The sequence below is a fragment of the Juglans regia genome, chromosome 8 (assembly GCF_001411555.2).
Source record: "Juglans regia cultivar Chandler chromosome 8, Walnut 2.0, whole genome shotgun sequence".
NCBI lineage: Eukaryota > Viridiplantae > Streptophyta > Magnoliopsida > Fagales > Juglandaceae > Juglans > Juglans regia.
The window spans coordinates 28,496,409-28,639,412 of NC_049908.1; the positions used below are offsets into that span (position 1 = coordinate 28,496,409).

Genomic DNA, 143,004 nt, shown 5'->3' on the forward strand with positions numbered 1-143,004 from the left:
CGAAGAGGATTGATTGGTGGCCTAGGTGTTTGATACTTTAATCTTGAAATAAAGACCCAAAACCCCAAAAAGGATTACTCCATGTCACCACTCATGTACTACCTATTTTGTTGACTGGTCTTTCATTAGCCTATGCTTCTATAAAATCAAGTGGCCCTGCTTCATTAGTTCATTGCGCATCGGCGTAGGTATTTTGCAAATGAAAGACTTTTCTAAATGAAACTTCAGCTTTAGAAAAAGTGATTGGTATTTGATGTTGTCAAAGAGCAATAGTTATGGTGTGTCTTTCAAATGAGAGCAGAGATGAAGACTAGGCAGGTTTCTATAGCAGTGAAGAAGAGCTCAAGGAGAAGGACAAGGACTGCCTCCTATTGTGACCTACAGTTTAAGAACAAGAGAAAACTACATCATGTTGTTTAAACCCATAGAACCAATAATGAATCTTAAGCAGATTGAGAAAAAATAGACAAAATATATTGCAAGTGACTTTAAAACCTCTGCATTTTTTGCAGCACTTGGACTGATATAGCATACCTAAACCCCCCCATGTTGATAATATGTATAATCTTGTAATTAAAAGTACATGAAAAGTGATGAGATATTCAGTTAACTGCCAACATGTAAAAGCAAAAAAGAGCAGTGGAATCAATACAAATTTGCAAAGAGCGAAACATAGATGCTTGGGTTTTTTATTCCAAGTTTCCAACACATGATGTTCCGGTTCGATGTGGTTGTAACCATTCATAATACACCAAAAACTGCCAATAGATAACTGGCCCACATCTACCATAAAAGCAACAAATTATGGAGTAACCAAAATGCTGTTAATTTTTCTGGCAAATGACAGCCATTTGCCACTCAATTCAACTCAGTTGGGGGGCACCCATTGCAGCTCAATTCCATAGTTCCAAGAATCAAAAGAAGCTCCAGGCTTCATATCCACCACAGAGGTGTAAGCAGAGCACCCTCCATCCCTGACCCGAATCATGTGTGAGGTCATGGAAAAATCTTTCAAGTAATGGCAGCAAAGGGTGTTTCTACACCCACTTCCCTCCTCCACCTTCTCCTCAAACTGCCTACAAAAGCTGTTTGTGGAACAATTCATTGGGGACCTAAGCAGGGCTTCAGTGCAATTCAGCAGCATGACAGTGTTGTGAGTAGAGATGTTGAAGGGCAAGTTCTCATCAAGTCTTAAGCCTTCTGAAGTGAAATCAGAAGAATAACATGTGTTTTTCTGTATTGAGGGTGGGCTTATGATGAGCTTATAAAAACTTGGATTAATGCTGAGGACCTTGTAGTAAAACCCTCCAGCTGACAAGAACTCGAGAACGCCATTGTTGCAGTAGACTTTATACCTTGAGTCTCCACAGCTTTCATCAGTGCTAAGTGGGTATGGAATTTCAATGCTTCCACATTTAGGGCAAGCATTGTATGCAGACACAAGGGTTACAAAAATGAGCACCAGAAACATCAGAACCATCCTCACTGACGTGCTCATTTTTTGAGGACTAGGGGGAAAGACCAGATGGATATTGCAAGAAATGCAGAGGCAAGGCGTCTGTATATAGCAACAGATCACAGAAGCTGGTTCTAATTATTAGTACAATCTTGGGACAATTGAAATATAATAATATCTGCAGAATGTGTGGAAACCCATAAATTTGGAAATCCCACCAAAGTGGAAGCTCTTCAGTGCATTATCATCGAATCAATGACAAGAAGCGTGCTTTGTTTCGGCATTATTAGAAAGATCAAGAGCCACCACTGTACTCCCCCCACTTGTAGAGATGATAAAATAATTACCATGTTTTATTTTTTGTGAAGCTATACAGTTTGTTTAAGCTGATCTACTCATCACCATACATACCAACCCATACAACCTTAAAGTGAGTGAGGATTAATGCTCCCTGTCATTTTACTATAGGGTTCAAGTAAAATCAATCCTCTGCGTGTCATAAAAATGCTTAAGATTATACTCAATACCCCTTAAAGTCACTGCAAAATGAACAATGCAGAAAAATGAGTAGGCCAGGATATCAAATGGAAGTTTGTTACAACTTTTTAATGTGAATAAGGGTGAATCTGTTCAAAAATGCACTGGCAGAAGGGGACTAAGCTGATCAATCAGTCTCCACCAAGGTCTTCAATAGTCTTCATTTTTCTGAAAAGCAGAAATTTTAGAAACTGTGTACTTGTACCATATCACACATATCTAGATAAATAGTCGATTTTTTTACCAACAGGATGTGACCCTAAAGATTATTTCCACCCCAAGTGTTCAAAGTTCAGATCTGGAGAGACTCTTCATCCTTTATTATGGGTCCTGCTTATGGTTCTCTAATGATAAATTGAAGCCAACAGTACTACTACGTACGTGTAGGGGATCATGGGAATTAAAATAAAATTAGCCACCAATCCCACTTTCCTTGGATAGAGTTTTTTCCTGCCACCTGCCCAATGGAGGGCTCCCCATTTCCTGAAGTGGTCTGTGTTATATATATATAATAGTTAATGCTGTGGCATCAGATCAATGTTATTTGGCCATTAAATAGAGTATAAGGGCTGCTTGGCCATTAACGTGTAGATATAGACATGTTTCTGGGTTAATTGCAATTTATCTATAGTGCATTTTGGCAATCAATATATATAATCAGAGAAAGACACCGCCTTTTACAACAAATCAATATGGATCGTTGACAGAAAAAGCTTCTGCAGTCTGAGGGGAATATAAAATGCGTTGCAAGAGCAAAGATGGTAGAGGAGAGCTATACTGCGCGCATTTCTTCTTTTCTGAGCTGGAGATAGCTAGAACACTACACGTTTGCAAATTGTATGTACTTTGAAGAGGAAGTTTGAAAAAACAGAGAGTAAGAACACCATACACCACCATGATAGTTTTGATAAAAATGGTAGAGTAGACCTGATGATGGGAGGGAGACTGTGTTATATAATAACCAGATATAGAAATGAGTAACCATTATAGGTTCTTTGAGGCTCAATCCAGCCATCATGTACATCACTATTGGAAGGTGTTGAAACTGTGAATCATGGAGCATATATTCTTTCAACATAGTTCTTTTTAGTGTGTGTGTGTAATATCAAACTATCGATTTGTGTATTCCCTACGATATAAGAAGCAAAACATCTGAGCATTAGTAGTGAAATAGCTTCTTTTTTTTTCTTTTTTCTTTTTTTTTCTTTTTTTTTATCTAAAATCTGTTTAAAAATTCATATATTTTTTGGTTTAGCTAACCACTGTTTAAAAGCACCCTATAATTAACAAACTTTCTAAATCTATCTCTATTCCAGTTAAATATTTATAGTCATTCTTCCTTTATAAAAATTGCCTACTTTCCATTCATCTTGCTAGAAAAAGTTGGGATACTGCACCACCGCCCGATCTGGTTTTCATTTTAATAAATATTTCCATTTTCCAATCAAGTATTACACACAAAAAAAAAAAAAAAACAGAGTATGATAATGTCCTTACGTAATACATGGTTTGTTGGCCATAAGAAGTTCTTGTTTTTCTTGAATAAGTTGTCGTTATGTTTGTTCCATATAGCAGATTGGAGCTTGTTAGGTGTACAATAAAGTAACAGAAACAGAAGAATGGCCAGCCAAGGGTAGTAAAGGAGTAGTAGTCGGTTGTAAGGGTATCATTACTCTTAGACAATTATTAGATAAAAAGTTGAAAACTTGAAATAGAAAAGTTTTTACATTTGAGTAATGTTTAAGAACGAAGTTATGAGAAAAGTTAAGAAATGTTAAAAGAATTTGAAAATACTTGTTGCCAAAGAAGGCCTAAAAATCCCTGAAACATTGGTTAGCTCACCATATGATATTTTGAATGACAACTAAGCTAAAATTTGTCTAAAAAAAATGAAAGATGGCTAGTTGACTACTATTGCTCTTATATATCCTAAACGATCCATCAGAATGTGTTTTGTTGATCTTCCTAGTTTTTCAGATAATTTAAAATTGCTCACCCTATCTCCCACCTTCTGTTGGTTCTTCCAATATAGGCGGGGAAGGTTAACAAGGAAAGAACAAAATCATTGTTCAAGAATAAATTACAAAATGGGCCATTTTACAAGTGTCTCCATTTCTTCTGGCTCTTGTGCAGTTGTACTTTCCAAGAACAACCATCAAGAATGTGGCTGATGAACTGGTAGAGCCTATGGAATACATCCAATATCGAACAAGCTGGCAAAAGAAGAAATGCCTAAGAATATCTGAGAATCCAAACGCGTACATGATATCTCAAGTAGAATTGACAAGTAAGATGAACTGACCAGAATGCACATGTATGTATATGTATGCATGTGTGTGTGTGAAGAACTGTGTTTCTTTCCAAGCCCACGAGGTTTCTATTAACTTTGAACAAGAATTTACACTCCCAACTTTGTTTACCTCATAGCAAACACATGCAATTATCACTAGTCACGACATCACTTAAATATACCAAATTGAAATTTTCAAAAAATGGAACGGCTATGTTACGTTTCAACAATGGTACCAAAAGAAGAGAAGAATATGTTTCAGAAGATATAGTGAACATACTTAAAAAAAAAAAGATATAGTGAACATCAATCTCATGAGTTCAAAGCAGATTCCATCAATTGTATTTTTCCATAAATCATACATTTACACCCCCAAACCCCCCCCCCCCCCCCCCCCCAAAAAAAAAAAAAAAACCTTTTATTTTCTCAAAGGGAAAGAAAGGCATAAAATGGTGGCATCTCTGAACAGAGTCTGGTTAGGGTCAGGCTAACTTAACAGGATATTACCAAGTTAGAGGCTTCAACTGCAAGCTTTTTTCAGAAGTGCCATTTGACGCTAGGCTAAAACAATCCTTCTCCTGCCAGAAACAAAGATGAAATGATTAATAGGATGTTTATTTCCCAGTGTTCTCATAATTGTGTAAGTTCAACAGTATATACTAGAGGACTATTTCAAGAATTGAATATTAAGACAAAAACAAGGAAGCTTACAAAGATCGTCAAAAGAAATACTGCTGAGACTTTCTCTGGTCTTTAGAAGCCGAATTTTCCCTGCAAGGTTAAAAGTGAACTTAAGGTTGTTTTTCACCATCTTAGTATGGCTGCCTCAACACTTCATACCCATATGAGACACTGAAACATCTCTGTGTCCTTTCTATATTATCTATCCAACATATTGACCAGTGATGCACTTCAAAGATTCTACAACATTTGAGGTAAATCAATTCTCTTTATACACCAGCTTCTTTGGAGAGAAGAAGATATGGATAAACCAAAGGATAATGGATGCATAAGTATATAAAGGGGCACAAGAGACATCAAATTGCACTGAAGAGAACTGAGAACAGTAACACCGTCTCTTCTAGAAGCCTACTGAGAGAGGGAAAAAATTACATAAAGTATAACATACCATTTTGACGAACACATATCTCTGGGATATTTTTAACTTCACCATTGATGCGGTCGTTGTAAACTCTCGTTTCAATGTCACCCTCAACATAAACAGAAGAGCTGCATTAAACCTTCCAGCATTAGATAGAGACATCAAATGCTAAACCCAGTTTTCTCAAAAGAATGATCCGTACTTTTTAACAAGTTGTTGTACTGCATAAGCTCCAAGGGCTTCATTATGCACAGCAATTCGATGCCACTGAGCAGGTTTTGGCAAGTCTTTTGCTCCTACAATTCTTTGGTCAAACATGCCCCCTGTCCCAACTGTGAAGATGGTTACCGATCGGCCCTTTCTTAGGATCTTCTGCACAGGGGCTTGCCCAACTTTTCCACATATAATTGCCTGTATAAAAGCACTACAAGATGGGTCAAATTATTCACTGGATAAAGCACTCACGAGCAGAAGCCGAATCCACTTTCAAGCAAGAGGATTTTTTTCTTGCGACAATTAAATCACAAGGAAAAGTAAAATAAATATTGAATCTAATGAGACATGTATTTTCGGTGTCCTAATAACTCAAATGTGTAAAATGACATTTTCTAGATAAATGAAGTTTCACAATATTCAATGTCTAGCCTTTCCCTAAATTTTCTTAGAAACCCAAAAAAGAAAATCATAAAGACATCTTTTCAATGACCCAGAAAAACAAAATCATTCTTCATGCCTTATGTATCACTACCAATCAAGTTTAAGAAGCCCAATATTCATCACAACATCCTTTGAGTCCACGAATAAAATTATTCAATTGTTTTTTTATAATTATTCAACAGTTTCCAATATGACATTATAAATTCACTGTTAAAACAGTAAGTAAAATGCCATAGAGTCAGTCAATTTCCAAAGAAGTACATTATATATATATTATTCAACTGAAAATTGAAATTAATTACCTTGTAGACACCACGAAAATCCGGACCCCTTCTTGGATCCACACCTTGGGGTTGTAGCTCCTCTGCCTTGCCACCAAGAAAGTTATCAAAATCCTCTTCCACATCATTTTTCTTTTGATCTTCATTGTCACTATCGAATGACGCAGTTGAGTAACACGACTTTGAGCTTCTTTGAACATTAACCACTAAAACCATAGAAAAAATCAGTATACAATGTCTACCTTTTTCGCTCATCGTTGTCACAATCAAATGACATAGTTGAGTAACCTGGATCTGAGCTTCATTGCACACCAACAGCTAAAACCATAGAAAAAACCAGTATACAAATATAATGTCCTCCCAACATGCCCATCTCCAATTATCACTTCATTACCCATTGATCTTAGTAAAATTACTAAATAAATAAGAAGTCCCCAAATACTATGAAGTACTTTATGCCTATTAAGTACTTGTGGAAAATCCTCTAAGATCAAACATGATGACCATGCCCAATACTATAAAAGAAGTAACCCAAAAAGAAAATTGAACTAACCCAGAAAGAAAACGTAGTTAAAATTACATCAATTCCAAATTTTAGTCGGCTAATTAACAAGAGAATCCATCCAAGTCCACATAGTCTTCAAAAACAAGTTCACATAACATTTTCGAAACACACGTTTTGAACATGTTATGTGAAATTTTTGGCATAGAAACAAAAATAAAAATACATAGTACTCAACAATATCTAAGCTTGGATAGCTGCTCATAACAGCTCCCAGTTCTCCAACCTATTAGAATTCAAGGATTATTCGCCTATTTCCTTTTAATCTAGTTTGGTGTATCTTTTACACAGTTCAGTGTAAATGGGTTGTACAGCCTCTATGCTTTTAATTAAATATGCATTTCAAAAATTAAAAAATGACTAAAACAAAAACCATATACAAGTTTTCATATCTACGATATACAAACAAACATCGATATACAAATGAGCTTTTAGAGAGAGAGAGAACCGAGAGAAGAAGCGGGTGTAGTAGAATTAGAGAGTCTCAGAAACTTCGCGAATCGCACGGCGAGTGAACTCATTTCGGCAACGAAGAGCTCAGTGAGAAGCATAAGGCTAGAGAGGAGAGAGTATAATGAGGGTGGGGGGGGGAGAGGAGGGTTTTAGAGGAGGCAGGGCGCGTGTCCGGGTCATGGATGGCCCGTTGTATTGCGCTTATGGTCCTGAGATCCAGAGGACCACTCATATGGATCTAGAAAGAGAATCGTGCAAGTACCGTCCACTTTTTTAGAAAATTTCTTTTAAAAAAAATAAAATTTATTATTAAAAATTTAATTTTTTTTTATGTGAATCTCATTTTTATTCTTTTTTTTTCAAAAAAGTACGCGATACTTGTACATTTCATGACTATAAATATCATTTATCTATTTATTTTATTTATAAAGATAAGCTATTCTTGAGCCTAATCAATGACTAACTTGTTTTTTTTTTTTAATTTTTTTTCTAATGGAAATCTATCTAGTCATTGATCATTCTAGTCCTAAAAATAACGAATAAGAAAAACGTAATATAGTATTTCAAATTTAGGTTTTATACTTTGCAAAAAAACCTCATTGGATTCCCAATCTTATCAATTTATTTCCTAGATTTGATCACTATTATCAATAATAATAATTTGGAAAGCATATTTATTAATACTCAGAATAGATGTACACAAATTAATTCATTTTCTCACCCCCCATTTTTTTTTTTTTTTTTTTTAACTTTTCCTAAATCAATCCAGAAGTGAATAAAATCACTAAATTCATTTATCAAATGATCAAAGAAGAATAAATACATTGGGCATTACAACTGTTTTAAGGAACATAGAGATTACAAAGAGCAATTCATTTTATGAGTTGACTACAACAAATTACGTATATCAGAAACATATATACATCTAACCATTAACACTTTTATGTCCAAAGCTTCCCATTGACAAGGAACAAATGGGAGAATAAAAACCTAAATACCTAGGCTGATAAGATACAGATGGGAGGAACTTAACTAGTAAAATACAAGGAATCTCATCTTTGTGCCTGATCAGGTGTGTGGTTGCTTGTTGTTGATGATGATCCTGTCCTACCATTGGGTACCCCATTGTCCATAGGTGGAGTTGTGCCCCACTTCCCCTCTGATTCAATTGGTTCTATCACCTTTACAGACCCATCACTCAATCCAATGGCAAATTGGTTGGAATCCAGAGGATGCGCAGCAACAACAAGGGGGTACGAAGATTGGCTACAAATTAGTGCAACAAACATTAAAAACACTGCATACAACAATATTAACTAGGAAAATAGTTAGACAACCCCTTTTCACCTCTAAAAGTATATGTACCAACCCATATATATATATATGCACCCCTAACTTACCCGTTTAAAGCTGCCTGGGATAAGTAGACTGTTGGGGCTATACGACATCTTAGTCTCAGGCTATCAGCGTCATAAACCCCAATGTTACCATCGCAAAAGGTGGCATAAACCAGTTGACTATTGTACGAGTATGCAGCAGAAGAAATGGGTGCAGGAAGTGCATCTTGTGGGACCCACTGCAATGGAACAACAAATAAGATTTTATACCAATTTTGCCATCAGATATCATTTACAAACATTTCAATAAACTTCCCACCTGCCGAGTGCGGTCCATCTTGGATACATCATATATAGCTAGCTGTGTCTCATGGACTACTAGCAAGCGGATTTGGTCAGAGTGGAACTGCACTCGGGTGTCGCCAGCAGGTGCCTTTCCAGAAGGTATTTGGATTGTAATGGACTTCATCCTTTCCCACGTGTCAATGCTCCACACACAAAGCTGCATAAAACAGTTACCACTCACTGCAATCAGCATCTTCAAATAAGTGACTGACAGCGTAAAATGTTTATGTTTTGGGGAGGATGCGAATCAAGCAGTATTGGGAATTGGAGTCATTTTCATCATCTTCAATCTATTGTACTCTACCGGAATGGGAGGTGTAGGCGAAGATAAGATAAGCTAGATTCCATCTAAAATGAGGTTCACGGCAGCACTTCTTATCATGAATTATGCCCTGCAAATGCTTTTTTTTTTCATGGTAAGGTGTTTGGAGGAACGAGCACAGTTTGCAAGTGGCATTCAGTATGGACAACTGCATTGGGAAGGATGTATATGATGGACAACTGCAGCGTGGAAAATTGGAAGCTTGTTCCTTTAGGTATGATGATACAGTGCGTATGGATGGAACAAAATGCATGAAACTTAGAAGATTCTGAGAAGACAGTGGAGGAGCTTAATTCCTTAGTGCAAAAAACACTTTTGTGTTAGGATGTCAACTCAAAGTAGCTATGGCTCCTCTAGTTTTTGTTTTCCTCCTTTCTAATCCGGTGTAATGGGTTGCACCCCTTGTGCTCTTAATGAAATTTTAAAAACTTCTTAAAAAAGAATCACAAAAGCAACTCACTTGAGCATCAGCACCTGAAGAAACCAGTATATTAAGATTTGTTGAAAAAGCTAAGCCAGTAATCCTCTTTTGGTGACCCTTCAATTTTGATTTGACCTAAAAACAACAAACAAATCATGTCATATTAAGAGAGCAATACAAACCACCCCAGGGGGTGGGGGGATGAGTAATTCCAGGAAAAATTACCTCATCCACTCTAACATTATATATATGGATAGTTGAATCCTCCATTCCAATAGCTATGATGTTATTATCCTGGGGGTGAAATGCTAGAAAGGTAGAAGCAGGGGGTGGTGGCATGAATGTGGTCATTACCTATAAACAAGAGCAAATCATCATCAACCATTTTTTTGGACAAACTTTGCAAGACATGTATAAATAGACATACCTTGAATGTCATCATGTTAAATAATGAAACCTTTCCACCACAGGCTGACATTACATATGAGTCATTCTTTGATAGGGCTATGCATGGAACTGCTTCATCAAGGTTGACACCTGAGACATCATTACTCATAAGAAGGCCACTGTTTGGTTGCCAATGCTGTGGAACGACACTGGCAGTGGCCTTTAAACACCCACAAACATCAGAAATCTCTTCCTCCAAGAAAACAAAATCTCATACAAATTTGCAAAATATTTTTATATATATAAGTAGAAGTGAACTTGCTCCAAACTAATATTACCTTTCCACTTGGATTTTGCTCGTTGCGTGTCCACTTCCACAGCTTCTGAACACCATTAGACCCAAGTGCCAAAACCCCAACACCAGAATTTGTATATAAAAGTCGAACAACCTAATTATAAATGAAACACTTGAGGCACCTTCATGTAGATACATTTTATAATGAAAAAATATTTAATTGAAAGATTTTTTTAACACACCTTGCTGGAAGAATCATTGCTGTCGGGCATGGTAACTAATCGGCACTGGACAGCATCACTAATTTCAGACAACTGCCAGGTTTTACTTCTATCGGTTACATCCTCCGCAACAATTCTTGGCTTCTCCATGCTTCTACTCATGGGATCAGCTCCATTCTTAACAGAAAAGGTCAAGCTAATCAACACTCCGACAGTGCCTCAATTACCAAGAAAGAATTAGTAGTAAAAAAAGCTTTTCCCAACAATCAAACGCAATATCATTATCATAAAGAAAATCTTAAACAGCTCAGCACCCCATTCTTAACCCTTTCACCAAGTATTATATTGCATGCTGAGGAGCATGTCCCCCTCACATGAAAGCAAGAGTTTAGAAAGGCAGACCCATTACATGCAACCCAAAACAAGTTTTAACATGTAATATGGAACCTACATACATAATAGTTCCTCTGCCTATTTATGATATTTTGAACGCAAGTGAACCTACATACATGATTGCAGCCGCAACTCTCGTGTATAATTCTAGTAAACTTATATTTCAAGTTATAGGGTTCAAGTAGCATACAAGAATTGGAGAAGGCCTGATAGGGGAGCTCATTTCTACTTTACAATTGACTGAATTTACATTTGTGACAACAGAAGAACCAGGTACCTAATGAATAGAAACAAAAATGAGATCCCAACAGATCTTATGAAGGAAATATTCTTTAAGAAACCATTAACTAAAATAAAAGATATGATCTCAACCTTAGCTGCAGCAGATTCAATGGGTGACCTCAATGCTTCAAACGACGGGGCCTCAATTGCTCTAAAATATCTGAGACCAACAGCATTTGCAAGTATCTTGAATCCATTGTCTGCTGTAGTAACTCCAAGGAGATTCCCTTCTTTATTGAACCTCAAGCGAGGAAGACTCTGAAACAATGGAAATAAAGATGTAAAGGCACCATTTATAAAGCAGAGAGGTCTGAGAGAGAAATTAACCATGTAACACTGACCGAAAGTCCACCCTCTGCATCCATGCTGGTGAGAACAGTGGTATCATCCATATCCCAAAACTTAATCTGGCTATCTTCACCAGCAGCCAAAAAGTGGTTCTGTGTTGTGTCAAACTGCACAACACCCACTGATTTCTTTTTAAACCCACTATAAGTTCGCTTTATTGCTCCTTCACTTTCATTCCATTCAACTAGATAAGAATCCCCATCTTTACTTGTGCCACAAGAGAACAGCCTGCCATGATTTTTGAGAAGACAAATTTAATGCAGAAATAAGAGATATACAATTACAATCTCCCATTTTTCACTCTGAATCATAAATTTGGTAAATCTTACCTGCTTCCATCAGCACTATAAAGCATTGTAGTACACCCGTGTCCAGGAGCATCATAGTCAACTCTAGAACCCACGTGATCATACAGCCAGGCCTTTATTTTTCCATCAACAGCAGTTGAAAATATAAACTGCATTCACGAGTGCAACCTTAATGACAAGAGCATTTTCTTCATAGAGAATTCTAACATATGATGCCACATATTTGATTTATGCATTGAAGGTATCATGATAAGCAAGGTGGTATTAGAGGTGGGATGGGGCACTAAAGAATGGGCATTGTCAGGGAAAGGTAAAGAAGCAGAATAATGGAGATGACAGGGTAATTGTAGTCTAATAAATGCTGTGGTAAAGCTTGAGACAGAAGGGTGGCAGCAGAGTGCTATCTGAAAAGGTTGGTTTGTCACCACAGTACAACTTTTAGTGCCTGTGTCACTGACGTAGAACAGCATAACAGAAAGTGTTAGGGTCGGGGGGAGGGGGTGTTATACCATAAAAATTAAATGCAAATCCTACCCCACCCTGACAGATGCATAAAAAATTATGCTTGGTGGGAGTCTGACATCCGAGTGAGAGGTCAAACCAATCCCATTCATCCTGGTCTGATCCGAACGGATCTTGTTGAATGAATTGATCCATTGTTGTGACTTCAGCAGAGGGTCAACTTGACTGTAGTTACAGGGTGGTAGAATTGCAGTGGTAAGGGGTTACATGTGATAGTGTGATTGAGGTGCATGGTAGCAGTGGAGGCAGTTGTGTCATGAAGGTGGTGGCTGCAAAGAGAGCCATCATTGTGGTGGTTTTCATTGAGATCCATTAAGAGTATCAAATAGATAAGGTACATATTAAATTTTGATAGTTGTGCTCAACGGATATGACCCTACTTGATACACCGATCAATTGATTTAGAAGCATCAACTATGGGCTAGAAGATACAATTATTGGGTGAAACCATAAAGGTAGTCATAATCAGATATTATCATGACTATTGTGGACTAATTAATAAAAAGATTCAATTTTTTAATCAAAACGTGCTCTTAATTTACCTCAAGAATGCTTCATCAGCCTCAGTCATCAGTTAAAAACAGGTTCTTGCAAAGTACAGGTATTTTGGTGGTAAGAAAGCACTGAATGGGATTGAAAGATTCCTCAGATTTTAATCAAATATTGATGATTATTAAATACGTAGGTTGGCAAACCATGAAGCTTTCTCCTTTTTCTAACATACCTGAATGTTCTCCTTGTGATGAGGACAGACAGAATATACTGGAGCCTCATGACCTTCAAAGTTGAATAGCTTTCTTCCTGTCAAATCCCACACCTGTTCCACTTCTTCCATTTAGAAAATGTGGAGATTTTTTTCACAAATCCCAACATATGATGAGAATAGTTCTCACCTTAATCAGCTTATCATCCCCACAGGACACAAGACATAGTTGTTTATTTGGAAGAGCAAAAGCCAAGTCATTCACACCTCCAGCATGGGCATCAATCTGAAATGAGGAGGAACATGAGTCAAGCTACGCTTACAAATTTTCCTTGATAATAAAGCAGAAACAACATCACCTGACCTCTATATTTTGGCAAAGATCTTTTGATGCGGGATAAGCATACAAGTGAATCAAATGCCTGGTAAATGCAACTCCTGCAGCAAGAATACTAATAAAATACACAGACTAGCAACTTAAAAATGTTTGGTCAACCATTTTTGCACATACCCACAAATTTCTCATCTGGACTCCATGTAACTCGGCTGACAGATATTGACGCATCTTTGGCAAAGGAAGCCTGTACAAATTCTAAAATGTAAGAATCCAACATGAATTCATATTCTCAAGCATCATATGACAAGAATTAGAACAAAACCAAATAAAGTTGCCAGAACACCAGCATAGTTTCGTATTACATTTTCTTGAATTTTAGATTATATTAACTTCTCAAAGGAGGAGAACAAGAAATAAATACTAAGACAATGTATAATACACAAGCTATCACAAAAGGATGAGGCTAGAAACCTGAAATGCCAATGAGCAGGTTGGCGGATCCCATATCTTGAATGGCTTTGAAACCAACCTCTCACGCAACATGAGTTCCCAGAGAGTAATTTCACCATTACTAGAACCAACTGTTCAACAGACACTACAAGTAAGAAAAAATAAAAAAAATTGGTATGAACACAGCTACCATTTAACTGCAATATTGGCTATAAAGATGAAGCTATACCAAGAAGTAATGTGTGACGAGAAGGATGAAAATCCATGCTTGTGACAGTGGATCCTTGGTGAATGGTCATGGCTACTGTTCTGGGCAGATCCTCCAGTGACCAATGAGCTTGCTGTCGCTGGGTTGGATATGTGACCTGAAATTGAAGCACAGGAAAGATATACCAAGATTAGCCAGTAAATACAGTTCAGTAGCAAAGATACAAGAGGCAAGATGAAATATTCCAACACAGACAGGAAAGAAAATACTTTCAATGGTACCTCTTCAACAGATTGAGCAGGAAGCAGTCGTTTCATTAATTGTTCATGATCATTACTCTGATAGTCCACCATTCCAGGTGTTCCTGGAGGTGTTCTAGGATGTTTCAAGATTGAAACTGTTTACATTAAAAATAAAAAAAGAAGAAGAAGAAGATTATGCCACGCATGCTCATCTAGTGATAGAATTAAATAAGCAAGAATCAATTTGAGAACTCATCATTCAACTCATATCAGGTTCAATCCTCTAGGTTGCATAAAGAATTAAATACCACTATCACCAGCTAAAGCAGAGTGAAACGTCACACCAAAATTTTCCAGGAGCCACCAAAATCACATAGTTTTGGGAGTAAAACTTAAAAGTGGTATAAAAAAACCACTTCCTCAATATAGTCAACATGTGACCAGAAATTACAAACTACTGTCTGTGATATCCAGCACCTCTTCATCCATACTCTTACACCCTTTCCTACTTTTTTATTTCCCCACAAAAGGGAAAAAAGGAAGAGATTTCTAAAAAAGAGATTTCGAAAGGGGGTCGGACTACTTTAATCAAAAGTACACTTTTCAACCTTCCCACCTACTTTTTATCCTTATTCCCTGTACCGGCAAGTGTGGCGGGTAGACTTGAGAAGTTACAGAGACTTTCTGTGGGGGGGCTTGGGAGATGAGTTTAAATTCCACTTAGTTAAATGGGAGATGGTATGTCGGCCTATCTCCAATGGCGGTTTGGGTGTCAGAAATTTGAGAGTTTTTAATCGGGCTTTACTAGGCAAATGGTTGTGGAGATATACCAAGGAACCAGAGGCCTTATGGAAGACTGTGATTGAAAGCAAATATGGTGATCTAGGGGAGGGGTGGTGTACCAGAGAAGTTAGAGGAACAGCGGGTAAGGGGTTATGGAAATACATTAGAAGAGGATGGGAGGTTTTCCAGCGATACACTAGATTGCATTTGGGGACAAGTGTCAAGATCAGATTTTGGAAGGATGCATGGTGTAGTACCAGTGTTCTACTAGATCTGTTTCCGTCTCTTTTCTTGATTGCAAGTAACAAAGATGCCACAGTGGCGGAGGTTATGGAAGTCTCAGTCTCATGTAGAAACATTCACTGGAACATCAATTTCAATCGGGCGGCACAGGATTGGGAGATGGAAAGTTTTGTAGAATTTTATAGCCTCTTATATTCTGTTCGACCGAACATTCAGCAGGAAGATGAGTTGTGGTGGCATCCTGCAGGGAAAGGGGTTTTCTCAGCTCGCTCTTTCTATAAGGTTCTCACACAAGAGCCAGAGATATAGTTTCCTTGGAGAAAGCGGAAAGGGGTTTTCTCAGCTCGCTCTTTCTATAAGGTTCTCACACAAGAGCCAGAGATACAGTTTCCTTGGAGAAAGCTTTGGCGTCATAAGGCTCCTCTCAAAGCCTCTTTCTTTGTGTGGACAGCGTCTTTGGGTAAGATCCTCACTACGGATAATCTAAGAAAGATAAGGATAATTATTGCAGATTGGTGTTGTATGTGTAAAAGCGGGGGTGAGTCGGTAAATCATTTACTTTTACACTGTGAGATAGCTAAGGCTATTTGGGACGAGGTGTTTAAAAGGATGGATATGGCGTGGGTGATGCCGGAAACAGTTTTGGATGTATTGGCTTGCTGGAATTCTATCCATGGGGTGAGACAGATTAAAGCAGTGTGGAAGATGATCCCTATTTGTATTATGTGGTGTCTATGGCAGAAACGAAATGAGAGGACTTTTGAAGACAAAGAGAGATCTGTGGAGGAGCTAAAATTGTTATTTTTTAGAACTCTTTGTACTTGGGCCATTGCTGTAGACTTAAATGGCATGGACCTTCATGAATTCCTAGTTTCCAACATGCCTACATAAACAGGGCATTTTCTTTGTATCATGTTACTTTGGTGATTTAATAAAGTCTTATTTTACTTATCAAAAAAAAAAATTTTTGACAATCATGAGGACAAATTTGAATCAGAAGATAAATGTTATCGGCACAACTTGGTAGAAGTTGCGTGTTCTTCAGATTCAAACTATGAAGCACTTAAATGCACATTTCAACTCAATGAAGTTATAACCTTGATTCTGTGGAACAGGTATGGATGATGCAGTAACAACAGCTGCTTGGACAGATGAAGAAGCGGAGGCATTGGCCATCCAACCTGCTAAAACATTAGCATTTGCAGCTGCGGCTGTCGGTGGAAAGGGCTGCACACATTAAAGGAAAAAAATCAACTAGTCAACAGAAGTAGTATTTTATCCTTAGTATGTGATATACAGAAAAGGGAAAAAAAACATATCAAATCTTCTGAGATGCTTAATATCATACACCATGAGCTCCAAGTGGGGTATAAGCAGCAGGCTTAGCAACTGCTGCAACTGGGAGATTGACAGGTGTTGGTGCAAGAGGACCATTTGGAGGTGTACAATTATGGTCTGTGAATAAGGTTTTAATATCCGGGTTTGGCCTTGGGTTCTTGCATAGCTGATGCTGCCAGTTCAAACTACACATAAAGCAGTCATCAGATATCAAGCAAACATTACTAAGCACAAAATCAGAATCAATAGGCCTACATATACGATAACTTAAAGCAAAAAGCAATTATCATCCTCCATATCCCCCCCCTCCAATTCCTATTTATTGCATGATATGAAATAGACAAAGAACGTGAATACAGATCTACTGGTTTTAAGAAGAGACTTTCATTGCAAAAACGTATGATTAGTACAAGTATTATGATAACAGCTACAGAAAATTCACCAATTCCTAATGAATAGGAACAAAAGCAAAATCAGGCTGAGCTTATGTTAAAAGATGACAGACTACTACAAGTTATCCCTACCAAGAAAAGTAAACTTAAATAAGAACAGGAAACAAGTAGGCAGCTTCTTGGGCATAAATGATTCACACAGAACACACAGAACACAAAAACATGGTATAACAGCAAACTAAAGAGAATTGTGAACCTCAACTTGCTTGTCTCCCCGTTCTAAACCAGCCATACCTTTGGTTAATAAGAGTCCGCAGTCTTGATGACTTCAGAGTGGGGAAAACAAGCTTATCACGAAAGAGGGGATTTGCTTCTATGAGTTTTTTGAGCTCAATCAACATTATGCTACGAGCTGTTTTGGTATCTCCATACTTGGACAGCTGCTCATTTTCCCTGGTAATTCAAACCCACAAAATTGGGGGGGGGAATCAAGTTTTAACAGATAATATAAAGTCTTTGAGTTTGTTTCATTAACTGAAAATAATGCAAGCAGCACAATCATCATGGTTTCTGAACTCCTCAGAACTCTAGTTCTTTGATTTTTCATTTTGCTTTCTTTTCTTTTCTTTTTTTTGGGGGGGGGGGGGGGGGGTATGCAGGGTAAGACATCTCTTGTGTTTGAGCATAAAGCCATGACCTGAAATTGGTGGGTAATCAGTAAATGTCCGTTTCTTTTCTCCAACCATCTGTTATTTTTAGTGATAACGTTATTATTCACCAACAAATTATTCAGTACAAAATATAGATTTAGGTCACCATAGAATCTTTTGCAGGCTTCTCAATCTGGTCCTACAACCTGGAAAATAGGAGTGTAGGTAAAACCGCGCTTAAGTGCAAAGCGCAAAGTGCCAAGGCCAAAGCACTTCACTTGCCAAAAGTAGCGCATTTACAAAAGTGCTTTCTGCTGCTTTAAGCTCACTAAAAAAACTATAGTCGAAATTGATACACACACGAGAATTGTATAACATACTATGATTATATTTTATTTTATTTTTTATTTTTTCGATAATTAATTATAATTACTTGATCACTTGATAGCCGTATTGCATAATACTTAACAAATTGAGTCCATAGATATTGCCATCTTTATTTTTGTATTCTAGAATATTTTGGAATTATGCATTAGTTAAAAAAAATTGGGTGCGCACTTGAAGTTTGCGCTTTGGGCCAAGCGCTTTCAACAACACTAAGCCCAACACCAACATGCACGCTTGTCATTTCTCAGGCACTCTGTATCATTATTAGTTATATCCGTTGTCCTAGATTGCAATTATAACCATGGCATCGATACACCAAGTGCTTCTTGCATTACATGAAACAAAGAGTTGATGCTTCATTAAGTTTATGAAAAAACGTGGGAAAAGTAAAACAATGAGGTTAGAATTTTGTCTCATATGTTGCCTTTGTTTTTACAAAACCAAATATTCACCTCCACTAGGCCAACTTGTTTAACACAGTTCAATTAACCAAATATTTCTTTATTTCAATTCTGAATATTAAAAAAATAACAACAAAGCTCAACATTGCTTTCTTTCCTATTTCTTTTCCATTAATAATACAGGTCATAAATGGAAGTAGTTGATCAATATTACAAAGACAAATAAATTTTTTTACCATAAAGGTGTGAGAAATTACCTGAAATTTCCAAGAATTAAAAGCTGAGTGATTTCTTTGTACAATTCTTCATTGAATGTTGAGAACACTTTCAAATCATTCACTAATATTTCAACAGCCTTTGCTTTGTCTTGCCTATAATATAATATAATGCACAAAGAGATGATAAAATAATACTTTCTGAGAAAAGACATCGAATTAGAAGATATCAACAAATATTGATCAAATATATACCGATCAAGTGCTTCAAGATACTTCTGCTTCCTGATTTCAAAGAATATCTTCATGGAGTATCTGTTATCATCAACTTTTGTAAATCCTGATAAGTACTTTTCTACTTCTTCCCACTCACCAGACTGAACTTTCTCCTCAAAGTACTTCATGTTGAAGAAAAACCCAGAATCTTTCTCAAGTCTACAAAAACCAACATTTTCTTATCAAGCAAAAGCAGCCCATCACATTATTACAAAGTCAAAAAGTTACTCTTTTTTTTAAAGGAAAGAATGTGAAAAGGAAAAAAAATGAAGTTTAAGATATCAGTATCTAAACCCAAATCAACAAATCCTTCACTCAGTCCATCTAACAAATTTAAATGGCATTGTTAAGCGGAGATTTTTCTTTCTATTTCTTCTTCATATACAAATTTACATGTTTTGCTTTCATTCCCAAAATTTGCATTGCCAAAAGCCAAGTAAAAAAGAGTTGGGGGACCTAGTCTTGCCGGACCCAGTATTAAAAATTTGCAATGTCAAAACCAAATAAGACAAAACGTGCAATACCTCAAACTAATCATAGGAGGTTGGTGGTAGGGCTGACCAGTTGAGCAAAAATCCAAAAATTTTAGTACGAATTTGTCTCCACTCCAACTCCAACAAAACGGAGTCAGAGTCGGAGTCGGAGTCGGAGTTGGAGTCGGATTCTTTTTTAATTTTCAGTCGGAGTTGGAGTCGGTGGTGTAGCTAGACCGACTCCGACTCCGACTCCGATATTGTTCATATATTATAAAAATATGTATTTATTTATATATTTATCATATACAGTAGTATAGTTATAGTTATATAATATTATAACTATGGCATATATAGTTAAATTCAATAATATACTAGTATGAGCTAATTATTATAAAATAATATATTTATACCATAAAGAAAATAGACTAATAATAGTTTAGTATATGTAAACACCATAATGTTACAACCATACATAATCAAGTATATAAATAAGTTAGATACTAGTATTAAAATAAGTCTAGTAAAATAAGTTAATATCGCATAATACTAATTTATTAAAGTATATAACATGCAATTAGATGCTAGAAATAATACGTAATACTATAGTATGATAACATGTAATTAGAACTATAGTGCTATAAGTCTAGTATAAAAATAAGTTAGATATTAGTATAGAAGTAAATCAGCAGTGAATGATTTAGTTTTAGTTTTTAATTCTTGGAAAAATTAAAATTTGAAAGTCCACGAAATGGGCTAAATATGAAGCTAAAAAAAATCCAAAAAAATCTCAAATCCGACTCCACTCCTAAAAGTCAGAGTTAGAGTTCGGATTTGAACTCCAACTAAGTCGGTGCTCACCCCTAGTGGGTGGATTGGATCCCACACTACCTGAAATGAAAAGGTTCTTAAGATTAATAAAAAGAGTTCTAATTGTGACATTGACTAGTCATTTTTTAGTTTAAGCATAGAGGCATATTCTATACTAGGGTCTTTATAAGTGGTATCAGAACTACTCCCGGTCATAATAGTGGGACTTGAGTTGTGTCAACTCTAACATAATGGCCAACAAAGATGTCAAGGATTTAAAAGAAGCAGATTGTAACATCCCAGAATAAGTATAAGAGGGTGGTGCATGAGAACCCACATTGCCTAAAAGGAAGAAGTTCTTATGATATATAAAAATTCCAAGGAGCTCCAACTTGAAACGTTGACTAGTCTTGTGAAGTATAAAGTCCAGATGTAGTTTGGGTATTCCTAAGGTTATTCCAAATTGTATCAAAGCTAATCCTTAACAATAGTGTGGGACTTGAATTGTGCCACTTACAATGAAATGGATTGACAACGACGTCAAGGATTTAGGGGGGAAGAGATTGTAATATCTCGAATTAAATATTAGGAGATGGTGAATAAAATCCCAAATTTCCTGGGAGGAAGAAATTCTTGAAATTTCTAATAATTCTTTTTTTTTTTTTTTTTTGTAAGTAAGAAATTTCTAATAATTCTAAGGGATCCTAATAGTAACATTGGCCGATCCTTTCCTTTTAAGAGTATAAACTCAAATGTAGTTTGAACTTCCATTGAACCATTACGAAACTTCCAATTATATCACTCAATTAAACTGAAATTATTGTTTTTAGTAAAACAAATCAACCTAACACAAAAGTGTCCCTCCTTTTCTTTGCTTCCCTTTTCCCTTCAAAAATCAAACCCAGCCTGATTTTGAACTTCGAAAAAGGTTAGTACAGCATCGAATTCCATTCTCTATAGCCAAGAACCAGATAGAAGCAAATACAAAAATACCCCTTAGGCGAAATCAATACAGAAATGCAGTTCACCTATAGTCACCAAGTACAGTACATAAAACTGTGAAGAGACATATATACAAGCTTCAAAATCACATTTTCCTTCACTTTTACAAAAGCCAATATAGATAACTAAATATACAAACAAAGCTCAGATTGGGAAACTTTCATTTCTCTTTCTTTCATCTCCCTCCATTTTGCTCCAAACCCAGACACGCACTAGCACATAAATACATAAAACAGTACGTACATAAACGCGTATTTGCATAAACAAACACCGAGAGAGAGAGAGAGAGAGAGAGAGAGAGAGAGAGAGAGAGAGAGAGACACCTGTGCACAGCCTCCTTGAACTTCTCCTCCTCAAGGAATTGGAGTATAAGAAACACCAACTCCCTGCTCAAAGAAGACATCCTACCCACTCAGAACCCCACGAAACAAAACCCAGAATCCCAGACCTCAAAAACCCAAACCACCACAAAAAGCTCCCCACGAGACAGGACTCCAAATTCCCACAGAAATGACACACGAAACCAAACCCAAATCACAACACTTCCAGTTCCAATCCAAAATCACAAATGCTCAAACAACCTCAGAGTCTTCGAAAATTATGCTCGTTCCAAGGTTTCCACAGCAGGAATTACGAGGGTACTAGGGTTTCAGAGGCTGCGGATAAGAGGAGCCAGACAGACGGAGAGAAAAAAGGAAAAGGAAGAAGAAGGGACTCGGTCACGCTATCTTCGATGCGTTTGTACAGGGGTCCTGACTCCTATCTCTGTCTACTGACCTATCAGCGATAAGTCACTGTCCATATCTGATAAGTTGAACTACTTATATTGCTTTAGTGATAAGGGAGCAAGAGACAGTGGCGGATTCGTAACCACGAATTCAAATCTAGTGAATATTCGCAACCCAAGTCCAGTCGTGTCGTAATTCGTACACTTTCTGGGCCCCACCCCGCACCACTTTCTTTTCCAACTGTCGCTTTCGCCTTTGTTTTCAGCTGGGTAACGATACCTTCCAACCGGTTTACTCCTCTTTACCCTCACGCTATATTTCAAATTTTTTATTATTTTATTATTTTTTTAATATTTTTAATCATTAAAATATATATAATTTTATTAATAATCACTTTTTTTAATCATTAAATAAATTTAAATTTAAAAAAAAAATTAATAATAAATGAGAATTAATCTTATCATTTTCTTTATTTTTCTCTTTTTCTAAAGAAAAATATTTATATACAATATTTTTTAGAATAATTTACATAATTATTTTTAAATGAGAGATATATCTTATAAAAATAATATTATTTTATAAAAATATTTTTATTTTATAATATTATTATGCAGTAAATATATTGTATATATATCTTTTTTAAATAGATATTGATAGCTTACACTTTTTATTATTCAGAATTTTTTTTCCATTTTGATGTTTGAATTTGAATTAAAAACTCCAGAACATATCTTCTTGCATAATATATAAAAAAATAAATTCCATCATATAATGTAATCATGTAATTTAATTAAAAATATATTTAATATACAATAAGGTTATGTTTTAAGATTTTTAGTCCAAATTTAAATAGTAAAATAAAAAAAAATTAATTAAATAATAAAATAATAATAAATGAAGTGTAAGAATATCATTACTTTTTTTAAAATTCTTCGCAATCTCATTCACACACTTGTGATTTTCTCGTAGAAAGATACTCAAAAAGAAAATAAATCGGATTATATTAGTAGGAAACGAAAAAGAAAAAAATAATATTATATACAATCATATGTTATATAATTATTGTATATTTTTAAGAAAAGTGCGATGATGATCTATTTTTGAAAAAGAAATTATCATATAAGTTTTATATTTATTTACTTTTTTAAAAAAATAATGAGTTTATGCAATTTATGCATTTTATAATTATAAATATAATTTTTCTTTACTTGTCTTATTTTTTCAAAAACAATGTGACCCAAGATTTATATATATTAAGATTATATTTAATATTATTTAAATATATATAATTGAAATGATGTAATTAAAAATGATAAAATTAAAATAATATTTATGATTCATCTTTGAGTTTTATCATCTCAATTAATATGACGATGGATTTAAATTAAGAAGAAAAAAAAAAAAAAACAACCTCACGAAGTTTGGTAGTAAGTTTAACACTCATGATGTTATTTATGACTTGCGAGCTGTTGAAGTTAGGTATATTTAGATATAGAAATGGTTTTATTTTATTTTATTTTATCTCATTTTATCGTTATAATTTTTTTAAATTTATACATAAAATATAATAAACAATTTAATTTTTTCAAATCTTAAAATAATAATAATATTAAAAAATAATATTTTAATAATATTTTATTCAACTTTTAATTTTAATCTAAAACCATCTCATTTCATCTCATTTCACTATCTAAACAGACCTATTAAACCTTAAGGTTACGTTTGGATGTTGAGTTTAGTTCAGCTGAGTTGAGTTATTTATAAATACTAGTGAGTTGAATAATGTAAGGAGTTGTGTGTGATTCATCTAAACTGAGTTTAAAATATATTTAGATATTAAGATGAGTTTAGTACTTTTTATGAAAAATTAAAAAAGATTATGGATCTCACGTATAAAGATATTTTAAGTTAAAAAAAAAGTTGTGGGTCTCATGTGTAATAAAGTTTTGAGTTAGGATGAATTTAATAATTTGAGAGTTGAGTGTTTAGATATTAGATTCAGTTTAAAGTTAAATTAAACTCAGCTGAGCTCAATTAAATTTGAGAATCAAACACAATCTAATTCTTTAAACTATCCATAAATTGTGAATTGTAGCTGAAGATATGTATAATGTGACCAAAAAAGGACTTGGAAAGTTGGAAGGCATAAGCTCTCAATGCTCCGATTGTGACAAAACGAAAACAACGTGCATGAAATATTTTGGCCTTTTTCTTTTCACAACTTCCAATATTGTAAGACATTTGACAGGTACTGTAATGCCAAAAATCCTCTAAATTTAAAAATTCCTTCCATGATAAACATGTCTATAAATTATTTTCATCTAAATATTATTTAATTTAAATCAGCCGTAAAAATAAAATTAAAAAAAAATCCCCTTATTATATCCAATATTTGACATTTGTCAAGGAGAAATTAAAATGATATAAGAACAATTATACTACAGTATGTATATAATTAATTATAAAAGAAATATTATTTTATTTACTTTGAAATGCTCTAAGTACGAAAATTTTAAATTAAAATAAAAAATATTAATATTTTAATATGTAATAATAGTTGAATTGTAATATAGTTGGTGGCGTATCATTGTCCAACACTGGGACGGAACAAGAGCCATCTTAGTTTTTTATATGTTGTTGTGGTTAAAACATTTGAAAAAATTTATTTATCATTTTCTTTACTTTCTAATTTTTGTTAATCATGGCTGTTTTATTATTGATATTAAATGATAAGCAAATAAATAAACAATAATAATACATATTTTTTTAATCATTTAATCGTTGATAAAATAAAGACGAATATCAATTTTTTTAAGATTATATCCGAAAATCATCGAAATCAAATTCAAACATGCACGTATAATCTTTTTTGTAACTCTATTTTAAATGGATGTAATTATATAAAACTGAAATAAAAATATTATTTTTAATTTATTATAAAATATGTTATAAAAAATAAACAATTATTATTATTCAAAATTAAAAAATGGAGCCTTGAAATATTCTCTATTTTACGAGCTATTTGAGCAGCTAATGTCCTAAAATACTTCGTTGGATCATTAATTTATCATTACAATTTTTTCAATGTCTAACATAAAATATAATAAATAATTTAACTTTTTCAAATTTCAACACAATGATAATATTAAAAAATAATATTATAATAATATTTTATTATCTCAACTCAACTCAACTCAATTCATTTTAACATCCAAACGTATCTACTAGGCCTCATTTGGATGTTAAGATGATCTCAACTCATTTCATTTCATCTTATCGTATCTCAACATCCAAACAATACTCATACAAATATTTTTCAGTTTCAAATTTGTAACTTTTCAATTACTTCATCTAATCATTATAATTTTCTTAAATTTCAAAAATAAACAAAAAAGCAGTTCAACTCTTTCAAATCTTAAAACAAAAATAATATTAAAAATTTACATTATAATAGTATTTTAATTTTATAAATTTTTTTATTTAATTTATTCTCTCTCATTTTTTAAAATCTTATAAAAATATCTTAACTAAAACTATTTCACATATTATTTTACTAATATTTATATGTTTATCATTTCAATATCTAAACGAGATCTTATAGTTGATTGTGACTTTCTTGATATATATTTAGGCTTCATTTGTTTTGAGAAAATATCTCATCTCATCTCATCTCATCTAATCATTACAACTTTCTCAACTTCCAATATAAAATAAAATAAACAATTCAATTTTTTTCAAATCTTAAAATAAAAATAATATTAAAAAATATACTCTAACAATATTTTATTCAATTTTTTAACTTTAATATTATTTCATCTCTGAAAACAAACGAGACCTTAGTTGTTCGTGTTTAAGTGATATTTAGAAATAAAGCTATAAATAATTTTAAAATTTTTGAAAATTGTTATGTTTGCCATACATCACCCTAGTTAAATACAAATATTGGGTGCAGAGGATGGTTCCATCCCTTTTCCTAGAAATTTCGCAAAGACGGACGCTTTTGGTTCCTGTTGGACCAAAACGCTGTAACGTGTTCTCGACATATGTCTTGCTCTTCCTCGTCGCTTTGTCAGAAAACCATTACGTCTCTGTCTTTTATTTGGCTTTTCAAATTAAACTAAAACAGAAAAAAAACAAAACAAAAATGAGAGATTTTGTGAATGAACCAGATTGATGCATCTCGTTTTAGAACATTTTTAGCATACACAATCTAATAATATGTAAAAATAATTAATGATATGTAAAAATAATTTATCTATTGAATCATTTTAAAAAAATCTAAATTATAAATAAGATATAACAACGATGACTATTTGATTATTTCGTATAAAGATATTATGTATATTACAAAAGTTATTAGTTTGGGGGTAAGATAAAACACAAAATTTTCATTTCATCTCATCTTATCTTATTATTACATCTTTTTCAAATCTCCATACAAAATATAATAAATAATTCAATTTTTTTAAATCTCAATTCAACTTTTTTAAATTCTAAAATAATAATAATATTAAAATATAATATTTTAAATTTTTAAACAAAATACAAAATTTTCATATTACCCCTCAAACCTGGTGTTTAGTTTAGCCAAAAGCTTGTGACCTGATTGATATAACTCACAACCTTCAAAATGGAGGTCTGGAGTTCGAAACCTCCTCCTAAATCGGAAAAAAAAAAATGTTTAGTTCAACCATTTTACAATGCGAATGCTCTTTCTTAATCAAGAAATTTAGGTTCAAATATACGAATTTTATTCACACTTTATCGTAATGGTTTTTTGTCTAATATGGAGTATATGACACCTTCTATACATGGTTTGATTTTAAAGAAAAATTTAAAATTTAGATTTTTTTTTTTTAGAAATTAAGTATTGGCATATCAATGATGTAAATTGTATGTTGTCTACACTTATTTATAGATTAAATATGATTTGATTTATAAGAAAATTTAAAACTTAATTTTTTTTGTTAGAAATTAAATATTAACATATAAATAATACGAATGATGTGTAATCCATACCGATTTATAAATAAAAGTTTTCTCGAAAAAATGAACGAATGTCTTTAGTTTGCCAATTCAAAACTAGTGACCGGACCTAGGCCCAGCCCATGTGGCCATGTTGCAGCCTCAGACCCGAGTACGTCAGAATCTTGTAAACTCGTGTGCATTACCAACCACTGTCGCAATATTTAACAAGAAACACGTTATAATAATTCTATATACAATCGTAAAATATGTAAATATCGCGTAATCATTTTAAAAAAAAATAAAATATATTATTAAAAAATTTATTTTTTTATGTGAATCTTATATTTTATTTATTTATTTTTAAATGATTACACAGCGATTATACAAGTCATGATTACATATAATAGTTGATGAGAAAAGAACGAGAAGAAAGAAAAAAATATGTATTTTAAAGGAAGAATTATGCTATGTGTTAAGACTCTCGTTCCATTATATTAAAATATGACATTGTCCATCATATTTGACTGGCTCTTTACAAAATGATAATGATATATGCAAGCTTCAAATATATAAGTTTCGTGTAGATTTTTTATAAAAAAATGAATTCTACTACTCATTTTTTCTCAATAGAATCTATTTTTTTATTTTGTATAAAAAGCTTGCGTAAGACTTGTACATTTAGAACTTATCGGAAGCATTACTTTATCAAGTTGCTCCAAAATTAAGGTTTGCTAAAAGCTACGGCAAGGTTGATTTGATTGGGCACGTACCCCACACGTTTAAGAATGCTTATAAAGTATTGCTTTCAAGTTGTCTTGCATGAACCCAATATTCCTATATGGTTCAACAAAATTGAAGGTCCTCCCTGTAACGCGATAAGGCCTTTTGCTTGAATGTATTGTTTGCATTGCCGTGCAGGCGTGAGTCTTGCTTATGTGTTAAAGAGTCAGTCGTTGGATTTGTTTGAGTCATTGAATTTGTCAATTGAGTCATGTTTGATAGTTTATTTCCTGGTATATTTTGGTCAGATGTCTATAGTTACATTTGGATGTTGAGCTGAGCTCAGTTCTTTATGAATAATAGTGAGTTGAGTAGTGGATGAATTTATGTGAGACCAATCTAAACTGAGTTTAAAGTATGTTTGAATGTTAAGATGAGTTTATTACTTTTTATGGAAAGTTGAAAAAAGTTTTGGATCTAACATATAAAGATATGTTAAGTTGAAAAAACTTGTAGATCTCACGTGTAAAGAAGTTTTGAGTTGAGATGATTTTAATAATTTGAGAGTTGAGTATTTGAATGTTAAACTCATTTTAGAAATTAGACTGAGTTCAACTGAGTCTTGCAACCAAACGCAGCCAATCATGTCATTGATTTATCTTGTAAGGAGGAGGCCAGGTTCCAAATAACAATTCCTATTTTTCTTTCATTAAACAGCATAGTCTAACTTATGTAAATGAGTAATACTATTATTCATCCTAAATTTTGTGATCTCCCTTCACATTTGATAATATGACATATTTTAAGTAGTAGTTCATTCACCGTAAAAAACGCACCACATCAGCAAGTGACTAAGAATGACACAAAGTAAGACAAACATAATCATTTCTCTATGATCAGTCCCTGCATCTTTCCCGGTCGATTGCCTCGTGATCAGATTTCTTACACGAGCTCAAACTTCCACTTAAACCCAAGTTGTCTTTTATAATGTTTCATGTTAGGCATCGTGATTCTTTGCACTATATAGTAAGTAGCGTCTAACCAGGCATAACAATGCATATTTTCTAATCTAGCCATTTTTCTTTGGTCATAGTGTGGAATTGCACCTTGGCATGCCATCACACCCATGGAGACAGCTAAATCCATTTAATATCATTCCACCTACAATGGAGCCATTCCCATATTCCATAATTTCCATACCTTAAATATAGATTACATTGAAGAACGCATGGCAACTTGACATTTACAACATCATTTCAGCGCAGTACAAGGATGCACTTGCAGAGCTGGAGAAAAAGGAGATGAGTGAAAAAAGAGACAAATAGCAGAAATGTCATCCATTGCAATGCCGCGCCTCTTGCTCTTCCATCCATGTACAGCAAACTCGACAAGACGTTTGGCTGACTTCACCCTGTCTGGTGTCGAAGATATAATTTCTACAGCTTCTTGATTGGAGACAACATCCCATACCTAATGGAGAAATGCAGTGAAAATGTCTTAGTGGATTTTATAGCACTATCATGCAAAAGAAGTCTTTCAGAAACTTCTATGAACACATTCAGCAATGGCAATATGTTTCCAGCATAAATCAAATAACCGAAACAAAAAAAATTTACAGTTTGGGAGCTCTTTCTTGGATTAGCGGAATAAGGATGCTCAAGTTGCAACTTCATTTGTGTAATAGGCATTATCTTGAGTTTTCATGACACAAACATTACAATGGCACATACTGACTGAACTTGTTTCATAAATCTTCTACTCAGAAATGGAGTAAAATATTAAAGGTGCACAGATATGTCAGAACAAAGAGCTGGAGCCAAACCAAGTATGAGAGCGATAGTAATTCCAATACTATTCTCTTTAAAACATCCTGTGATGGTCATCCATTAAGTTCATTTTTTGATTGCATAAAGCATAATCTACTTGAGGTATGATGCATACCCCATCAGTGGCCAGCACGACAAATTGGTCTCGGCTGGTTATATTCCTCTGTGTCACTTCCGGCACAGAAATTAGTCCAAAGCCCTTTACACAGTAATCCCCAAAGGCTCTAGACATTGCCAGTCCTGGTGATTCCTCATCTGGCAGCCAGACTCTATGCACCCCTGGCTCATCATGCAAACAGAAGACTCGCCCTTGACACTGATGTATCCTCTCAGCCTCGTCTGCAAACAAAATCAACACAGAAGTTAAGATTTTTTTCTCTGTTTCCCCAGAGAGACCGATATGGAAAGAGACTGACGAGGTAGATTGGGCTTCAAGTCGACGGTAAGCTGAACTGGTACCAAGCTTCCATCATCTGAAGTGGTAGCCAACACAGCTCGGGAGTCGCCAACGTTTGAAATAACAATGAGTTCACCCTGGAAAATAAAACTGTCAAGTTAATCCTGATCACCTCTTAAATCACAACATGTAATTCTTTGACAGTGCATTCAAATTTGCCATGCACTTGAGCTTCCCTAAGATAGTATTTCATGGTGATCAGAAATGCCCAATCTATCCCTACGAGCTTCGCCCTCTTGTTCAACTTAGGAGAACTAATAAATGATTACAAAAGAGGTCACCTAGTTTTCATCCCAAAATATTCGCTAGCAGATTTGCATAGAGTCAATTTGTCATAAGTGCAAAAGCAAATTACCTGTCGAACAATTGTGAGTGCAGTTGTTCCACTGTAGAATGAATCTATTTTTCGATGTTTCTCAAGTTCCTGATCAATGGCCGCACAAGTCTTTAGGTAGGAATGCTTCCATATATTGAACCAATTATGCTTTTTATCAGATTCCAAGTCACATTCTGGGTCAAGAGAAGTTTGAGCTAGTGTCTCCTGCCAATTGCATAGAAGAGATGGTGGCATCGATTCTCTGACCATTTTTGCCACAAAATGGCCCCAAGGGCCATGCCCATCAAAAATCCCACAAAAGACCATGTCCTCTTGGCATCCAAAGTCCTATCACCAAAATCAACATTGTCCACATCAGTTGATGATGTAAGTGAGAATGCTCTGATCGTCAACATTGGAAAATTTGTTAGACACTAGGCTGCTGTACAGTTTCCCTATTTAGATTGTTTCCTTACTTAGATTGTTACCTTATTTACATCTTATTTGTAGGCTGTATTTAAGGGAATTCTGGACTATTTAATAAGAAGGAAACTCTCCATTGAGAGTCATTCAAACCAATTTGACAAAATAAACGTGAATTGAACCTAGTATTGGTTATAGATTGTTGAACCTCGTACATGTCTAGGTATTAAATGATGGAAAATAAGAAATCTGCCAAGGGTCTAAGCATACCTCCCACACAATGCAGCAATCCTGGTTCACTCCCTTCTGGCCTCTTTTTGAGAAAACTGAGGCAAAGTTATTCGAACCATCAATATTCACGAAGCCAGAAGTGCGTAAAATCAAGTCATTCTTCTTTGCCTCCTTTGCCATCTCTTCTGCGGCTTCTCTTCCAGTGCGGTCTTCAGACTTCCTCCCCTTTCTGAATGAAAATGACCTCGTGAGCCCATTGAACATGTAGGATAAATGCCCCATCAACTCCAAATTGATTTCCACCACCCACCAATATGAGTTGTGGTGCTTCCTTTTTGTAGACTCAAATCTGGACATGGAGATTTTATAACAATCACATACAGGACATAGGGATCAAGAAAATAACGAGTTCAAAGAAAAGAAAATGCTTTAATATTCTTAAGGAAGGAAGCATTCTCTTTCTCAATATTTTTCTCCGAGATTCTTTCTCGAGAACCAAACAGAAGCATGTTGAATCAAGTGATAATGTAATAAAAGACATGATCCGACTCAGAAGCTAAGAGACTCAGAATTTGTTCACAAGAAACAAACCAAAAACTTGGATGTAGAAACATATTTTAATCATCAGTCTAGAATTCCTTTAAAATATGAGGAAAAAACCTGCCTTTAAATTCTCTTAGCTTTGCATGGTATGCTGTAAGTTCTTTATTTTTCAGCTGAGAAAGGTAAATAAAAGGAAAAGAAAAAAAAAACTGAAATTCTTATAATCTTTCCCTTCTTATTTTCTTCCATCCCTTGAAAAGTGAAATAAACGGAAACGGAGCGAATTTGGATCGTGTTCTTTTATTTTCATCATTTTGCTTTCCAGCATTTTCTCAGAGTCTAAACGAAAAGTAACAATATTTTTGGATGTTGAGACAATGTATGAAATCTAGAAACAAAAAAATCTTAAGGCCTGTGGTATTCTATATCATTAGGACCCAAAAACCATTAAACAGATATCCAGACAGCTTATTACCCGACTGAAAGAAATAATATTTAAGAACCAATATAAAAAGAAAAGGATAAAGAAGGCGATTCATAGTCCTCATTTTGTTTTCTCCCTCAACTTTCTCGAAGACCAAACAAAACCCGCAAAGAAACATCTGATAAAGGAAACCAAAACAAGCTAAGTTGATCTTCCCATCCATCACCGACTGGACAAAAACATAACGCACGGTTCTTCAAGACTTTCTTTTCCATCCCAATTTTCGCCCCAATTAAACAATATTCAGAAGAAGACTCATACAGAAAACACACACGGCTGAGCTGGGTTTCTCATCCCACAAAAGCCAAACCAAAACAAAAACAAAGCCCAGAACTTTCCTTTCTTTTTTCTTTCATCGAACAAAAAACAGAACCTAATCCAGAAACTTCATAGAAAACAAAACCAAACCAACTAAATAGGGAACATACCTTGAGTTTCCAGCGACTTCTTTACTTGATAATGAGGCACTAGAGCGACGGAATCTGACGCAGTCGGCGTAAAATGGACTTTCCCAGCCGAAATGAGACGCAACTCCGACCAGCCGAACTGAGAGTTCGAGAAAACGAAGCTAAAGTAGCATGGCAATCCATAATGGTAGGTTGTTATGTTTGTTTGGCTGTAAATCTATCCGAGGAGAAGAAAACAAAGGACAGGGCGATAGAACCTTTGCTGCATACAAACAACAATCACTATACGTAATCTACCTTTGGAGCTAAAAAAGGCTTGCTTTTTAGTTTAAAAGCTGGCTTTCTTTTCTACTCTCTCTATGAGTCACAAATATTCTGTCCTACTCTGGTTCAAGCATTTTATAATAAGAGAATTAAATAAAAAATAATGATAATTTTATAAATTAATATTATTTAATATGACATTTTAAATTATATTTGCTGTAAAAATAAATCTATTACAATAATTTATTAGACTTACCTTTTTGTAGTTTTCTTGGCAGAGAATGGATCTTACTGACAAATGAATACTATTTTTAATAATTTAATTAGAGTACAAGTTCATTATAAGTGGGTTATAATTAGGTTCGTTTAGATATAAAAATATTCTAAATCTATTTAATATCATCTCATAATTATAATTTTTTTAAATTTTTATATAAAATATAATAAATAATTTAATTTTTTCAAATCATAAAATAATAATAATATTAAAAAATAATATTCTAACAATATTTTATTCAACTCATTTAAAATCATTTCTTCTCATTTCACTGTTTAAACGAGCCCATATCTTACTTGAACAAGTCACCTATAGTAAAATGATTTGATGAGAATGTCTTGAAAGGAAAGATTATAATATCTAAAGTCAATTTGGGGGGAGAGATTAAAATTAGAAAATGATTATATATTTTTTATTTATTGATAGAAATTCTAACATGCCCATAAATTTCTCACATGAATTTTCACATTTCATATTGATAATTGAAGATCAATTTACATGGACTTTATGGAGTCTTTCAATCGAGTGGTAGTCACATTTCAATTCGTGTGTTTGTTTTTCTTATTTTTAAAATAAAATAATTTCATATTTCAAGGCAAAATGCTTCAATTTGCCTTGAAATATTTGAATGATAAGACACGTACACGCCTTTTTGTAGAAAAAATAAATATGAATTAGCTGTTTGAAAAGCAAAATATCTCACCCTCCAAGTATCTGCCTCTTTATGTTCCATGTGGTACTTGATTTCAGACAACTTGAACTGTCGATATCCAATTATTTTGGAACTAGATATTTTGGGAATTATGGAACCCAATTCCTACTTTTATCCTATCTAATAAAATATAACTGTTACAGATAAAAAAAAAATTATATAAAAAAATTTTATAAATTGATATGATTTTATAAAATTATTTAAATTTATTTTATAATAAAAGTAACTTTACAACCTGACGTACCACATCAAACTATATCAATTTGTGAGTTTATTTTTATATAATCTCTTTATAGTTAAAGAATTTTCCTTATAAAATAGACGAGTTTGGCTTATTTATTTTTTTTAAATATCCTTATGTGTATATTTATTTTTAAATAAAATACATCAATTATGGCCTAACAAGATAAATTTGATTAATAATTAGGTGGGGGAGATTACGATGCCATGTTGTATTTTTAATTTATAAACTCTAATAATATAATGTTTTACCCAAAATAAAATCTTCTGTTCAACGATCACAACCATTCGATTAATTTAATTCTTTTTTAGATTGATTGTATAGAATAATATAATATGAATGAATGAGTGGTTGGTGGAAAATAATTGTTTTAGCAAATGTGACGGCTATGAACTTTGCATCATATGATTAATGTGACGTAATTAATATTATTAAATATATAATATCTATTCTGGGAATAGTTTATTAAGATATTTTTCAATTTTCATTGAGATAAACAAAAAATAATGATAACATGCCACAATTCTAAAATGTGGTAAATGTGGTATATCATCTTTTCTCCTTTTTAACTTTTTTATAAACGTGAACAGTAATAAATAGTATACAGTATTAATAATAAATAGTGCTGAACAATACAAACAGTATAATCATGCTACAGTAATCAACGGTGCTCGTAAATAGTAATTAACAGTGCTCGTGAACAGTGATAAACAGTACTAAACAGTAATATAAATGATAGAATTTTGTTAAATATTTTTAAGAAAATAAAATCATATAAATAATTAGAATTTTTAATATAATTTAAATCTCATAATATTTTTAATTAACTAAAATTATTTAAATAAAATAATTTTCTACCATTATATTATTTTTAGAGTTTCCAAAATATAAAAGACTTATTTTAATGATGAAAAAATATGAGAACAATATAAAAATAAAAGATTCTGTATTTTTTCGGTGCTCCCTGAATCATTGAGTATTGTTGTTGAATTTTACACAATTTATATATTTTGCTAAGAAAACTATTGTTAAAATATCAAAAAAAAATTAATTTTCATATTACTCATAATACAGTAATGTTTTGTTATCATTATGATACTTGTTAAAATTTATTTTTCTACTCTTGTATGTTAAATTATTAATTAATTAATTTTTTTTTTTAAATATATTTTTTTTTTAGACATATCAATTTTTTAGACACATCATTTTTTATTAGACAAATAGGCAAACGTTCAAATTATATAACTGGTAATATATATATAAGTGTGAATGAGTGACTATCTAACTTTTGTTCATCCGTTTTTCTTCCGTTTTCTTTTTTTGTTTTACCCGTTTTGTCGCAACCCATGTGCACAACTATGCTTTTGTCCTCATTCGCATAATTACGTTATTGCTTGTCCTCTAATTCATGTTGAAAAATACAATTAGATTTTTTGTTCTTCTAATATTAATTAGAATATAATAATAATAATAATAAAATGTTAATATCTTACAAATAATCTCAATTGAAGATTTTTGTTTATTAAACTTTTGTGGAACAAATTAACAACTTAAGATTTTTCTTTTATATTTCTTATTAGAGTTTAAAATAATAGTATAAAAAATAGATCGTGTCATAAAAAATGTGAAAATTTGATTTTTCTTTTTAATAAAATCTACTTTTTTATAAAAAAAATTGAGCGAGATTTGAACATTTAGGTTGTGTTTGGATGTTGAAGTGAGTTGAGTTGAGATAATAAAATATTGTTAGAATATTATTTTTTAATATTATTATTATTTTAAAATTTAAAAAAATTGAATTATTTATTATATTTTGTATTGAGATTTGAAAAAGTTGTAATGATGAGTTGAGATGAATTTGAGATCCAAACTCACCCTAACTTGTCCACTAAAAAAGATGCGAGTGCACTTCTTGAGTAGGTGGCTGAATCCGGATCTCCGCAACAATGGTGGAAGAAATTTGAGTTAGCAATATGGAGGTGGAGCCGAGGGGAAAGGTGGTGATGAGGTGGTCCCACTCCCACCCATACCCATTAACATCATGGATGACCAGTGCTATGTCCTGGTCTGTGCCGGAGGATCCAACCCACCCTATAAAGCCATGAATTATATGGTCGGTAACATTTATCTCCAAGATGGTATGCAATTGCATGCAAAACACAATTAAGATCTTTAATTTTTTAGTGAAATTATATCGCTCTATGTTTAAACAGATAAATATAGTATTAATTTTTTTTTTTTTTTTTATAAATCAAGTCTTATCATATTAATAGCATGGATCGAGATCTGGAGTTCGAAACTCTCATGTCCAAATAATAATAAATAAAAAAAATAGCATGGATGATAATTTGAGCCTTTTGCTAATTGTTGCAATCCTATTATAGCCATATAGAATGAGTTTCCTAGTCCACATGCTGATACACCTCCTACGACACTTTGTATAGTGTCATCAATCTGCTCTCAAGTACTACACTCACCGGCCTAAAACTCTCTAATCTTCGTCTCAACTATTCCCACTAAAGAAAGCTTGTGCTCTAGGATATAAAATATAATAAACAATTCAACTTTTTCAAATCTCAATTCAACTTTTTCAAATTATAAAATAATAATAATATTAAAATATAATATTTTAAACTTTCAAACAAAACATAAAATTTTCATCTCACCTCTCGAACTTGGTGTTTAGTTTAGCCAAAGGCTTGTGACCTAATTGATATAACTCACAACCTTCAAAATGGAGATCTGGAGTTCGAAACTCCCTCCCAAATAGAAAAAAAAAAATGTTTAGTTCAACCATTTTACAATGTGAATGCTCTTTCTTAATCAAGAAATTTAGGTTCAAATATACGAATTTTATTCACACTTTATCGTAATGGTTTTTTGTCTAATATGGAGTATATGACACTTCTATACATGGTTTGATTTTAAAGAAAAATTTAAAATTTAGATTTTTTTTTTTAGAAATTAAGTATTGGCATATCAATGATGTAAATTGTATGTTGTCTACACTTATTTATAGATTAAATATGATTTGATTTATAAGAAAATTTTAAACTTAATTTTTTTTTAGAAATTAAATATTAACATATAAATAATACGAATGATGTGTAATCCATACCGATTTATAAATAAAAGTTTTCTCGAAAAAATGAACGAATGTCTTTAGTTTGCCAATTCAAAACTAGTGACCGGACCTAGGCCCAGCCCATGTGGCCATGTTGCAACCTCAGACCCGAGTACGTCAGAATCTTGTAAACTCGTGTGCATTACCAACCACTGTCGCAATATTTAACAAGAAACACGTTATAATAATTCTATATATGATCGTAAAATACGTAAATATCGCGTAATCGTTTTGAAAAAAAATAAAATATATTATTAAAAAATTTATTTTTTTATGTGAATCTTATATTTTATTTATTTATTTTTAAATGATTACAAAGCGATTATACAAATCATGATTACAGATAATAGTTGATGAGAAAAGAACGAGAAGAAGAAAAAAATATGTATTTTAAAGGAAGAATTATGCTATGTGTTAAGACTCTCGTTCCATTATATTAAAATATGACATTGTCCATCATATTTGACTGGCTCTTTACAAAATGATAATGATATATGCAAGCTTCAAATATATAAGTTTCGTGTAGATTTTTTATAAAAAAATGAATTCTACTACTCATTTTTTCTCAATAGAATCTATTTTTTTATTTTGTATAAAAAGCTTGCGTAAGACTTGTACATTTAGAACTTATCGGAAGCATTACTTTATCAAGTTGCTCCAAAATTAAGGTTTGCTAAAAGCTACGGCAAGGTTGATTTGATTGGGCACGTACCCCACACGTTTAAGAATGCTTATAAAGTATTGCTTTCAAGTTGTCTCGCATGAACCCAATATTCCATATGGTTCAACCAAATTGAAGGTCCTTCCTGTAACGGGATAAGGCCTTTTGCTTGAATGTATTGCTTGCATTGCCGTGCAGGTGTGAGTCTTGCTTATGTGTTAAAGAGTCAGTCGTTGGATTTGTTTGAGTCATTGAATTTGTCAATTGAGTCATGTTTGATAGTTTATTTCCTGGTATATTTTGGTCAGATGTTTATAGTTGCGTTTAGATGTTGAGCTGAGCTCAGTTCTTTATAAATAATAGTGAATTGAGTAGTAGAGAGATTTATGTAGAACCAATCTAAATTGAGTTTAAAATATATTTAAATATTAAGATGAGTTTAATATTTTTTATAGAAAGTTGAAAAATATTATGAATCTTACGTATAAAAATATGTTAAGTTGAAAAAAAATTGTAGATCTTACGTGTAAAGAGGTTTTGAGTTAAGATGATTTTAATAATTTAAGAGTTAGATATTTGAATGTTAGACTCAACTTAAAAATTAAACTGATCTCAACTGAATCTTGTAACCAAACGTAGCCAATCAATCTTGTAAGGAGGAGGCCAGGTTCCTGCTAAGAATTCCTATTTTTCTTTCATTAAACAGCATAATCTAACTTATGTAAATGAGTAATGCTATTATTCATCCTAAATTTTGTGATCTCCCTTCACATTTGATAATATGACATATTTTAAGTAGCAGTTCATTCAACTTCAAACACACCACATCAGCAAGTGACTAAGGGTGAGTTTGGATGTTGAAGTAAGTTGAGTTGAGATGATAAAATATTATTTTTTAATATTATTATTATTTTGAAATTTGAAAAAGTTAAATTATTTATTATATTTTATGTTGAAATTTAAAAAAATTGTATTAATGAGTTGAGATGAGTTGAGAGTAATTTATCTTCCAAACGCACCCTAAGAATGACACAAAGTAAGACAAACAGCATCATTTCTCTATGATCAGTCCCTGCATCTTTCCCGGTCGATTGCCTCATAATCAGATTTCTTACACGAGCTCAAACTTCCTCTTAAACCCAAGTTGTCTTTTATAATGTTTCATGTTAGGCATCGTGATTCGTTGCACTATATAGTAAGTAGCGTCTAACCAGGCATAACAATGCATATTTTCTAATCTAGCCATTTTTCTTTGGTCATAGTGTGGAATTGCACCTTGGCATGCCATCACACCCATGGAGACAGCTAAATCCATTTAATATCATTCCACCTACAATGGAGACATTCCCATATTCCATAATTTCCATACCTTAAATATAGATTACATTGAAGAACGCATGGCAACTTGACATTTACAACATCATTTCAGCGTAGTACAAGGATGCACTTGCAGAGCTGGAGAAAAAGGAGAAGAGTGAAAAAAGAGACAAATAGCAGAAATGTCATCCATTGCAATGCCGCGCCTCTTGCTCTTCCATCCATGTACAGCAAACTCGACAAGACGTTTGGCTGACTTCGCCCTGTCTGGTGTCGAAGATACAATTTCTACAGCTTCTTGATTGGAGACAACATCCCATACCTAATGGAGAAATGCAGTGAAAATGTCTTAGTGGATTTTATAGCACTATCATGCAAAAGAAGTCTTTCAGAAACTTCTATGAACACATTCAGCAATGGCAATATGTTTCCAGCATAAATCAAATAACTGAAACAAAAAAAATTAAAAAAATTTACAGTTTGGGAGCTCTTTCTTGGATTAGCGGAATAAGGATGCTCAAGTTGCAACTTCATTTGTGTAATAGGCATTATCTTGAGTTTTCATGACACAAACATTACAATGGCACATACTGACTGAAATTGTTTCATAAATCTTCTATTCAGAAATGGAGTAAAATATTAAAGGTGCACAGATATGTCAGAACAAAGAGCTGGAGCCAAACCACGTATGAGAGCGATAGTATTTCCAATACTATTCTCTTTAAAACATCCTGTGATGGTCATCCATTAAGTTCATTTTTTGATTGCATAAAGCATAATCTACTTGAGGTATGATGCATACCCCATCAGTGGCCAGCACGACAAATTGGTCTCTGCTGGTTATATTCCTCTGTGTCACTTCCGGCACAGAAATTAGTCCAAAGCCCTTTACACAGTAATCCCCAAAGGCTCTAGACATTGCCAGTCCTGGTGATTCCTCATCTGGCAGCCAGACTCTATGCACCCCTGGCTCATCATGCAAACAGAAGACTCGCCCTTGACACTGATGTATCCTCTCAGCCTCGTCTGCAAACAAAATCAACACAGAAGTTAAGATTTTTTTCTCTGTTTCCCCAGAGAGACCGATATGGAAAGAGACTGACGAGGTAGATTAGGCTTGAAGTCGACGGTAAGCTGAACTGGTACCAAGCTTCCATCACCTGAAGTGGTAGCCAACACAGCTCGGGAGTCGCCAACGTTTGAAATAACAATGAGTTCACCCTGGAAAATAAAACTGTCAAGTTAATCCTGATCACATCTTAAATCACAACATGTAATTCTTTGATGGTGCATTCAAATTTGTCATGCACTTGAGCTTCCCTAAGATAGTATTTCATGGTGATCAGCAATGCCCAATCTATCCCTACGAGCTTCACCCTCTTGTTCAACTTAGGAGAACTAATAAATGATTACAAAAGAGGTCACCTAGTTTTCATCCCAAAATACTTGCTAGCAGATTTGCATAGTCAATTCGTCAGAAGTGCAAAAGCAAATTACCTGTCGAACAATCGTGAGTGCAGTTGTTCCACTGTAGAATGAATCTATTTTTCGATGTTTCTCAAGTTCCTGATCAATGGCCGCACAAGTCTTAAGGTAGGAATGCTTCCATATATTGAACCGATTATGCTTTTTATCAGATTCCAAGTCACATTCTGGGTCAAGAGAAGTTTGAGCTAGTGTCTCCTGCCAATTGCATAGAAGAGATGGTGGCATCGATTCTCTGACCATTTTTGCCACAAAATGGCCCCAAGGGCCATGCCCATCAAAAATCCCACAAAAGACCATGTCCTCTTGGCATCCAAAGTCCTATCACCAAAATCAACATTGTCCACATCAGTTAATGATGTAAGTGAGAATGCTCTGATCGTCAACATCGGAAAATTTGTTAGACACTAGGCTGCTGTACAGTTTCCCTATTTAGATTGTTTCCTTACTTAGATTGTTACCTTATTTACATCTTATTTGTAGGCTGTATTTAAGGGAATTCTGGACTATTTAATAAGAAGGAAACTCTCAATTGAGAGTTATTCAAACCAATTTGACAAAATAAACGTGAATTGAACCTAGTATTGGTTATAGATTGTTGAACCTCGTATATGTCTAGGTATTAAATGATGGAAAATAAGAAATCTGCCCAAGGGTCTAAGCATACCTCCCACACAATGCAGCAATCCTGGTTCACTCCCTTCTGGCCTCTTTTTGAGAAAACTGAGGCAAAGTTATTCGAACCATCAATATTCACGAAGCCAGAAGTGCGTAAAATCAAGTCATTCTTCTTTGCCTCCTTTGCCATCTCTTCTGCGGCTTCTCTTCCAGTGCGGTCTTCTGACTTCCTCCCCTTTCTGAATGAAAATGACCTCGTGAGCCCATTGAACACGTAAGATAAATGCCCCATCAACTCCAAATTTTGATTTCCACCACCCAATAATATGAGTTGTGGTGCTTCCTTTTTGTAGACTCAAATCTGTACATGGAGATTTTATAACAATCACATACAGGACATAGGGATCAAGAAAATAACGAGTTCAAAGAAAAGAAAATGCTTTAATATTCTTAAGGAAGGAAGCATTCTCTTTCTCTATATTTTTCTCCAAGATTCTTTCTCGAGAACCAAACAGAAGCATGTTGAATCGAGTGATAATGTAATAAAATACATGATCCGACTCAGAAGCTAAGAGACTCAGAATTTGTTCACAAGAAACAAACCAAAAACCTGGATGTAGAAACATATTTTAATCATCAGTCTAGAATCCCTTTAAAATATGAGGAAAAAACCTGCCTTTAAATTCACTTAGCTTTGCATGGTATGCTGTAAGTTCTTTATTTTTCAGCTGAGAAAGGTAAATAAAAGGAAAAGAAAAAAAAAAAAAAAAACTATAATTCTTATAATCTTTCCCTTCTTATTTTCTTCCATCCCTTGAAAAGTGAAATAAACGGAAACGGAGCGAATTTGGATCGTGTTCTTTTATTTTCATCATTTGCTTTCCTGCATTTTCTCAGAGTCTAAACAAAAAGTAACAATATTTTTGGATGTTGAGACAATGTATGAAATCTAGAAACAAAAATATCTTAAGGCCTGTGGTATTCTACATCATTAGGACCCAAAAACCATTAAACAGATATCCAGACAGCTTATTACCCGACTGAAAGAAATAATTTTTAAGAACCAATATAAAAAGAAAAGGATAAAGAAGGCGATTCATTGTCCTCATTTTGTTTTCTCCCTCAACTTTCTCGAAGACCAAACAAAACCCGCCAAGAAACATCTGATAAAGGAAACCAAAACAAGCTAAGTTGATCTTCCCATCCATCACCGACTGGACAAAAACATAACGCACGGTTCTTCAAGACTTTCTTTTCCATCCCAATTTTCGCCCCAATTAAACAATATTCAGAAGAAGACTCATACAGAAAACACACACGGCTGAGCTGGGTTTCTCATCCCTCAAAAGCCAAACCAAAACAAAAACAAAGCCCAGAACTTTCCTTTCTTTTTTCTTTCATCGAACAAAAAACAGAACCTAATCCAGAAACTTCATAGAAAACAAAACCAAACCAACTAAATAGGGAACATACCTTGAGTTTCCAGCGACTTCTTTACTTGATAATGAGGCACTAGAGCGACGGAATCTGACGCAGTCGGCGTAAAATGGACTTTCCCAGCCGAAATGAGACGCAACTCCGACCAGCCGAACTGAGAGTTCGAGAAAACGAAGCTAAAGTAGCATGGCAATCCATAATGGTAGGTTGTTATGTTTGTTTGGCTGTAAATCTATCCGAGGAGAAGAAAACAAAGGACAGGGCGATAGAACCTTTGCTGCATACAAACAACAATCACTATACGTAATCTACCTTTAGAGCTAAAAACGGCTTGCTTTTTAGTTTAAAAGCTGGCTTTCTTTTCTACTCTTTCTATGAGTCACAAATACTCCGTGCTACTCTGGTTCAAGCATTTTATAATAAGAGAATTAAATAAAAAATAATGATAATTTTATAAATTAATATTATTTAATATGACATTTTAAATTATATTTTCTGTAAAAATAAATCTATTACAATAATTTATAGACATACCTTTTTGTAGTTTTATTGGCAGAGTAGGGATCTTAGTGACAAATGAATACTATTTTTAATAATTTAATTAGAGTATAAGTTCATTATAAGTGGGGTTACAATTAGGTTCGTTTGAATATAAAAACATTCTCAATCCATCTCATATCATCTTATCATTACAATTTTTTTAAATTTTCATACAAAATATAATAAATAATTTAATTTTTTTAAATTAAAAATAATAATAATATTAAAAAATAATATTCTAATAATATTTTATTCAACTCATTTAAAATCATCTTATCTCACCTCACTATCAAGACGAGCTCATATCTTATTTGAACAAGTCACCTATAGTAAAATGATTTGATGAGAATGTCTTGAAAGGAAAGATTATAATATCTAGAGTCAATTGGGGGGAGAGATTAAAATTAGAAAATGATTATATAATTTTTATTTATTGATAGAAATTCTAACATGCCCATAAATTTCTCACATGAATTTTCACATTTCATATTGATAATTGAAGATCAATTTACATGGACTTTATGGAGTCTTTCAATCGAGTGGTAGTCACATTTCAATTCGTGTGTTTGTTTTTCTTATTTTTAAAATAAAATAATTTCATATTTCAAGGCAAAATGCTTCAATTTGCCTTGAAATATTTGAATGATAAGACACGTACACGCCTTTTTGTAGAAAAAATAAATATGAATTAGCTGTTTGAAAAGCAAAATATCTCACCCTCCAAGTATCTGCCTCTTTATGTTCCATGTGGTACTTGATTTCAGACAACTTGAACTGTCGATATCCAATTATTTTGGAACTAGATATTTTGGGAATTATGGAACCCAATTCCTACTTTTATCCTATTTAATAAAATATAATTACTACATACGTAAAGAGATTATACAAAATAAATCTATAAATTAATATAATTTCATGAAATTATTTAGATTTATTTTATAATAAAAGTAACTTTATAATCTGACGTACCATATCAAATCACATCAGTTTATAAATTTATTTTTGTATAATCTCTTTGTGATTAAAAAATTTTCCTTATAAAATATACAAGTTTGGCTTATTTATTTTTTAAAATATAATACATCAATTATGGCCTAACAAGATAAATTTGATTAATAATTAGGTGGGGGAGATTACGATGCCATGTTGTATTTTTAATTTATAAACTCTAATAATATAATGTTTTACCCAAAATAAAATCTTCTGTTCAACAATCACAACCATTCGATTAATTTAATTCTTTTTTAGATTGATTGTATAGAATAATATAATATGAATGAATAAGTGGCTGGTGGAAAATAATTGTTTTAGCAAATGTGACGGCTATGAACTTTGCATCATATGATTAATGTGACGTAATTAATATTATTAAATATATAATATCTATTCTGGGAATAGTTTATTAAGATATTTTTCAATTTTCATTGAGATAAACAAAAAATAATGATAACATGCCACAATTCTAAAATGTGGTAAATGTGGTATATCATCTTTTCTCCTTTTTAACTTTTTTATAAACGTGAACAGTAATAAATAGTATACAGTATTAATAATAAATAGTGCTGAACAATACAAACAGTATAATCATGCTACTGTAATCAACGGTGCTCGTAAATAGTAATTAACAGTACTCGTGAACAGTAATATAAATGATAGAATTTTGTTAAATATTTTTAAGAAAATAAAATCATATAAATAATTAGAATTTTTAATATAATTTAAATCTCATAATATTTTTAATTAACTAAAATTATTTAAATAAAATAATTTTCTACCATTATATTATTTTTAGAGTTTCCAAAATATAAAAGACTTATTTTAATGATGAAAAAATATGAGAACAATATAAAAATAAAAGATTCTGTATTTTTTCGGTGCTCCCTGAATCATTGAGTATTGTTGTTGAATTTTACACAATTTATATATTTTGCTAAGAAAACTATTGTTAAAATATCAAAAAAAAATTAATTTTCATATTACTCATAATACAGTAATGTTTTGTTATCATTATGATACTTGTTAAAATTTATTTTTCTACTCTTGTATGTTAAATTATTAATTAATTAATTTTTTTTTTTAAATATATTTTTTTTTTAGACATATCAATTTTTTAGACACATCATTTTTTATTAGACAAATAGGCAAACGTTCAAATTATATAACTGGTAATATATATATAAGTGTGAATGAGTGACTATCTAACTTTTGTTCATCCGTTTTTCTTCCGTTTTCTTTTTTTGTTTTACCCGTTTTGTCGCAACCCATGTGCACAACTATGCTTTTGTCCTCATTCGCATAATTACGTTATTGCTTGTCCTCTAATTCATGTTGAAAAATACAATTAGATTTTTTGTTCTTCTAATATTAATTAGAATATAATAATAATAATAATAAAATGTTAATATCTTACAAATAATCTCAATTGGAGATTTTTGTTTATTAAAATTTTGTGGAATAAATTAACAACTTAAGATTTTTCTTTTATATTTCTTATTAGATTTTAAAATAATAGTATAAAAAGTAGATCGTGTCATAAAAAATGTGAAAATTTGATTTTTCTTTTTTAATAAAATCTACTTTTTTATAAAATATTCATTGGGAGTGCTCTTGTTCATGTATTTTATGAAAGAAAAAATATACGCAACTTCTTACTATTCACACAACCTTCACACATCATACTTTTTTTTAATTTTTATTATTTTTTTATTTTATCAAATATTTAATATATGAATAATAAATAGAAGAATTGAATTAATTTTAAAAAAATAAACTCAAAAAAAAAATAAAAAAATATTAAAAAATTCAAAATTTAAAAAAAATGTGGAGTGTAGAAGTTTGGAAGGTTGTGCAACATTACTCTTTATAAAAAAGTAATTTTTTCATAAAAATTGTGAAAATTTGATTTTTTTTTTTTTTTAATAGGGTATACTTTTTTATAAAAACTCAAGCGAGATTTGAACATTTAGAACTTGTCCACTGAAAGAGATGCGAGTGCACTTCTTGAGTAGTGATGAGGTGGATCTCCACAACAATGGTGGAAGAAATTTGAGTTAGCAGTATGGAGGTGGAGCCGAGGGGATAGGTGGTGATGAGGTGGTCCCACTCCCACCCATACCCATTAACATCATGGATGACCAGTGCTATGTCCTGGTCTGTGCCGGAGGATCCAACCCACCCTATAAAGTCATGAATTATATGGTCCGTAACATTTTATCTCCAAGATGGTATGCAATTGCATGCAAAACACAATTAAGATCTTTAATTTTTTTGTGAAATTATATAGCTCTATGTTTAAATAGATAAATATAGTATTAATTTTTTTTTTTAACAAATCAAGTCTTATCATGTTAATAGCATCGATCGAGGTCTGGAGTTCGAAACTCTCATATCCAAATAATAATAAATAAAAAAAATAGCATGGATGATAATTTGAGCCTTTTGCTAATGGAAAATGCTAGAGCTCCCGCTGGGAGCTCCCGCTGGAGCTCTAGTGTATTTTTTTATGTGTATTTTTTAATTCTTTTTTTTATGTAGATGTTTTTAATGATTTTAAATATTTTTAAAAAATAAAAAAATTTATAATATTATTAAATAATACTTGCTTAATCACGAAGTAAAATATAAAATATTTTTATTTTATATTTTACTTCGTGATTAAGGAAGTATTTTTTAATAATTTTTTTTTTACTTCTTGATTAAGAAAGTGTTTTTAATAATGTTCTAAATTTATTTTATTTTTTAAAAAATATTAAAAAATATTAAAAAAAATTATATAAAAAACAACTTAAAAAAAAACATATACAAAAATACACTACAGCCCCAGCGGGAGCCCCCAGCGGGGGCTGTAGCGCGATCCTTTGCTAATTGTTGCAATCCTATTATAGCCATATAGGATGAGTTTCCTAGTGCACATGCTGATACACCTCTTACGACACTTTGTATAGTGTCATCAATATGCTCTCAAGTACTACACTCACCGGCCTAAACTCTCTAATCTTCGTCTCAACCATTCCCACTAAAGAAAGCTTGTGCTCTACGATAAATTTCCTAACTTCTATGTGCTTCTTCTACAATTTCAAGTCAATGTTTTGAATATCGTATCGGATGTCGTATCGATCAAGACATTTGAACAAAATATTTCAATACCGGTACTGTTTCGTGTACCGTTTCAAAATAATTGATATATGAATAAATTATATATAAATACATATATATATATAAATTATAAATAACTTAATTTGAATTGGAAGTTAAAAAATGAACTTGTAATTTAAAAAAATAAAAATATATATATATAAACTAAAATATAGGTCAGTACGACCGGTATAAAATACATATAGTATCTGTACCGGTTCAGTAACCGGTACGGTATTAACAACACTGCTTCAAACTCCTTCCATTCCATGCTCCAAAAAATATAAGTAACAAAAGGTGGAATGAACCTCAAGCACGAACCTCTAAAAGGAAGTCACCCTTTTCCAACCTTACTAGAATGAGAGGATGTCCAAGCCTAAATTGAGTATCGAGTGACATTTACGGTCATTGATTATAAAAATATTATATATTTATTTTGAAAAAAAAAAATAAATATGAGATTTATATAAAAAAATTAATTTTTTAATAATTAAATTCATTCTTTTTAAAAAGAATGCGCGATACTTCTATAACTATATTATTCGCTAACATTCAGCTTGAATGGCGGAATTCTGATTATTAGACAACTTTGGGACTAAACAAATGAGATTTTTCAACATAAATCTTTAAGAATGCCGTGCATTCAAATTTTGGGGATGGGAGGATCTTCTCCACACACTTAAGTGCAAGTAAAACTTGTCAAACATTTCATGATATTGATGCTGAAAGGCATTAATATCACTAAACTAAAGTAGCGGATGCAGGAGATATTGGGACAGAAGGTCGGTGGTCGGTGCAAAGGTAGAGAGCGGATGCATGGGATAGAGGTAGGGTCCATTAACCTAACGTTCGTAATTTGGGCAAATCAAAGGCTGCCACGTAAACAAACAAAAAAAATAAAAAATCAAATTGGGGTGTGGTGCACTGGATATGGACGTCTCCGACAGAATGGGTGGACGATAATAATGATACCAATAATACCATATTACCATGAACTTGCAACAAAAATCAACTCCAAAGTCCAAAGTATCTAATTTTCGTATTTTTTTTTAATTTTATGATTTTATTCAATTACACCGTTTGGATGTAAAAATAATCTCAATTCATCTTATTATGATAATTTTTTCAAATCATAAAATAATAATAATATTATAATAATATTTTATTCAATTCATAAAAAATTATATCATCTTATTTTATCTCATATCGCTATCCAAATGAGCCATAATCTCTTTAGACTTTCCTTTAATTGACTTATTTTTTCTTTATATTTGTTCTAAATAATAGATTAAGATTCTTCAAATCCTTATTTAAATTTAAAGATTTTAAATAGAAGAAAGATAAATATATGGTATAAAATTTATTAAATATTTAATACTATCCGAATTTTTTTTACGAATAATAATAAGTGTACAATCTATTTTATATATTTATTTCTTTCTAATTTGAAATCTTTAAATTTAGATAAAAATTTGAAGAAAACTAGGGAGAAATAAACATTGAGCTAGTAGGCACTATGTTTTGTGAGATGAATAGTGGCCCAATTGGGGCCACCCTAAAGTGGCTTGGAGTTGGAAATGGAGGTTGCTCCCTACCATCTACCACCCTGATTTTCTTGTTATTTATTATCCAATCAAATTTTTTTTTATTCATATTTTATTCAATCATTTAAAAACATTTTTAAAAAATATAAAAAAATATCAATACACTAATAGGCACTTCCTAAAATATTAAGTAAAGAAAAAAATTAAAACATATAAAGTGTCAAAATAGCATTATTCGAGAGCAATTTGACTTTAAAACAAACCACATTGATTGATTTTGTATTTCACCCATATTTATCAAGACACTTAAAAATACTTCAACAGTCTTAAACCCGTGCACTCCCTTCAAAAAAGTGAACAAATCTGAGATCTATATGAAAAAATTTACTTTTTAACAGTGGACAACATTTTTTTTTAAAAGAAGTACGCGGGGGGACTTGCACAGCCTGACTGCATCTAGCATTACTCCTCTAGCACTAATTTTTATGAACATTGATAAAGATCTGCAGGGGAAATTAACATCCAGATACTCCTAAAATAACATAACATCCAAATCAAAGTATTTAAGCACCAAAAGACAATCCAATTTTTGATAAGAGTGCATGAGTTCTAGTAAGTTTACAGAGAGACTTTTCTTGGTGAAATCACGAGTTGTATCTTTTTAACACCAGAACCTGGATTAGGTCGTACTCAAGTGATCAGCTTGAAACTGTCTTAGCAGCTGTAGAGACTGATGATAGAGATTTAGATCAATGCCATCTACATTTCTACCCACACGTGCTTGCAATATAGCCTGAAATGAAACAGCCAGCTAGATTTTACAATCTTAATATCTGTATTCTCTGTGCGTGTGAGAGAGAAACAATAAACTTCAACTGATGTTGCCAGCATCCTACCTCATTATCAGGCTGGATAAGGAGTTCACCAATGAATTGGTAGAAGGAACCCACTCGAAAGCTCAGGTCCCTTAGGTGCTGAGTGTTGATCTTCAGGTTGGCATTTCCATCAATAACTATAGCAACAGCTGTCTCAACAGAATACTCTTGTAGCCTGTTGGGGAACAAAATATAAGCTCTCCAATGATATGGGATTATTTAAATAAGCAATTAACAATGAAGAAAATAAAATACGAAAACTACAATCATCCAGCCAAGCATACCAGCACAGATAATATAATGGCATAAAGCACATGGAAGAACCCTTATATGTAGGCACATGGAGATGGAAGAAACCCATAATTTGTCGGCACACTAAGATATTTCTCAGTCAAAAAGCAAACTGATTGGGTGGTAATGAGTTCATAACTGCTCATGCAACCATGCCGATAAATCTGTAATTGATCTTTTCATATTTAAATATTTAATGATCAGAGCTGCAAATAATATTAGTGACCAGGACATCCAATGTGAAAGGAAACTTTAGAACAAGATCTATCAAGGAATAAGATCTAAAGATGATGAGCAACCTGTACTAGGGTGTTTGCGATCTCATAATTAAAATAATCGGGTGGACATAACAGTATGGGCTTTCGGTTTATCCTAGTTAACTATATACACCACTGGATGGTTCTAAAAATACCAATGCGTAAGTTTAGAAAACCAAAATTAAATTAATAATGAATAATGACAAAGCCTTCCCTCCATGTAAAAATGTAATATAATATTACACATGAAAAATCAAAAAAGAAATGGAAAGAAACTGCAAATTACAGGAAGAAGGCCATCAGTCCCCAAGAGAACCAAATAACTACTATCAGGCTTTCAACTCTATTGCTCTGTTGCTGCCAAAAACTAGAACAACAAGTTGTAAGAAGATTGCAAATATTACCCACCCCTCTTCTTTCATACAAGTGATAAGGTATCAAGAAACATCAAAGAGGTTTCAAACCAATCAGATCTTGAATATTGCCCAAAGAAAGCCCATTTTGATCAAGATCCAAGCAAGAAATGCCTCGAGAGATCCTATTTTGAAATTCCCTAGGGGAATCAATTTGCCTTAAAAAAACCCTCTTGTTCCTCCAGCTAGATGCTGATTGGGATTTTTTTTTTTTTATGTCGGGGAACCTCTCCAAGATAGGGCCCTTCGGACCCATCCCTGCAGAGTAAGCCCCAGTCCCGTACACAGCACCCTCGGAAGTTTCTCTACACGGAACTGGTTAAATCGCTAGTTTTTCACCCGGGGGTGTGGCCCCAAAGGATTGTTTGCACCCATGAGGTGTTGAGCCTTGGACCTTGAAGGGAGTGATACCTCAAGACTAAGACCTTCACCACTTGGGCCAACCCCTTGGGAAGCAATTTTCCCCAAGATACTAAGCCCCTACAACAAAACTTTCCAGACCAGCAGTCTTTGGATATATATCCAACCTAATCCCTTGCCTGATTTACATATACTGTATAACTACTGGTGGCCAATACTTTTCACCACTCTATTGCCCCTATCAACATCCCTCCAAAATCTCTATCACCAGTCCAGTTTATCTCCCCTTTTCTACTATAATCACTCTGCCCAAACCCATAACCATTGTTAAAGACCTCCTATATCGATGCACAAGTTCCCTCAACAATTATTGTGAACATCCTTAAGCTGGCTACCATCATCTCTCAATTGCAGTAAACATTAAAATAGAAGAACACCATGTTTTAAAGTTTGTAAGCCTTAAATCCAGATAGTATTCAGGATTTGGAAGCTTGACAAAGTCTCAGAAGGATACGCTCAATAATGTTTATAAAACTTGGAAAAAAACATACAAGAAGAAGGTGGATATAAGAGTTCATGCGCACGACATATATAACCAGTAATTAGGCTGGAAGGGCAGAGGTCTTACTTTCCAGTAACTCTAAGTGATGCCCCTTGCTTGAAGAAGGGAGAAGACGGATAAATATCTTGTAGTGACACTAATGTGCCTGATTTTATTGCAGATGATGCCATCAAGCCAACCCTTCAGTTAAAAAAGCATTTTGGATCCTCCCTGCAAGTTGATAGATATATTATAACTGATCACCATTACACACACAAAAACTTACAGGAGAGTTATAAACATCATTGTCTGAAGGCTGATTTTGGGAAAGATACCCAATCGAGAAAAAGTTAGGTAGACATGGTAATTCCAATATCACATGTTAGAAGTTACATCACGGTTCATTCAAAATTCGGGGAGAAGCTCTATAAAATTAAATTATAGTTCATTAGCGGAAAAAATAGCTAATATGTTTGGGAAGAGGATGGAACTTTTAGAAGAATCAAGCGGTTGTAGATGTGAAAGATATCTATTTTCGCAACTCCAATAAATCTAGTGGATAATTACAGAATAGAATGGCCTGCCAGAAAGCTACCTAATTGGAGTTCTATTTTTTCTTTTCTTTCCATCTATATTTGTCGAAAACAAAAAAGTTTCAAAATGTCACTTTCATTCCGCCCCTCAATCTCTCAGCAATCAAAGGAAGCTTCAGACAAAACCAGATAATTTTTTTTTTTCTTTCAGTTAAAACCAAGCCAAAAAATAGTGCATCCCAAACCGCATGCAAACTGTACTCAAAACAAATCATCTCAAACGAAATGGTACATAAGAACTGTACATCCCAAACCGCATGCAAACTGTACTCAAAACAAATCATCTCAAACGAAATGGTACATAAGAACTGTACATCCCAAACCGCATGCAAACTGTACTCAAAACAAATCATCTCAAACGAAATGGCACAAATCTACCCCGATTTGTGCACTACGAAACAAGGTACCTAATTGGAGTTCAATTTTTTCTTTTCTTTCTATCTATATTTGTCGAAAACAAAAAAGTTTCAAAATGTCACTTTCATTCCGCCCTAAATCTCTCAGAGCAATCAAAGGGAGCTTCAGACAAAACCAGATAATTTTTTTTCTTTCAGTTAAAACCAAGCCAAACAATAGTAAATCCCAAACCGCATGCAAACTGTACTAAAAAAAAATCATCTCAAACGAAATGGTACATAAGAACAATAAAAAAAAAAAAAGTAGGAAACTCAGAAACAGCTGCACATAGAATTAGAAAAACCAAAGCATCATGTAGTTAGCGTGAAGTAAATACTATCTTCTGAACTTACACATCAGACAATGGCCTACTCATAAAGCGCCAATCTTTGTCTCAAGCCAACCACCCAACTCAAAATAATATGAAATGCTGTAAACAGACAAGGATGCCAAATTAACAGAACCCAAAACCCAGATACTAAAATCTTAAGTACACAAAAGGAAATTGCATGCCTATGCTTAGTACCTTGTCCCAGTATGATTCAAGGATGGAGGGTTTGCTTTGTTAGTGTCTTTCGGAAAAGCTCCGGTGACTCGGTGAGTGGCAGTCTGAGAGAAGGCGAGGAAACGAAATCGTATAATGGGAAAAACGGGGAAATTGCTGGATGAAGCACTGCTGTATAACGAAAGAAAAAAAAAAAAGGTAAAAAGGCCGCTACCGGGCTCGTCATTTTTAATCTTTGGAAATACTTTAGCAGAAACATAATTTATAAAATTATTTTTATTATAATATAAATATAAAAGATAAAGTTATATAATTTATTTTTATATTTATGTTTTTCTTTATTAATATAATACTACATTGTCCCCCAATTTTAAACTCTAAAAGGAACACATACACAAATTTATCAATGGTAAGTTTGGTAATTTTTTTAATATTTTAAAAAAATAATAATATTATATACCGTCGTAAAGTATACAAGTACTATACAATCGTTTTGAAAAAGAATAAAATTTATTTTAAAAAATTAATTTTATTTTCATATAAATTCTATATTTATTTATTATATAGTTATATCATTGTAAATATCATTTTTCTTTTTTCTTTTTAATCATGTATCCTGTCCCGAGTCCCCAGCCACTTTTACCATAAGGGAGATGATAGTATGACTATCCAACATGTTCCCTAAATGTGTCTATTTATATATTTTTCTTTATTTTATTTTTTTAATAGTTAATAAAGTGACTATTAGTGAATTTATATTTTTTTAATTTTTTTCTTAATGGTTAAGAATGTTTAAAAAATATTTAAAAGAAAAATAAGAAAAATAAAAAAATCTATTTGTCCTAACGTGCATATTTGGTGGACACATTTAATAGACACCCTAACATTGTCCTTTACAAGAAAGAAAAGAAAAAATGCACTTGAATCATACACCCCACATCTATAACTTTTTCAATATGTTTACCAATTGAGAGTAAGATGAATGCTATGCATTAGACACTATTTACTCATACACCCCACATCTATAACTTTTGCATAAAGTGTGGGGTGTTTTTTAGAGTGTGAGACAAAACAAAACAAATACATGTAGAGTGAGGTCTCCCCCATCTCTTGGATTCTATTACCAACAGATGCTTCTTGATATATATGAAACCAGACAACAAAAACATAAACTAATCGTGTTGCAATGATCGTGGACACTCTTGAATAAATGGAAAAATAATGTCTATACACTTCCTTTTTACAGCTACTAGTTGAAGCTGTGCAAAGAATGCATGAAGGCCATTGTGGCATCTGAGTAATTCTACCCAACACGTTTCTATGAATACTGTTAGTGCTGTCAACCCTTCTGTTAGCATTCCTGTTCTCTCTGTCACAAACGAGATTATCACCAATCCTAGGTAAAAACAATGGTCCTGTCATATAATATGTCCATCTGCCATCTTTCCCAACTCTTTATAGTTAGTGAAATACTCGAGGAGCTGCATAAAACTCGGTCTCGTTGAACACTGGTCTCATATTGTATTCTTCACACATGAACTCTAATGGGAAGGAAACAAGATGTCCCCTAATAGACTTCAATCTCTCCATTGGATCTATTACCTTGAGTTCTCCATTCTCATAGGATTCTAGCTTCTCAGGGGCTTTTCCTAAATCCATAGTGGTGTGGCCAAGTTTCTCCTTCCAATGGGCCATGGTTTGCCTGAGAGCAGCTCTGTATTTGATAGCAAAATTAAGCAAGCATGTGAGAGAGCCGAGAGTTAGCAAGTAGGAGATGGTCATGGTAGTATCGTACCGGGATTGTATCAGATCGTTAGGAATGCAAGCAAAAACATCTTGGTAAATAATAGAATTTTCCTGTTATATATAACTATCAGTAGAAAGTGAAAAAATGTAAAGCAATATAATGTAATGACTAAGACTGCCTAGTTTCCACATATTTCTTAAGATGCATATCACACTAAACCAACCTACATTAGCAACGGCACTGCAATAACAAGAAGTCCAATTCCGTCCAAGACTTGAAGGAAAATATGTATCATCAAATCCAGATATACTGAGAAAACTCTTTTTAGTCAATACCTAAATGAAACTTCCTAGAGAAATCATGCATCAAGGCCACATTCTACCAAAAAGTATAGCATACATACTATAAACGTTGTGATTGCCAGCATGTATATGACGGTTGTATATTAATATGATTGTGGATGAGGCAGAACAATATTAAAACACAAGTATAAAACACACGCCTCATTGAATTTACTGAATCTTTTCATAAAATCTGGCAAATTTACCTTTGCAGTTGCTAACCACAGATCTCTATATGTTGAATCTGCTATCAAAAGGACGTTTTAGAAACATTTCTGGGCAAATCCACCAGCCAGTAATGAATATCTGCATACAATCTTCAATCTTTCAATCAAAAGAAACAGATGCTGGCATGGATTTAATGCATTCAAGTTAGCACATAAATTTTTTATTTGGTAAAAAAAAACCTCTGATTTTGCGTTCTCTATGGAAGAAGCAATTGCTTCAAAGGCTGCTTGGCCATCTATAAACCATTGAGCTTGGTTTCCATCTTCCACCAAACCTCTTTGAGGAGCAAAGGAACCAAAACGGTGAGACTGACACCAACCTTCTTGAGGCCTCAGACCAGCTTTGTTGATTTCTGTAACCCAATCTCCAACTTTAGCACTACTTGTGGTTCTTAACTTTAGGCTTTGATTTCTACAGTTTACCTTTAAATGTTTTCAAATGTTTTCATTAGAACCGATCTTGACAAAAAGCAAAAATCATATATTTAGACAAATCAACCGGAGTAAGATTTCCATATCAATTGTAACATTTCTATAGAAGTAAAGCGAAAACAGTCGAGACGCAAAAAGTTATGTATCAACCCACACAATCTAGTAACTTTAAAATTGGCCTCAAGCAGGTCCAATATCTTATACCATCTGACTTTCTTTCATCAAAAACATCAGTTGCTTGGTTGCAGTTCACAATGACTCTCATAAGACAATTGAATTAGAATTATAACAACATTATAACGAAGGTCAATAAGAAACAAAAACTGTGTCAATGCACAAGTAACGTAATGATTAGAATCTTTAAGCTTTGGAGAAGTAAAGACAAAAACAGCTTACTCACCCTAAATGCATAACGTAGAGGATTATTTTCCTTTACATGACTTCCTAAATGTACTTGGGAGATCCCATTTCCTTTGGAGGCTGGTAGTACACCAAAAACAATTATATCTAAGAGTTTGGTGTCAAAAGGGTCATTCAGGAAGGCCAGGAACCCAGGTTTTAAAACAGCCCACACCTGCACAAGGATAAAATGTAGATAATGATAAAATTATAGTTTAAGAAGTAATCAGAGAAGACATTGTAGGAAAGGTGGCTTGACTTCCTATGTCAAGAGGAAGCCATTTTTCTTTGCATGCATTAAATGCATGCATGCTTTGCAACCCAAAAGAGAAACCTATGGCTTCTAGGTGCAAGACTTGATTTGTCTACCTAACTTAAAGTTTGTCATGCTTTGTCTATACTCACGTCCAAAAATGTGCAACTCTCGCCTATAAGAGTATGCATCTTGAAATTGAGAGTAGAGAGAAGTGAGAAGAAAGCTCAAGAGATATACAAACATAGGCTGCAGGCAACAAGATCTTCATAGTTATCTAGTGTGGACTTATTGTGAACAGACTGTAAAATTCTTTTCGTTTTAGCAGTATGATACTTTGATTATGTATGAAAGCAAAGACAACGACAACTTGATTTTCAATTTAAAATCCATTATCTATGACTTGATATGGTGGATCGTGCAATAACACTACTCAAGTGAGCTATAAACATCTATAACTCAACTCCTCCATACTTGGCATTAAAGAGTCATTCCATCAACTAAATGGCAGAGAGCAATGAACGGTTAGCTAGCATGGATAAATGTCCAATGAAGAGGAAGCTAGATACTCCTACTGCAGTTCCAGATCCCATTAGTCTTGAGCTAGATATTTTTTTCTTGTTCCCTATGCAGCCAGAATAAAAATGTATAGAATTTATTTAATGTAATCTTCAACAATTGGTGTGTACAAGTTAGATTTGTCGTAAAACCTTCTCAAATATGTAGACTGAAGAAGAATACTCAACTGCTGAATTAATTTAGAAACAGTAGCTGGAGAATGAATAAGGAGAAATATAAAAAAGCACTTTCAAATTGATGACTGAGCATCTACAGTCCTGAGCATTATTTTCCAGTTTTTAGATGCATAACAGGTGCCTCAAGATAGAATTTTGAGGCATGTAAATGGTTTTCCAGCCAAAGAACTTATTCCATGGCCCAGAAAGTCTGGATTTTTTCTATTATGTATGACTCTGTGCCTGGCTCGGCATTCTGAGGAAAATATGACATTAGTTTTCATCACAAGAGGTCCCCCCCTGCCGTGTCCACAAGGATAAAAGGCCAGCAACAAAACCTTTTTCCAGTTTCCTTGGCAACACCCACACCAATGTGACACGCAACAATTCAAATCAGAATCAGTCCCTGGTAGAGCTTCACCATTATGTAACCTTCTTTCAATTTTGAACCATACTCCAGTATAAAAGACAGCTTGGAGACCTCCAGAAATTTGCATACCTACAATCCAAAGGCAACCGTCAAGGTAAATTGTCTAAAGTCACCGGTAACGAATGATTAATGGTGAAGTAGAGAAATATTTCTGAATGTATCAAGAAATGTCAAACTGTTTGACCTTAATCGAGTTTAAAATGATTCCAGCCTAATCTAGACCCCCACCCCACACCCCAAAAAAAAAAGGACTTGCCATATTCACATTCCTATAATTTACTACGCATGTTGTTTTGGTTCTGTATAAGAAAGCATAGCTATCATATCACCGATAAAGAACCTGGAGAGGATGCACTGACATAGATATCACTCCCTCCCTGTCAAATTAGCTAAAGAGTAAGATTTTCGTTAAAGGGAATCAATTATCACAACCGTGGATAAAGATTTGATGATCAATGTTGGAAAGAGCCTGAATGTAAACTTCATATTCCAAACATATATGCAGCAGCTGTTTTCGATATGAAATCACCACTGACCCCATGTCAAAGGCTAAATGATGAGTATGACTCGTTATTTGACAACCAATTAAACCAAAAAAAGCATCAATATGAAAGAATTTGGCTCTGTAAATAGAAGCATCAAAGATGGCTGAATCCTGACCTCTCTGGAATTCACAATATCCATATTTCCCAGAAAGTGATTCAGAGAGCTCTGCATTGCCACCTTTCCTCTGTCTGAAATGGACTGCTGCCCTCCTAGTGCTGGCCTAATTATTGGCAGAGCAGCAATTGATGGAACATTTCTGCATAAAGACCATAAACCTCCTCTGTTAGGCCCCACAAGAGATGCAAGAAACAACTCGGGTAGAAAGGGCTCGATCAGTTTGACATGCTATACAGAATGGACAGCGTTAACCCTCACCTGTTTTTAACACTTACTTGATGATGCAAAGGAATAGCTCCATCATCAGGTTCATCATCATCTTGCACTACTGCTGTCTGATCTACTATTCCCATGCTTTGAAGCCATTCTTTGACCTTCCACAGAAAGTTGTAATCAGAAACTAAAAGGTACTTGTGACTATACTCAATAAAGGAACTCACAGTTATTAATGATACCATGAAGTTCGACTTCAGTTATAAAAAATGGAAAGGATACGTCATGCATAATAGGCCAAACTGCTCTTGTTTCTCGTATAATTCCTCAATAAATGCACGTTTCTTCAAAGCAAAATGTAAATAGAGGACTTGTGATGCTTTCTTCACTAAACGCCACTTGAACTGATCAATTAGTCATGAATTCAGTCATTAATTGCAAAATATGGAATGAGTCTTAATACTCAAAAGAACATAGAACTAAAGATGCTGTAAGAATTCCATTATTCCCCTCGAGAATACTTTGTTCCAAGGGGCAGGCTTGTTGAAGAGCAATGGAGCTGCTGAGTTGGAAAGGCAAGAACAGTGTCTCTCACCCACATCAGCACTGGATGGCAAGTCAGCAGAGAGGAGAAAAAAAAAAAAAAAAAAGGACGAACCAAGGGGAATGAGAGAAGAAAATCCTGAACCATGAAGTTTTGTTTTATATGCACAGCTCTGTCCTTTTTGTCTGTCATTTGCTCCTTTTTCATTTCTGTAAAAGCAAAGTTGGTTAGTAGTGCGCACAGCAGTGCCCTTTTTGTATGCTAGTGATATTCATGTAATGCTATAAATAGCCAGACTCTGTACAGACAGAAACACACAAGGAAAAATAGAAATTCAACCCTTTCCAATCCTCGTTCATTGTTTTGCTCTTGGTGTTTTACATACACTATTTTTACATTTCTAACATGGTATCAGAGCAAGGTTATGGAAGATAGCAACTCAGAAACCCAAAACCAAGATAGCAACTCAGATAGCAACTCAGAAACCCAAACCCAAAACCAAGATAGCAACTCAGAAACCCAAAACCAAGATAGCAACTCAGAAACCCAAAACCAGAGTAAGGTTATGGAAGATAGCAACTCAGAAACCCAAAACCAAAATCAAAACCCCAATCCCAACAAAGACCCTTCTCACCCAAGCAGTCCATACTACATTGGCACCAATGATGGTACTGGCTCCATGCTTGTCACTCATAGCTTGGATGCCAGTAACTATTACTCATGGGCTCGTTCAATGAAAAGAGCATTAAGAATAAAAAATAAGCTCAGCTTCATTGATGGAAGTCTATGTGAACCAACTGATCCAAATGACCCCCTCATGGAACATTGGCTGCGTTGTAATGACATTGTGATTACTTGGATGCAAAATACCATGGCTGTTGACATCAAGTGCAGCACAGTGTATGCAGAAACAGCACACCAACTTTGGCTTGAGTTAGAACAACGTTTTGCTCAACAAAATGCTCCTCGGATTTTTGAGATTAAGCATGCTATAACCATGCTAATGCAGAACCAAGATGCTGTAAGTGTTTACTTTTCCAAACTCAAAACTTTGCTGGATGAACTTTTGAACTATGAGGTCATTCCTAGTTGCAGTTGTGGGGGCCTAAAAATAGTTGTACAAAATCAACAAAGGGACTGGGTTATGAAATTTTTAATGGGCTTGAATGATTCTTATAAGGGAATCAAAGCTCAAATCCTCTTAATCAAACCTTTCCCTAGTCTTAATGAGGTTTACTCCATAATACAACAAGAAGAGAAAAGAAGGGAAATATCTACTGAGGGACCTGTGCATAACTCCATGGCAATGTTTACTCGAGGAAACTACAAGGAGGGTGGTAAACCAAACATTTCTACACAAAAGAGGGATCGATATTATTGTTCTTTTTGCAAAATATCAGGACACTCTCTAGAAAGATGCTTTAAGGCTAACCCAAGCAAACCAGTTTGTTCTCACTGTCAAATTCCAGGTCATACTGCAGACAAGTGTTTTAAGCTTCATGGATACCCATCAACTCACAAGTTTGATGGGAGGAACAGATCTTCAGCAAACCAAGCCACTGCATCTCCAACTTCTGCTCAGGATTTGGTAAATGACAAGTCTCAAGTGTCCTTAAGCCAAGAACAATACTCACAGCTCCTGGCTTTGCTCAAACCAGCCACAAGTCCTTTACACTCAAACCCCTCTGCCAACAATGTTCAAAGCATTTTTGCTTCCTCGTCTTCTGATGGAAATGTTCATCAAATTTCTGGTATGTCGTTATGTATGTCTGTTTTTAATTCTAAGCCTTCAAATAAATTGAATGTGCCTTGGATCATTGACACAGGAGCAACAGATCACATGATCTGTTCTCCCTTGCTGTTCTCTTCAATTCAATCACAAGCTTCTCATTCTGTTGCTCTACCTAATGGTAATATAGCTGCTGTTACTCACATAGGAACAGTAAGAATTACAAACTCTCTAACCCTTCAGGATGCTCTTTGTGTTCCTAGCTTCACTTTCAACTTGATTTCTGCTAGAAAACTAACTCAAACACTTCATTGTTGTTTGATTTTCTTTCCTCATTTCTGCTACATACAGGACCTTTCAGTTTGGAGGACGATTGGCATGGGTGAAGTGAGGCAAGGGCTATATCATATACTGCAAAGGGAAGTCTCTCCCTCAGCCTTGTCAGATGCCTTGGGCAAAATGAGTCCATTATCTTCACTCCGAATTTCTGCTTCAGTCACCAACAATGACCAAAATTTTGATGTTTGGCATTATAGACTAGGACATTCTTCTTACTCAGTTTCTAACATAGATGGTGATGTTCATTTTTCAAAAAATCCTAGTGAAAAACTTTGTTCCATATGTCCCTTAGCCAAGCTCCACAAACTACCATTTTCTATAAGCACACACAAAACAGAAAAGTGTTTTGAATTATTACATTGTGACATTTGGGGTCCTTGCAATGAAACTGGCAGTGATGGATCAAAATACTTCTTAACTATTGTGGATGATTTTAGTAGATGCACTTGGACTTATATGTTGAAACTAAAATCTGATGCCACCACTAGCCTTCAAAGCTTTTGTGCTATGATAGAGACTCAATTTGAGACTAAAATAAAAATCATTCGGAGTGATAATGGAGGGGAGTTTAACATGAAGGATTTTTATTTCAAAAAGGGCATCATACATCAAAGAAGTTGTGTTGAGACGCCACAACAAAATGCTGTGGTGGAAAGAAAACACCAACATATTTTAAATACAGCCAGGGCATTAAGATTCCAAAGTAGCATTCCGTTGAAGTATTGGAATCATTGTATTTTAACTGCTGTGCATATCATAAACAGGACACCTTCACCTATGTTGAGCAATAAAAGCCCTTATCAAATTCTATTCAAAAAGAAACCCAGTTACACACATCTTAAAGTTTTTGGCTGTCTAGCTTTTGCTACAACCATTGTTAATGGAAGGCATAAATTTGACCCTAGAGCAAAGAGGTGTGTGTTTTTGGGATACCCCTTTGGGATTAAAGGATATACTTTGCTAGACCTTGAAACCAAGAGAATATTTGTTTCTAGAAATGTGGTTTTCTATGAAAATGTTTTCCCTTACAAAAATAAAATCCTCACTGACACTCATGTGGAATCAAACCAAAACAATATCAGTTTTACTCAAATCCCTACCATTTTTACAGAATCTATCACCACTACCTCAAACATTCCTCAAGAAACTGAAGCAAACTCTCAAAATACCATCTCTGAACAGGAAGTTCTTGATACTTTCTCTCAAACTGAGTCAGAAACCAGCCCTCAATATTCTGCTACTCATGACTATGCATCAAATACCACACCTATCAGTCACTTGCCTAGGAGGTCAACAAGGGTTCGAAGAGCACCTTCCCACTTGCAGGATTTCATATGTCAGCAGGTGACCTCTCTTCACCCATCTCAAATGTTGGACAAACAGAAAGGCAAGAATCCCTCAGGTAATGCTTATCCTCTTAGTGATAGTGTTTCATATGAAAAGTTGTCCAATTTGCATAGAGCTTTTGTTGCCTCAATTACATCCCAACATGAACCTAGAACTTATCAAGAAGCCAAAAATTCACCTGAATGGTGCACAGCCATGAGAGCTGAAATAGAAGCTCTTGAACTTAATAACACTTGGGCCTTAGTTGATTTACCACCGAATAAGGAATCAATTGGGTGTAAATGGGTTTATAAGGTTAAGTTTAAAGCTGATGGGACTGTAGAGAGGCTTAAAGCAAGACTAGTAGCAAAGGGATACACCCAACAAGAAGGACTAGACTACCATGAGACTTTCTCACCTGTGGCTAAACTTGTCACTGTCAGAACCCTCTTGGCTGTAGCAGCAATAAAGGGATGGGGCATTTTCCAATTTGATGTAAATAATGCATTTTTGCATGGTGAGTTAGATGAGGAGGTGTATATGGAACTTCCTCCCGGTTATTCCAATGATGATAGTAAGAAAGTGTGCAAATTAAATAAGAGTTTATATGGATTGAAACAAGCATCACGGCAATGGTATTCTAAGCTTTCCAATTTTATTGTTGAACAAGGATTCACACAGTCTAAAGCTGATTACAGCTTGTTTACCAAGAGCACTAAAAGTTCATTCACAGCCATTTTGGTATATGTGGATGATATTATAGTGGCTGGTGATTGCATTGAAAGCATTAACTATCTCAAAACCACTCTTCATGAAAAATTCAGAATCAAAGACTTAGGCAAGCTGAAATTTTTCCTTGGAATTGAGGTGGCCAGGTCTGAAGATGGGATTCATATATGCCAGAGGAAGTATGCTCTAGACATTCTAAGTGACTCAGGGACCATTGGGTCTACACCAGCTAAAATCCCTATGGATCAAAACATGAAGTTGAGCAAGGAGGAGGGAGAGCTGCTCCCAGAACCAACAATTTACAGAAGGCTAGTTGGTCGATTGCTATATTTGACAATAACTAGGCCTGATATTTCATATGCAGTCCAGGTATTAAGTCAATTTATGGATAGCCCTCGGGTACCACATCTACATACAGCACACAAGATCCTAAGATACATCAAAAGAGCACCAGGCCAAGGGTTATTTTATCCAAGAAATTCAAAGCTACAGCTACATGGGTACAGTGATTCAGATTGGGGAGCTTGTCCCGATAGCAGGAGGTCTGTGACAGGGTATTGTGTATTAATTGGTGAATCATTAGTGTCTTGGAAGTCCAAGAAACAACATGTTGTTTCCAGATCATCCTCAGAGGCAGAGTATAGGGCTATGGCTAATCTATGTTGTGAATTGACATGGCTCAAATATTTGTTCGAGGACTTACAAGTTGAACATTTCCAAGCTGCTTTCCTTTACTGTGATAACAAGTCAGCTTTATACATAGCCACCAATCCTGTCTTCCATGAAAGAACCAAGCATATAGAGCTTGATTGCCACCTAATTCGAGACAAGATACAAGAAGGAAGCATTATTACAAAACATGTATCTAGTAAATCACAAATGGCAGACATACTAACCAAAGCTTTGGACTCCCAAAGTTTCTATTCTTGCATGCTCAAGATGGGAGTAGCAGATATCTACTCTCCATCTTGCGAGGGGCTGTTGAAGAGCAATGGAGCTGCTGAGTTGGAAAGGCAAGAACAGTGTCTCTCACCCACATCAGCACTGGATGGCAAGTCAGCAGAGAGGAGAAAAAAAAAAAAAAAAAAGGACGAACCAAGGGGAATGAGAGAAGAAAATCCTGAACCATGAAGTTTTGTTTTATATGCACAGCTCTGTCCTTTTTGTCTGTCATTTGCTCCTTTTTCATTTCTGTAAAAGCAAAGTTGGTTAGTAGTGCGCACAGCAGTGCCCTTTTTGTATGCTAGTGATATTCATGTAATGCTATAAATAGCCAGACTCTGTACAGACAGAAACACACAAGGAAAAATAGAAATTCAACCCTTTCCAATCCTCGTTCATTGTTTTGCTCTTGGTGTTTTACATACACTATTTTTACATTTCTAACAAGGTTTGAGGGGTGAGATGAGAATTTTTTATTTTGTTTGAGAGTTTAAAATATTGTGTTTTTGTATTATTATTATCTTGAGATTTGAAAAATGTGAATTGAGATTTGAAAAAGTTAAATTATTTATTATATTTTGTATGAGGATTTGAAAAATATGTAATGATGAGATGAGATGAGATGGGATGAGAATTTTGTGATTCGTCTCACCCCCAAACCTGCCCTCAAATTTGAGAACTGCGAAAATTTTCAAATCATAACCTTCTCTTACAACAAACGTAGCAGATTCAATGAAGGAAAAAACAAAGACTCAAGTTTTAAAATTAGTCAAAGAAGGTGCAAATATTAAAAACAGATTCCAATTCCTACTTCATCATCATACGACATCAGTTGTATTTAAATACAATCCATAATTCCAACTTCCATTGATCTCCAACGGTTTATATAAAATGCGGAAAGAAAATAAATAGAAACAAACTAAATCTTTTTCCTCATGTCAGAATCCCAAAACAGGAAACCAAGCAAACAAAAAAGCACCCAGAAACCGGTTTTCTCTCTTCTCCCACATTTTCTACACAAACAACACCGAAATTCACTAAAAAAAAAAACTAAGAGATTCAAAGAAGCGAACACAGAGAGAGAGAGAGAGAGAGTTGGTGCCTGCTTGTAATGCAAACCATTGTTGTAAGACAGAAGCATGGGGCTGATATCCCCGGTCTCGGGGCGCGACACCAACTCTATCTTAGCCTTGGGAACTCCTCGAAGATCAACGTCGTTTCTCCACATTGCCGGGATGACGAAGACCTTGACATCACGGCCACAGGCGTCTCTGACTGTAACGCGCCTTTGGCAATAAGCCTCTCCGACGACATCCCAAACCCCTAACGCAAAACCAATACAATAATTCACCTTTGGCATGTGCTTTGGAAGTCGAAACTCGAGAAAGAGATGGAGCGAAGGTATGGTTCGGTTTGCGAGGAAAAAGAAAGAAGAAAGCTTTGGAAGTGAACGTAGCGGTTTTTATAGTTTTTCGGAGCTACGGAAGCTTCTCAGTTCTCAGGTTAACCGGAATTCACACGGGATTTTCATGTTGCTTATTTCTGGTGGTGACAAGTGTCCTGGAATAAAACTCGTAGCTTATTTTCCCCAACTTCAAAAGAATCGCAAATAAATAAAGAATAATGTTACTATACTGTGTCACTTTATTCTCTCGTTTTCATCATTCGTATATTTAATTTTTTTTATTTATTAATTAAAAAAGTAATTATTAATATATTAATATTTTTTATATTTTTAAAAATGTATAAAAATATAAGTAAAAAAATTAAAAAAAATTAAAAAGAGGACTAACAGTTGAGCGACACCCTAGCAAATAAATTTATACATGACAGTTTACATAATGACTTGAGACTAGATTGTAATTTTTTTTAAAGTACATCCGATAGATCACATTAAACTCAAAAAATCTATATAACTTCTTACAATTTACACAACCTCCACACACTATATTTTTTTTAATTTTTATTATTTTTTCTTTTATCAAATATTTAATATATGAATAATGAATAAAAAAATTGAATTATTTTAAAAAGAATAAATTCAAAAAAAAATTAAAAAATTAAAAAATTTTAAAAAAATATAGTGTGTGGAGGATGAGAGGTTGTGTAGCATTTCTTTATCAAACTATACTAGTAAATTTCATTACGTAAGATTTTCGTGTAAACCAAATATTTCTCTAATCCTTTAGAATATTTAAAATCAAAAAATTTATTTAGAAGCCTCATTTTCTACATACATAACACACTGCTAGTGAAAACCTTCTACAAGACCACAAGTAGTGTATTAACATATTGACTTGTATATAACAAAACTCAAATGAATTTAAAGATATTCAAAAAATATCTTTGAAATCTATTGTTATTTGAAATCTATAAAGATATTGTCTATTTTATATAAAGAAATATTTTAATTATAAAAGGATTACATAAAAGTAAATTTATAAACTGATGTGACTTGATGTAATATATCAGACTGTAAAATTATTTTTGAGAAATATTTTAACTACAGAAGAACTATATAAAAATAAATTCATAAACTGATGTGACTTGATAAGTGCATCTCATTGTTGAAGTATTTCTATCCTATTTCTCTTACTAATCAATTTTTCTTTTAAAGTGGGTCGATTTTAGAGAGACGAGCTTTTATATGGTCCTAATGTATAATAAGTAGAAAGCCCGAACTACCCGTTCAATCTTTATGGTAATCACCAACAAAGACAGGCTTTCGTGTGGCTTGGATTCATGAAGAAAATATGTTTTGATTCTCATTTTTACTAATTTTTTTAGGGTAATCTGGTCAATAGATCAGTGGTGTCATGGAAATTCCATGAGACTCACAGTTGCCATTACCCACCCACGGTGTATGCCTTTGCAGTTTGCAGAGTAAGAGAATATCCAACATTTTTGTGCTTACTAATCATGAGAATATGCTCCAAAGGTTTATGATTGAGACATAGATGAGTTGAGTATTTGGAGAACAATGAGACAGACATCTTCAAAGATATTTTTGGTAAAGAGTGATCGTCTTCCCTTCTTTGGTAGATATAAGAGATATTTTTATTAAGCGTTTCAAGAAAGCTGGCGAATCCTTTCCTTCTTCACAAAGAGTTTTGAGCAGTATCTCTTATAATCCAAGCTACTTATGAATGCAACCATGATTAATATAAGTGAATCAATGCAGCAGCAACAAGAAAGCTGACCAGATGCCAAGAGCCTGATGGTTTGATGACATATGACTCGGTTCTCCAAATAGAAAACTTGAGTTCGAAACAGTTTGCTGCAATGTACATAAATCCCAAGATTCGAATCTAAGCTGCTGTCCATAATCATCATATTATTGCATAGTAAACGAAAGATGACATTCCCTTTCTAGCTGATACTGCATTTAGAAGTAAATTAACAACTTGGTAAAGAAGAGAGACGTTGGGGATTTGAACTTTGTGCTGCAAATTAATTGTTCATGTACTTGCTAAAAAGGAAAGAAAGAAAGGAACACAAGGATGGGATGAAAAAGCTAATAATAAACCATTGTTAAAAGAATCGCATTCTAAACCATCTTAACATGATTATAAAATGTAAATCTCCCAATGTTATGTAAAGTATCTGTAACCAACTGGGCATGGAAACCAGTGATTTTATCAATCATAAACTTGACTCTGACATTAAACAGAACAACAAAAAACAACAGATCTTGCTTGACGATTCACTTGAAAGGCTTCTAATGGCACGGCGTGATCAGTGCTGCATAGATCTCTCTCTTGTGGTACTCCGAATCTAAGTAGAGAAGGAACGCAAAAGAAATCATACTCTTGAAATAGATTCTTTGTAGTTATAACACCCAACTTGATTTCCCTCAACAAAGCCTTACTATTTATTATGAATATTATCTAAATATTTGTAAGGACTTGGGAGAGCAGCGAAAGTAGTGAAGAAAGAAACTTCAAGCATGAGCTTAAATAATTTAGTTCAAACTCCAATTTCGACAGATGCAGTGAACCTTCGCAAGTGAAGCCATATAATCATCAGACCTGATATGGGAAAACGGTATTAGATTAATCTCACTGTATATTAGTATTACTGGGAAATGTTGACATATTCTGGACTTCACACCTCTGTCCATAAGGAGTTTGGCATGAAGCGAGTACATGAAGCTTGGCTGCTTCAGCTTTTTTCTGCACAGACGTAAATTGCTGAACTCTGGTCAAATATCCAAAGATTTCAGCTACTTTGTACTTGTAAAACAACTGACAAAATGATGTCCATGATTTTACTCCAATGGGAAGAAGAGTAGAAATTACTTGGTCAATCTGGCTTTTTGTTTTGAAATCTCTTATAAACCAAAACAAAAAAACAAAAAAAACAAAAACTTGAATAACCAATCTTGTTGGCAAATAGAAAAGAATTAGGGCTTTGACGGTAACATCTTCCAGCTACTAACGATATCTCCAATTTATTTTTTTTAATAGTTATAAAGCAGATATCTCCAATTTCATCATTAGAAGTCTATCATAACTTCATACTTTCTCCTATAGAGCAAAGAGACGAGACAACACCCAACTAGTGGAACCATAACCTCAAATGCAATCATGAAAACTGGGAATACCCAGAAGCTGTATTGACAATCTATACAATTTCCCTACATATCCACTACAGCACATCAGTGCAAAGGTTGCGAGTACTGATTTTCCAAAAGAAGCTGCCAACTTTGTACTTGTAATGCTTCTGGTATACGAAGCATGGTTATGTCACCCTCTAGTGATTTTAATTCTTTGAAGGAGTTTGAAAGAACTCCATCTGATGTGTTTGGATATGTTAATAATTCATGATACAATTAAATACCAAAGCCCAAAATAATGAGGAAGGTTTAGAAGCCGAGAACAAACCTCAGATTCATAATAAAGCCCAGCATACAAAGAAGCATAAAATTTTTCATTCTCCTGGCCATTAGAAAATTCAGCAACAAGCTGTGAATTAAAAGTTATAGTTATCAGTAGATGAACTCCTTGGAATTGTATATAACCATACAGATCTTAATTGGATAGCCCAATAAATATTAAAAAAGGGTACTCAGATTTTTCAAGTTATAGGCATTAAATCACACCTTTCCAGGATCCCCACCATTTTTAAACATGTTATAAGCTTCCCGCATGACGGGACGTGGATCTTTGCCGACCTGCATTCAGTTATTACTTGATAAAATGAACTTTATTGATTTTTCCACAGTTCACACCATGAGATCTACAATAAACGAATATAATCATAAACTCCCCTACTTAGGATAGCAGGTCCTTTATCTATGGATACCAAGTTGTCAGAGTATAAATTAACTAATTAAATTCACTTCTTCCCATCAGCTTAAGCTTGAGTCACAGGTGGTGAATTAGCACAAGTAGGCATTGAAGTATATTCTTTAATCATAATATCACTACCACTTTACCCTGTTGCCTTGCAAACCACTTAATCAATTCTGCATAAATGCAAACACAAACATATAATGCATCTTGCAGGAATGAATCAACCCTCAAGTTTAGTTCTGACCAGGTCCCATACTGAGAGGCTCCATAGTGGAAAGCAGCCTCTTCCTTTCACCCAAGAGAACTTGTAGAGACAAAGAGAGGGAATGTACGAGACAACACAACCGAGTCAGATGGGTGAAAGCATCTGATGACAAGTGATATGACGCTGGGAGTTCATTTGGGATGATATAAAAGGATAAAAATCAATGGTGGTATCGCTCATAGTGAAAAATGAAAATAAGAGTTTGTAACAATATATAAATACGGCCTGTTCACCTCATTGATAAGATGCATGTCCTTGTAAAACACTAAAGAAAACTCTTTCCAACTGTGTACTGTGTTAAAATCTTGTATGACAGAGGTTATACTCTTAATTCATGCGTTAAATTTTCTGTAAACCACATATATTTTAATAGAAGATGGTAAGTCCAAAACAGCACAAACTCACACTGGAGTTAGCCATTTCTACTTACTGAGGTATCTCGTTCAATTCAGGTTAGCATTTTTCAAGTAAATCTTCAACCCCTCCAAGTTAGAGATCTGGGAGGTATTGCGAATTCTAGGCTCTAAGATGTGTGGCTACAGTTATAGACACAGAATTTGCTTTTATTGATAGTTTTCCATCACAGTTAAGAATTTTTATGGTTTGAAATTTTGCGGAACAAAATGTTATTGCGAGTTTATATTACTGTTGCTTGTATTATAGTAAATTATAACTGAAAATTGAGAATATGAAATCTATCATAGATTTGGGTCATTAGTTGGTTAGAGGGGACTGCCTAATTTGGGTATTTTTTTTTTTTATCAGTGAATAAATCAGGTAATATGTTCAAGTTTCAGTTGAATCCAAGATCATGTTCCTTCTTTAACAATGGACAAACTTACCTCAAGAAATCGTTTCCTTGCTTCACTAATTTCATATAGCTGAGCTTCACAAAGAAAGCACCATATGGACTCCTCCGTATCGTTTGGATTCTGTGCAACATCTAACCTGAATTGTTCTGCCCCTTCTTCAAACCTAGGGAGAAGAGAAACCCACTTCAGTCTCCTCACAACATTTTGAGCTGTGTTTTATCTTGTTTATTATCGGGAAATAAATAGATAAATAAATAGATCACAACAAATTGAGCAGACTTTTCTGCTTGCTCTAAATACCACGACTTTTAAAGTTCAAAACTCTGCTTGTCTTTGCCAAAATTTCCCAGAAAGCAAGAGAAACGGAACCAGCAAATTATTATTATTTATTACCTATCAAGATAGTATAACGAGAGCCCCCTTTGCCAAAGATCTGACAAAAACCACCACCAGTTTCATATAATCCAATTCAAGAAGTAATATATTTACATTACAACAACAGGCCATCAAGAATCCCTATAACCTACATGCCTTTTGACGAGGATCCAACTCAATTGCCTTGTCGAATTCCACTAAAGAACCCTGAACATCACCCTTGAGAAATAACAAAATGTCCAAATTACACAGACCGAAAACGCTTACCAAATCATGTACAAAAACGAAGTCAGAACTAGTATGTGTAATATAAGATGAAGAAGCATAATATATACCTGCCGAAAGAGCAGCATTCCGCGGCGGATGGCAACACCGGCTTCACGTGCATTGTTACCGCCGGTCAAGGCATCCCAGATTCCAGAAACTGAAGGAAGGAACAATCTTCTGGATAATGTTGGTGGTGGGGTATGGTGGCCGTGAATTCCCGAAGGAATGACGGTGAAGAAGAGTGACTTAGAGTGGGTTTTGAATGGAAAAGGAAGTGAGGGTAGAGAGGGAGTGAAATGTGAAGATGGGGACCCTAAAATGGCGGGTTTAAGGATGCTGGGTATGGCCATGGATGGAAAAGTGGCAACCTTGAAGTTGGCAACTCAGTAGTGTGGGAACGAGGGAGTCAGGGACAGTAAAGAGCAGGGGAGAGAGAGATAGAGAGAGAGAGAGAGAGAGAGATAAGGCGCACAAGAGTCATTTATGGTCAGAATTCTCCAAGATTATTTATTGAAAGTGATTTGGATTATCATACTCCAAAGTGCCTTTCCAACTATTATAAGTTCATCTGTTTTCTCTTTCAGGTTCTAGCGGATAGAAACTTGAAAGAATTTGAATCCATTGAAAGTAGAATCAGAGTATTTAATATTTACATGCTGATGCATAATTCACATGCTATCTAATCTAGATGTAGAAAATAGATAATTATACAAAATTATTTGGGCGTAGTGGCCAATGTTTTAAATATCGTACCTTATTGACTGGTATGGTCGAAATATGTCGTACCAGCCATTGGTTCGGTATAAGTATTGCATATATTTCGTACCGGCCGTATCGGCCTGTATTTCGACCTGTACCAACCTGTATTTCGGTCTTTATTAATTTTTTTTTTATTTTTTCAAACTATAAGCTCATTTTTTTACTCATAATTCAGATTAATCTATTTATAATTTATATATATGTATTTTTATATAATTTATTCATATATCGACTATCTCGAAACGGTACTGGTACCTAAATATTTCGTTTCAGTATTTTGACCGATACGACGTCCGGTACAGTATTCAAAACTTTGGTATTGGCTCAATCTACAGATAAATAGAAGCCAAATCCATTGTGATTGTACTGGTTGAAATAATAGAAGCTGAAAGATGAAATTTCTAGGTGTGATGGGGGAAAAATCGTTAGCTTCGGCCCAAGACGGCATTGAGTGTTAAGTGTAGGAGTTGGGCTGAAGATAGGGCCCAATTCGGTCACAGAAGCCTAGGCTGATAAAGTAAAGTCCAGATCGGAATTGGGACAAACAGAATGGGTCGGGGCAAGAGATCCCGAGAAAGGCTAGAGAGAAAAGAAAGAAAACCGTGACATACATCACCAGACGAAGGGAACGCGGAGCAGAGGCCACGTCGCATTTAATGCGGCCCAGAACAGAGGCCCCGTCGCATGCTCGTTTGTTTTCGGAGATGAGATAAGATGAGTTGAGATTAAAGTTAAAAAATTAAATAAAATATTGTTAGAATATATTTTTTAATATTATTTTTGTTTTTGAATTTGAAAAAGTTAAATTGTTTATTTTATTTTATATTGAAATTTGAGAAAATTGTAATGATTAGATGAAATGAGATGATATAAGATGAAATGTATTCTGAAAACAAACAAGGCCCATGGTGCAGGGTATGCAGCATTGAATGCAGCCCAGGGTCAGAGCAGTGAACAAAGAAGGCCCTGGGGCCATCGCTGCTTGGTAAGAAAACAACGCGAAAGCTACTCGGTAATGAAATGCGAAAGGCGAATCGCCCACCCAACCCAGAACACCACCATGGGAAAATCCAACACGGTAATTATAAATAGGGGTCAACCCAACGATAGGTAAGATATATATATATATATATATATATATAAATACTATCATCTTGGTTGAGGTTTTTCTGACTTCCTTCCTAGTTCTAGATACTATATTGGAGGATTAACGAATCTCGAGGTCCCTTCTCTCCGTTTTGACTATGTAAGATCGCGCTTGGATACCGGAGGTGAGGAGTTGCTCAAGCCTACAAAACACAACATCAACACTAGGTATTTAAGCTTAAACTCTAATCATCTAACTTAATATTGGAGGAAGATAAAACTAGTACTCCTCAAATTGATAGTATTTTACAGATCAATTTCTTCCCTTTCAAAGCCTAAAAATCAATTCACAGAACAACTGGTCTGTTTGGATACAAGAGTTATTTTATCTCATCTCATCATTATAACTTTTTTAAATTTCTAAACAAAATATAATAAACAATTCAACTTTTTCAAATTTTAAAATAATAATAATATTAAAAAATAATATTTTATTTAACTTTCATCTCAACTCACTGTTCAAATTGAATCTAAAACAAGTTATTTGTAGCTGCCAAGAAAAAATATCCTCGTGTATTTTTTATTAAGAAATTATTTACATCAACCTATTATTGATGTAATCTTCAATATACTCATTGTATTGAATTAAAAAAATAATAATAATCACAATGAGTGCCGGCCGATGTACAATCGGCCTCTTTTTTATTTGTACAAATATTTTAACACTTATTAAATATGTTGCTTAAAAAATAAAAAAAATGTTGCTTGTAGCTGAGCTAAGGCTGTCCTGTCTTGTTCACGACCCAATTTTATAGAATTTTCTTCCCTTTCAAAGCCTAAAAATCGGCTGGAGCATTTATAATCAAAACAACTTGTTTGCAGCTGTCAAGAAAAAATATCCTTGTTCACTTTTTACTTGTACAACAATCTTTTAACTCTTATTAAACATGCTTGGTTGGGTGAGATTGTATTTAGATGTTAAATTGAGTTAATTTTATTAAAATATTATTTTAAAATTTAAAAAATTGATTATATTTTATATTAAATTTAAAAAAATATAATAATAAATTAAAATAAATTGAAATGAGTTTAAGCGAAGCACTAAAAAAATAATTATTGATAAATTTAGAGTTGTAGTTGTGCCGAGCTGACTGGTCTTTGAATTGTCAAAGCTCAGCTTGGTTGCTCATCTCGATGAATTTAGCTCTTAGCTCGAGTTCCACCTGAAAACCATCTTGAGTCTCGATTTGAGTTTTTTTATTTTTTATTTTTTGAATAAAATATAATAATTAAAAAATTAGAGAAATTGAAATTTTTTCTAAATTTTATAAAATTTTACGACTAAAAAGTAGACCCTATTGAATTATAAAATTGTAGAAATTTATAAATAATTAATATGTAACTAACTTATATTTATCTATAATAATCATATATTATGTTTACATAAATTACTACTATGATACATATAATATAGTATAGTATGAGAAGTGATATAGTTATAAAGAGATTATTTAAAAATAATTTTATGAATTGACGTGATTTTATGTGATTTGTTAAATTTATTTTATAATAAAAATAACTTTACAATTTAATAAACCACATCAAATAAATTTATGAGATTACTTTCGTATAATCACTCTAGTATTTATCAATATTTCATACATGATTTTGTATATTGATATATAAAATTATTAAATTCTACCAACTAATTACAGAGAGAGAAATGTATATTATATATATATATATATATTTATCGATACATAGATTAGTTTTATTCGAATCGAACTAACAAGTTGAATCAAGCATAATCAAGTAGGTCTAAGGTTGCGTTTGGATGTTGAAGTGAGTTGAGTTGAGTTGAGTTGAGATAATAAAATATTGTTAGAATATTATTTATTATTATTATTATTATTTTGGGATTTGAAAAAGTTGAATTGTTGATTATATTTTGTGTTGAAATTTGAAAAAGTTGTAATGATGAGTTGAAATGAGTTGAGAGAAGTTGTGATTCCAAACGAAGCTTAATGAACTTTAAACGAGTTTAGTTGGATTATGTGTTAGATTTTTATTTATTTATTTTATTTTATGAACGAAGTTTTTTCTCATACTGATTTGAGTTTAACGGTATTAAGCAAAACTATCGAAGTTGATTTACAGCTGAGATAAGGCTGTCCTATCTTATCTTGTTCAACCCAGGTTGTCGATTGACGTTGTCACACTTATCAGTCCCAAATTGATCTTGGAAAACCAAAAAAGTCATCAATTAAAGGCTAGAATTAAAACCTCAAAAAGTCAATCTGCCAATGCGTATATATATATATATAAAATAAAATAATTTTATATAATAAGATTATAAACGTGACGTAATTATTTAAAAATAAATAAAATTTATTATATTAATTTTATATTTTATTATTTTTTTTAAACGATGACGTGACGATTTTATTACCTATTCTCTATAATATAGAGAGGGTAAGTTTAATTAAAAAGTGAGTTATCCCCAGGACCCCACGCTTGCTATCACATTCACACTGTACGATACCATTGTGGCTGTCAATTTCTTGGAATGAAAAGTGATATTATGAATATTATCTCTCTTTCTTTATATGATAAAAGAGTAACATCTCATAATATATTTCACATATTATTTTTATAAGATATTCTTTCTTTTTAAAATATGATTATGTAATATTTTATAAAAAAAATGATGTCTGTTTATTATTTTTCATAATAAAATACAGTCGAATTTCAATTCTCAATAGCCGTCAGGTCATATCCAGAACAACATACACTTCTTTTTTTTTTCCCAGATTTCCAATGTTGACGTCGCAAACAATCAGACCAACGTCCATGGATGATATAAGAGCTGCCGGCTCTAAAAGTAAAGAAAATATAGTCTTAATTCAACGTCCAACATACGTCACATTGGTATATATGAAAAATTTTATTTATTTTTTATTTTTTTATCATCTCATAATATAATATTAGATGATAAATTTATAAATAAAATATAATAAATAATTTATAATTATTTAATATTATATCATAAAATAATAAAAAGAATGTAAGAATTGAGATGATGGTAACATCGATAAATAATGATGACATCAAAACGTGCTAAATCTTTTCAGCGCGTCCAAAACTTTGACCGAAATGTTAAAAGAGTTTTGAAGCTTCCTTAAATATATATATATATATATATATATGAGAGATAAATGTATCGTCAAGAACTTCACAGGCAAAGAATTTTAAGACCCAGAAATCCAAGACAAAGACATATATATATTAGTTTGGATTCTCAGTTAGCTGTTCAAGATTTTGTGTCAAAACTCGAATGGGAGAAGGCATGGGCATGGAGATGTTGCCAGAAGACTCTGTTTCCACAATTCTGTCCTACACCTCTCCATCAGATGCATGCAGGTCTTCAATGGTGTCCTCCACCTTTCGTTCTGCGGCAGAGTCCGATGGTGTGTGGGAGAGGTTTTTGCCGGATGATTACGAGGATGTTGTCTCCAGGTTGGTCACTCCTCTGACGTTTACTAAAAAGAAGGAGCTTTTTCTTCTTCTCTGCAATCCGGTTCTCATAGATGCTGGCATGAAGGTAGGTTTGAAATGATCTCCCAAAACCCCTCATTTTTCGCACTGTCATGATCTCATGCACATATTCTCTGCATACCCTCTTCACCATGCATATCTAAGTTTAGATACTCTTTGCTCCAAAGAACTTTGAAGTTTGCAAAAGGGAAGTGTTACATATTCAATATACAATATAGAGCTTCAAAGCTGTTAGAGAAGATGTATGGATGAGAAAACTAAAATTATGCATACATCTCTAAATTTTCCCTTTTGTTTATGTTCCAAATAAAAAACAGAGCTTCAAGTTGGAGAAACCATCTGGCAAAAAATCCTACATGCTGTCTGCAAGAGAACTTTCCATTACATGGAGTGACGAACCCCTGTATTGGAGCTGGAGATCCATACCCGAATCAAGGTTGCTTTTCTCTTCTTCTTTCTGATTCAAAGAGAGAGAGTGGGGAGCAAACAACAAAGCATCCAACTTTTTCATTTTTTTCTTCAACAGGTTCTCGGAAGTGGCTGAGCTCAGAATAACAAATTGGTTAGAAATCCATGGCAGAATCAAAACTCAAACTCTATCACCAAATACAACGTATGGTGCTTATCTTGTATTGAAAATTTATGATCGTGCATATGGGTTGGATTCAATACCATCTGAAATATCAGTCTCAGTGGGTGACAAAATATGCAATGGCACGGCTTATCTGCGTCATGGGGATCGAAAGAAACAACAGATGGAATCCCTGTTTTACATGAACCGCATCGAGATGTTGAGAGAGAGAGTTGGGGAAGGAGACGGCCGAGAGGTCCCAAGAGAGAGAGATGATGGGTGGATGGAGATTGAGCTGGGCGAGTTCTTCAGTGGGGAAGATTCTGAGGAGGTGAAGATGAGTTTGATGGAGGTCAAGGGTTATCAATTGAAAGGAGGACTGGTCATTGAAGGAATTGAAGTAAGGCCTAAAGACCAATGAAATGAAGGATTATTTGCTCTGGATTGAGGGTAGAAAACAAGTTCTGCAGAGGGTTTAGGTATCAAGGTGCTTGCTTTTTCATAGTAGGTGTTTCAATTGATTCTTTCATTTGTTTTTCATGTTGAACTGAAAACTGTGTAATAAGAGTCTTCTGTGCTTGTGGACTGCATCAAAATTTTAGGAGTAATGCTATGAGGTTTGGGCATGTCATGGACTCTGATGAATGATCTTCCCCATACATACTTTAGTACTTTCTACTTGCAAGTCGGCATAAGAATAAACCACTCATTCTACTTACGTGACAACATTTGATTTGTAAAAGAAATTATACATTTGCTATAAAAGAACAATATTATCTTTTTTCATAGATTTTATTATCTTTAATTATAAAGTTTAAACAACTTTATAAATTAACATTTAAACGAAAAGTCATTTAAACGTGGCAACAGTACCGATCATGTAATTGGGAATAACAAAACATAGAATATGAGAGCATAGAATGAACTAAACAAAAGTTTGGGAATAACAGCATTGAAAGAAATCAAAAATAGAATTAATCGATCCATCCACGTGACATTGACATCTGCTTTCAAAACATAGCCCAAATCCCCTGAAATCATGCCTCCTTTGGGGCGTCTGTGATGTCCTCATGCGTTCCCACCATGCTGTCATATAAAACAAATCCAAAAAGGATGTCGTCATGTTAACAACATCATTGAAATATCTACAAAAATTTTTACTATTCATCATATCTACATATTATACATTATTTTTATTTTTATTTTTTTATTTTATTCTTTTTAAATTAATTGAATTCTTCTATTCATCATTCATATACTATATAATTAATAATAAATAAATAAATAAAAATTATGTGTGATATGTGATGTCAATATTTTGAGTAAAATTTTTCAACAAGAATATGCTTAATTACCTTAAAAATATGCTTATAAAGTACCGGAATTTGGGAAAGAAAGCCCCGGATGGGCTTCAAAACTTCCTTAGCTTATTCTGTATTGATGATTATATGCCAAGAGTTTAGACAATGAATAAATCTTCGTATCAGCCCCTATTTTGGATCAGCCGAAACACACCTTACGTGTCCCAAGTAAAATGACCAAAAACCCCACAACAAAACCAACTTCTCTCTCATTTTACGTTTCTTCTTGCTCCCTCTACCCCGTGTCGTCCGAGCCCCGCCATCCCCGCCCCTCGCCCATCCTCTCCCCCCACCCCCACCACCTGCCCGCGTCGGCATCCTCTCTGCCAGGCGGCGTCGGTATCCTCTCCCCCACCTCCACCCCCACCCCCACCCGGCGTCGCCATCCTTTCCCCCACCAGTACCCCCTGTAGGCCAAATGAGAGGCATGGCTGAGCATGGAGGGCTAAGGGAGGTGCGGTGGAGCTGCTGGTGGCTGAGGGAGGCTTGAGGTGGCGGCTGGAGCCGTGGGTGGCAGCGTACGGCTCGGTGGCACTGCAGAACCCGTATGGGTGAAACCCATTTCCGGGAAAGAGAGGGAGAGGGCTGCCATGCTCAAAGAGTCTAAGGGGGAGGTCAAGGGGCTCGGTGGTGCTCGACGGTGGGGCTGGAGGTTGACGACGGGGGCGGTAGCAGCGGCAAACCATTAGGAGAACCCATTTCGGGTTTCGCGTGGGGGCTTCCGGATGGGCCTCAACAAGTACGGTCCCGCTGGAAACGGTATAGCGTCTGCCGATGAGGCCAAATCTGTCGAGAAGACGGCATTCGATATCAAGCTCGAGAAGTTTGACGTGGCGTCCAAGATTAAGATAATAAAGGAGGTGAGGACGTTCACGGATTTGGGTCTGAAGGAGGCCAAGGAGTTGGTGGAGAAAGCGCCCGTGGTGTTGAAGAAGGGACTCACCAAAGAGGAGGCCGATTCCATTGTTGCCAAGTTCAAGGACTTGGGTTCTACTGTGGTATTGGAATGACAATTATTATTATTTTTAACTTTTCGGATTTAGTCTTTTGATGTAGAATAATGGCGTCTTAGATTAATGGGAAATGAGAATTTTGTTAGTGGGAACTGTTATCGGGTGCTTTTATATGATCCCAGTTTTACTGAGAATGATTCTCTCCAAATTTGTGCTTGTCGTGCTATATTGAAAGTGAAAAATCTCAATTCTTCGTTTGCCTGAGCATATCACAAATACGATCTGGTTTGGTATGTTACATGTCTTGTCTTGTACAAACCAAAACCCCCAGAATCTTATGTTGATGTATTGGTTACCTATTGGCCCGTATTTTCATTCACGATCATTGTCAAATTTCATTCACCATGGTTTGTTTATTCTTCCACCGGATAAAACTCCATTCAAGGCAATTTTTTTAGGCTTTATCCTCTTATTTCTTTGAGGCTAGCATGGGTTTAAAGTAAGATGAGAAAGTTTTTGCTCTTGGTGTTGATTAAGAAAAATTCACATTGGTGTTTACGGTTAAAGGATAGGGGCTTATTGGCTCATGATTGAGGACACCATTTGCTGTGCTATTTGCACTTATAGATTTTTGAGTCAATTAACTAGGAAAATAGAAAGGAATATAAAGGCTATGAACAGTTTACAAATGTTGATAGGCTAGGGATTATGGTGTTGAGGCATTTAGTTCTTTGAGACGTGAAATTGTTTGCTGCTTTTGTGTTTGTAAGGTTTACTGCTAGCTTGCTCAAAGCTTGCTGAGATAGAATTTTGGTGCTACATCAACATTTTTTAGGAAGAAATAGAACTAAGGTTACCTTCTTTTTGCCTGCCTTGATAGTCAAACATGTACAATTACTCAAAATATTATTCCTTTTCTTGTGCCATTCTTTTGTCACAAATAAGGGGCAATATGAAGGCAAAACCATAGAAAGGTGATAGAGACATGTTCTTGCTTGCCCAAAAGCAAGATTCTCCGTTGTACATAATGTGGTAAAGCTCTTGTGGACTAAATAAATATATTGCAGTGTCTGAAAAAGATTAGGAAGGCTATGGAGTTTGATACTGCATGGGGTTGGAGGAAGATTCTTCATAATAAGGGAAGTCGTATATTGTATATTGTATATTGTATTGTATTATAAAGCATTTTGCTTTAGTTTTTACCTTTTGAATGAGAGATTTTATTATTCGTCAAAAGAAAATGGAAGCTCCCTCCTCCCTCACTCTCCTGTGGCGGAAGAAACAGGGAAGCAGTGCATGCCTAAGAATGGCATTCCAATATTCTCAACATTGGAATAATATTAAAAAAAATATTCTAACAATATTTTATATAACTTTTAATTTTTAACTAAAATCATTTCATTTCATCTCCTCGTCCAAATCCCACTGTAAACCCACGCGATAGCAAGGGATTGGGTGAAAAGGAAGCGCAAATGTGCATGCATGCACACAGTAGTTGATAAACACGGGGCTTCTATTTGGTAAGCCATAACTGCCAAGCATTCAAACACGTCCCTTGAAAATGATTCTTTTCTTCATTTACTCTTCCATTGGTTAAAATGACAGTCGCAAGGACATCTGAAATACATATTTAACTTGGCAACTGAAGTCCCTATATGTAATTATTTTGGTGGCCTTTTACTTCTCTCACTTCAGTTCCAAAATTTGGAAAAATCTATGAACTTTTAACATAATGATCCCAAAAATAGCAAACACAATTCACATATCAATCTCCCATTTCCCACATTTACAAGCCTAGCCATATTTACAGTTATAGACATTGGCTGAAGATGGAGCTGCACCAGTACAGTGATGGACCCAATGCACGTTCGGTACTCTTGCTACATGAAATTCCATCATCTGCAAAATTTGCAAAGATACAACTAGGATTAACAGCCATCAAGGGCACTAAACTATAATGTGTAGAAATATTGCAGCTTAGATACAGGCAATCAAAACAAAGTTTTCTTATTGGTCAACAAGAACCTCTCTATGATAGTATGACAACATCCACCAAGTTGTAAATCATGGATGTCGGGGTTATATACAGGGTTCGTGTGAATTTTAGTACTCAGAATAAGTTATTAGTTACTGTTTTTGGAGAGGGGTTGGGATTGTAACATTCTCTGAAAAAAAATTCAGGAAGGGAACACGATAGAGTGGTGTAATAGAGGCATTAGGGATCCAATGCATCATCCTAACCATAGTGTCCCAAGACTACACACAATGGACAACCAAGTTAAAGGGCAAACACAGAAAATTGTAAGCAGCCTGATAAAAATAGAAATATTATTAAGTCTGCTAGATACCAGCTAATTGTAATTGACAACAAATTGAAAAGAAAGACTGCAGCCTCAGATCTAAAAGAAATAAGCATTAATTTGTCATTGATTGATGTGATTCGATGAATTATTAAATTTCTGCACAAATAGCAGCAGCGATCATTTTGTGATAATGTTTTTGTTCTGTTAAAAGAATTGTGCTTAAGAGGCGTTTAAATCTCACTTCTATCAGCGACAAGACCAATTTATTAGAAAGAAGTGAAGGCTGAAAAGAGATATGCTAAAGAAAAAAACTTGAATAATTCTAAACGCTCATTAAAAGCACTAAATGTTATGAAGTTTGACAGCTTCAAGTTTTTATTTCTGCAAGCATGATAGTTTCAAGAAGTCACAACCGAAAGGAAAGACACAATAGTGGAAATACCTCTATGTACAAAGCAATTGCAGCCCTGTCAGAACCCCTCAGTTCCTTTAAATTGGTAACAGCCTCTACTATAAAGCTTATCCAACCTACAATCAAGCAAAGGAGGTTCCAAGTTCCAACAGAAGAAATCAGTGATGTCAAGAAAAACAGGATAACATGGTTACCATTACAACATTCTTATGGACTGTGACACCTGGAGAGCCACCTTATCTTTGGAGGCCCTTTTTATTCTTTTTTCTTTTGTTTGGCTCTTTCCTTTATAGTTGCTATAAATACGCAATATGGGTTTAACAGCAGTCTACCACATTGGAGGGAGCAAATATCTTATGGAGATTATTTAGCAGCCAAGATTGACGTATTCTCCTAGAGCAACTTTTCCAAGAGTGGTACCATGTTTGCTGCTTAGACCATGTATAAAAGTCTAGCAATATTAGTACATAGTTTGTAAACTAGAGTTACTAAATGAAGTGACATGAGAAAATAAAAGTGCTATGGGAACTCTAGATCAGAAGAGTTAAGAATGAAAACTACCATGTCCTAAAATGGTCATGCAATGAAAACATTATTAAGTGAAAAAAGATAAACAAAGCTGTTCTTGAAGGATTTTAAAGAGAAAGCACAAACTTTTTTATTGAATCAAGTAAATAGATGTAGCCTAAAGGAGCAAGAAATTGATATAAGAAAGTCATGACAGCTAGCCCCATTGAATGCAGTAGCAGAAACCCAAAAAAATAAGGTGTGGAAAAGAAACTTCTAAGCTCAACCAAGTTGGGGTTTGCCATGGAGGCCTCTCCAGCAAACAAAAAGATCCACCACCCTCCTAAATGTCACCCATGCAAGATTGGTCCAGCTAAAAATCTCATCCCATAAGATTCTTGCCACCGCACGGTTAAGTAAGAAATAAGCTAAAGCTTCACCACTTTATTTTACACATATGGCACCAATACATTACAATAGACCCACGCTTCCTCAAATTTTCCATAGTCAAGATTTTCATAAGAACAAAAACAAAAAAGTTACTTGCAAAAAAAAAATTGCATTCTTTTTAAGGGAATATGGCAAAAACAAAAACAAGAAAAGTTCCTTGCAAAAAAAAATTGATGAGGCAGTTTCCAAAGTGAAACTTCCCACAGGGTTGATACTTGCTGATGGACTAATAATCTGAGTCTCCGCTTGGCTGCCTAGACTACGGAGGAAATTGAGGATAGAGTAACTCAGATATGGATGTCTTCTTCTTTTGTTTTGAAAGAGTGAAATACCTAACTCCATTAGCAAAAACATTATCATTTTACCTATGTTTGAAGATGATCATATTGTTTCAGGTGCAACAGATAATTTTAAAACAAACTCAAATTGTTTTATCTCTATTAGCTTTCATCACCGACCGGTGAAAGTCTACAATTTTCCTAAAGAGTAAACAAAGCTAAAAAATAAAAAGTAAAAACACTTCAAGAAAGAACACGCTGACCCTGTGTGTTGCTAAGATTATTACTACTTGGTTAAAAAAATGATGTGGGTCAAAAAAACGCAACTTTAAAAACTACAGAGAACTTCTAGTACGATTAACTCAATTCCACTTCCCGACAACATAATTCAAACTCTAATGTAGGTAAGATGAATTGATTTTGAATTCTTAAGTTGCATGAGCTCAATTCTATAGATAAGCACGTAAACTTATATGCCGTAGTCCCTTAAATCTGGATCTTTACCCAAGTTATAGATGGGAGACATAATACTTGTCTTTAACGAACAGTGTTTGAAAACTTGTGAAAGAGTATTGAACTTTACAATATTTGGCTTAAGGATATCTCATAGAAAACTAAGTTAAAGGAATTATCCATTTGTGCTATAATTTTGAGGTTTTTGAGGCTGTTTCAGCTCAAGTTTATCCATGAACAACACAAAACTAAAAATCACAGTGGCTTAAAAAACATCAGCATTCGAAATCTTTAGCTTTAGGAACTACATCTGTAGCTAAGAGAAATGAAAATAGAAAAAAAGAGACCAATTTACTGGAGACAGAGTTCAATGTATGATATAAGAGTACCAAAAGCTGGTTCTGAAATTTTGTGTTTCTAAGGCTTTTGAGCTCGGATACTAACTATTTAACTAATATTCAAACAAATAAAACCATAAAGACCTTAACTTTACGATCTACAACTTTAAACGTTGCTTTCGAGAACCGAGAACCAAGTAAATATATATGAACCAACCAACACTTGCGAAATCGCAACAGGTGGAGATGAGCCGTCGGTGGGTGTCGCTGGACTAAGTGATGGCCGTCGTGGGGTGGCATTGGGCAGGCGACGCAGGTGCTGGGCGATGCGGGTTCTACAGACGCGGGATGTGCTTCTTCGTGGGATTTCGAAATGGGCGTTCTGTTGTTTGGGTAAAACGAGCGTTTAGAGGAGGAAAAAAAAAAAAAAAAACACCAGCTCAGGTGTGCTGCGGATTAGCTGTGAACAGTAGGCTGATCCGTAGAAGAACTCTTAGACAATTACCAAGGGTTCAGTTCTACCAGTTACCAAAAGATAGAAGTGCTCTCTCTCTCGAAAAAAATCCAGTTTCCTCTTGCCAAACTTTTCCTCTCTATCAAAACTCTCATTTCCAGATCTGACTCGAGGGGGTGGGAGCTTCGGCTCCTCCCCCTCTTTCTCTTTCTCCCTACCCTCCGGACCCTCTATGTAGTGCTCCATTTTGTTTTTTGTTGTATTTTGCAGGCTAAATAAGGGAGAAACGCGGATCTAGATCTTCCGGCAAACATAGATCAGCATGCGCCTCTCTATGGCGTTGCCCAGCTGCCGATTTTCAAGACTACCGAAGGCGGCGCCAAACGGAGCGGCGAGTTGCTCGCACACGTGGCCAGAAGATATCGGAGACGTTTGGTGAGTGGCTCTCTCGCAGTCGCTGGGAGCAGTTTCTGAGTCCGTGGTTACAGTACTTTTTTCTTTGTATTTTATTTCGTGTCCTGTTCTTTTTTTATTGTAAAATAAAAAAATAAAAATTTGTCCCATCGGACCTTGGTCCGATCGGTGTGTTCTTCCCCTCTCCGTTTAGGCGGTGTATGGGGTTGGTGCACCCTACTCTGCGTGGTCGGGGTATGGATTTTGTCACCTGGTTACTATTACTCTGTCGGGGACAGAGATGTACACGACAGATCCCTTAGACTTAAGTCTTTAGAGATCTGTCGTCTGGACTAGACCATGTCAGCCACGAAAGTGTGCTGGGAAGCTATTAACGTTTGTAATTGACTTTTTAAGTCATATTTGTATGTTCACTATTATGAATGAAATGTGATCCTTATTCTCAAAAAAAAAAAAAAGTTCTACCAGTTACATCCTTATGGGTTCTTGTCTTTTTCCACACTTCTAAATTCTAACCAAGGGGTCAACTCCGTTCTTAAAACAACACAAATTAAACATTGACAGAAATAACAATAAGGTGTAGACATAATCACAAATCAATTATGTTATTAACAACACAAAAGTGGGTTTGAAAGCCTGCTTACTTTATGCAAATATTGATAATTATATATGCTTCGAGAATATGAGATTGCAAAACCTAAGTTTAAATTCATGAACAAAAAGGGGAAAGAAATTAAGCTAACTACGAATAATTTGTCTAAAGAACACTTAAAAGTAATATTAAAAAAAAACATCCTTTGAGAAAATTACAAATTTACAAGTGACATGGATTACAAATTTACAAGTGACATGGATTACAAATTTACAAGTGAGTGAGTTTTGTTCTTCAGAAGTGATGGATTACAAATTTATAAGACAGGCAATTAAAAAAAAATCCTTTGAAAAATTAAGCACAAAATGTGTTCCAAGCACGTCTATCTTGTTTGAAATACAATTACAGCAGATCCCTTAAACCATTTTCAAGAATTATTTTGTTTCATTTCCCCCCTTGGCATAAACTAAGGTCTCCAAGAAAATAATCAATTGCAACGTCATCGGTTTTTCATCAATTTGAAGATAGTTCATTTCTTTGGTAGATGAGTCATACAAGAATAGTTGTCCATCAACACTTCCCAAAAACAAAACATCATCCTTCTAAAACCCTAGTACAGTGACAAATCCTGTAAGAGGTCTCAAAGTATATATCTTCTTCCAAGATACTTAGACGTCAAATTTACCTAACAACCATATATGAAGTAAACATATGATTATTCTTCATCTACGACACGAATAGCCAGAGCAACCGATTCATTCAACACAAACAAGTCTCTCGAATTATAAAGCCCACTCTCAATAACGCTTTTATTTGACATCGATGTTCTAAGGAAAACCTATTTGTTCATGTCAAATGATAAAATATACTCAGTCACCTTGTGCCCGCCATGAAACCATTCTATTAGTGTATGTCCTCGTACCCATCAAACCGTCGTAAATGAAACAGTACGAGACATCAAACCAGAGTTGACTATCAACATGTCTCCAAGAATTAGTACTTAAGCTATATAGGTCACTTTCGTACATTTATTTGCATTCATAGTACTAAATAGAGGGATCGAAGTCAACGAAGCGAAATAGCTTGATTATATGGTAATCATTAGTCTTGAAATCAAAACTGAATCCGATAGCATTACTAAAGGCGCAATAGTTAAAAGGAAGGCAACGCAATGTTGATTCAAGTAAAACATTTATTTCTTTAGTGGCAGAGTTGCATATAAAAAATTTCTAGGCATATGCATTGGACAGGCAGAGCAGGCCATTGTAAGAACCCACGACAAAAATGCAAACTTTCTCAGCGATCCCAAAATAAGGTGGAGACAAAAGTTATGTAAGCAATACTTGGAGTGTTTGGTAAGAAAGAGTTAAGAGAATATATTCTTTGCTAGTTTTAACTTGCCAGATAGAAAGTGCATTCTTGTTTTTATTTAAAAGTGAGCAATTGTGGATGATGTGTTTCCTGATGAATTCATGGCGAATAACGAGCATACCAAGATTTGCAGACACACTTGAATCGCAATAAAGAAACGACTGTCAGCAATAGTAGCGTCTGTAACACGTCTCTCGGCAATTCATTGGCCATCAACGATTGAATTTCTGGGTTTCTTTATCAGAGTTCCAAAAACTCAATTCAATGCAACAAACAACCAGACAATTACAACGTTTATGCAGTTAGGATGACAATTACTAAATTAACTAAATTTATACATTTTAATTAAGAATCATCCTTCCCAAACCCTGTTCATTTCTTTTAATAATAATTTTTATATTAAACGAAATCCTTGTTCTTGAATAAGGTATAATCATTTTCATATTTTAGTCCATTCATATTTGAGACTTCTAGAATCATTAATCCACGTATATAAATTTTAGTCAATTCGGTCAAGGGGTAGTCAACTGTCATCCTAACTGCATTTCCACTACAAATTACGTGAGTTTCTAAAGAAACCAAGAAATAAGATGTTGTAATCGTATAATCGTAATATACCTTGAATTAGGTTTTTTGAACAATAATTTTTTGATCAACAAAACTTTATTCAAATTTTTTGTGACCCAATTTGAAAAAATCCAGAAAGCCAATCGTCAATGCCCAACAAACTACCAGAAGACTTGGTGTTACAGACGCTACTATCGTTGTCAGTCGTTTCTTTATTGCAATTCAAGTGCGCCTGCAAATGCTGGTACGCTCTCATTACTCTCATTGACTTCATCAGAAAACACTTTCTCCACAATCACTCACTTTCAAAGAAGAAGAATGCCCTTTTTCTCCTAGCTAGATAAAACTACCAGTGATCTTCTTTCCACTTTCTTACCAAACATCTCAAGTATTTTTTACACAACATTTGCATTCACCGTATTTTGAGATCAATGAGCAAGTCGACATTTTGTCGTGGATTCTTGTAATAGACTGTTCTGCCTCTCCGATTACTATGGTTGAAATATTATTATATGAATCATGCTACTAAATAAACAAATGTTGTGCTCGAATCAAGATTGCGCCCTCTTCCTGGCAACTATTCTGTTTTTAGTAATGCTATCGGATTCGGTTTTGATTCCAAGACAAATGACTACAAGATAATCAGGATTCTTTGCCCCATTGACTCCAATCGCTCTGCACTGAAATATGAAAGTGATCTACATAGCTTAAGCACCAATTATTAGAGATGAGTTGATAGTTAAACCTATTTTAATGTCCTGTACAGTTTCATTTTTTACGATATTATGAATACGAGGATATACACTAATGGAATGACTTCATGACAGACACAAATTAACTGCAAATATATTTTATCATTTGACATGAACAAAGAGGTTTTCCTTAGAACACCGATGCCAAATAAAAGCTTTTTTCAAAGTGCACTTTATGATTGAAGAGACTTGTTTGTGTTAAATGAATCGTCTGCTCTAACTGTTTGTTCCTAAATAAAGAATGAGCATATATTTGCTTTCATATATAGTTATTAGGTAAGTTTGGTGTCAAAAAATCTTGAAGGAAGATATATACTCTAGGACCTCTTACAAGATTTGACATTATTATTAGGGTTTTGGAAGAATGATGCTCTGTTTTTTAACAGTGCTGATGAACAATTGTTCTTATATGAATCATCTACCAAAAAATGAACTATCTTTAAATTGATGTAACACCGATGATGTCATAGTTGATAACTTTCATGGAGACCTTAGTTTCTGTCAAGGGAGGATGAAACTAAACAACAAGATAATTCCTAAAAGAGCCTTGCTTGGTACGAGCAGTTTGGCCCAATAAACCGCATATTGATCCTGACATAATTTTTTTTATTGAATACAAAAACAAAAGGAGAATTTTGAGAGAAGGTTTTCTATCTCACGAAAATTATTTCCGTCTCAATTCGCACAATTTCATTAAATGGATACCTTACATGTCAGCATCACTACGCGATTTGGTGCGCAAACTTGCTTACAAGAAGACTTTTCCTTCCTGAAAATGATTTAGGGGATGTGCTAGAATTGTATTACAAATCAAATTCTATATATAATAACAATGTTAAAGACCATTCTATCATGCATATTACTTACGTTAGCTGATTTTCTAATAATAAAACAGCCAAACCACTCAAAGGATGTGATAGGATGTTTATAGTATTCAAAATGTGCCACTACAGAATCTCCTTCCTGCTAAAAAAAAAAATCACATTTAACATCAGCGTTATCAACAAGAAAAAACCCATTTCTCTAGCTCCCACAAGTAGAGGGGCTACAAAGTCTTGCCAAGAGCGCTACCGTCTTGGCCAAGCCAACTGTTGCCTAGCGATAGTCCAGGGACGTCACTCAGTTTATTACACTCCTGAGTAACCAGAGGAGCTCCACCGAGATATTACTCCATCTCGGTTTGGGATCGTGATACACATAAAATCCATACAATCATTTTATTTACGCATGCACCATGGTCTCCCCTAGGGACCATGCGCACACCCTAGCTTCCTTCGTCACACCACGAGTAATATCCGTGCATATGACTTCGTAACGAGCAATGTCCAGCTTTACGCTCGACGCGTACATGACCAGACATTCTCTAGCCCCCACCAACAGAGGGGCTACAGAGTCGTGCCAAGAGCGTTACCGTCTTGGCCGAGCCAATTGTCGCCCGTCGACAGCCAAGGGAATGCCACTCAATTTTACACGCTCCCGAATAACCAGAGGAGCTGCACCAATCCATCTTAGCTTGGGGTCATGATACGCACGCACCCACAAAAATATTACCAACATACGAAAGCCCAGTTTTCAAATCACGCCACATGGCAGAACACAACACAGTTAAATAATCAAGATAGATATTAATAAAAGTAAATATGCAGATGCATGACAGACAATATATTGGATGACATGGCATGACACACATCAGACAATATACATTATCACAACATTCTCAGAGTGCACAGTTTAACAAACCCAACTACATACGTAATCCCATCCTCCATCCGGCCCGTGGCCCAATTTCCACAACCACACAGTTATCAATCCTAACACTTCTCCAAGCCCAGGGCTCATCTCAACACAACCAGACTGCAAATAATGTTAGCGATAAATGGATGTCATAATCCCAAGGGTTGCGTTGGAGAAGTACTTACAACGCGGTAAGAAAATTTGGATGAACGAGTGTGAGTCGGTCTACGGGTCCCGTGATTGGACCAGCGTGTGCGTCGCTACGCGTACGGACACCAAACGGTTAGTAAATAAACAATCGAAAACAGAAAACTAAAAAGCAATTTCGAGGCAGCTTTGGCTCACCAAGGTGACGCCAAAAGTGGCAGAGCAGCGGCGGGGCAACGACGATGCAAGGTGGCAGCGGCGGATATGGGCTCAAACTCACGGGTTGGGTGGTTTTGTGAGATAGGGACGATGGGCAAGGAAATGTGGTTGCTAGGGGATGGTCGCGCGGCCTTGGAAGGCAGCTGTGGGCGGCTGAGCACGGCGGCTCACGTCGAAAACTCTTCTAAGGGCTTCGGGAAGCAAATTAAAGGATGGGATTTCACTAGATCTAGGCTTCGAGATGGAGAGAAGAGGAGTTGGGATGGGTTTCGAAGGGTGGAGATCCGACGAATTTGTGGGCCGTGGAGTTAGGGCACAATGGATGCAACCCTGGTTGCGATAGGAGGCGCGAGACAGTGGGGGAGGTGGCGCTTGACACAGAGGGCTTGACGCGGCGGTGGGTGGCTATCGACATCATCGAAGAGGGAGAAAGAACCAGAGAGGGGAGGCGGGGTTTCGCAGACGAGGACGCGAGGCAAAGCTGGACTGGCGATGGTGGGTGGCGCTGCAAGGGTCACGGGCATGGGAAGGGAGGATAAAGAAAGAAAAGAAAGGAGGGCTGCGGCGCAAGGAGAAAACGATGAAGCCCTGGCTGTGCCAAAACAGCGCCTTTCAAGGGGTGAGGGCTGTGCTTCACACACGGGCTGGCCCATTCACACACCTCATTCAGCCAACAGAACACAACACACAAAATAAACTCCTCCACTTAACCCACAACACAAAAAGGACTCAAATTTAAAAAGGAACAGATTAAAATAAATAAAAATAAAATACATTAATAAAAAAATAAAAATAAAATAACCAATAATAATACATATAAATAATTAAAACACTCTAAACTTGGGATCTCACACATCTCTTATGCCCGAGACCTGCACAAGGAAAGAGAGAAGGTTGTGTAAAAATGCCGCCCAAAAGGCAACTAAAAAAGTGAATCCAACTAAAATTTATCTATTTAAATTTCGTACAAATTATTTCTTTATATATATAATCAAATTCAAGTCGTGTCAACTATTAAAATTATAAAAATTTAAATTAGTAAAAGAAAAATCTGATAAATTGAGATAGAAATTCAATACGTATTAAGAGAAAATCCTTCCGCAAGATTGCTATAAGAGAATGCCACGTAGTCGTCTTATTTGTCTGAAACTAAACTGCACAATACATGATTTCTCTTGTCTGACCCTTTCTCTCACAAGACTCGCGACCCCAGAATCTCACATTCTCTCCCAAGACCCTCGACGGACATGCCATATATAACACATCCTAAGGATTAAATGAAAAATCTCACTTCAAGTGTGAGAACCTCCCGAATAAGAGAGAGGAAAAATGAGGATAAACTTGAAAATAATAATTCTATTAATTTCTAGACAAAGCAAACAGTACGCTCTCCACAATTATATGTAGGAATTCCTCTAATGGAAGACTTCTCATCTATTGGTCCTCGTGAGCCATGGTTTAAACAACTAACATAAGCACAATAAGAAAATAAAAAAGAAGTCATTTACATCATTACACTACTACGGCCTAAGCCCAGCAGTAACTAAAATATACTGGGTCTTCAGTCCAGTAGCCCTGCTTGGAAACCCAAGCCCATAGCCCACTTCCCCACTTACATTCTTCAGTGTAGCTTCCCTTATCAAGCTTGCCCCTACCATTTGAAACAAAATAAGGCCCAGGAGTCCAAGACCCTCGAATTGTTACAGATCCTCCCCCATCAAAGCACCATGGGTGCCAAGGTGCTTTCTAGAATTCTTCTTTACTTCAAAAATCTTGACAGCTTCACCAACATAAGTACACAGGGTTAAAAATGTATTGTGGAGAACTATATTCACAAGTACTAAATTATTGAGTCCTCGCCTAGTGGCAATGGTGTTCATCATTCCCAGGGTAGCCATTATGATACCATATATGGCAGCCAAGATTAAAATATGCATATAAGCCTATTTACATCTAAAATTTGGTAAGCTTGTTCTTTCAAGAGCAATAAAACCAATGAGTTGCTTATGAAGCATGTGAACTGATCCCAAATTGAAACCAAGCTTATGATTTAAGAGAGCAAAAGAGTTTACTTTTTTTCCCCTCATTTACTGGTTTTAGCTGGAAACCAGAGCTGGGGAAACCAGAGAAATATGATAGCTACAGTGCTCATGCATGATACATTGAACACAGGCTAACCTACATGCAGAATTGCTCCTGCAACCAACATAAATAATTTTACCAAGGTTTTATATTTCAAGTTGAAAGATCAAGCTGCATGTGATACATTGAGAGATAACCAAACAAAAAATAAAAAGATATATGTTCAAACTTTACTGCAACAGATACATCGAGAGATCTCAATGATTTTTGAATGACGACTTTTCATTAGCTCTTGAAGATCTCATATCAACAACATCTGCATATATTTTCTTTCTAACCTTACAGAACCTCAAGAGAGGAAATGCTTTGATACAAGTGATATAAAAACTTAAGGGCCTAATTTATAAGGCAGGGATGTTTCATTCTAGTGAGAACATTCTTAGAGTCAGTTTCTCAAAACTTTATCCGGCTATGAGTACATACTTAATATTCAAACAAGAATATGCTTAAATACCTTAAAACTATGCCTATAAAGTACAAGAATTTGGGAAAGAAAGCCCCGGATGGGCTTCAAACTTCCTCAGCTTATTCAGTATTGATGATTATATGCCAAGAGTTCAGACAACTGCCAATGGTTCAATTCTACTAGTTACATCCTCATGGGTTCTCATCTTCTTCCAATCTTCTAAATTCAAACCAAGGGGTCAACTCCGTTCTTAAAACAAGAAGTCAACAAAAATTAAACATTGACAAAAATAACAATAAGGTGTAAACATAAATGCAAATCAATTCTATTATTAACAACACAAAAGTGGGTTTGAAAGCCTGCTCACTTTATGCAAATATTGATGATTATATATGCTTCGAGAATATGGGGTTGCAAAACCTCATCGAGCTTAAATTCATGAAAAAAAAAGGGAAAGAAATTAAGCTAATTTTGGAATTCTTATGTCCATTCAGTTTCATTTTCCCATTGACAGAAACTAAGGTCTCCATAAAAGTAATCAACCGCAATGTCATCTGTTTTCCACCAATTTGAAGTTAGTTCATTTCTTTGGTAGATGAGTCATACAATAACAATTGTCCATCAGCATTTCCTAAAAATAGAGCTTCAATCTTTCAAAACCCTAATACAATAACAAATCTTGTAAGAGGTATCAAAGTATATATCTTCCTTCAAGATTCCTTGATGCCAAATTCACCCAATAACCATTTATGAAAGTAAACATCTGACTATTATTCATCTGGGATACGAACAACCAAATCAACCAATTCATTCAACACAAAATTCAACACAAACAAGTCTCTCCAATTATAAAGCCCACTCCTAATAACGCTTTTTATCTAGTATCAGTGCTCTAAGAAAAACCTCTCACAGTCACATTGTGCCCTCCATGAAGTCATTCCATTAGTGTATGTTCTCGTACTCATAAAATCGTCGTAAATGAAATAGTACGGCACATCAAACCAAGGTTGACTAACAACATGTCGCCAAGAATCGATACTTAAGTTATATAGCTCACTTGCATACATGTATTTGCATTTATAGTACAAAACAGAGGGATTAGAGTCAACGAGGCGAAAAAGCCTGATTATCTTGTAGTCATTAGTTTTGGAATCAAAACTGAATCCGATAACATTACTAAAGGCGCAATAGTTAAAAGGAAGGCAATGCAATGTTGATTCGAGTACAATATTTATTTCTTTAGTGGCAGAGTTGCATATAAAATTTTTTCAGGCATATGCATCGGATAAATAGAGCAGGCTATCGCAAGAACCCACAACAAAAATGCAGACTTTCTCGTCGATTCCAAAATACGGTAGAGGCAAATATTGTGTAAGTGATACTTGGCTTGTTTGGTGAGAAAGAATGGAGATAAGATGATCACTGATAGTTTTACTTTTATCTAACCGGCTAAGGAGAAAAAATGACATTTTTGTTCTTATTTGAAAGAGAACGATAGTGGAGGATGTGTTCTCTAATGAAGTCATGACGAGTAATGAGAGCATACAAAGGTTTGCTGATACACTTGCACTGCAATAAAGACTCGATAGGCAGCAATAGTAGCGCCTCAAACAATAAGTCTTTCTGCAGTTCGTTGGCCATTGACAATTGGCTTTTCGGGTTTCTTCAACTTAGGTTACAAAGTGGAATAATAAATCGGTTGGATTAGGGTCTTCTTGATCAGAAGATTACAGTTCCAAAAACCCCAACTCAAGGCAGCATACGCTCAGAAGTTTACAACGTCTTATTGGCTTCCTTCAGGAGATCATAAAATGATGGAATGGAATGGAATTAGAAATTCAGCTTTGTTGTGAGAAATGCAGTTAGGATGCCAGTTGACTATCTCTTGACTAAATTGAATAAAATTTATAATCTTAAAACTGTTAGGATTGTGGCGAGTAATATATCATTTTAACTTGAATGCTTATTATTGTAGAGCTTTTTGAGGTAAAAGTATTTTTTGAAGTAAAATTAACATAAAAGTTCTTTTAATTTTTTAAATACTATGAACTGTATGTCCTTGATAAAAATCAAATTATCTTATAATCAAATAATAATAAAAATAGACTAATAGAATTTTCAGTAAGTATAATAAAAAAAATTTATTCAACGATGCATAAGTGAAAAACAGTCCCTGCATGCGTTTCCACGAATAAGAACAAAGGGTAAAGTGGTAATTATCTGGAATTTATATGAATATTTTCATTCATTGACAGTTTTTGAAAAAACATGTTTGAGAAAAACATCAAAATATTTTTTTTTTCCTCAAAAGTAGTTTTAGCTTATTTGAGATTATAAAGTACTTTAATATATAACATCAAAACAATCTAATTTTATCATTAAAGAGCTTCTAATTAAGCATTTTTTAAGACCCATAACACAAGCCCAAGTAAGCCCTTATTCTATACTTGAGCTGGTGCACAGAGGACACCATCCACATAATTTAAATGGTAAGATTTGATTTCTAAAATTCAAATTTTAAAATTTATCTTCTCAATCAAATTATATCATGTAAAACATTTTATTATATGTGCTCTGCACACTGGCTTGAGAATATAAATTCTAAATCTTTAATAATGATTTATACAAAGAGAAAATATATTTGCAACCTTGAATTACGTAACCGCCGCGTAATCGTTTTGAAAAAAATGAATAAAACGTGGGACCCACATGAAAAAAATTACTTTTTAATAGTAGACTCCACTCTTTTTCAAAGCAATTACTCGACGTTTATGCACTTCACAGATATATGTAAAATTACTCTTTATACAAATCTCAAATATACAAAGCTGAATACAGTTTGTTTCAATAGGGGACCTCACTATAAAAAATGTAAATTTCTTTTTCTTGTAGGATCCAGATTTTTATCTAAGGGCTTGCGCAAAGTTTACACACATTAAGCTTGTACCTAGGGATACTCTAGTTTCTTTATTTCTCTTGAATAAGAATAACTTATTTACCTTTTTTTCATTTAAAAAAATCTCAAATTTTAAAAAATTGAAAAAAATAATAAATAAATTCGGTCAACAAGTTGTCTAATTTGGTGTGATCGATCTGCCTTTAACATGATCGTTATTATATCTAGAATTTTATTAGAAACAAAATTAGTTTACCAATCAAATATTTTCATGTCAAAAAGTGTGTTATCGATATTGGTTTCCAAGTAAAATGAAAAATAATAATGATAACATAATAAAATAAAATAAAATGAAGAGAATTGAATTAAATGGATTAATTTTTAGAATTTTTAAAAAAAGAAATGAAAATGAATGTAATGAAAATAATGAATACTATAAAATGAATGAAGATAAATATTTTATAATAGCATTATTATCACGGATTTTTTTTCTCTATTTATATTAAATTAAACTTTATTGAGATAAATTTTTACATATCATTTTTACTTGATAACTATTGAGATGGACTTTCAAATGATAAAAACAATGAGTAATAATTTTTATATTAAAAAAAATCACGTCTCTCATGAGTATAATTTATGAAGTTGTGATCATGTATTAATACAGATCATTCTAAACACGACTCTTCTACATGTTTCAATTTCATGGTTATGGAGTCTGACTTTGTATAAGGCATATTCTAGATAGGTTCCTGATACCAGCAGTAAGCATTCTCTTCATTTGTGTGTGTATGTATGTTTTTTTAAAAATTGATTCCATCGTTCTTCAGTTTCATTTCCCCATACAGAAATTAAGGTTTCCATGAAAGTAATCAACTGCAATGTAGTTCATTTCTTTGGTAGAGGAGTCATTCAAGAACAATTGTCTATCAGCACTTTCCGAAAACAGAGCATCGTCCTTTCAAAACTCCAATACTTTGTCAAATCCTGTAAGAGATCCCTGAGTGAATATATTCCTCCAAGATTCCTCGATACCAAACTCACCCAACAACCATATATAAAAGTAAACATCTGATTGTTCTTCATATGGAATACAAACATCCAGAGCAATCAATTCATTCAACACGAAAAAGTTTCTCCAATTGTAAATCTCATTCCCATTAATGCTTTCATCTGATAACATGTTCTAAGAAAACCTCTTTGTTCATCATACCAAATGAAAAAATATAGTTTCAGTCATATTATGCCTGTTGAGTATTTGGAGTCTAGTTCACGCTGCTCGAGCGAATACAAGTCAGAGAGCTTCGCTCAAAGAGAGCTTGACAGACCGCTCAAGCAAAAGCAAGTCAGAGAGCTTCACTCGATAACCGCTCGACACTCAGCTCGAGCGGAGAGAAGTCAGAGAGCTTCGCTTGAGGAGCCGCCCGACGCATGGGTCAAGCGATTGTGGGAAACAGGTTCGCTCGATGCGGGCTCGACACACCGCTTGAGCGAACATCACTAATTCTACTAAGTTTAGGGTTTCCGCCGCATAACATATATATTACTTTTGATTTTGACTTGTACTGTATCAGAGTGAACAATAGCCGTCCTACACTATTGTAGTGTGATTCCTCAAGAAATAAGAATTCTCTGCAGCTCCCGTGGACATAGGCAATTTACCGAACCACGTAAATATTGCGTCGTGTATGATTGTTTGTTTTTCCCGTGTTTGTTTTTATTTTCATCATTGTTTTAGCACAACAATGCCGGCCATGAAGCCACTCCATAATCATTAGTGCATGTCCTCGTACCCATAAAATCGTCGAAAATGAAACAGTACGGGACTTCAAATAAGGGTTGACTATCAACTTGTCTTCCAGAATTGGTACTTGTGCTATATACCTCATTAGTGTATGGCCCGCTATGAATCCATTCCATTAGTGTATGTACTCATACCCAATAAACTGTCGTAAATGTAAACGTCTTGGACATAAAACCAGGGTTGATTTTCAACTCATCTCCAAGAATTGATGCTTAAGCTATATAAGTCACTTTTGAAGTACAATACGGAGGAATCAGAGTCAACGAGGCAAAGAAGCCTGATTATCTTGTAGTCATTAGTCTTGGACTCAAAACTGAATTCGATAGCTTTACTATAGTTGCGATAGTCACAACGAAGGCTGCGAAATATTGATTCGAGTACAACATTTGTTTCTTTAGTGGTAAGATTACATAAAAAAAATAGTTCAGGCAGAGCGGGCCGAACCTACAATAAAAACGTTGAGTTGCTCATGATTCCAAAATACGATGGAGGTAAATGTTGTATAAACGATACTTGAAGTGTTTTGTAAAAAAAAGTGCAGAGAAGATGATCATTGGTAGTTTTATCTTTTCGATTAATGACGAAAATGACATTCTTGTTCTTTTTTGAAAGGGAGTGATTGTGGAGAAAGTGTCTTCTGATGAAGTCATGGCGAGTAATGAGAGCGTATCAAGATTTCCAGACGCACTTGAACCACAATAAAGAAATGACTGGCAATGATAGCAATGTCTGTAACACCAGGTCTTTCGGCATTTTCTTGGTCATTGACGATTGGCTTTCTAGGTTTATTCAACTTGAATTACAAAGTGGAATGATAAATTGGTTGTAATTCTTAATCAGAAGATTACAGTTACAAGAACCCAATTCAAGGCAGCATACGATCAGACTATTAAACCATATTCTTTGTTGGCTTCCTTGGAATGTTTATGAAATGATGAATGAATTGATTAAAATTATAAACGATGAAGTGTGAAATGCAGTTAGGATGACAGTTGACTACTCCTTGATCAAATTAACTAAAATTTATAAGCGTTAAGCATCAAAGTAGACCAGATAAAAGTAGGAAAATAATATTTTTTTTATTTTATATAAAATATCGTTATTAAACCATCTAAAACTTACCATTCAGATGGTCTTCTTGACACGTTATTTATTAAAAAAATATTTAAAACAAACGGCATCTCAAATGCACAAATTATTTATATATATATATATACATAAATACATATATTTTTTATAAGAACTATTATAAATATAAAGAAATTATATAAAATAAACTTATAAATTGATATAGTTTCATGAAATTCATGAGATTTACTTTATAATTAAAGTAACTTTATAATCTAATGTATCATATTAACTCATACTAATTTATGAATTTATTTTTATATAATTCTTTTGTGGTTAAAATATTTTATTTTTTATTGGAGGAAATTTTCATTTACACATAGTCATGTTAATTGCAAAATGATTTACACACAATCTTTTTTATAATATTTTATATAATTATGTTTTAAATAATGGATATTTTTATAAAATATTTGATAAAAATAGCATCATTTTATAAAAATGAGATTAATTATACATCAGTCTATACTTTTCATACACTATAATTTCAATTTGATTTTTTTTAATTCAATATATTAAATGTGTTGAGGTAGTAAGCTTATGTAAATATTTTTTCTTTTTACAAAAAATGGGATTCGTCCCGTAAAAGCTCTTTAGAGAGAAAAAACACGAACAGAGCTAAATTTTTTTCTCGTCGTTTGCCTCCTCCCCGCGTCGCGCTCTCTCGCTCGTGCCAATGGCCGCCTCATCTTCTTCTTCCTCATCCTCCACGTCCTCGGGTTCTGATTCCCTGTCTTCTCCCTCTCACCGTCGCCGTCGTCACCGTAGCCGCCGAGACCGGGAAAGAAACAGAGAAGCCCTCAAGATCAGAAAGAAAAGCCGCTCCCACACTAAACGACGTCGCCGAAACCATCACCACTCCGATAATTCTCACTCTTCATACGCCTCTGATTATTCCAGGTCCCCCATATATTTTGGCAAATAATAATAACGGCTTTTATTAGTATTCTTCTTCTTATTGTCAGAGTTCAAATAATAATTAGGGTTTTGCCAATTCCTCTTTTGTTTTTTTTTTTTTAGTTTTTATGTTGGTTGGGTATATAAATACTTGGTTTGTAGCTCTTCTTGACTTTTCTAGTTTTCTTTATTGTTTGGGGGAAAGGCAAAGGACTGCGAAATTGTGAATATAGTGAGGATAATTTTTTTTGCCAACCCAATTGAGTTCTTATTCTAATTTTAATTTTTCTTGAGCATTTTTGCTTGTTATTGTGTAGTTGTGTAATTAGTCTTGTTTGTTTGGATTGACGATCTTTTTGGTTCCTGAGAAAGTTCAGGAAAAGGAAAAAAAAAAAAATCTTTCGAGTTTTATGGCTTGTTTTCAGAGGACTACCTGTCAAACAAGAAAGGACGCGCTTTCAGAAATAGTTCTCTGAAAGTTCATTTTTCTTTCTTTCATAGTTACTTTTCATTGCGTATTATGAAGTAAAAGTTTACATAGCCTTAATTGCTGCTGCTTCTTTAATGGTTATGGCCCATGGGTTTACATACTTAACCAGAAGGCCCTAGTGTAGAGCCTGTTTTTGTTGGAATTTCGATGTGTGACTGAAACATGGTTGCTTGAGTAATTGTGGAGGGAGCGGTAGGATATGGGAAAGTGAGAAGTCCCTGGACAAGAAAGTATTCTGGATGCCATAAGTTTGTTTTTGTACATGATAAGATAAAGTGAGACCTTAAATAGTCTCCCACTAGTATCTTAATGATTAAAAACGAAAAAAGTTTAGATAGTCCTAATATGTTGTATTTTCGTTCTACTAGTGGCAAAAAGTGGTTAATTACATACATAGAGGTTTTAATATTATTAACAAAAAAAGAGAAATGCTGAACCTTGTGAACACAAAATTTTCTATCAGATACATGGCTTACGACAGGTACAAAGAACATTTTCTTGGCTTTGGAATGATAATGATTTACACTCCAATGCCTAGGAGAGTGCTAATCATGATTAGGAGTGTAGTGAATATGGTTTAGATGACACCACCAAGGGTGATGGCTCTATGGTTATTGGGTTACTCCCAAGTGGTTCGGTATGTACTAGGTCCTGGGTTCAAATCAGTTCAAGTCAAAATATGGATTCACCTTAGACTGTTGGTATTAGCTGCCTAAGAATTCATTGAATTCCCTAGTGGCGTTAGGGTCTAAGCTATGGCTCAAACCCGGTTTGCGGGAAAGGTTGCGGCTTCCTACCGTCTAGGCCCCTCTTGTCTGGTTTTGAGCAAGTAGGGTGCTGCCATTGTCACGCTCAGGCAGGAAAGCCATCTCCGGTTGCCCCCTCCTACCCTTTTGCTCATAAAAAAATACGGTTAAAATTACTTGCCTTCATAGTATTTTATTATTAAGTTTGCCATTTTTTTGCAGTCGCATTATTTTTACCTTTTCACCTTCCTGGAATGATGTGGTAGCAAATGAAACATGGTCTAGATCTGTATTAGAAGCATAGGGTTTAGAGATTTAAATAGCAGCCAAAATTTTGTATGTTAGGTTCTCAGGCATTTTTCCATTGTTTTCTAGCATGGATTTTAAGATGATTGGCTTTCCCAACTTATCTACATTGCTGATTCTTGTAGAAGTGACAGTTCTTCCCACAGTGAGCCTGAAACATCTAGTCATTCGAAGCGGCACAAGAAGAGCGACAGACCAAAGAAGGTGGTGGTTGGACTACAATGTTAGTTTTCTTGTTATGTGCTCTGCTTGTCTTCTTATCCCTTGTCTCTTCCCTTTCATTTTCTAGAACAAGGAAAAGGACCAAAGCAAGAGTGATCGCCATAAACAGCATAGTCGTAAACTTAAAGAGGTAGGCCACACCACTCTTATGTAGCTTAATAGGATCCACATGATTGCTTTTATGCCAGTGGTTCACTTGTTAGTAACTCTTTGACATTTGAATAGTGCTTTTTTGTCATTTCATCAGGGTAGTGAGGACTAAATTGTGAGTGAACTACGTCATTGATAACTGCAGAAGCATTAAAGATGTTTTTAGCTTGACATTTAAATAATAAAAAGATGGTGACATGCTGAACTTTACTTGAAGTTTGTATTTCCTGAAAAGTGATATCAGGACCTAAGGTCCCTAGTCACTTAATTTGCTGCATAATGGGTTTATAAGAAAGCTTTTCTTTTCTCCCGTAAAAAGAACTCAAAAAAAGAAGGGTGGGGGATTCTTTGAAATTTTTTCAATACTAGTCTCATCTTGCATGTAAAAGCTGTGAAAGTTCCATGTACTTGTGCATCTAGGAAGCTAAATGCATATCTAACAATTTATCATGGCATTCACAATGTCTGAGGTGCTTATAATACTTTCTGCCTGTTGTATGGATTGGCTCTTTGAAATTGGAGCTGGGGTCTGTGACATGATGGTTGGTGCTTGATTGACTTGCCTGGATGTTGTTGCTTGGTTGGGTTTGTCTGGGCAATGGGAGCGTCTATAGAAACAGCAGGATGAGAGAAGTAGCGGCCCTGTTCAGCTTTCTAAGGTTCTCATCAGACTGTAATACTTGTGGTTGCTGTTGCAAGTTTTGTTGTTGCGCTGTTTCTGTAACCTTTATATGCTTCATACAGTTTTTAGCACGTGACAAGGATGATGGTGTTCGTCTTAGTGCTATCTCTGGAAAAAAGGTTAGGCAACTATTTACGTTGTATTAGGACCTCAAAGATTTGTGTATGAGATGATACTCATAGAAAAAGTGATCTTCAATTACTTCTCCCGTTATGCAGATTCGATTGAAAGTTGATAAAACGAAGGAGGACAAGTTGGCGGAGAATAAAAGAAATGAACTGTTGAAATTTCTAAATGCTAGTTTTGATTGAACTTGTGGAGCTTGAAGTCAAGTCACTGGAATTAAGACAAAGAAGAAATCGTTTTAGCAAGGTAACCATACTTAAATATCCTAGACTGGGGTTCTATTTCACCAATTTGTGTTTGGCTTTGTTACCCGTTGGATAGGAAAGCATTGTTGAATTGGAATCTGAGCTTCTATTATAGTTGTGGTGAGAAGTATGTATTGGATTTTGGTGTTGTATTGTATCAAATTGATACTTCATTTATGTTATTGCTTTATATGAACAGCGTACAAGTCTTCTCTCTCCCTCCCTTCCTGAGAAAAGCCCTCTTGGCCCTTGGGCGTGAGGGTCAATGGACTCTTGTTCTGAACTGATTTGGATGGTATACACGTACTGCAGTTTGATACATGAATTAGTAATAAAATCAATAATCAATGTAAAACTTGTATTCAAAAGCTAAGTAGCCTAATGCTAGGTACAAGCTTTAGATATGCAACTGCAAGCTTGGGTCCCTTATACTTTTTCATGGTGAGGTCCATTCTTTTACAAAGGGTATGTGCAAGGCAAGGCTTGTACAAATCATTACTGAAAGTAAATAAATATCTTCTATTGATAATGTTATTTAAAGGGAATAAAGTAGATTATAACATTTGACAAGAAAAAAGAAATATTTATTTAAATCTTTGATTTCTCAAACGGAATATGTAGATGATAATTTCTGTAAAATCTTCAATAAAAAAATAAGTCTCATAATAAAAAGCAGATGGTAGTAGTACTATAATAATCAGGCTTATTATTTACACATTTATTAATATTAATATACGTGTATTGAACAACACCAACTTTTACTTTTTATGTGTTCCATTGATTTGCTTTATCTCAATATTTATTGTTTTTTTTTTTTTTTTATCGTGAATTTTTAATTCCTTTCTGGGTTTAAACTTTGCACAAAGTAATTATGACCCACGCGGATACTTTCTGCCAAAGTTTATTCATTAAAGTTGCTTTATTTGTTGAATCTTTAACATTTATTGATTGGACTTAAAACTTAAAAGTTAAAGCTCGATTGAAAAATAAAACGCGATCTGGGGAGGAATTTCTATCTAAGGTAATTCAAAGGGCCAGTTTTGTTGGTTAACATGGAGATAGTATTGGATTATGTTGAGAATATTCCACTGAGTACCCAAACTGGCAAGAGTCATTTCTATTGGAACTAAATCCGAGTCTCACAAACCATGTCGGGTTCATATTCTTTTTATTTGTTAAGACTGTAAATTAAAATCATGTCGGGTTCATATTCTTTTTAAAAAGGTTGTTGGGGATCGAGGAATCTTCCTGATATACTTCTTGCTTGACAAAGTCTAGTGACTCCCAAGAGTCAAGACTACACCCACCACAACCGCGATGCTCTTAAGATATATGTTTCATTGATGATCTTAATAATCTTGTAAGATAGGTCTTACGATTCTTTAGGTCCCGTTTGGATTCAGAAAATATTTTATTTCATCTCATCTCATTATTACAATTTTTTTAAATTTTTACACAAAATATAATAAACAATTCAATTTTTTCAAATCTCAAAATATTAAAAAATAATATTTTAACAATATTTTTTTTTAATTTTTATTTTTCATTTAAAAACATCTCATCTCATTTCTAAAAACAAACCAGCCTTTTATTTTTTGACCTTTTAACTTTCAAACAGCATTAGATTGGATCTCATTTCTATTAAAACTAAATCCATGTCTCACATTCAATGGGTCCAGTTCAACAGAAAACTAAACCCAAGCTTATAAAAACATGTGTAAGTTAATCTATCTTTAACAAATCACCTTGAGTTCATATTTTTTTTATTATTTTTAGACTTTGAATTAAATAATTAAATTCATCATCTACAATCAACTTAGGCTTTTGCTACATTTTGACCTGGGCTTAAACTTTGTGACCAGGAACGAGAAATAATGCTATGTTGCGCAAATATCGACGACTCTCACATAGGCTTAGGTGAACTTGCAACCAAATTTCAATTTACCACCGATTGGGGCTTTTCAATTGCAACAGACATTTTAGCTCTTCTCTCTCTACCTTAAACAAAAGTATGATCGAAGAACGTAAAGGAAGTTCGAGATCGACTTGCAAAACTTGATTTTGCTCGATTCATTTATTAAATGAGTTGTTTGTTAACATAAATTATGACCAGTTATTAATAATACGACTTGTATACAGATAAATTATGACCAGAATTTTTATTGGGGCAAAGCTTAGAGCTTAATGAGATAATGATCAGTCTCTCAAAGAGATTGATATTATATAATGAGAGCAGCTAAAAGATTAGTGCCCTGCCAGTTTATTGGTAAGCGCCAAGACAATGCTGCAGAGCTGGCTGAATGTCGTGCTCAAACTAAGTATGGGAGAGGCTTTGCCCATTTCCTTCAAACCATTCTCACATGAATCAGAATTGCTCATTGCAGCAGATACCCATGTTAATACATCACCATACTTTTTAGACTGAAAGGACGTGACGGATTCCTTTAGTCGCTCACTTGCACCATTGTAGTTCTCATTGCAATCTTTAAAGGCAACGGATTTATCATTCTGTTTGGAGAGTTGGCCCTGAATTTGCTTAGCCTGGGATAATGCATGCTGCAGTGCAACTTTGGCTAGCACGCCAATATCAGTAGCCTTACTGCTCTCCTTGTCAGATTGAAGGGTTTGTTTGCACAGATCCTTGTACAAAGTACTATCACAAGCTGAGGTTATAAGATCAGCCTTTTGCGCTTCTGCAACATTTCTGCATTGATTCACTGAGCAGAGAGTGAAAAGCAGACAGAAGAAGAGCTTCAAATTCGGGTTCATGTTTTCAAGATGAAAGATTAATGGAGAAAATGAAGAAAACAATTGGAATGCTATCAACTTCTTTATCTTATATTCTTTTCACAACTATTGTGAAAGCATGTCTATATATATAGAGAGAGTGAGAGAGGGGGTACGTACACAGATGCCCAAGAAAGGCGCATGACCGCTCAATGTCTGTTCAAGAGGTCTCTTCGGGATTTGTTTGGACAGGCATGCACGACGGCACGAGTCAGTTTCATTTTTAATTAGGGGCTTATTCCGTTTGATATGTGCTTTCACTCTCAAAATAGGAGAGATTTGTTTCCTATTTTATCCTATTTTACTTACTTACATATATATGTCTGGAATCATTTTCATTACGTGGATAAAAAGATAAAATGACATATTTTTAAGTGGGTGTGCAGAATATGAGACTTATTGATAGCACTATACAGTAGATTTTGTTATCGCTTTTACTTAGATAGGGGATTTTGCTGCATCCACATTTATTATATATATATATATATATCTTGAAAACTTTGAATCCAATGTGACAAAATAAAAAATAATTTAATATAAGACAGGTTTGGGGGGTGAGATAAGAATTTTATGTTTTGTTTTAAAGTTTAAAATATTATGTTTTAATATTATTATTATTTTAGAATTTGAAAAAGATGTATTGAGATTTGAAAAAGTTAAATTGTTTATTATATTTTGTATGGAGATTTGAAAAAAATATAATGATGAGATGAGATGAGAATTTTGTGTTTTGTTTTGATTACCCCTAAATGTGCTAACTCATATCCAAGCTTCCACATGCATCGAAATTGAGTGCCCTTACAAATTGAATTTCTCAATAAATAAATAAATAAAACTATTTAAATTAGAAAATGAAAAATACTATTTATTTATTTAACCCATTAATTCCCATGTTTTCCCATCAGCACTAAGATGTGTACTACAACAGCTTTCGAAATTTGGAGAGGTCGTCGACAATCCCCCGATCGTCTCATGTATTGTTGGATAATGGAGAGCATACAAAAGTAACTACTAAAAGAAGAGAAGCACGAAACTCTAAGGAACACATAGTGGTGCGTGGAGGGAATATCAAACATCCCCCCCAAGATACATTTTTAGACAAAATAGTGTAGAAAAGGGACGTCTGAAGTAACAAGCATTAAAAGATCATGTCCGTAGCCCACATCAAAGTAAGAAAGACAAATACAACCGCCATGCCATGTCTACATGACGATAGTCTAGCAAAAATTTGGATCACCATAGTCAGAAATAACATTTCTTCCTCAACAAAGGTACCAAAATCAACTCAAACCCTAAATCCCTTGCTGTTCCTCTTTCCTCGGGCCCTCTCAAACTTCCTTCCCTTTGATCGTACATAGGGCTTGCTGTGGCTGTGTGGCACACCAGGTGCGGGACCAAAGTGTTTCACTGCCTCACGAGCATTCTTTGGACCTCTGAGAAGAACCTGCATCCAATATCATGTTTAATAAAATAGGTTTGGACCTATCAAACATTACATACTTATTTAGAAGAACTTATAAAAAAAAAAATGATTTAAATAATTTGTTGAATTCCCAGTACAAGAAGGATGAATATCTATAAATATCAACTATATTTTTATTGTTTCATTAATAACATGTACAGGAACTCAATTTCTTTTTGTTAAGATCCCAAAACTCTACAAAACAATAGAAGGGAATCATTAAAGGCGTGACAACAGAATCTTCATCTGCACAATAAAGAAGGGGAAGCTTAATAATTGTGAATTGTCTCAGCAAACTTCTAGGAAATTAGTTTATTGTTGAGCTTTTAGCAAAATCTTCTTTTGGAACATCTTAAATTTCTAGAATGATTTACAAGCCATCAAATTACAAAATAAAAGAGAGATTCAAAGCTAAATCTAACAATTGGGCACCAGAAACGTCCTAAACTAATTCAATAATGTAGCAACCAAAATAAATCAACATAACAGAGTAAATGAGAGCACTCCAATAACAACGAAAGATTAATAGTGGCATCAAATCCAATACCGTGTTCTGTCCCAGTGGAGCCCTCAGAGCCAGTTGGTCAAACGTCAAGCACTCACCGCCAGCCTTCTCAATTCTCGCCCTAGCTGTCTCAGTAAATCTCAGTGCTGTGACCTTCAAGGCAGGAACTTCATAAACCCTAATATCATCGGTCACGGTCCCCACAACCACAGCAATCTTACCATCCTATAGGAAAACCACACACACAACAAGATCAAAATCCATAATTCATGTTTTTCATGGAAGAGAAGTCAAGAAAAAAAAATACAAACCTTTCCCTTCATGTAACGGATCAACCTGGACAGAGAAAGTGGTGGCTTGTTGGTTTTGCTCATGAACAAGCGCTTAAGAATGACTGCATTGAACTTGCTGCCAGTTCTCCGAACAAGGAACCGATAAAGCTAATCACATAGCATCAAGTCATAGACTATACACATAGCACCAGAAGGTACACACAAATATGTACAAAAGCGCAATATAGAACTTACATGAATCCATTAACTACAAACATGTTATTGTCCTCCAAATAGAGAATGCAAACAAGTTCACATAATCCAGGTTCAACCAAAATTCTAAAGAAATATCCTCCAAATAAATTTTCTTTAACAACACTCAACCAGAATCCATTATATTTTATGCTAATTAATACACAGGGTTTTTCTCCTATGATACCAATTTAACTTCTTATTTTTTGACTAACATTTTAACAAATCATACATACAGACCCTCAGTCAGTAAGATTTCCACTGTGGGTTTTTTCTTTCAATTTTCCACTATACCTTCCAGCACTAGGAAAGAAGTTAAATTGGCAACATGTCTATGCTAGAGTTTGCTTTCTAAACATAAACAAATGGGTTGCTTTATGGTTCTCTCGACATATAAAAAATAAATCATGGAACAATATACGCATGCAAAGAAACATAAAACATGTATACATAAAACCCACATACACCCTTGAAATAAACGCAGGATGTATGAGTAGGGCTTAGGAGAGACCTTGACGAGGAGTTTAAGGTAGATATCATCGGATTTCGGAGCAGTACGCTTGGATTTCTTGATCTTACCTCCTGCGACCAGATCGATCCCCTGCACGGAAATGAAACACACAATTAAACACATACAGCCAGATTTAGTATATATGAAATGGAGTCAGATAGAGACGGAGATAGAGAGAGTACCATCGGAGCTTGCTTCGGCAGATGAGGTTGCGGTGTCTCGCTAGTGCTGGGGGACGACGACGCGACTAACGCAAGAGAGGAACCCTTAAAAACGAGAGCTAGGGTTTTTAAGGGGCATCTTATCTTGTGCTATCGAACTAAAGAGCTGTATTGGTCCTCATGGTGCTTCACATCATGGAACGACACGTGTCTCAATGACTAGATTGTTGAGAGCGAATCAGCAATCACTAGATTTTTAATCTCCAATTAGAGCACTAGTAGTGGGCTCAACAAACTTTAGCTAAAATTTAACTAAGAAATTTACTTTCACAAATTTAGCTAACCACTTTTCAACAACATCAAATAACAAGCTCAACAAATCTTTCACTATTTTATTAAAATATTAATTTTGAACTTTTTATTTATTTTAATTCTAATTATAATTTGAATTTTTCTAACGATTATATTTTTTAACGGTTATATTTTTTCAACGGCTATATTTTACACTTGGCTATGGGTGAGTAAAAAATGCGGTACTGCATCTTGGCTATGGAAAAAAAAAATCTTCGATGAATACTGAAATAAAAAAACTGAAATAAAGTTTAGAAACGTTGAAGATTGGGTTGAAGATTAAAGGCAACAGATTTTTTTTCCAAAAACAACTTTTTCCTTGCTCACCTGGGTTGAAGATTGGGTTCAAGATTGGGTTGGGTTGAAGACGTCTTGCTACTGCGTCAAGCCTTTTTTTTTGTTTTTTTTTGCAATCTTGGGTTTTCTTCAAACTACGTTTTTGGAAGAGAGTTGTCCGAAATTCTTCTCTCTTTTTCTTCTATTGCGTGGGTGAGATAAGCAGCAAGAATGAATATTTTAGTCAAAAGTAATATTTGACTAGCTTCATTTGGCTCAATAAATTTAGTCAGCCCATTCATCTAAAGCTAAAATTACTGTACATTTAGCTAGCCCATTACTACACTTTATTTTACACTTTAGTTATTCTTTAGCTAAAATTTGATTTTAGCTAGCCCACTACTAGTGCTCTTATATATCAAACCCAAAAGTGACTTGTTAAAACAATATTGACTTGCTCCATGAAAAAAATTAAAAATATAGAATTAAATTTTATTCATAAGTTTATTTAGAGCTCGTTTGGATGATAAGATGAGATGAAATGAATTAAATAAAATATAGTTAAAATATTATTTTTTAATATTATTATTATTTTGAGATTTAAAAAAAATTAAATTATTTATTATATTTTATATAAAAATTTAAAAAAATTATAATTATAAGATGAGATGAGATCGTATAATTTTTTTGACGAGACATCATTATAAAGAAAGAAATATTGTTTTATTATCACCAAAGGATGTAGACACTAGTTAGCCTAGTTGGAATGTGGTTATTATTCTATAATTTTGTTCAAGGACTGACTCAAATCCAGTTCTATATTTTTAGAGATGATTTGATTATACAAAATTATATCATCTTATCTTATCTCATTTTATATAATTATTATAATTTTTTTAAACTCTCACATAAAATATAATAAATAATTTAATTTTTTCAAATCTTTAAAATAAAAATAATATTAAAAATTTATATTATAATAATATTTTATTTAATTTTTAATAAAATATTTCATCTCATTTCATCTAAACTGCATAACTAACGAGGCCTTATACATCATCAATGGAAACTTTAAACGTGATTGAGACCTTATTATATGTCTTTTTTTTTTCTCACTGATAAACTATTTTAAAGAGTTATGTGTTTATTATTATTCATATTAAGATTGAGTTTGGATGTTAAAGTGAGTTGAGTTGAGATAATAAAATATTGTTAGAATATTATTTTTTAATACTATTATTATTTTAAAATTTGAAAAAGTTGAATTATTTATTATATTTTGTGTTAGAATTTGAAAAAATTGTAATGACGAGTTGAGATGAATTGAGATAGGTTGATGATCCAAACGAAGCCTAAATCCACAGAAGTCAGTATAGAGAATCCAACGTCCAAATCAAAAGACTGTCAAAAAAGAAAAGAAAAGAGTCATTAAATGATATAGGAATACACATAATTGGGTAAAAAAGGAGAGAGGAAGAAGTGAAACCAAGAAAAGTAAATCCATCTTCAAATTACACAACAATCTTCTCTGGTTCCGTTTAGATGTTAAGAATATATCAAATTATCTATAAATAATAATAAGATAATAATAAATAATAGTAAAATAATATGAGAATAGTTATGTTCTCAAACATAACTGTCTATATTTTATAAAATAAACTTACACGTAACTAGATGTAATACATTAGATTTATTTTATACTAAAAAAAATTACGACTTAACTTATTATATTGAACCCTATCAATTTATAAATTTTTATAAAATATTTTTCAATATTTTTCTAGTAAAAAATAACAGAGACGACAAGTAGCGTTCATGTACTAGAAGGGAAGATGAAGGTTATATAAATCCACCAAATCCCAACATAAACCTACCTCCATACAACAATACCCAAAGAAACATTTAACTCTTATCCATAGAGAAATTCTACTCTAAGGCCAATCTACTCTCCAACACCACACACTAATGATGTGGCAAATCGGATTTATTTTAAAAAACGGTCGAGAATCCACCTCCCCCTCCCTTTTGGTCCCCTTCCCATGCCGAAAGCGTCTTCTCCCCCTCCCTCTGGGAATCCCTCTCCGCCCTCACAAAAGCATATCGTGGTTCTCTCCCCCGTCGACACCCCTCAAAGTGAGTCCTAAGAGGACCCAAAAATCCCCTATGAAAATCCCTCTACCGAATACCTCTCCCTTGTCGAATGGAACTTCCAACAGTAGTGGTGAATGGGGTTTTGGGTTTGATTTTAACTCAACCAGGTTTTTCAAACTTTGCAACTTCTTAATGGCCATTCTTATGATCAATATTCAATTTTTGAAAAGTGCTACATCTGATGCTTATACAGTTGGTGATGAGGGAAAGTGGAATGATGAGGCAGACTTCATCTCATGGTCACAGAAAAGCAAATTCAAAGTTGGTGATGTTCTTCGTATGTACCTTTCCCTTCAAAATTCAGAACATATATGGTGGTGGAGAAGAAGAAAGAAACAAATATTGAATAGTTAAAACCATGCTTTTTGCTCTGCTGCTTTAAGCCTTTTAATATCTAGGTTTATTTTGTTTTTAGTTTTTTTCTCTTTGCATACTGTATTTAATTCAGTTGGATTTGTTGTTTATTTGGGTTGGTTCACGTTTAAATGGCCAAACATTCAATTCAAGCTTAGTATCATTTGGTGGTGATGGTGTCGTTGGTCTTATAGATTTTTTCGCTGTATCAAATGGGATCTCTCAAAATTTCAGGAAAGGGGCCTATCTCAACCCAAGCTCTATGAACGGTATAATCTTGGAGTCAATACTCTTAAAAGTGAGCCGAATGAATTGGTATCCTCTTTGGTTGATGAGAATGCTGGTGCCAATGAGAAACTCTGTGAATTTAACGATGCATTTTCAGAATTTGGATTAAAACACAAATTAGTAAGTGAGTTTGATTTGAATTCTTTTTTTCCATACACAATGTTGAATCTTCGGATTTATAAATGTAAGATTCTAGTTGGAAGATCTACCGTTCTTTGGTCGATCAGAGGTGGACGTACTGCAACACGGCGGAGGCACGAATCTGAAGCGTGGAAGGAGAACGTGGGAGGAGAAGCAAAACTTCGAATAGAGGTAACGTGGAGAATGAAGAAAATGTGGGAAGGAGTCTAACGTTTTGAAAAAACAAATAAACAACGCCAACTCAACTGGTGTGTGGTGTTGGAAACTTTAGTGACCATAGAATTACTCTTATCCATAATAAAACCCATCTCCCCAATTTCTCAGTGACTCCCGAACATGGCCCATGGCTTACTTCATATGTTGATTCCACAAATCATAACTGCGTTTGGATAGAAGAATTAGGATAGTGAGATCATTTTAAATAATTTATGAATAGTAATAAAAAAATATTAAATACTAATGAATAATAGTAAAAAGTAGATAAAAATTAATGATAAAATAACGAATAGTAGTGGAATGATCTAACTACCCAAACACAGATTTAATTTAAGATAATTTATAAATAATAGTAAATAATAATGAAAAATGGTGAATAGTTTATAAATAATAGTTAATTGTTTATGAATAGCAATAAAAAAGGTTTAAACTACTTCAACCATAGGACTCCATTTGGGTAGTAGAGTATTCTGAGTCAGAACACTCAACTACTATTAATTATTTTATCATTATTTTTCATTTACTTTTTACTATCTTTTATTAATGTTCACTACTATTCAATATTTAATCATTTTTTTACTACTTTTTTATTACTATTCATGAAATATCTGAGATCACTTCAAAGCAAAATCATAACTATCGCACATTCCGTTTGTAATGAGTACAAAAAAATTATATTTATAATTTTAGAATGTGCAATATAAATCTTGTGCACTCTCTTTGAAAAAAGAGTAAATCTGAAATCTATATGATAAAATTAATTTTTTAAAAATAGACTCTATTTACTTTCAAAAAAAATTACGCAGAACTTATATATATTCTAAAACTCTATATATCATTACTAAATAAAATTAGATAACCTGAAAAATTAAAAAATAAATAATAAAATTTATACCTTACAAGTTGGAGAGATCCGGATTGTTAAAAAGAAAATGCGTTGCAATTTACAAATCGTAGGGTGCACGGCAGTGCGTAAAAAGCAGCGCGTAAAAGCCTATGTACATTAGCATTTAGCAATTTAGCAGCGCTGTAAAGTAAAATTCATATGAATTTTATATATTAGATTTGTTTTATAGTAAAATAAAAAAAAAATCTATTTATTATTTATTATTCTATTATCTTCTAATATAATATTAGATAATAAATTTAAAAATAAAATATAATAAATATTTTTTAATTATAAAATAATAAAAAGATGATAAAAATTAAGATAATAAATAATATTAATAGTAAAATAAACTTTACAAAGGGAGAGAGAAGAAAGAGACAATGAAATTTATTTGTTGTGTGCTGTTTTATTATTCTCTTTTTATGATGCTTACGTGTTACAATTCTATTGAAGAGCGTAAAAGCTCATTCTTCGCTCCATCTGGCTTTAAGTTAATCACTTCGTAAATGAAATTGTTTTTTTGGAGAATTATTTCTCCAATTATGCATTTTTTAATTCGGGGTGCAAATATTGTCATTAAATCTGAAAAAAAGCTACATATAAAGTAATGATATACCTATAATTACTTTATAATTTAATTTAAATCAATTAATATAATTATGACATTTTATTAAAAAATATTTTCAATTTTACTTAACTACGATTCATTTTAAGTAAAGTAGTAAACTAGTTATAGACTATTTGTAAATTTATCATTTTTCAAAATGGAGACTCCAATGAAAAAATTATTTTTTTAATAATATATTTCACTTATTCTTTTAAATAGAATACGCTGAGACTGCACACTGATCTATGACTATATATAACATTATCCTATACTCAAATTAAAAAAATCTATTAGAAACTAACATTAAACAGATTCAAAATTGAGATAATCAAATGATTTGTGTTTGACGTGACACAGGTCCAAAATTGATTATATATACCAAGTGGATGCTTCATTCAGAAGCCAAATGCCAGAATGTCCATATTAATCGCATTGTTTTGTTAGTAAAGGCGGTTTGCGGGTGAAATGTCAAGAATCAAGATCACTTTGATTTTACTATTGTTTGAAAAAGGAAAACAAAATTTGTCCATCGAAGGAAGATCAATCAATTCTACAAAAGAGAGTCGCAATCACTTTGTATTCAAAAGAAAAAAGCGACTCTCAAGGAAAGAAAAAAGGTCTAGTGAGAAATGATCAAATAGATAAGTATCTTATCAAAACAGATGATAGTTGCAGTTATGACTGTGTAAGTATCGTGCAATCACTTTAAAAAAAATAAATAAATACATAATTTATATAAAAAAAATTAATTTTTTAAAACGACTGTATGATACTTGCACATTTCACGACTGTACGTAACAATACTCATCATATAAACTCTTGTAAAAAGTAAACTATATTTAAAAAAATATAAAAAAAAATTATTATTTATGAGTGTGACTCACTTTTTTTTTATAAAAAATTTATTTATTTAAGACTTATACTTAACATTACTATGAAAAAAAATAAGATAATATTCAACATCTGACTATCTTTATGATAAACAAAGTAAAAAAGTTTTCGAATATAGAAATAAATTTATAAATTATCATGATTTAATTTAATATTAAATCTATTGTATAATAAAAATAAGGGGAATGCTGCTCCCAGAGAGAGTTACCGACTAGTGCATTGTAATTTTTTGAAAGTAATTTTTTTTTTTTTTTGTGTATTTTTAGAAAAATATAAAAAAATTAAAAAAAATACAATTCAGTATAAAAATAAAAATCGATAGAGTCTATCATTTTCCTAAAAATAATAAAAGTAACTTTAATTTTTGTGAAATAACTATATAATAGTTACATTAATTAAAGGATATTGAAATGAGGAAAAATGCATGGTATAAAAAATCATAAGAACAAAGCTGATGAGCGCACGAAACGGAGCTCATGCTGTGTGGTGGAGGAACTGCTGAAGAAAGGCTGCGACCATTGAACGGACCAAGATAAGCTTTGAATATTCCAAATAAATATCGCGATCGTTGTTGTTCCTTGCAACAAAAAACAAAAAACAGGAAAAAGATGGAGAGGGAGATTGCCATCACGTCAGGGATGACATACGTTGATGCAGTTTGGGCCCGATGGAGAGCGGAAAGGCCCCGGCCGCCCCGAGACCTAGCTGCCGTCCATCGCGTATATGAAAAGATGTATGTATTGATAAGATATGTCCGATACTGAAAAAGATTGCTCCTTGTCTCTTTGATCATTACTGTACCGTCAAAAGCCAGAGACCATTGTCCTGTATTTTCCTTTCGCATCCACTTAATCTTTATCCACGCATCCTACATTCTTGTCTCGTTTGAAAGTTCATCAGTTTTTTTTTTTTTCTAAGCTAAGTAATCATATCATAGATGAATTAAAAGATTACATGATATAAGGTGTAATAATATTGATATGTGTAATGATGTTGTTCTGTGAATTTGATGTAAATAGGATGCGTGGATGTATTTGTGTGAATGCTTGTAATAGAGAAGATGAATGGAATGAAAGGTGTTTGATAAAAAGTCGAATGAAACAGTAATTATATTAGAGTTTTTCGAGGAAATTCCTTTATCTCAAATAGTGTCAATATTCTAGAATGTTTAGATCCTTTCACTCAGTGCCTTCTCTCCTTCATTTCTACATAGGGATAATTGACTGGACTAATAAGCAAATAACACATATAAAATAAGTAACAAACTCTTAATAGACTCTATGGAAATGAAATGCTACAAGGACTCAACGATAGGTACATAAGACTGAACAACAGGACTCAACTAAATGAAGAACTGACGCTGCGTCCCTTACCAGTTTATTGAAACGGTGCAATGTAGACTTGCTTGAAACGGTACATTAAAAAAAACCAACACTAATCTTCGCAAAAAGGACTTAAAAATTGTATTCATCAGCCCTTGAAATGTTGATGGCGCATTGGTAAGTTCAAATGGCATTACCAAGAACTCGTAATTGCCTTCATGGGTTCAGAAGACTGTCTTTGGTACATCTTCAGGTACCTCTCTGATTTGGTGATAGACGGGCCGTAAGTCCATCTTGGAAAAAGCCACTGAACCATATAGCTCATCGAGTAATTCGTCAATTACTAGAATAAGAAATTTTCCGTCACAACACCTCCCTGTACTCGACGCATAAGCACTAACTTCCATCAATTTTTTTGACTAACAGCACCAAGGACGAAAAAGGGCTGGAGCTAGGTCGAATGACCCTAGTTGTGAGTAGCTCAGTTATAAATTTCTTAATCTCTATCTTTTCGTAGTGGGGATATCTATATAATCTAGTAGAAATAGGGCTAGTACTTTCCTTCAGTACTATTTTATGGTCATGAGACCTCTTAGGAGGTAACCCAACAAGCTCTTGAAACACTTGTTTAAATCGTTTGAGTAGCTGAACAATTTATGGGTAGCAAGGTAAATTAGGCTCATCAACATCAGTGGGGACATGTAAGATGAGCCTCTTCCCCTTGTTAAGTGTATTCCACACGGATTTATCCATCCCATCAGCAAAAGTGGTCTCCCTCAACTGAATCCCCTTCAACCCCACCCTCTGACCCTTCCATTGGAAAGTCATGTTTTAACTCGAAAAATCCCATGTAATAGGCCTTAGTACTTTCAGTCATTGTACTCCTAATACGGCATCACAACCAACTAATGATAACAAATAAAAAGAGGGGAAAAACGAGTACCTTGTATTGTTGTGATCACATTGAGACAGCTGCCCTTACTCAGCAGGACTTCACCATTTGCCACTCTGACTTTGAGCTGTCTAACCCCATCTATATTATTTTTTGTTACAATTGAAGGATTAAGGAAATTGTGGATACTTTCCAAATCCACCAAAATAACCATCATAGTGTTACCAATTTTTCCACATAATCTTATTGTGTTAGGATAGGGTGTGCCCGTTAATGCATTAGTGAAATTTTAGGATTACCTTTAGTGACATTGTTAGGCCCTTTTTCTTCAAAATCCGTCGAGTCATAAAAAACTTCATCTCCTTTATCCTCGGATTGATCATTAGTGCCATGAAGAAAATAGATCTTAGGACACTTACATACATGAGAGGAGTTCCACTTTTCCTCACAGTAGTAGCATAACCTCTTTTTCCTCTTTTCATCCATTTGCATTGAGTATTTTTTTTTTTGTAGGAGCTACTGGTTTAGGAACTCGATTAAAGCCTTCAACAGGGTGTCCCATTTGGCCTCCACTAAATGATGATGTGTTGCCCTTGTCCCCCCATGGTTTAGGTGCTTTCCTTGAATTGACCAGGTACTCCTTTTGTATCATTGCCATGCCAAATGTTGCATTCAAGTTCACCGGATTCAGCAAGCGAAGGGGACGCCTAATCTCATTCTTGAGGCCACTAAGAAAGCAGCTTAGTTTGTGGGTGTTTGGGAGTCCCTTCAGTTTGTTGGATAGAGCTTCAAATTGGCCCTTGTATATTGCTATTGTAGAGATTTGTTTAAGCTGTGTGAGGGCTTCTATAGGGTCATCATACGCCGTAGGTCTAAATCTCATTTGGAGGCTTGTGTGAAGGTCTTCCAGCATGTGAACGGGCTCGTATCCATTGCATCCTGGTACCAAATAAGGGCCTCACCATTCATGTGGTAAGAAGCCATGAGTAACCTTTGGGCAGGAGGTGTTTGATGAAAGGAAAAGTAGTGGGAAGCCTTAAAGATCCACTTAGCAGGATGCTCTCCATCAAAGTGTGGAAAGTCAAGTTTAATTCTTTTATCTATGGTCTCCAATTGTGTTGATGCTCCTGATCCAAGTCCTCGTGTGGTTCTCAATGAAGAAGCTGATTGTGGGTAGCCATCATGGTGTGCATCATGTCATTCATCGTATGCATCTTATCACGCAACTCTTGAATACTCTGCTCATAGTGAGCAAGTGTATCTTGTTGGTGTTTGTTGGATCTTGTATTTTCAGCCATTAGAATCGGTGGCTCTAGATACTAATTTTAATGATACTGATCTATGTGTAATGATGTTTATGTGTGAATTTGATATAAATAGGATGGTTGGACGTACCAGTGTGAATGCTTGTAATATAGAAGATGAATGGGATGAAAGGTGTTTGAGAAAAAGCTAGTGAATGAAACAGTAATGATATTAGAGTTCTTTGAGGGAATCCCTTAACCACCAATAGTGTCAATATTCCAGAATGTTAAGATCATTTCACTTTGTGCCTTCTCTCCTTCATATCCATGCAAGGATAACTAGCTAGACTAATAAGCAAATAACATGTGTAAAATAAGTAATAGACTCTTAACATACTCTATGGAAATGAAATGCTACAAGGACTCAACAACAGGTACAAAAGACTAAATGACAAGACTTAACTAAATGAAGAATCAAAGCTACATCCCCTACTAGTTTATTGAAATGGTGCACTGCATACTAGATCAAAACAGGGCACTCCACAACAAGATTACCTTCCCTATACATTGTGTTTAGAGTTCACTTCAACCATACCCAACCTTCACTTCCTTGCTTCAATAGAACACTTCCCTCCTCCCATCTCCAAGTGCCTCCTCGTCGCCTCCTTCTCCCATTTCCTCAAGAGGCCATAACATAAGGTTTGATGGTGGGAGCCCCTACAATCTTTCCAAAGTCAATAGATACAACCCAAGAGAAAAAAAAAAAAAAAGGAATTTGCAGCCAAAAATTTGGCTCTCACCCATTTTCCGCAAGAGGAAGTCGCTTGAAGCGGTTTTTACATAGTTTGATAAATAGACTATAAAACTACGACTAGAAACCACAGTGAAAAGTTGTATGTTTCATTTTGTTGGTCTGAACTGACTGAATAAGACTTTCACAATCACTTTAACTTGATCATTGGTTAGAAAAAATTAGAACATAAGATAGTAGCAACCGAAAACGATGTAGAATCTCCAACGAAAGACAATTGTGGTGGCGCATGCAGCTCACGCGCCACACTATGAGTGAAAGTATAAGTTGGATCTAGAAGATTCAATGTTGTTGGTCCCAAGGGTGGTACGCATGGCGGCAATAGGCTTTCCAAGACACGGCAGTGCGTTAGATATACGCGTTGTGCTTTTGAGCTGTTTTCTTTTGCCTTTTGATAGATTAGCGACTAGAGAATCTTGTGGTGGTGCTTGTTGGTCGAAGGAGGATGAAAGGATTGTCATATTTCGGTGCTATGGACGAAAAACTACAGAAAAACAAGGAAAACAACCGTAGAACAGGTCCGATGAAGGTTGGATGGGGGAGGGTGGGTGGAGGCGGAGGCGAAGCTCCAACCCCCCTCTGGCCAGTGAACATAAAGAAATACCTGAGCGATAGAGGGAGGTTTTTATTGCGTAGAGAGAGAGAGAGAGAGAGAGAGAGAGAGAGAGAGAGAGAGAGAGAGAGAGATGAAAGTTCATTAGTTGATTTCAACGATATTTTGCATGTATTGGTAATTGTAAATAGGATCATATTTATTAAGGGTATGTTTGAAAACACAATTATTTTTAAAAAATTTCACACTACTTAGCTTTCGTTTAGAAAAAAATTTACTACTATTCACAAATCATCTAAGATACTCTTAGTGTTTAAATGAAGCCTAAGTTTTAGACTTAAATCTTATTATTTAGTTGATATAACACATTTTAAGTGAATTTACAACTTTATAAATATGTTATAGCAGGCATGATTGAGATAGTAAAACCTAAAATGAAAATCATAATTTCTTTTACTAAATATCTATGACTCACTTCCTAAATCTATTTATCTCGTTCGATGTCTTCTATTTCATTATTATTTTTACTATTATTCACAAATCATTTAAAATATCCTTAGTATTCAAATGAAGCCTAAGTTTTAGACTTAAATCTTATTATTTAGTTGATATAACACATTTTAAGTGAATTTACAACTTTATAAATATGTTATAGCATGCATGATTGAGATAGTAAAACCTAAGATGAGAATCATAATTTCTTTTACTAAATATCTATGACTCACTTCGTGAATCTATTTGTCTCGTTCGATGTCTTAAGATTTGGACAAAGAGTTCAAGAGACAATGATGAGTATATGGCATCCGATTCACTCATTTTCAAACTTTGTTTTAAGGGATTTTCAGGATTTTTCTTTTTCTATTTTTGCTGAATTTGAATTGTGAATTATCAAGCATTTTGGATCTTTATAGAGACAATCAAAATATTCAAGTCTTGGCGTGAATTTGTGCCACAAATCAAGAGATACGAACTCTAGGGTTGGTTTGGTTATACAAAATCAAATTATATCATCTCATCTCATATAATTCTTATAAAACTTTCAAACTCCCATATAAAATATAATAAATAATTCAAAATTTTTAAATTTTTAAATAAAAATAAAATTATAATAATATTGTATTCAACTTTTAATAAAGCATCTCATTTCATCTGAACTGCGTAATCAAAGGAGACTAATCAAGAGATACGAACTCTAGAGTTAGTTTGGTTACATAAAATCAAATTATCATATCATCTCATCTCATATAATTCTTATAAAACTTTCAAACTCCCATATAAAATATAATAAATAATTTAAAATTTTTAAATTTTTAAATAAAAATAAAATTATAATAATATTGTATTCAACTTTTAATAAAGCATCTCATTTCATCTGAACTGCGTAATCAAAGGAAGTCTCAAATGAGATAATTACAAAATTTAAGAGATACAATTATTAATAAAAGGTTCTATTAACTTGATAATTTGGAGAAGTAAAGTTTGGAGAAGTAAAGGTTATATCAACTTTAATTATAACCCACCGGCCATCCTCATAATTCAATTAACTTGGAAAAAAGTTCTAGAAGGCCGATCATATCTCACTAGCTAGATGTTCCCCGTCTCTGCCTAATTAACCAAAGTCAGATCCTCTCCATGATTAAAAAAAAAAAAAAAAAAGCAAAAATCAAGCAATGATTTTTGAAGTAGAAATCCAAAGACCCCAAGAAAAATCCAAAAGATTTTGTGACATGTGAATGCAAAAAGGGTACGCGGCCTGTACAAAGAGAGGGTGGTCCAAATGCCATTATATATATATGAACATTGTTGTACCGATAAAAAAGGGTGAACGTGGCAAACTCATACACGTCAGATCCACTGCAAGGAATCCTAAAAAAGTTATATTTTTTTTAAAAAAAATTTTATATACCGTATTATCATCTTATTTTTATTTTATTAAAATAATGTGACATATTTATTATTATTAAATAATTATTTATTATATATTTTTTATCATTTAATGATAATAAGTATATCATATATTATTTAGTATGATGAAAATAAAATGAGATTGTCATGTATAATATTATTATTATTTTTTTTTTATACGTCATACGTCCTCTACATATACCCCCACCCCAACCACGTTTTCTCTCATCCTTCACATGCAAACAGCTCCTCTGAATCCTCTTCAATATTCCTCAGGCAGCTCCTCCTGTTTTACTTAATTTACTCCATGGTTACCCCCAGCTTCATCGTTGGCATTATTGGTCAGTCTATCTAATTTCCCATCAATCTTTCTCCAGCTTCCTTATGTTCTTTAAATCTTTTAACGCTATTTTTCATTTGTTTTTGCAGGCAATGTAATTTCAATACTGGTTTTTACTTCTCCAATGTAAGTCATGAGACCCATCAAGAAAACGATTGTCTTTTGTTTTTTGTTTTTTTTTTCTCAAAAATATCTTGATTTGTTCATTAAGATAGAGCTCGAGCTAGCATATATGCTGGAGAAAGCAGATGGAGTGGTTTATATATGCTGGATTAAAAATCAAATGCCTATTTTCCTATCAGCGGAAAAGATTTTTTTGAAAGAAATAATGGCCGGAAAGCTGTTGCTGAGTTAAATTAATACCGACCAGAGCTCTAGTCTTTGACCTTTGTTCTATAGCACCAATCATCCCAGAACTCTTTGACACAGATTATGGTTCTGGTTCTTCTTCTTCTTCTTCCTTTTTTCTAATTATTATTATTTTTTAAATCTTTTTGCAGAAAGACGTTTAGGCAGGTGGTGAAGAGGAAATCAACTGAGAATTACAAAGGAATTCCATACGTAACTACGCTACTGAGCACGAGTTTATGGACCTTTTATGGGCTTCTCAATCCAAACGGTCTACTTGTCATTACTGTCAATGGTGCCGGTGCCATCTTCCAAGCCATTTATGTCATTCTCTTTCTGGTCTATGCCCCCATGGATAAGAAGGTCTGACATCACTCTCTCTCTCTCTCTCTCTCTCTCTCTCTCTCTCTCTCATTTAGTACATACAATTCCCACCGCCCACACCTTCATCTCATCTGCTTTTGATTAGTTAGTTGATTAATGTATTAATTAAGCAGCACCTTTGGAAAGTTTAGATATATGATACACATTATTATCTGCTTCTTTTTTCTTAATTATAGAATTTATTTTAATTGAAATTATGCGGCTCCATTCCATTCAAGGCATTTTTTAAAAATATTTTTGCATATATCTTGAATAATACTGTTCTCTGCTTGTTACTTAAATATTAATAGATTTACGCCTCGATTGGTTACGCATGAGATGAGATATTTTGAATAATAGTGAAAGTTTTTATTTAAAATGGATGAAATGATTTGTAAAAATGATGGTGCCAGCGGGCCGTCCAGCGGTAACCACTGGGGTATCACTAGTTATAAATTTTTTTCTTTTTTTTTTAAATTTTCTTTCAAGCATTTTTTTTAACATTCTTAATCATTAAAAAAATATAAAAATATATATAATTTCACTAATAATCACTTTCTTAACTATTAAATAAAAAATTAAAAATTAAAAAAATTAAAATACATGAGTGGTAAGATTGAGCATTAAATTTGAGAGGCTCCACTAACATTTTCTTTGTAATTTGTTCGTGAGTCAAAAAAGAAAGAATTACAAAGAAAGAAAGCAAGCTGAATGGTATGCAAATGAAGTTCAATTCCTAGTCATTGACTTACTTGTTCATTAAAGTCTAAAGATGAAGTTGGCAATTGATTAAGTAAGGGTATTCATGAATCAGGTGCAAACAGGAACGCTGGTGGCCATATTCAACGTGGGTTTTCTTGGGTTAGTCATTGCGGTGACTCTGCTAGCAATGCATGGAAGTTTGAGGCTCACCTTTGTTGGAATTCTATGTGTTGTCTTAACCATAGGCATGTATGCAGCACCTCTTTCAGCCATGGTAAACTCCCAAGAACAATAAGATCATAAAAAGTGGATCCGACATTATGTATTCTCTCTCATTTTAGACCTTCATAAAGCTCGAACAGAAACTCTAGAAAACCTTGGTTCCTCTGGCATAAGGAAAGTCATGCATGTAGCAGCAATTTACAAAATGATTTTTTTTCCCCCATATTTGAATTACCATGATGTTATTTGAACTTTATATGACAGAGAAGAGTGATAAAGACCAAGAGCGTGGAGTACATGCCATTTCTCCTCTCATTTTTTCTATTTCTGAATGCTACCATTTGGACTATTTATTCCGTGCTTGTCAAAGACTTCTATATTGGAGTAAGTTCTCTTTTCTATCTCTATACCCAGTTTCCTTAAACTCGAGTTATGCTATATTCGGTCACTTTTACGTATTCTTTATACACTTCATTGATGTGATTGGTCAAAACAGTTATTTTATATTAATAAAAAAGATGTAACCAATCACATTAGTAGAAATCGAGAGGGGAAATTAGCATATATATATATTCTCGTTTGTAAATTGGACTTGCATTCTCAGGTACCAAACGCCACTGGAGTTGTGTTGGGGTCAGGACAACTAATTGTGTATGCAATCTACAAGAACAAGTCAGTACTTCCAGAAAAATCAATAGAGAAAATTGATGAAGAGGAAGGCTCTGCCCACCTTGTCAAAGCAGCAGGAGGAGTAATCGAGATGGGAGGATTGGAGGTTGAAGACGAAGAGGCCAATTACCTGAAAAATCGAAGCCTCCGCAAGGGAAGAAGCCTCTCAAAGCCATCTCATGTAGACAGGCAACACAGCATATAAGATCTTGAAGACGCTTTCTTTGGAGTCCGGCCTGTGAAATTCACTCTAATCGGCCCCCACTAAGATGGTCTTGAAAATGCTGAAGAGAAGAGAGTCACACCCCTTGATCAGGAGGAAACGAAATTAACCAAGTGTTGATTCCTAAATGCTTTTTTTTTTTTTGGAGATTATCATCTTAGTCATGTATTAACGCTCACAATGGTGGAAATTTATTAACTTCTACCGATCACATTTTATGAAATTTCTGTTTTAAATTTGAGGATTTTATGTGGGAAAGAAAGAGATAAAGCATGTAAAGTGAGTCAGAATCATGGGATGATGCTTAATTTTTAATTAAAAAAATTAATGGTTCGATCTTTAACAAAACATCCATCAAGCTTAGATTATCTACGAATTCTATACTAACCCATGATTTATGAAATGAGCATTTTTTTCTTTGTTAAAAACTTGTGAAAGGAGAAAAATTGAGGATGTTTCAGTACCTATCTTTGGAGGTTACAATCGTTGAATTTACAAAAATCTTAAACTCGAATATCTGTAAATAATAAGTTAAATAATAATTTAAATAATTTATTGTCTTTTATCAGAAAAAAGAAATATAAAGAATAGTTTATAAATAATAATAAAATAATTTATTAATTCCTTAAAATAATTATATTTCCAAACTAAGTGAGAAAATTTACAAGCTTAAAAGGGAAATGATACACTTTTTGCTGGGCCATCGCTAGTAGCTCCGGCTCTCATTTTTTATTTTTTATAATTTTTTTTACTTAATAATTAAAGATGCATTTTTAATAATATTATAATTTTTTATTTTTTAAAAATATTAAAAAATATATAAAAAAGTAAAAAAAAACAAAAAAAATCCTCTAACTAATGGTAGCTCTCGCCGTAGAGCTAGCCTTAACTTAAAGAAAAAATTATTTTATCTCTTCACTTTGATCACTCTATTTAACTGCTAGTCAAATATATTTTTTTAACTTAATAATTTAAAAAATAAAAAATAATAAAAAAATAAATACCGAACGGTAAATGTGGACCACTCTGCCGCCCCACTCTAACCTAAATAGAGAGAGAAAAGAAAAAAGAAACCTAAATAGAGAGAGCTTTGGGTCGCGAGGCATCATGGTCGGGACTCGGACCGGTTTGTCGGTGGAAGAGAGTTCCGTACACACAGAGGTAGGGAGATAAATTATTATATATAATTATATGAGCTTGCTACTTCTATTCTCACACGTTTTATATCACATTTATTTTTATTTCTTTAAATTTATTTTGATTTTATTTTTTTAAATTAATTAAATTATTTTACTAATCATTCATAATATATCACATCTATAATAAGAAAAAAAATATGGTGTATAAATATGATTAATAAAATTTTTTATTACATAATTATGTCGGACAAAGTGATGACGCCAGCCCACGGTATTCATGATCAAGAAGAAACACGACTAATACACGACTAATAAATCGTGACGGGTTAAACAGTCAGACTGACAGTCCTTTCATTTACGTACCTTATCACCAAATATCTCACCAAATAGCTCTTAAATATCTCACCAAATATCTCTTATATGGACCTATGGTCAACCCATATCTCACCAAATTTTTGACGAGCAGTCAAATAAAATAATAAAATAATATTTTTTAATAATATATTCGATAGAAACGTATATTTTAAAATAAAGTAAAATTTATTATTAAAAACTTATTATTTTTATATAAATTTTATATTTATTTATTTTTTTAAAAAAGATTTTATAGTACTTATCCATTTCAAGATTTTAAATATCAATTTTCATAATTTTATACACACGCTTTTATATCATACATTATCTTTGTGATAAGATTTAATTTAAAAGATAAATTATTTAAATATTATAATTTAAATTATGTCATGTGCATGATGTGTGATGTAAAGACATTTAAATAACACTACTTATTTTTAAAACTCTTTTTACTATATTTTATACAATCATATTTTATTATAAAATTATATTATTTTTATAAATTATTTTATCAAAATATCTCTTATTTAAAACATAATTATATAAATGATTGTAAAAAAAAAGTTATGTATTTATCATTTTCCTTTTTAGTATGCAAGACACCCTCAAGTTTTCTTTGTTTTATGATAGTTATAGACAAAGTAATTATTAGTGCGGTTTAAATAGTGAGAAGAGATGAGATGAACTGAGATAAAAATTAAAAGTTGAATAAAATATTAATAAAATATTTTTTTTAATATTATTATTATTTTAATATTTAAAAATTTTGAATTGTTTATTATATTATATATAGTAATTTAAAAAAATTATAATTATTAAATAAGATGAGATAAATTGAGATCAACTCTGAATCTAAATAGACCAAACAGAACAGGGGAGAAAAAGGTTCTAGCCATTTGGTGAGCTTGAGATGAACAATTTTGGGGAGATCAGGATGTTCTTATGAAGTTATTCTGGTCTTGCACGTTATCAGGAGATACATACGTACCTCCTTTAAAATGCCATTCAAAGCCATAGTCAAAATTTGGCTAAGGTTAGGTTGGTATTAAAAGATAATATGGATTGAGATGAAAATTAAAAATTGAATAAAATATTGTTAGAATATTATTATTATTTTGAGATTTAAAAAAGTTTAATTGTTTATTATATTTTATGTAGAAATTTATGAAAACTGTAATAATGAGATAAGATAAGTTAAGAGTGTTTCTCAATTCAAATTGAGCCTAAGCCCAGTTTGGATATAAGAAGTGTTTCATTTAATTTTGTCTGATCTCATCTATATAATTATTATAAATTTTTTAAATTTTTACATAAAATATAATAAACAATTCAACTTTTTCAAATTACAAAACAATAATAATATTAAAAACTAATATTCTAATATATTTTATTCAACCTTTAATTTTTATCTTAACTTATTTAATCTCAATCCACTATCTAAACCAAAATTAATATTTTGGTTAAAAGTTAAAGCCATTCATATTTTGCCACCACACTAAGCATATGTTATTTAATAATTTAAAAATTATCAAATTATTAATTAACATGTGATTAAGTTAACATTAGAATGCAAACAATCAAAATTTTAGAAATTAAATATGGGTTTGATCTGTGAACAGTGACTACTGGCTAGCCAAGTTTGGACTTCCCTTCCATTTATTGTAACTCAGAGTTTCACCTAAAGGACTTTAGATAGTCCAATGCAACTTGTTTAAATAGAACTTGGCTATATTTTAGATTTCACTAACATTTGGTTAGTCCAATATTCTCACTGCTCTTAGAGCATTGGCATTGATTTCGTCAAATTTATCTCTAAAATTTGATGCAAAGTACATATTTTCTATAAATCCAAAACCTCCCTAACCATAACCACACATTTGATTAACCATATTAGATTAATCAAAATAATAATATAATATTAATTTTTTAATAATAATAGTTTTAATTTATTTTTTTCATATTTTACAATTACACTAGCTATATGTTAATTAATAATTTAATTCAATACTTAAATTATTATTTTCTAATTTTAAACTGTTTTCCAACTTAAATGTATTGTACGTGGCTTAAAATTGGAAAATAATCATTTAAATAAATAAAATAATAATTATAGAGTGTGAATAGTTAATCTTCAAATTTAAAGATGAACTTAAATGTATTGTAGCTCAAAATTAATAATTTTAGTATATACTGAATCTAATGCAAGGATTTTAAATACAAATTCATTAAATTTTGGAGATGATACTCATTTGATATATCAATGCTCTAACATGCCCATCATATCACTACAAATGAGCCTTCAAATTTCACCTGAAGCCTTCGCAAAGCTTTATGATGACGTACGCTCATAGCTTTGGGTTTGCATGCATACAATTTGTTATGCAACGTCAAAGCTGGGAGAGCATTTGGCTGTAATCATTTCATCGCCAGAAGCATGAGCCAGAGAGGTGTTTAGCGCACAGGATGATGATCACCTTCGTTTAATTTGCACAAAGGCTTAGCATTCTTGTTATGGAAGTTCTCTCTTGCGATCGTTCGGGTCTTCTTGCAGCAGCTCGATATGGCGATTACTGGAGACGTCAGGAAACCGTGTGAGAGAACTCATGCATGAATGCTCAGCGCGTCCAGTCATTTAAGATCACTGAGAGAAAAGGAGGTGTCAAATCTCATCGAATCCATTCTTTCGTGTAATAACGACTTTAGTGGAACAAAATAAGAATCGACATGAATAGTGATCTAAAAGAAAGCTTTTTAGTCATAGAAAACTGCTGAGAAAACGTATTATATTTTAGTTAAGATAAAGAAATTAACACATGATGATAAGCTTGATTAACCTACCGACCTGATGCTCAATCTATTTAATTAGGCCTTATTAATATATTTTATTGCTAAATATTTTTCTGAATTCATGCAGCGAATTGATATAATTTATATAATCCGGAGAAAGTTCCATAATATATAATATATATAATATAAATTAAGCTTTATCATGACACATTAATATTAATTAATGATGCAGTGATCAACAAAATCAACCGATCGATCATCTTTTTTGGGTTAAGTAATAAGAAATAATTTGTGAAATAATCAATGGAAGTTTAATTCAGATTCTACTGCAACATGCTATCTCCCTGTTCTTTCTAATACCAACTATTAATACTGCATGGTACTTCTGATCATAGCCGTTTAGAGGACGTACTTCATGAAAAGGGTTCCAGATCAATATCTCATGTGTTGTTCAGATTTGCCTGGCTGCTGATCTAGCTGCAGCATCAGGCCGCCTACGTTTACGTGCATATATGGTCTCTTATATTATATATAGAGATGCCTTTGTTTTAATTTTCAGATCGACGTCAATTAATCATCAGGCATACGTGTTGCTGCATCTTACGGAATATATAATAACAAGTTGGATTATGTAGAGCTAGCTAGCTGAAGATATTGAGTTCTGTACGTATTTTGAATGGAAGGTGGCCCATCTAACTTATATCTTTTACATATATATATATAAAACTACTAAAAAAGGACAAGTTGGTGTTTTATATCATTGAAGATCAAACTATTGCACGGTTTGGACTTGGAGGCCTCCACCTTCCTTCAGCTTCCAATCCATCCGGCCAGTACTAGAACTAAATTTGAAGGAAGATCATGACTTTACCATTGATTTCTTAAACTGGTGATCAGTGCCCGGCCGGCCAGTAGGTGGAGCCGTGTCCTCCCTGATCGCACACACGATTCTTGTCTGAATTGTCTACAATCCGAACAGGACATTACAAGTTCGGTGAAAAAGACAACAAATTAAGGAAGATAAAAAACGATGAATGTCCATTGGATTCACCTGAATGAGAGAACCTAGAGTAGAAGTAGAGGTCTCCATTATGTGACATGCACCAAAACAAACTCATGTCATAGTTGCCTTAATTTCTACCAGCGGCAGCTAGCTAGCTTCCAACCATAACAACTTGAACTACTTATAGCAAATGATTAGATAAGACAAAATAAGTTGAGTTAAGTTGAGAGAAGTTGTGAAAATAAACGAAGCCTTAATGTACGTATATTCTCGGTATCTCATCCCAGGAAGATCATCCGTTCAAAATTTTTATTGATCTGATTCTAGACTTCATATGGAGGTTCTGAAATGACCAAGTTCATAATTGCAAGGAACTCTTACCTCGCAATATTTCACAACAGCTGAATCTTTCTTATAAAAAAAATCTTCATGCATGGAAAGAAAAACTTGAATTCAAAGTGGAGAATGAATGGCAAAAACCTTGCACGAATCAGTTATGTATTTCCTTTGATGTAGCAGTCAGGAATTCTTTCTCTTTGGCTTTAGTTGTAAGCAGAAACTCAACAGGAGGAGTCATCGAAATATGGACTGAGACAAATTTTTCCACAATCCTGGTAATGGCAGAGGCACTTGCGGCAAAGCTAGCTCTAAAAATGGCAGAACACCTCACCCATCCTTTTATCTCTCTAGAAGGAGACTCTCAGTTGGTGATTTATTCTATTTATAAAGAATAACAGATCTGGCAAATAACACCTATCTCGGAGGATATTGCAAACTCTTTGAAATCTCATTCAGAATGGAGTTTTCACAAGATTGATCGATCCCAAAATCGACTTGCGCACTCAGTTGCGCAATGGACAGCTACAAACTCTTTGTTTGGTAGCATTCTATTAGATATTGTTCTTTCTTTTATTTTGCATATTGATAGCGGAAAAGACCCCCATTTGTAGTTTGTAATAGTTTTATCTATTTATAATATGCAAACTTGCTTAAGAAAAGAAAAAAAAATGATATATTACAACCAAAAGAAAATACAATTCTATATTAACAGCAGGTACTCATGCAATAATTAATTAAACGTCTCAGCCTGCGGGCCAAACCAGCCATAACTGATCATGACATTAATGATGAAATTGGGTACTAGACAGTGACACAATTAGAGTAAGCTATTCCTTCTCCCTCTCTTGGACGTTGTAGTAATAAATACGTTAGATTGCCAGAGCATTAATCTTAGCACATGAGGACTCTCAGAGAATTAGTTCATAGGGGCCAAACTTGCAAGAATCATACTCGAAAATTAGTTCTTTTGTACTGGACTACGTACCCCCCACTCCCTCTTTCCTTTTTTCCGACCAAGTACGTACGTAGATGATCGTGATGTAGAAGAAACCAGTACATTAACTGCATGCATGTGGAATTATCCACAATTTATTTGTACAAAGTGTCTCAGCTTGTCATGTGTGTGACATATTATATATATATGTTAAATCAACAGTGTATTTACGTATAGAAACAAATGTCTTTACCTTATATTTGCTTCATTTCTTTTTCTTTTTTATGCTAACTGTAAAGTATGATGAAATTAAGTGTGGTACGTACGTACGTAACATATATTACTCCATTATAGCATATTTACGTATTGGATTGCACAATTATCATCATTCTTGGAGTACCTATTGCTACTGAATTATCTGAAACTTAATGTTTAGATGACTCTCTTAATGTGACACCACCACCACCGGCACCACATGGTGCCATGTAATTTATTAAATATATATATATATATATATTCAAATCAAAAGGGACGCGCGTTTGAAAATATAAAAAGAACAAGACTACAACTTTACGTACGTTTCCTCTTTTCCTTTTATATTTGTGTTAATAAATCATGTAGTACGTACTTTAAAAGTCAACTCAACTCATCTCATTTTAATTCATTATCGAAACCGTATCTAAGACTTAAAAGTTATACTCTATTTACTAGTATAAAGAGACGATTTACCAGTTGAAATTGAACTATAATTAACACAACCCGTGAGACCATAATTATTGAACCGACATCGATCAGCATGGCTCAAATTACGACCAACTTTTATTCGTCCCTTTAAAAATAGAAAGCAAAAAATTAAATCACACATTAATATTTAAATGACTTCCTAGTTTTAAATTAGACGGCCGACCCGTTAACTCATGACCCGATTGCTTCTTTCGGGTCGATAAAGGACTCGGGTTGGCCCAGCACAGCCCAGCCCAGCCCGATTAAGTCCTTTCCCGGAAAGTAGAAACTGTAGACAAAGCGAGTACATATAATTATATAGCTCAACTACCATTCAACTTCAATTTTCATAAATAGAAAGACAGCGACGGACACACAGGGAACGCGAGGAAGAAGAGCAAGAAAGAGCGATGGGTTTCTTCTTCACGCAAACATTCATAGTTTCACCGGCATTTCTGTGCCTCATTCTGTTCATTTCACCGTCGTTAGCTTCAGAAACCAACCCGACGATCACACCCACTAAGCCTTCCGCCTACGAAGTTCTCAAGGACTACAACTTCCCCATTGGCATTCTTCCCAAAGGCGTGCAAGGCTACGATCTTGAACCCTCCTCCGGAAAATTTTCTGCCGAATTGAACGGTAGCTGTAGTTTCTCTCTCGAAGGGTCATACCAGTTAAAGTACAAGTCCACCATCAAAGGGCACATATCGGAAGGCAAGCTCTCGAGCTTGGAGGGCGTTAGTGTAAAGCTCTTCTTATTCTGGGTCGATATTGTTGAGGTACAAAGGAAAGGGGATAGTCTCGGATTCTCGGTCGGGATAGCAGGTGCGGACTTTCCTATTGATAACTTTGAGGAAAGCCCTCAGTGTGGGTGTGGATTGAATTGCAACGATGTGCAGCCTAAGGAGGTTAGAACTAACCCGATTTTTTCTTCTTACTGAGGGAAAGATATTGTAATTACGCTTTTTAATTACGGGTATTTGTATGATTGATATTAACTGAAATGGGTTCTGCTTAATAGAGGAAATTGTTGTTGTTCTTCCATTGATCTGTTTGATGGGTCTATCTGTATATCAATCGATCTCGGTTTTGCTTGTTTCCCGATGTTGATGGATGAATTACGTTTGTATATTGTCAACCTAGAGATGAAATAACCATGGCAATAATGGATTTGGAGACATTTGTAACTGCAGTTTGACTGTGTTGTAACTGCACAATTGTGCAGTTCCCTCTTTTCATTGCTCACGCGGGTCACTTATAACTGTTGAGCATAACATAACATGATTAGATCGATGGTTATTCAGAAAAGTAATTTTCATATGTAACCAAAACGTCCACTCATTCTTTTCTGAATCCAACCATTCGGCTTTGAGATTGAATTGCAATAATGGGTAAGTGAAGAACTTTCAAAACAAATGCACTTACTTTTCTTTATTAGGAGAAATTTAAGCAAGATTCGTGTGCTTATTTTTTTTTTTATAATTAATTTGTGTGCTTAGATTAGCAATCTTTGATCTTGACATCTTGATATTGAAAAATTCTATTTATAAGCCGGCATGGAAAGTGTTCTTGACATGACAAGACTTGATTTGCAAGATAAATTTAAATTTTAAATCTCTTACAAATTAAGTCTTGTCATGTCAACGGTATGGAGGGTGTGCTTTACTCACCGGCTTACAACTAGAAGAACTCCTTAATACTATGCATGCTTATTCTGAATTTTAGGCTTTAAATATAGTCAATGACCATTGGTTGGATTCAGCAACTTTGTATTGCGTACTGAAATGATTTTTCTCCCGATCACTAAAAAAATGATGAACAAGAAATAAGTATCTTATTGTGAATAGTTCAAAGTTTTAAATGAAAGTTTGTTCTTTCATTTCACTCCATTTTTTTGGGATTTGTTTGCAAATTTTGGGAACAAAAATATGATGGCGTTAGGTTTTAATCTGTTCGCTTCCATTATATTCCTGAATATGATTCCCGGCAGTGAGCCTGACATGTTCTTTGTTTTCCATCATCTAGGAGACTGGGAGCACTGTTAGGATGCGGGTTAGCTTTAGTATAATTTATCAAAATGAGGTTCACTGGCATTCTACATTTGAAGTACCGTTATGAGAAATGCATAGAAAACTAGCTTATTTCTTTATAGGTGGATTCCAAGCATAAACAGTGAGACTTCTTTTTAGTTTTCCAGCTGCCACAAAATCTGTCGTCAATTGCTCTTCTTGTGTTGCCTAGAGTTTGTGGAACTTCCTGCCTGCAGTGTAGTTAGCTTTAAGAATTGTGAATGGTGTTATGGCAGTGGTTCATGTAGATAAATTACTTGAGAAAGAATGTAGAATATTGGATAAAATGTGCATGTTCCTCTTCTTACTCACAAATGAATTTCTAAGGTAAAAACATTTTTATGGCTTCGATAATTATCACTGATCACACTTAAACCTCACATGTTATGTTAAGATATGAATTATGTGCTCGAGTATGAAACTGAGCTTAAACTTGGGTCGCCAACACATGTTAACCATTCATTTTGGTTTTTCCCATTAGGCATCAATTTGGCATTGTAACATCTTGTATGTGCCTGTTTCAACAAACGTCTAAAATTTTGTGTTCTTTTCCCGTTAAAATTTAAGTCTGTTTGCCCAAGACTTTATTTAGATTGCCTTCTATAAAATGTGAACTCAAAGTCTATTTTAACCTAAGAGTGATGCTAGTGCGCTGCCCAGCTTTGACCGTTGGATGTGCCCACTAGTATAAATTCTATATTTTACTTTTTTGTTCCTTTCCTTTTCACATTTTTTAAACATCTTCAAATATTTAAAAAAAAAAATACACCAACACACTAAAAGTCACTTCCTTAACCATTTAGTAAAAAAACATTTTTAAAAAAAATTTAAATACATGAGTGGTCAAAATGAGGGGGCAAAGCTGGGCGGCAAACTAGCATTTTTCCTTTAACCAAAAAATAAAATGAACAAAAGCTCAATAATCAGATTTTTCACCTAAATTTTGTAGCACATGAAGGTTTGTAGCTTGAGCTGTTGGAAAGCTTTTTCTGAATCAAATGATCGAAGGACAAAGAGCTAGACCATCTTGGGAATAGTCAAAAGAGTTTTTGGGGAGCAATCTATATGCCAAAAAATAGAATTTGTTTAGAGAAACTTTTGGGAGAATATTTTGGCAGAATAATTTTCCATGTTTCCTTTTGTTTGTATTTTTCATTTTTTATTTCTTTGAAAGGATGATAAAAATTTTCGGCCTTCTCCGTAGGGAGGAATCCACAAAGGCTGGTGTCAGTTGAGCTATTGCTTCGATAGGGACTTATGAGTTTGCTGCTATAATGGCGATAAGGGGGATATCTGGTGACTTGAAGTTTAGTGTAGTGGCATCTTCAATCTACCTTAAATGGAATAGCTTGAAACTATAAGTTAGGACATGTACATTGAATCATAAAGCATTGTTGTGTCATGAGAGATAGTTGCTTTCTGTGTGTTATTTTGACTGTTTTAAGTAATAAACTATAGCTGGCAGGCATTGCATTTACTAACAGATGAAGCACAGCTTGTGCAGTCAAATTATAATATGAAATGCTTTAGTCACAAAGAGATCCCACGATTATAATTTCTTAGTGTATGAATCAGGATAATTCTTTTAAACCTGTCCAACCTTATTGTGGCTCTTCCTCATTTCCTTGAAGAATTGGAGCTTATGTTGTTGAGGAAAGCTTCTATGCAGTCTATAACTAAAGTTAGGTTGTTGTTATTGTCTTATTTTATGCCTTTTGACTTTTGGGTCATTTGTTAGGTGCCAGATAAAATTACTGGTTCTTATTTGCTTTTTTTAGTGCTTGTGTGCATGGAATCAACCCTGTTTGCAAGTTGAAAGGTCACTTCATTGAAAAGATTGAATTGCCCTGTTAAATCTGCTTGTGTGTGCACTAACCCATTTTTTATCATTTCTGGTCGCCTTGTTTATCTCTAACCAGATTTCATTGTGTAGATTCTTAGGCATTTTTGGCAAGAGCAGTAAAAATCTGCTTTTCACTTGCATTGTGATTGAGAATACAAAACGTGAACAGCTTATACTTGTCTTGATTATTTTTCTGAAAATTTCTTCATTTTGTTTCGAACCACAAGTAGTCGGAACTAGATCTTACATGTTCTCATTGGCTTGGCTATACTTGCGAAAGTCGCATTAATACGGATTCAAAAGATATTATTCTTAGATTTTAGTCATTATCTTCATCATCCACATCGATCACAAGTTCAACCGTCCTGGCTAGCAGGATGGATCTAGGGCATATACAGAGTGCAGTTTCTATGAGTGTCTCCGGTTAGGTTCATCCGTCTCAGATTTCATTGCACTACAAGCGGTATAGGCCTCCAACTTAGTAGACAACTGCCTCATATTGATCTTCTACTCGATTTTATTTTTGAATTGAAGATATCAATTTAGGTTCCAACTACCTTTTTCAAAAGTAGTTGCAGAAAGAGGGGGTGTTTCTTTAAAATGTTTGTCACAATTCAACCCATTGAAACATTGGCACCAACCACCAAGTTGACTAGAACAAACTTGAACTTTGACAGTACTGTTATTTTATATCATTTAAGATTGAAGCTTGAGGATTTTGTAGGTACCAGACATTTGTGTTTTAGAAGATGTTTGGATTCGAAGATGACTTGAGATGACTTGAGATGAGCTGAAATGAGTTGAGATGGATTGTAAATAGTAATGAGATGAGTTGTGAATAGTAGTGAGATTTGTGAGTTAAAGTTGCTGAATAGTAATGAATAGTAGTGAGATGAGTTGAGATGAGCTGAGATGACTTGTAAATAGTAGTCCTGTTTTTATATGGATTTATCTTTTCAGAACTTTCTCAATCATGGTTTTTTAAGGAACATGTTGTATTGAAGTTAGACCATCTTAAATTTGAGTAAATTAAAAGGACAAAATCCTTTTATTTATTCACCACAATCAATCTTCTCCGGTCATTTGCTTAAGAAGACACGTCTAGTTATTTTTCATGGGATTTAAACAAAACTCAAAATCAAGGGATTTTATGAGGTTAGATCCCCATATTGTAACTTAATTTGCCTTCATTTAAAAATAAAAAATTTAAAAAAAAATGAAAATATTCTTTTTATAAGCTTAACCAAGTCCTATACAAAACTTGATCATATACACATTTGGGTCAAATTTCTGATATTATAGTCACACTTTTCAGCAAGTTATTACTGAAATTTACGACTGAAAAATATTGAATCAGTCATTTTCTCAAAATCTTATTAGCAAATAGTTAGAATCCGTAACAGTTCTAATTAATTATTTTTTGACACGAATTATTTGAGATGCTATGCGTTGCGTGGATAAAACTTAAAAAAAAAAAAATCAAACAAATAAGAAAAATACTAAATTAATGTAAATAAAAAATAATTTTTTTCTGCACAGCATTATTAATATTTTTATTATAAAATAAATTTAACGTATAGTATAAAATTATTTTTATTTATAAAATTATTTTTATAAAATTTCTTTATAATTACAACACTTGTTGAATTTCGCATTACCATTTTTCAAATAAATTCTTTGTTACTCTTTTTTATTGTTGAATTCTTTGATGGTTTTTAAGAGAGAATGAGAAGCTGAATTAAAAATCATTTACTGAAATACCATTTTTTACCTTGAGGCTAGTGATTGATTGGTCATCTTGAAAAGTCAAAAAAGAAAAGACAATGGAAGGCATAACACGTGCCACCTAAATGTCATTTTGATTGGTCCAAATTGAAAGCGAACGTATGCAAAGTAACGAACTTTTCTTTCAGAAAACGCGGTTGCTACATCTACAAAGTAGAGGAAGCCAGAAGTTGGACTTTCTACATCTTCAATTCGGTTTTATTAGATAAATGTCTTATATTTAATATTAAAGTAATGCTATATATAATTATAGAGTGCATAAGTGTTATGTAATCGTTTTAAAAAAAAGTAGAATCTATTATTAAAAAATTAATTTCTTTTTGTGTAAGTTTTGTATTTATTTATTTTTTTCAAAATAACTATACGGTATTTATATACTCACGACTATAAATATCATTTCTCTTAATATTAATATATAATTTGTTACGCAAAATTACTTATAAGAAGACTTTTTTTTTTTTTCTTTTTTATTATTTATTTGTGGTCTTGGAGTTGGAACACCATCCCTCGGCTCTTTGTTTAATTCCTTTCACACGTTGGACAGTGTTATGCTGTGTCTGTCCTTGGGATTCCTTGACCGAACTCACGTCCAGATTTACCTCTGTCCAGACTTATTATAATTCTAAATTGATGCAAAAGTTATCTCAGATCTTATCAAGTCAATGGCACAGAGGATTTCATCTCTATTAACTCATAAATGTTAACAAAGATATCGCATGACATCAAGTTTTTTTTTTCAATCTTTTTTTAAAAAAAATTAAAAAGTAAGAAAAATAATATTTACAGTCATAAAACGTGTAAATATTACATAATATATTTGAAAAAAATAAAAAATAAATATGATATTTATATAAAAAAAATATTAATTTTTTAATAATAATTTTTTTTTTCAAAATAATTACGCAATATTACAATTAAATTTTACAATCCAAAAATGGCTCTGAAATACAGTAAAATTTCAACGACATAAAAAATAAAAATAAAAACTTTTCCATTCGGGTACGTTTGGATGTTGAGAAGTGTTGAAAAGTGTTGAGAATGTTTGTGAATAGTTATGAGTAGAGATTGAAGTGAGTTTGTGGGTCCCATTGAGAGTATTTTGAGTTGTTTGAATGTGTGAAGTATGTTGAGTTGTTGACTTTTGAGTAGGTAGTTGAAAAATATGTGGGTCCCATAAATATTATAGTGATTTAATTTTTAATAATAAATATTATAATGATTTTATTATAGTGATTTTTTAATATTAATAAATATTGTAGTGATTTTATTTTACTTTTATATATAATAATGATAAATATTATAATGATTTTATTTTTAATTTATATATAATAATGATAAATATTATAATGATAAATATTATATAGTGATTTTATTTATATATATATAATAGTGATAAATATTATAGTAATGTTATTTTTTATTTATATATTATAGTGATTCTATTTTTAATTTATATATAATAGTGATAAATATTATAGTATTTTATTTTTTATTTATATATAATAGTGATTTTATTTTTATTTATATATTTTAGTGTTTTTATTTTTTATTTATATATAATAGAGATAAATATTATAATGATTTTATTTTTTATTTATATTTAATAGTGATAAATATTATAGTAATTTTATTTTTTATTTATTATATATTATAGTGATTTTATTTTTTATTTATATATTATATCGATTTTATTTTTTATTTATATATAATAGTGATAAATATTTTTTATTTATATATTATAATTATTTTATTTATTATTTATATATTATAATTATTTTATTTTTTATTTATATATTATAGCGATTTTATTTATATATAATAGTGATAAATATTTTTTATTTATATATTATAGTTATTTTATTTTTTATTTATATATTATAGTGATTTTATTTTTTATTTATATATTATAGCGATTTTATTTTTTATTTATATATAATAGTGATAAATATTTTTTATTTATATATTATAGTTATTTTATTTTTTATTTATATATTATTGTGATTTTATTTTTTATTTATATATTATAGCAATTTTATTTTTTATTTATATATTTTAGTGATTTTATTTTTTATTTATATATAATAGTGATTTTATTTTTTATTTATATATATAGTGATTTTATTTTTTATTTATATATTATAGTGATTTTATTTTTTATTTATATATAATAGTGATAAATATTATAGTGATTTTATTTTTTATTTATATGTAATAGTGATAAGTATTATAGAATGTTTGTGAATAGTTATGAGTAGAGATTAAAGTGAGTTTGTGGGTCCTATTGAAAGTATTTTAAATTGTTTGGTATGTGAAATATTTTTAAAAGTACGAGAATACTTGAAAAGTATTGAGGAATGTTTGATACCCAAACATAACTTAAAACCATCACTCGTACCAAAAAAAAAAAAAAATTCCAAATTCCTCCACGTGTACTGTTTTGCTAACATGTTCCGGTCCCTGTTCTGTGCCATTTAGTTCCCCTTCGTTTGAAGGTTTCAACCGCAATGAATCAGATTGGCAGTTAGCACAAGGATTTTGGGAAGGAAAGAGGGAAAAGACTCTTTAGGGAAAGGAAGATTAGATGAAATTGACAACCGCTATCCATCATTACTGGCTTACCTCTTCTTAGTTCATATTCAACCACCTCTTTTCAATCTATGTGTTGGCCTTTTGTTTTTTTGTTTTTTAATTAGCAAGTAGCCTGGTTTTTCATCTATCCCAATTAACATATAAACTATTGGGGTTTCGTTTGTTGACCCTCTTTCTCTTTCCTTCTTCCTTTCTTTCAGAATTTAAGCCTTCTCTCAAAATTTTAAGCTTTTGGATTCATTTCTTTCGAATCTAGCGCATACCCTTTTCTCTTCTAAGCTCTCTCTCTCTCTCTGAACATTTGATAACCTTCTTTCATCCCAACTTGTATTTTGTTTTGTTTTGCAGTTTTCTTTGTAGACCCTCTTTCCCTTTCTTCTTTCGCTAACTGGAAAGTTAATTTTTTGTTTGATTTCTCCCAGTTTGTCATATGCTCATTTCCTCTCTGCCTCCTTTGTGCATTCTCTCTCTCTCTCTCTTGGGGCAATTATCAGGTTTGCTTTCTTCTCCCTCTCTCTCAAAAAGTTTAGCTTTGGATCCATTTTCCCCTTGATTTGATAGCTACCCAATCCCTCAAGCCTCTTTGGGTGTGATTTGGAGAAGAAGATGATGATGATGACAATGGAGGGGATGATGGATACGGGGGTACTGAATGATATAATAAGAAGGCTGTTGGAGGGGAAAGGAGGGAAGCAGGTGCAGCTCTCTGAGGGGGAGATCCGTCAACTTTGCGTCAACGCCAGGCAAATCTTCCTCTCTCAGCCCAATCTCCTTGAGATTCATGCCCCCGTTCGCATATGCGGTCAGCTCTCTCTCTCTCTGATTGATGGTTATGATAATACTGAATCGCGTAATTTTAAGAAGTTGCGCATGCTGTGGTTGTTCGCGGATGATTACGAATGTTATTGGACCTAGTTTAAGGGAGATTATGGATGAAAGTTTGGGTCCTAAATTCTAGTTTTCTGTTAATTTGGTTTTGGCTTATAATTTTTTTTGGAAAAGATAGGATCAGTAAATGGATTTCGTCTTTGTGAGATCAGTAAATGGATTTCGTCTTTCAAGTATGTCGAATCCGTATAGCTATTCTTCTTACATGGAAACGCAATTTCAATCAATAACTTATTGATATCTCTACTCTTTGTTAATGTCAAGGTTGTGGCAATTTAGGGCCTTTATGTAGAACTAAGGATGTGTGGCTGTAAATTCTAAAAATGAAGGCATTGTCTATGCTTGAGTTGAAAATGTTGGTTTTTGTTGGATAGCTTAAAATGAATGTTAAGCTTTCAGATGGGAGAGACCATTGTATTGCATTTTTTTTTTTTTCTGTCATGAGGATTAGCATAATGTTAGGCAATTCATGTCTGAATACTATCATGGACACTGACCATCATGTATTCAAATTTATGCACATTTCCACCTGCAGTGGATTATGACCTTACTGCTCGTTTTTAAGAACCAGAAGGCAGAATCTGTGGATTAAATGCAACAAAATGGCGCACAGTTTGTATTGATTGTAGTGTATTTTCCTTGCACTCCTTGGTTCTAAAATTGCAGGCATCTTACAGGTGACATACATGGACAATACCGAGACCTATTGAGGCTGTTTGAATATGGTGGCTACCCTCCTTCTGCAAACTACCTTTTCCTTGGGGATTATGTAGATCGAGGCAAGCAAAGTTTGGAGACTATATGTTTGCTTCTAGCCTACAAAATTAAATATCCTAACGAAGTCTTCCTGTTGAGAGGAAACCATGAAGACGCAAAGATTAATCGAATTTATGGGTTTTATGACGAGTGTAAAAGGAGGTTCAACGTTAGGCTATGGAAAATATTTACTGACTGCTTCAACTGCTTGCCTGTGTCTGCACTCATTGATGACAAGATACTCTGTATGCACGGCGGACTCTCTCCAGAGTTGCAAAATTTGGATCAAATAAAGGAACTTCAAAGACCTTCTGAGGTACCGGATAGTGGTCTCCTCTGTGATCTGCTTTGGTCGGATCCTGATGCTAGTATTGAGGGCTGGGCTGAGAGTGATCGAGGTGTCTCATGTACTTTTGGACCTGATAGGGTTGCCGAGTTTTTGGATAAAAATGACCTTGATCTCATTTGCCGGGGTCATCAGGTAAAGCAATCCTATCTTGAACAAGCCCTGATGTCAGTCAATAAAAGCTTTGCGTGCTTTTTCTTTGTAGGTTCTTGAAGGAATCTCTCAAGTTTGACAGCAGGATCCAACCCACTGGAATTTAGCCATTTACCCTTTAAATATAATATGGTGGTTTTGATTTTAAAACAGCCAGCCTAACAATAATTGTTAGAGCATTTGTAACCTGGAAAATGATCAGTTTTATCATCCATATTTAATACCTCGTAGTTTGATTATTTTTTTTCTGTTTTCTGAAGCATTTTATTCCATGGTCGTGGGATTGTCAAACAAATGTGACAGAATACATTAGATTCTGTGATTAGTATTCAGCACCCTAAGCGTCCTTTTGCACCATGCATCCTGACCATCTTCAGCGAAATAACTTCAACTGGTCTGTGTTAATAAGACATTTTTGAACTTATTGCAGGTGGTGGAGGATGGATACGAGTTTTTTGCTAAACGAAGATTGGTCACAATATTTTCAGCTCCAAACTATGGTGGAGAGTTTGACAATGTTGGTGCTCTATTGAGTGTCGATGAATCTTTAGTATGTTCTTTTGAAATATTGAAACCACTCGATACTAAAGCATCAGCAAGTGGGTCTAATACATCCCGAATGAAACTTAAAAAGGTATATACTAAGTTATAGTTCTTCCTCTCTCTTTTTTTCTTCCTTCCTTTTCTGAAGATGTGACATAGTTTATGTTAATGTTTTCATTTCTTTCTTTTTTTTCTTGTTTATGACTATTGAACTTTCATACTCACCCAAAGTTTTGCCTTCATTTTCTCCATCTTTGTTTGACAGCCCCCTAAAGCTGGAACCATCTGATTGTTTGGAGACTCCTTCTGTTCGAATAGGAGATACGGCAAGTGACACGGCAAGCTTAGTTT

At 33.8% G+C, this 143,004-nt stretch overlaps 14 protein-coding genes, 1 long non-coding RNA gene and 1 pseudogene across 23 annotated transcripts in view; 6 read left to right on the forward strand and 10 right to left on the reverse strand.

Annotated features, from left to right (window-relative positions):
* Positions 1–708: 708 nt before the first annotated feature.
* LOC109005270 (wall-associated receptor kinase-like 20) lies at positions 709–1,728 on the reverse strand. Its single transcript, XM_018984115.2, has one exon. It carries the CDS (start codon positions 1,496–1,498, stop codon positions 869–871), a length of 630 nt encoding a protein of 209 aa, XP_018839660.1. The 5' UTR covers positions 1,499–1,728; the 3' UTR covers positions 709–868.
* A 2,083-nt stretch (positions 1,729–3,811) lies between these two features.
* On the reverse strand, positions 3,812–7,522 carry LOC109005269 (single-stranded DNA-binding protein, mitochondrial-like). 5 transcript variants are annotated; one of them, XR_001998445.2, is made up of 7 exons: positions 7,334–7,519; positions 6,345–6,529; positions 5,588–5,796; positions 5,413–5,513; positions 4,995–5,054; positions 4,791–4,861; positions 3,812–4,206 (listed from the first exon to the last, which is right to left on the reverse strand). XR_001998445.2 is itself a non-coding variant. In XM_035693090.1 (6 exons), coding segments are annotated over exons 1-6 (528 nt in total). In that variant the 5' UTR covers positions 6,579–7,323; the 3' UTR covers positions 4,676–4,859. The 5 variants fall into 5 exon arrangements, 4 of the variants coding, with proteins under 4 accessions (XP_035548983.1, XP_018839655.2, XP_018839656.1 ...); XM_035693090.1 differs by lacking the exons at positions 3,812–4,206; positions 7,334–7,519 and adding an exon at positions 6,566–7,323 and having other exon boundaries at positions 4,676–4,861; positions 5,588–5,809; positions 6,345–6,474; XM_018984110.2 differs by lacking the exon at positions 3,812–4,206 and having other exon boundaries at positions 4,677–4,861; positions 5,588–5,809; positions 7,334–7,522.
* A 676-nt stretch (positions 7,523–8,198) lies between these two features.
* On the reverse strand, positions 8,199–22,169 carry LOC109005266 (topless-related protein 3-like). The gene is made up of 25 exons (XM_035693235.1): positions 21,753–22,169; positions 19,124–19,303; positions 18,911–19,024; positions 17,510–17,668; positions 16,834–17,008; positions 16,583–16,712; positions 14,499–14,614; positions 14,239–14,374; positions 14,031–14,140; positions 13,734–13,803; positions 13,587–13,660; positions 13,413–13,508; positions 13,244–13,336; positions 12,019–12,146; positions 11,683–11,917; positions 11,432–11,599; positions 11,250–11,336; positions 10,688–10,843; positions 10,489–10,599; positions 10,191–10,370; positions 9,989–10,117; positions 9,803–9,898; positions 8,995–9,177; positions 8,739–8,914; positions 8,199–8,604 (listed from the first exon to the last, which is right to left on the reverse strand). The coding sequence occupies exons 1-25, from the start codon at positions 21,830–21,832 to the stop codon at positions 8,391–8,393; spliced, it is 3,396 nt and encodes a 1,131-aa protein (XP_035549128.1). The 5' UTR covers positions 21,833–22,169; the 3' UTR covers positions 8,199–8,390.
* A 6,724-nt stretch (positions 22,170–28,893) lies between these two features.
* LOC109005272 (probable protein phosphatase 2C 34) lies at positions 28,894–32,870 on the reverse strand. The gene is made up of 6 exons (XM_035692870.1): positions 32,554–32,870; positions 31,138–31,447; positions 30,484–30,792; positions 30,088–30,205; positions 29,787–30,010; positions 28,894–29,315 (listed from the first exon to the last, which is right to left on the reverse strand). The coding sequence occupies exons 2-6, from the start codon at positions 31,378–31,380 to the stop codon at positions 29,097–29,099; spliced, it is 1,113 nt and encodes a 370-aa protein (XP_035548763.1). The 5' UTR covers positions 31,381–31,447; positions 32,554–32,870; the 3' UTR covers positions 28,894–29,096.
* Positions 32,871–39,028: 6,158 nt separating this feature from the next.
* On the reverse strand, positions 39,029–42,989 carry LOC108985402 (probable protein phosphatase 2C 34). Of its 2 annotated transcripts, none has more exons than XM_035692887.1 (6): positions 42,705–42,989; positions 41,281–41,592; positions 40,626–40,934; positions 40,289–40,349; positions 39,931–40,154; positions 39,029–39,450 (listed from the first exon to the last, which is right to left on the reverse strand). In XM_035692887.1, exons 2-6 carry the CDS (start codon positions 41,521–41,523, stop codon positions 39,232–39,234), a joined length of 1,056 nt encoding a protein of 351 aa, XP_035548780.1. In that variant the 5' UTR covers positions 41,524–41,592; positions 42,705–42,989; the 3' UTR covers positions 39,029–39,231. The 2 variants fall into 2 exon arrangements, with proteins under 2 accessions (XP_035548780.1, XP_035548779.1); XM_035692886.1 differs by having other exon boundaries at positions 40,232–40,349; positions 42,705–42,988.
* A 6,370-nt stretch (positions 42,990–49,359) lies between these two features.
* LOC108985399 (CST complex subunit TEN1) lies at positions 49,360–53,285 on the reverse strand. 4 transcript variants are annotated; one of them, XM_018957688.2, is made up of 5 exons: positions 53,139–53,285; positions 52,966–53,042; positions 51,711–51,854; positions 49,783–49,936; positions 49,360–49,679 (listed from the first exon to the last, which is right to left on the reverse strand). In XM_018957688.2, the coding sequence occupies exons 3-5, from the start codon at positions 51,812–51,814 to the stop codon at positions 49,566–49,568; spliced, it is 372 nt and encodes a 123-aa protein (XP_018813233.1). In that variant the 5' UTR covers positions 51,815–51,854; positions 52,966–53,042; positions 53,139–53,285; the 3' UTR covers positions 49,360–49,565. The 4 variants fall into 4 exon arrangements, with proteins under 4 accessions (XP_018813233.1, XP_018813231.1, XP_035549043.1 ...); XM_018957686.2 differs by having other exon boundaries at positions 49,360–49,697; XM_035693150.1 differs by lacking the exon at positions 52,966–53,042.
* A 943-nt stretch (positions 53,286–54,228) lies between these two features.
* On the reverse strand, positions 54,229–71,129 carry LOC109018270 (annotated as a pseudogene).
* Positions 71,130–76,269: 5,140 nt separating this feature from the next.
* LOC108985400 (F-box protein PP2-B15-like) lies at positions 76,270–77,816 on the forward strand. The gene is made up of 3 exons (XM_018957689.2): positions 76,270–76,624; positions 76,896–77,014; positions 77,105–77,816. Exons 1-3 carry the CDS (start codon positions 76,358–76,360, stop codon positions 77,568–77,570), a joined length of 852 nt encoding a protein of 283 aa, XP_018813234.1. The 5' UTR covers positions 76,270–76,357; the 3' UTR covers positions 77,571–77,816.
* Positions 77,817–78,884: 1,068 nt separating this feature from the next.
* Positions 78,885–79,741, forward strand: LOC108985401 (50S ribosomal protein L7/L12-like). The gene has a single exon (XM_018957690.2). It carries the CDS (start codon positions 79,236–79,238, stop codon positions 79,518–79,520), a length of 285 nt encoding a protein of 94 aa, XP_018813235.1. The 5' UTR covers positions 78,885–79,235; the 3' UTR covers positions 79,521–79,741.
* Positions 79,742–81,018: 1,277 nt separating this feature from the next.
* LOC118349246 lies at positions 81,019–83,264 on the reverse strand. Its single transcript, XR_004802206.1, has 2 exons — positions 82,209–83,264; positions 81,019–81,362 (listed from the first exon to the last, which is right to left on the reverse strand). It is a non-coding gene; the product is annotated as an uncharacterized LOC118349246 (long non-coding RNA).
* A 16,143-nt stretch (positions 83,265–99,407) lies between these two features.
* LOC109006836 (serine/arginine-rich splicing factor 11) lies at positions 99,408–102,892 on the forward strand. Its single transcript, XM_018986246.2, has 6 exons — positions 99,408–99,730; positions 101,395–101,473; positions 101,559–101,621; positions 102,256–102,300; positions 102,386–102,442; positions 102,542–102,892. Exons 1-6 carry the CDS (start codon positions 99,507–99,509, stop codon positions 102,632–102,634), a joined length of 561 nt encoding a protein of 186 aa, XP_018841791.1. The 5' UTR covers positions 99,408–99,506; the 3' UTR covers positions 102,635–102,892.
* Positions 102,893–104,613: 1,721 nt separating this feature from the next.
* On the reverse strand, positions 104,614–105,577 carry LOC109006765 (putative invertase inhibitor). The gene has a single exon (XM_018986140.2). The coding sequence runs from the start codon at positions 105,461–105,463 to the stop codon at positions 104,939–104,941; it is 525 nt and encodes a 174-aa protein (XP_018841685.1). The 5' UTR covers positions 105,464–105,577; the 3' UTR covers positions 104,614–104,938.
* A 940-nt stretch (positions 105,578–106,517) lies between these two features.
* Positions 106,518–108,800, reverse strand: LOC109006837 (60S ribosomal protein L18-2-like). The gene is made up of 5 exons (XM_018986247.2): positions 108,666–108,800; positions 108,484–108,573; positions 107,760–107,888; positions 107,491–107,673; positions 106,518–106,925 (listed from the first exon to the last, which is right to left on the reverse strand). The coding sequence occupies exons 1-5, from the start codon at positions 108,666–108,668 to the stop codon at positions 106,767–106,769; spliced, it is 564 nt and encodes a 187-aa protein (XP_018841792.1). The 5' UTR covers positions 108,669–108,800; the 3' UTR covers positions 106,518–106,766.
* A 12,941-nt stretch (positions 108,801–121,741) lies between these two features.
* LOC108979882 (bidirectional sugar transporter SWEET16-like) lies at positions 121,742–124,750 on the forward strand. The gene is made up of 6 exons (XM_018950648.2): positions 121,742–121,876; positions 121,965–122,001; positions 122,376–122,586; positions 123,401–123,562; positions 123,775–123,894; positions 124,115–124,750. The coding sequence occupies exons 1-6, from the start codon at positions 121,843–121,845 to the stop codon at positions 124,382–124,384; spliced, it is 834 nt and encodes a 277-aa protein (XP_018806193.1). The 5' UTR covers positions 121,742–121,842; the 3' UTR covers positions 124,385–124,750.
* A 7,279-nt stretch (positions 124,751–132,029) lies between these two features.
* LOC109006838 (uncharacterized protein At5g01610-like) lies at positions 132,030–132,725 on the forward strand. Its single transcript, XM_018986248.2, has one exon. The coding sequence runs from the start codon at positions 132,092–132,094 to the stop codon at positions 132,620–132,622; it is 531 nt and encodes a 176-aa protein (XP_018841793.2). The 5' UTR covers positions 132,030–132,091; the 3' UTR covers positions 132,623–132,725.
* Positions 132,726–139,884: 7,159 nt separating this feature from the next.
* LOC109006839 (serine/threonine-protein phosphatase PP1) overlaps positions 139,885–143,004 on the forward strand; it is a 3,478-nt gene continuing 358 nt past the window's right edge. The window contains exons 1-5 of the mRNA XM_035693243.1: positions 139,885–140,461; positions 140,574–140,769; positions 141,533–142,092; positions 142,541–142,744; positions 142,919–143,004. The exon at positions 142,919–143,004 is cut by the window's right edge and continues 358 nt beyond it. Of these exons, the coding sequence (XP_035549136.1) occupies positions 140,574–140,769; positions 141,533–142,092; positions 142,541–142,744; positions 142,919–142,942 (984 nt within the window). The 5' untranslated portion in view covers positions 139,885–140,461 and the 3' untranslated portion in view covers positions 142,943–143,004. The remainder of the gene's footprint in view (positions 140,462–140,573; positions 140,770–141,532; positions 142,093–142,540; positions 142,745–142,918) is intronic.

What these genes read in the sequence shown, in the direction of transcription:
- LOC109005270 (XM_018984115.2), bottom strand. Translation starts at nt 1,498, where the DNA reads ATGAGCACGTCAGTGAGGATGGTTCTGATGTTTCTGGTGCTCATTTTT.
- LOC109005269 (XM_018984109.2), bottom strand. Translation starts at nt 7,436, where the DNA reads ATGCTTCTCACTGAGCTCTTCGTTGCCGAAATGAGTTCACTCGCCGTG. An exon ending in TACACCCGCTTCTTCTCTCG is followed by an intron (nt 6,530 to 7,333) that starts GTTCTCTCTCTC and finishes CTATGGTTTTAG; the next exon opens with TGGTTAATGTTCAAAGAAGC. An exon ending in GTACAACAACTTGTTAAAAA is followed by an intron (nt 5,514 to 5,587) that starts GTACGGATCATT and finishes GGTTTAATGCAG; the next exon opens with CTCTTCTGTTTATGTTGAGG.
- LOC109005266 (XM_035693235.1), bottom strand. Translation starts at nt 21,832, where the DNA reads ATGTCTTCTTTGAGCAGGGAGTTGGTGTTTCTTATACTCCAATTCCTT. An exon ending in ATCTTTGCCAAAATATAGAG is followed by an intron (nt 13,509 to 13,586) that starts GTCAGGTGATGT and finishes TCCTCATTTCAG; the next exon opens with ATTGATGCCCATGCTGGAGG. An exon ending in AGATGGACCGCACTCGGCAG is followed by an intron (nt 8,915 to 8,994) that starts GTGGGAAGTTTA and finishes GTTCCATTGCAG; the next exon opens with TGGGTCCCACAAGATGCACT.
- LOC109005272 (XM_035692870.1), bottom strand. Translation starts at nt 31,380, where the DNA reads ATGGGGCATTTATCCTACATGTTCAATGGGCTCACGAGGTCATTTTCA. An exon ending in CTTGAAGCCCAATCTACCTC is followed by an intron (nt 30,011 to 30,087) that starts GTCAGTCTCTTT and finishes TTTTGTTTGCAG; the next exon opens with ACGAGGCTGAGAGGATACAT. An exon ending in TCGTGCTGGCCACTGATGGG is followed by an intron (nt 29,316 to 29,786) that starts GTATGCATCATA and finishes TTTCTCCATTAG; the next exon opens with GTATGGGATGTTGTCTCCAA.
- LOC108985402 (XM_035692886.1), bottom strand. Translation starts at nt 41,523, where the DNA reads ATGGGGCATTTATCTTACGTGTTCAATGGGCTCACGAGGTCATTTTCA. An exon ending in CACTCACGATTGTTCGACAG is followed by an intron (nt 40,350 to 40,625) that starts GTAATTTGCTTT and finishes TTTATTTTCCAG; the next exon opens with GGTGAACTCATTGTTATTTC. An exon ending in TCGTGCTGGCCACTGATGGG is followed by an intron (nt 39,451 to 39,930) that starts GTATGCATCATA and finishes TTTCTCCATTAG; the next exon opens with GTATGGGATGTTGTCTCCAA.
- LOC108985399 (XM_018957687.2), bottom strand. Translation starts at nt 51,814, where the DNA reads ATGGCATCATCTGCAATAAAATCAGGCACATTAGTGTCACTACAAGAT. An exon ending in TCACTTAGAGTTACTGGAAA is followed by an intron (nt 49,937 to 51,710) that starts GTAAGACCTCTG and finishes GTTCCCCAACAG; the next exon opens with GCTACAAGAGTATTCTGTTG. An exon ending in TTATCCAGCCTGATAATGAG is followed by an intron (nt 49,698 to 49,782) that starts GTAGGATGCTGG and finishes TGTAAAATCTAG; the next exon opens with CTGGCTGTTTCATTTCAGGC.
- LOC108985400 (XM_018957689.2), top strand. Translation starts at nt 76,358, where the DNA reads ATGGGAGAAGGCATGGGCATGGAGATGTTGCCAGAAGACTCTGTTTCC. An exon ending in TCATAGATGCTGGCATGAAG is followed by an intron (nt 76,625 to 76,895) that starts GTAGGTTTGAAA and finishes AATAAAAAACAG; the next exon opens with AGCTTCAAGTTGGAGAAACC. An exon ending in AGATCCATACCCGAATCAAG is followed by an intron (nt 77,015 to 77,104) that starts GTTGCTTTTCTC and finishes TTTCTTCAACAG; the next exon opens with GTTCTCGGAAGTGGCTGAGC.
- LOC108985401 (XM_018957690.2), top strand. Translation starts at nt 79,236, where the DNA reads ATGGGCCTCAACAAGTACGGTCCCGCTGGAAACGGTATAGCGTCTGCC.
- LOC109006836 (XM_018986246.2), top strand. Translation starts at nt 99,507, where the DNA reads ATGGCCGCCTCATCTTCTTCTTCCTCATCCTCCACGTCCTCGGGTTCT. An exon ending in TACGCCTCTGATTATTCCAG is followed by an intron (nt 99,731 to 101,394) that starts GTCCCCCATATA and finishes TGATTCTTGTAG; the next exon opens with AAGTGACAGTTCTTCCCACA. An exon ending in GCCCTGTTCAGCTTTCTAAG is followed by an intron (nt 102,301 to 102,385) that starts GTTCTCATCAGA and finishes TGCTTCATACAG; the next exon opens with TTTTTAGCACGTGACAAGGA.
- LOC109006765 (XM_018986140.2), bottom strand. Translation starts at nt 105,463, where the DNA reads ATGAACCCGAATTTGAAGCTCTTCTTCTGTCTGCTTTTCACTCTCTGC.
- LOC109006837 (XM_018986247.2), bottom strand. An exon ending in TCCGTTACATGAAGGGAAAG is followed by an intron (nt 107,674 to 107,759) that starts GTTTGTATTTTT and finishes GTTTTCCTATAG; the next exon opens with GATGGTAAGATTGCTGTGGT. An exon ending in CTCCACTGGGACAGAACACG is followed by an intron (nt 106,926 to 107,490) that starts GTATTGGATTTG and finishes TATTGGATGCAG; the next exon opens with GTTCTTCTCAGAGGTCCAAA.
- LOC108979882 (XM_018950648.2), top strand. Translation starts at nt 121,843, where the DNA reads ATGGTTACCCCCAGCTTCATCGTTGGCATTATTG. An exon ending in CTTCATCGTTGGCATTATTG is followed by an intron (nt 121,877 to 121,964) that starts GTCAGTCTATCT and finishes TTGTTTTTGCAG; the next exon opens with GCAATGTAATTTCAATACTG. An exon ending in ATGCCCCCATGGATAAGAAG is followed by an intron (nt 122,587 to 123,400) that starts GTCTGACATCAC and finishes TTCATGAATCAG; the next exon opens with GTGCAAACAGGAACGCTGGT.
- LOC109006838 (XM_018986248.2), top strand. Translation starts at nt 132,092, where the DNA reads ATGGGTTTCTTCTTCACGCAAACATTCATAGTTTCACCGGCATTTCTG.